Source organism: Acinonyx jubatus, chromosome D3, assembly GCF_027475565.1.
Source record: "Acinonyx jubatus isolate Ajub_Pintada_27869175 chromosome D3, VMU_Ajub_asm_v1.0, whole genome shotgun sequence".
NCBI lineage: Eukaryota > Metazoa > Chordata > Mammalia > Carnivora > Felidae > Acinonyx > Acinonyx jubatus.
Window position 1 is genome coordinate 41,922,950 of NC_069392.1, and position 113,603 is coordinate 42,036,552.

The 113,603-nt window shown below is 41.1% G+C and overlaps 3 protein-coding genes and 1 pseudogene across 4 annotated transcripts; 2 read left to right on the forward strand and 2 right to left on the reverse strand.

Moving 5' to 3' along the window:
* The first annotated feature begins 9,701 nt into the window (after positions 1-9,701).
* Positions 9,702-40,129, forward strand: ENOSF1 (enolase superfamily member 1). Of its 2 annotated transcripts, XM_027068609.2 has the most exons (16): positions 9,702-10,043; positions 15,465-15,573; positions 21,090-21,205; positions 23,168-23,254; positions 23,618-23,644; positions 25,751-25,823; positions 25,947-25,985; positions 26,348-26,430; positions 27,211-27,245; positions 29,330-29,417; positions 31,089-31,223; positions 34,512-34,553; positions 35,839-35,968; positions 36,213-36,312; positions 38,542-38,623; positions 39,205-40,129. In XM_027068609.2, the coding sequence occupies exons 1-16, from the start codon at positions 9,960-9,962 to the stop codon at positions 39,304-39,306; spliced, it is 1,332 nt and encodes a 443-aa protein (XP_026924410.1). In that variant the 5' UTR covers positions 9,702-9,959; the 3' UTR covers positions 39,307-40,129. The 2 variants fall into 2 exon arrangements, with proteins under 2 accessions (XP_026924410.1, XP_014917331.2); XM_015061845.3 differs by lacking the exons at positions 9,702-10,043; positions 21,090-21,205 and having other exon boundaries at positions 15,511-15,573.
* Positions 40,130-40,631: 502 nt separating this feature from the next.
* On the reverse strand, positions 40,632-50,105 carry TYMS (thymidylate synthetase). The gene is made up of 7 exons (XM_027068611.2): positions 49,775-50,105; positions 47,934-48,007; positions 45,229-45,403; positions 43,495-43,596; positions 42,517-42,692; positions 42,066-42,137; positions 40,632-40,769 (listed from the first exon to the last, which is right to left on the reverse strand). The coding sequence occupies exons 1-7, from the start codon at positions 49,992-49,994 to the stop codon at positions 40,632-40,634; spliced, it is 957 nt and encodes a 318-aa protein (XP_026924412.1). The 5' UTR covers positions 49,995-50,105.
* A 6,028-nt stretch (positions 50,106-56,133) lies between these two features.
* Positions 56,134-56,515, forward strand: LOC106965767 (small ubiquitin-related modifier 1-like; annotated as a pseudogene).
* A 2,733-nt stretch (positions 56,516-59,248) lies between these two features.
* Positions 59,249-87,035, reverse strand: CLUL1 (clusterin like 1). The gene is made up of 7 exons (XM_015061847.3): positions 86,930-87,035; positions 85,143-85,291; positions 79,112-79,279; positions 76,469-76,901; positions 70,917-71,054; positions 63,202-63,416; positions 59,249-59,428 (listed from the first exon to the last, which is right to left on the reverse strand). Exons 1-7 carry the CDS (start codon positions 87,033-87,035, stop codon positions 59,249-59,251), a joined length of 1,389 nt encoding a protein of 462 aa, XP_014917333.1.
* Positions 87,036-113,603: the final 26,568 nt, after the last annotated feature.

A 113,603-nucleotide genomic window follows, 5' to 3' on the forward strand; every position in this document is an offset into this window, starting at 1 on the left:
TGGTATTTAAAGCATATTCTGAATTTGTTCTTCCTGTTAGAAAAACGGTCAGTTATAACTCTTGAGAGAGTTAGATCTATCCTTCATTAAATTCAGGTCATTTTAGAATTCATTCTATCTGTTTAATTTTCCATGTCAGGTGAGTGACATTTTTACAAGTTGTTTTGTTTTAATTATACCAGTTAATGAGTCATACAGCAAAACCTAGGTAATCTGAGTGAAGCTATTCACAGTGAACCTGTGTGAAGGATAGGAAATAAAATGATTTTGACCCTAAGGGACTTAATTTTCTAAACATGAAAAATATGTGAGTCTTACTTTTGTGTGTGTTTTACTCTTCCTTTATAGGTATAATGAAAATAAAATTATACTAAATTATGAATGGCCAATCTAAAGTGTTTATTTTCAATAAGGTAATATTATTATCTTTTGCTATTACCCAAAATAATTACCTTTGTTTTTCCCTAATGGTTTCAGAACAGTAACATTTAATCAACAAACACATCATTTAATAAACATTTATTAAATATTTTTATACAGTGTAGTAATATTTCATTTTAAGAATGTTTTTCTAGTTTACCGTTTGTCCTTTAATTTTGCATGTAATTTTTTCACATTTGAGTTACACATTATGTATGCTGTAAAATCTCTATTATGCTTAAAAAGTCCTTTGCATCCCAAGATTAAATATTCATCTCATCTATCATATTTTATGCTTTTCTTTTTTACATTTCTCTTTAATTGATTTGGAAGTTATTTGGGCATAAAATGTGATTTAAGGATCTGGCATGATTTTGTCCTACATAGTAAATTTTCCCAGCACCATTTATTGGTTAATTCATTCCCATCCCTTTAGTCTGGTTCCTTGATTATGCACATACCTACACACACCTGTTTTGTTCAGTTAACTTTCCATTCTTCTTTTTTTTCTTTTTTTAATTTTGTTGTTGTTGTTGTTTATTTAGTTTTGAGAGACAGAGCATGAGCGGGGGAGGGGCAGAGAGAGAGGCAGACACAGAATCCAAAGCAGGCTCCAGGCTCCGAGCTGTCAGCACAGAGCCCGACGCGGGGCTCGAACCCATGAACTGAGGGATCATGACCTGAGTCAAAGTCAGATGCTCAACCGACTGAGCCACCCAGGGGGCCCTTTAACTTGCCATTCTTCTATCAACATAACACCTTTAATTCTAATCATTTGATAACAATTTAATAATTGAACAAGTTACCTTTGCTATTCCTTTTTCTTTTTTTAATCTTGGTATCCTAGCAAATTCTTGATGAAGTTTAGACTTTATTTTTTATATTCCCCAAAAATTGAAGTGACATTTTGGTTAGGATTACATTATGCTAATAATTTGGTAAGAATTAACATCTTTCAAATCAGTCTTCCTAGCCCATTTATGCAGATCATCATATCTCTTAGTAAAGTTCTTCTCTAAGACTTTTCTCTGAGATGTTGGAAGCTGAGTCTCATTTTGTCTCATTATACTGCTCTAGAGATACCACCCCAGTGCTGCTGAAGACCAAGTCCCCACTTTGTTACAAAAGAAACCAACATGCAAGGAGGAGGAAGATTATACCTCAGTAGCATTTGTTTCCATAAATTCAGCTCTTCTCTAGCCCTTTCCCTAGTTTTTTTCCTTTTTTTGTCTTTGTTTTTGTTTTTGTTTCGATGACATCAAGTTGAGTTTCTGTCACCAGCAATTAATTAATGTTCATTTTGTCAGTACAGAAAGGAATACTTCTGATTAAAATAAGCAACACATGCCTGGCATCATCTGTTTGCCCTTCCATATCCACTCTGCTGGAAGGCCAACCTGTACTCATCACTGGGTCCCCTCACTCTGGATTCTTGTCGGGGTAAACCTTTAAGGAGCTCTAGCAGAAGATGGGAGGAAACCTAAAAGGTCAAGATACTTATTTCCCAATTTCCTCCTCCTGAGATTGGGCTGGCTATGTCCTATGATCAAAGGTTCCTTTCAAATGGCCTTTTAGAGAGTGACAACCCCATCCCTTGTCTTTTTCTGTCTTAGGGGTAGAGTGCTTCTAATTTTGGTTACTGCATTAATCTTGTGATTCTCTATTCAGCCTGCCCCTTTGTAAACATCCTTGGTTCATCTTAATTTGAGTGTGCTGTTTGCAGTTGAGACCCTGACTGATAATTCCTCATACTAATAACTGTATAGTACAAAATAGGAAACTTACATTACAACCTTAAAGCAACAGTTTGTACAAAATAGTAACATTTGGTAACAGTAACGACATACAATATTAAATGCAAAATTACAATAAGACATTAACTGGGGAGAACATACTAAATTTTAAAGTTGAGGTACAATTGACATACAACATTATGTTAGTTTCAGCTGTGCAATATGATTTGGTACTTGTATATATTGTGAAATGATCACCATTAACATCTGTCACCATAGTTACAGAATTTTTTTTTTCTTCTGATGAGAACTTTGAAGATCTCTTAGCAATTCTCAAATATGCAGTATGGTACTAGTAATTATAGTTGCCAAGGCTCCCTTCACCCGCTTCCACCCCCACCTCTGGCAACTACCAGTTTGTTCTCTGTATCTGTGAGCCTGGTTTATTTATTCATTTTATATCCACATATAAATAAGATTACACAGTATTTAACTTTCTCTGACTTACCTGGAAAAATTTAATTCCTTTTTATGACCATAACATTCCATTCTATATACACATTTATTCATCTGTCTATAGACATTTAGGTTGTTTCCACGTCTTAGGTATTCTAAATGTTACAACGAGGGGCACCTGGGTAGCTCAGTCAGTTAAGTGTCCAACTTTGGCTCAGGTCATTATCTTACAGTTCATGAGCATCACATTGGGCTCACTGCTCTCAGGTCAGAGCTGCTTCGGATCTTCTGTCCCCCCTCTCTTTGCCCCTCCCCTGCTCACGCACTCTCAAAAATGAATAAATATTTAAAAAATTTTTCATGTTTATTTATTTTTGAGACAGAGAAAGAGCATGAGCAAAGGAGGGGGTGGGGAGAGAGAGAGGGAGACACAGAATCCGAAGCAGGCTCCAGGCTCTGAGCTGTCAGCACAGAACCCAACGTAGGGCTCAAACTCTGGGAATGGAGCAGAAGAATCCTGAGCAGAAGTCCGACACCCAACCAACTGAGCCACCCAGGTGCCCCCCCCCCCAATTTTTTTAATGCTGCAATGAACATGGGGATGCATATACTTTTTTTTTTCTGTTAATGCTTTCATTTTCTTCAGATAAATACCCAGAAGTGTAATTGCTGGATCATATGGTAGTTCTGTTTTTAATTTTTTGAGGAACCTCCATACTATTTTCCAGAGTGGCTGCACCAGTTTGCATTCCCACCAGCAGTGCAAAAGAGATCCTCTTTCTCCACATCCTCGCCAACATCTGTTGCCTGAGTTGTTAATGTTAGCCATTCTGACAGATGTGAGGTGGTATCTCATTGTGGTTTTGATTTGTATTTCCCTGATGGTGAGTGATGTGGAGCATTTTTTCATGTGTCAGTTGGCCATCTGGATGTCTTCTTTGGAGAAGTGTCTATTCATGTCTTTTGCCCATTTCTTCACTGGATTATTTGTTTTTTGGGTGTTGAGTTTGATAAATTCTTTATAGATTTTGCATCCTACCCTTTATCTGATATGTCATTTGCAAATATCTTTCCCATTCTGTTGGTTGCCTTTTAGTTTTGCTGATTGTTTCCTTCGCTGTGCAGAAGCTTTTTATTTTGATGAGGTCCCAATAGTTCATTTTTGTTTTTGTTTCTCTTGCCTCTGGAGACATGTTGAGTAAGAAGTTGCTGTGGCCAAGACCAAAGAGGTTTTGCCTGCTTTCTCCTCAAGGATTTTGATGGCTTCCTATCTTACGTTTATGTCTTTCATCCCCTTTGAGTTTATTTTTATGTATGGTGTAAGAAAGTGGGCCAGGTTCATTCTTCTGCATGTTGCTGTCCAGTTTTCCCAGCACCGTTTGCTGAAGAGACTGTCTTTATTCCATTGGCTATTGTTTCCTGCTTTGTCAAAGATTAGTTGGCCATATGTTTGTGGGTCCATTTCTGGGTTCTCTGTTCTGTTGATCTGAGGTGTGTTTTTGTGCTACAAACATTTTAATGTTTGTAGGATCTGTATGGATATATCCCTGATTTGGTAATTTGTATCTTCCCCCTTTTTCTCATTAGCTAGTGGTTTATCAGGTTTAGTGATTTTTCTCAAAGAACCAGCATTTTGTTTCGTTGATTTGCTCTACATGTGTTTGTGTGTGTGTGCACTCATGAGCACACATGAGTGTGTTCTATTTCATTGATTTCTGATCCTTACTAATCCATCCTGGGTTTTATTTGCTTTGTTATTTTTGTGTTATAGTTCTTCTTTTTCTAGGTTTTTTGTTTGTTTTTTTGTTGTTTTAGATGGCAGCTTAGATTGATTTGCAATTTTTCATCTTTTCTGATCTGAGCATTTAATGCAAGAAATTTTCTTTTAAATACTGCTTTACATCCCACATATTTTGATACGTTGTGTTTCTATCATAATTTAGTTCGAAATCTTTTCTAATTTCCCTTTGATTTCTTTTTTGTCCCATGTGTTTATTTATGTGTGTGCTGTTTAGTTGTTATATATTTGGGAATTTTCCAGAGATTTTTATTTTATTAATTATAGTTTATTTCTGTTTTGGTCAAAGAACATACTTTGTATAATTTCAAACTTCTTAAATGTATTAACTGTATTAAAATTCTGTTTTGTGGCCAAGAATATTCTACCTTAATGAATGCTCTATGACTACTTGAAAATATTACCCATCTTGCTTTTGTTAGCTGGAGTTTTCAGTAAGTGTCAATTTAGTCAAGTTGATTGATAGTGTTGCTTAAGCTTATTCATGTTGCTTTTCTTTCCGTTTTTTCCATCAATTACTGAGAGGAATGTTGGAATCCTCAACTATAATTGCAGACTTTTCTATTTTTCCTTTTAGTTCTGTCTTTGTTTATGTATTATGAAGCTCTTATTAGGTACATATACATTTAGGATTGTTGTGCTTCGTGATAAATTGACCACTTTATCATTATTAAGTGTCTCCATTTATCCCTGGTAATCTTCCTTTGGCTACAGCCAGATTTCCATCTGTTATCATCACCCTTCTCCTTGGAGAGCTTTTAATATTTCTTCTTGCGCAGATCTAATAGCGTTGCATTTAAACGTTTTTGTTTGACTTCCTTTTTGAAATGTGTTTTAGCTCAGTTAAGAATTCTTAATTGATCATTTTCTGCAGTACTTTACCAAGTCTCTTCACTGTCTTCTAACTTGCATTTTTTTCTGACAAAAAGTCTGTTTCCTCAACTTTACTCTTTTACATATGAAGGATCCCTTTTCCCCCCTCTGAATTTTAAAATATAATCTATTTATTCTTGGTTTTCAGCTATTTATTTATGATGTGCCTTTGCATGACTTTTTTTTTAAGTTTATTTATTTTGAGAGAGAGTAAGCATGAGTGGGGGGGGGGCAGATAGAGGGAGAAAGAATCCCAAGCAGGCTCCATCCTGTCAGCACAGAGCCCGATGAAGGGCTTGAACCCACAAACAACGAAATCATGACCTGACCTCAAGTCAGATGCTTAACCAACTGAGCCACCCAGGCACCCCTTGCATGACTTTCTTAAAGGTCATTCCACCTGGGGTTCTTTGAGATTCTTAGTTCATTGGGTTCATAGTTTTATCAAAGTTGGAAAATTTGGGACTATTATTTTCAACTTACTCATTTCTTCCGGGACTTCAATTACATGTATGTTGCGCTGTTTAATACTGTCTCATGGGTCACTAATGCTTTGTTCTTTTTTCTGTTTAATCTTTGTGCTTTGTTTTTGATCATTTCTTTTGCTTCGTCTTCATTTTCACTAATCTTTGCAGGGTCTGTTCTGCTTTCCATCTCACAGTATATGGTTTTCATCTCAGAAATTCTAGCTCTTCTTTTTTATATCTTTCAAACCTCTTCATTATGCTTACATTTTCATTTTTCATCTTGAGGGTTTTTATCTGGATATTAGGACTATTGGATCTGTTTCTATTAAACTTTCTCCTGTTTATGAACTATATGTTCCTACTTTTATATATGCCCAGTAATTTTGGTTGGGTGGTAAACACCATAAAGTATAGTTTTGGGTTGCTGGAGTTGTTTTAATCTTTTCGGTAATGTTGAATGTTGATGTCATGGGTAGGAATTATTCTAAGCCCTGTGCAACCTCTAGGGATTGTTTTTGTCTATTCTTTACTTGGAATCAGTTGAATCCTTTCAAGGTTTACATTAAAGCTCTGTTAGATCCAGAGCAATCTTTAGTCTTGAAAGATTTTATCTCTACCCTTCTGAGGATTTTACCTAATGCTCCATGTATTATTGCCGAATCTTTTCTATCAGGAATAAGTACTATTCCCAACCCTGTGCAACCGCCAATAATTTTCTTGCCTGTTTCTTTCTAGTGGCTCTTTGTCAAATTTGAGTAGTTTCTCTCATTCATGTGCATATCAGTACTCAGCCAAAGATTAGAATGGGTCCTTCTGTTCTCTGCCTCTGAGACTATAGCTACATTGGCCTCCTCTAACATAAATAAACATTAATATTTGTCTCCTCAACTCAGTAACACTGCAGGGCTCTGTTTGGATCCCCTCTTTGTGCTGTAACCAGTGAGCTGGTATAATTATAGGGTGCTTTATTTCTCTTTTCTCCAATATCCAACTTGTTCTCCCTCTGGTCCAATGTCTGAGGTCCTTTCTTCTAAATACTCGAACTGGTTTTCTAGCTGTATAAGATGATAATATAAATCCTGTCCTTGTTACTTTATTTGTCCTAGAAGTAACGTGGCTATTAATTATAGTGATTTTTTTTTAGGGTCATTAATAAGAGGGCAACATTTGGAATGGCTGGGTAGGCCTGGCTAGTATAATAAGCTGATAACAATACTAAAAGTTTTCCAAACAAAGTTCACAGTTTACCTGGGAGAGTCCTAGATGAAATCTAGGGCCTGGTGATGAAAGCAAGCAGATCCTAAAGTAAACCCTGATCACCACAAGGAAAATAAAATGGAGCATTTTATTCTGTTATTTCCCCCTGGCATCCCACCGTGAATGTGACTCTCTGAAAGCTCAGAAGGGACGCAAGCCATCTCACCTAGAAAAAAAGCTATTTACATATCTGTATAGCCACATGTCTCCCTCCTGTGCAACCACCAGAGACAGGTCTTCAAGTACTAGCTTTACAGAAAGGCAAAATGTGGTTCTCAGCAACACATATTAATGGACATGAAAAAAAAAAAAAAGGACACATGAACACTTATGTGAAGAAAACCAGCACCTTAAAGGAAAAGAAACAACAACCAAGAAGTAACACTTGAGGAACCAAACTTAATAGAGGACACTAATGAAAACTTTGTTTTGAGAAGATATGGCCTCCATTTTTTCAAAGAGGGTGAAGGTGCACTAGTCTCCTTATCTCTGGTATTGTTTTCCCTGATTTCAGTCACCTATGGTCAGCCTGCTGACCGGAAGCAGATCCTCCTGATGAATCTTCAGACAATCAATAGCCTAACAAACTGTGAAAATGCCTAGTCATTTACCTCACTTCATGTCATCATGTAGACATTTTATCATCTCACAGAATCACAAGGGTGAGTACAGTACCAAAAGATTTTTTGAGAGACCACATTCACATAACTTTTAGTATATTGATACAATTCTATTTTATTACTATTGTTAATTTCTTACTGTGCCTAATTTATAAATTAAACTTTATCATAGGTATGTATGTATAGAAAAAATATATATAAGGTTCAGCACTAAATGTGGTTTCAGGCATCCACTGGGGTCTTGGAATGTGTCCCTGCTGATAAGAGAGGACAACTGTACTATGAAAAGAAAATTTTTGAAATTTAAAACTGAAGAAAAATATCTAACACCAAGGGGAAAAAACAGGGTGAAAAAAGAAGGGAACACAGTTGAAGATCAAATTTGAGTTGGAATATTAAGCCAAAGAATATGCCCAGAATTCATAAAAGAACAGAGTCAAAGTTTTTTTTTTTAAAAAGCATGGATAATAGATTCAGAGGTTTAATATTCCAATTAAGTTCCAGATGAAGCAAACGAAAGAATGAAGAAGAACTAATGAAAGAAATAGAGAAAATTTTTCCAGAGAAATATATTGCTTCTGGTTGAAAGGATCCTTCAATTGTAGAACAGAATTAATTTTTAAATTAATCCTAAACACAAATAGTGATTTTTTTTTAATTTTTAAAAATGTTCTTTACTTACTTTTGAGAGAGACAGAGCGTGAGCAGGGGAGGGGCAGTGAGAGAGAGAGAGAGAGAGAGAGAGAGAGAGAGAGAGAGAGAATCTGAAGCAGGCTCCAGGCTCCAAGCTGTCAGCACAGAGCCCGATGCAGGGCTTGAACCCACGAACCGTGAGATCATGATGCTTAACCGACTGAGCCACCCAGGCACCCCTCATATTTTAAAGCCATAAAAAGAGAAAAATCCAAATATTTTCTAGAGAGGTGGGGGGGAGAAACCCCAGCTTATTCTTTAAAGAATGGGACTTAACAGTACTTTAAAAAGTATTAATTTGAACTAAGACTTTTATGCAATAAAACCAACATTCAAATTTGAAAGAAAAACAAAGATATCTTCAGAATACAAAGTACTCAATTTATTAACCAGGCCAACAGACCCATTCTGAAAAAGTGAACTGAGCATATATTCTGGCCACCCCTCCCCCCCCCCAAAAAAAAGTGGGTAGAGAAGGACAGGGAAAAAGGAAGTCTAGTTCCATATTAACATTTGAATTTCAGACTTCTCTTGGGAAATGAGCTCTAATTCCCACTGTAAGCTGGAGCTAACTGGCTACTTCTTTAAAAGAGCAAAGGTGGTTAGCTGCAGTCACAGTGGCCTATTGCCTCGCTCCTATTTGCTGTTGGTGTCCACCCCGCCTCCATAGGCATTTGAGTTGATCTAAGCCTTAAGCCAAAGGAATTCTTATCCAATAAGGTTATATGCATCCAGGGGTGACGTGGGCATCCTTGAAAATATCCCTGCCATACCCACAGCAACACAAATTAATAGAATAACATCTACAGCATTGCTTCCCAAACATTTAAATTATTCTCCAAAGCACTTCCCAAAGGTAGGAACTGATGGGCGGTGTGCTGTACTTGAAAGCCAAGGACCAGTGTGCTTTCTAAGCCATAGCTTTCATGTTCCCTTGAGAGTCCCTGCAATCCAGACAACAGAACCCAGGTTTGCAGCCAAGACACTCTCTGCCACTTAACTAGCTGTTGGCCTCGAGCAAGTCACTTAATCTTTCTGAATCTCATTTCTTCACCAATAAAATGAAAATGACCTACAGAGCTAGACGGGATAAGAGGTAATGCATTTAAAACACTGCATCAGAAGGGGTGTAATAAATGGTGATCTGCTTCTTAATTTCTCAGGTGGCGAACGGGGGCTGAGGTCACTTAAAGACTCATCAGATTTTCTAGCGTCTCCCCTGGCTGGCCGGCATCTGCCCTCTGACTCAGGTCAGGCGTGGAGCCCGTGGCCCCAATGTGCTTCTAGGCGATCGCACTCTGGTCAGACCCTGCTCCTTCGTCTTGGGCGCCGCTCCCGAGAAGGTCACTTCGCTAGTTTCCCGACGCGGCGCGGGACGTCCTCCTAAGTCTCGGGTCCGCCGCGGCCCAGAGCGAATCCTCGCGAGCGCCGTGCGTGGCAGCACGGGGTTGCAGACGCGGCGGGAACGGCTCGGGCGTCCCGGGGAGCCTGGAACCGAGCCTGCCACTCGGGGCCGGCCAAGTTCTCGGTCGCGGCCGTGCGGCCAATCAGCGTCCGCCGGGCCGGGCTCTGCCCCGCCCTCCGCGCACGGGGCCTGCGGCAGAGTCGCCGGCGCGGCCAGCTCCGGGTGCTGGGCGGTGACATGGTGCGTGGCAGGATCTCCAGGCTCTCGGTGCGGGACGTGCGCTTCCCCACGTCGCTGGGGGGCCACGGCTCGGACGCCATGGTAAGCGCTGAGCGACCGCGGTTGCCCTCTCGCCGCGAGGACGCCCAGGCCCCGAGTAGGCGCGGGCAGTCCAGTGGGTCGCGGAAGTTCCCCACTTTGGAACTGTTACGTTTGCAAAGGCGGAGGCCTGGAAGGGGACTAAAAGTTACCAGAAACTCTCCATCCCCCGGGGCTTTTTCTTTTTTCGCATTTTTTTTCTTTAGACGTTTAATATTTCCTGTTTTTGCATTTACGATCCGCATTTTGCTGTAAATAGTAAAATGCCTAATATGCCAACGACAGCAAAGTGGTTTTGTTGAATCCCCACCAACGAAACCCTAGAACACATTGCTGGCTTCTCTGTACTGAGAGGGGGAGTTCGTGGTGGGGTACTGGCTGTTTTGGGTGGTGATCCTGCCTCTTCCACAACTTGCGTGACGTGGGAAAGACGCTTAACCTCTCGGGGCATCTTGGGCCCATCTGTGAAATGGAGTCACACTGGCTAGGAAACCAAACAAGCTGGTAGTAACTCTGGGTCATGTGAGGGGGGGGCTCTTATGAAATTACCAAAACATTGTTGTAAAGGATTTGCCACTGTAGAGAGTTATGCAAATTCCCATCTTTGGAGATACAGTAAAGGCACAGGCTTTGACCTAAATACTGAAGGGCGTTTTTGCTTATTGAGAGTGTTTAGAGGGACTCCTCCCACCTACCACCGTCTAGTGCAGTGGTTTCCAAATACAGGAAGGCATTTACTGTAGAATAATTTAAGAAATGGAATTTGTCTCTGGGCCCCAGTGTTTTATGACCTCTGGGTCTCCCTGAGGATCCTCATGTGTGAACACATGCTGGGAATTGAGAAACATCCATGTTAGGGTAATGGTTACTTGCTCCCTATGTGGAGGGAGAGGAATGAGTACCAGAGGATTCTAATTCATCCTATAATGTTGTGCTTCCTAGGTGGGCGGAGGGCAGGCTGATATCAGTACATGACCTATGCTCTTTGTGTACTGGAAATATTTTTAAAAAATAAGTTTCTCATTAAAAAGTGCCAACCAAAGTTCTGACATTTAAAAGAACATCTTTTAGGGATGCCTGGGTGACTCATTTGGTTAAGCATCTGGCTTTTGAGTTCGGCTCAGGGCATGATCTTATGGTTTGTGAGTTCGAACCCCACATCAGGCTTTGCACTGACAGCGTGGAGCATGCTTGGGATCCTCTGTCTTCTCTCTCTCTCTCAAAATAAAGAAATAAACTTAAAAAAAAGAATGTCATTTATTCTGAGATTAAGTTATTTCCACTTTTAAAAATCCTTATGTGTTCTTATATTATGGTAAATGACTTAAAAAAACACCCAGTTGGCAATCCTTGGTGGATCTCCAAATGCTTGACATTTCCCTGCCTTGTAAAATTCAAACACCTGAGCTAGTGCAACCACCTTTACCTCTCTGAGATGTAGCAGCTGTGGGTAAACAACTCATTCTCTCTAAGCCTCGGCTATCTTCTCCATACGTGAGTATGATAGTATCTACTTCGTGCATTAAATGAGATGCCTGTAAAGTGCTTGACACAGAGTAAGCCATCAAAAAGTGTTGGCTGTAATTACTATTTACATATGAGGAAACTAAAGCAGAATGGGGCTCTGGCCTAGATTTTTCTCTGCTTTGAATTTGTGAAGTGTTAAAGTAGCCTGGTGTACTGTAGAATAATTTAAGAAATGGAATTTGTCCCTGGGCCTGAGTGGTTTATGTCCTCTGGGTCAGGAGAGGTTATCTAATACCTGTATTGCAAACTCATAAATACTTAAGTATTTATCTTCCAGAGATATGGGGTGTGTTGTGTGCTGATTCTTAGGTGCCTTCTTAACAGAATGTGCTATTTTGCACTTCTTGGTGGTACTGCTTCCCGTGCCCTCACGGCTTGCTGAACTCAGCAATTCAGCTGTGTTCAGCACTTAGCAGCAGAGTGAGCCTTCCTAATCAGAAGTAGGATATATTCATGAAGTCTCCAAGTCTGTTAGAGGTAAAGGATTCCACTGTGATTTCTTTTTTTTTTTTTAATCGGCCTTTTAGGAAAAGTGGAGTGCTCAAGGCTGGGTAGTACTTACAAGTTGCTTGCTTGTCTAGGCACTCATCAAGTTTCCAGAAGCCCCGGGGCTATGGGCTCACAGCCCAGCTCCGGCTGACCCCACCACTTCCTACGCATACTTTTCCTCTCCTTTCCCCATTGTCTGCTGAGCTCCCTCGAGTGCCTGTGTCAGACCACTCCACTCTTTTGCTGCTCTGGCCCCTTTTCCTGCACCCCCAGCAGTTAGAAGACTGCCCACTGCATCACCCAGAAGACTGAAAACAAATGCACCCTTAGCCCCATCTCCCCCCATTAGTCTCCAAACCAACCCTCTTGTCTTTCTTTCCCTTTATCCTGTAAGTCCTATCCTCCCAAACTAATCTATTCTGTGTCCCCATTCCCACCCCTTTTGACTCCCAAGGCCCCCATTCTTCTCCCCTTCCTCTCCATCCAGTATTTTCTTCTTTAGTCTCTTTTTCCAGTGGTTCCTTTTCTGTCCCACATAGACAGGGATTCCCATTTTGGAATCACCTTTCCTTGACCCTAACACCTCTACTTCCTTCTTTGTCTGCTCCTTTCCCACTACACGCTAAATTACTGGTTCATTCCTGTTGGCCTCTGACCTTTACATTTACTTCCTCCTTCATCTGTAATCAACTTCTGTCTCCTTCCTTCTCTTGGGATTGACGTTATTTCTGCTTCCAGGGTCCTTACCTCTGGTCTGCATGTCATGTTGTCTGCTGAGCCTCCTCTTCCTGCCATCATTCTGCCCCCTGGCTGGCTGCTGCTGCTTCCTGTACTGATCCCCTTCTTCCCTCTACAAAGCTCAGGCTTCAAGGCTGTCCCTGCTCCCTTCCCTCCACTCCCCCTCCATCCCCGTCTCATTGCACACTCCCAGTAAGACCCCCCCTCCCCCCCGCCCCCCACCGTGTTGACGGCTTCAGTGCCCCCTTGTAGGCCAATGATTCCCGGATCTCATTTCTGGATCTCCCCTCTCCAGAACCCAGTGGTCAAACCAGGGTGTCACCAATCCTGAAACACACTTCAGCCTTTCCCTTTTCTTTTCTTTAAAAAAAATTTTTTTATTTGCAAGAGAAGAGCGCGCAAGTGGGAGAAGGGGCAGAGAGAGAGAGAGAGAGAGAGAGAGAGAGAGAGAATCCTAAGCAGGCTCTGCACCATCAGCTCAGAGCCCAGTACAGGGCTTCAACTCATGAACCATGAGATCACAAACCTGAGCTGAAACCAAGAATGGGACACTTACCCAACTGAGCCACCCAGGCACCCCAGTCTTTCCCTTTTTTGTCTCTTCACTGCCACTGTCACGCAAGTATTCTCTCCCGACTTGCAGGTCCTTCGTGCCATCCCCCACTGCTGCAAGGCTCCCCATCCTCAACCTACTGACTCAAGGTTCTATTTTCATCATAAAGCCTCCTCCAGCCTTGAGTGCATTCAGCTGATGGTGCTCTCTGCCTGGCTTCCTTAGTCTGCATTTCTCCCAGAGACTTACCATGTCCTGCCTCATGTTAGTAGAGTTTTTGTAACCCTGGCTTCTAAACTGTAACTTTCTTAAGGGCATACATGTCTGTGTCAGGTCAGCCCTCTGCACAGTCCCTGATACACAGCTCAGCAACCCTTCACACCCAGTGCCCCCCTCCGCACTAGGCTTTGATGCCAGACAAAGACCTCCTGTCCACCGTGTGTGCCTTTTCCTCTTTCCTGAATATGGGGATTTCAATTCTGCCTCTTTAAACTCAAGTTTCCTCATCTGTCAGGGATAATGGCACCTACTTTATAATATTGGTGTGAGGATTAAGTTAAGTAGCTTTTAAAACAGTGTGCCAGAACAACAAATGTTCTGTAATAATAACAATAATAATAATAAAAACAGTAATAAATTGTCATCGTCCAGTCTTCAGTAGTTGCACTGTGCATTCCTTTTTGATGCATTTGGATCTTCTGCCTGCCTGGCTTTGGGGGTCTCCATTATCTGCCCCCATACCCCCTATCCAGGCTTGTCTCCATTCACTTGCCACCCAGTGCCTCAGGGGCCTTGTACTCCTCTGTCTCCCAGGTTTTGGGGTTTCGTATTGCTCCCCCTTGCCCACATGCCTTCATCTGTCCCTTTGTCCATCCCATTGTCTTCATCCCCTGCTTCCTCTCCTCTTTCCTCTTGCCCTTCTGTGGTACTTCTGGCTGACCACATATTAGCACCTGACCCTGTACTGTCCTAGAACCGCCCTCGCCTGGTTCTTGTGTGTTGGCTTCTTCTCCTCACTCTATGAGAGATTTCTAGAGACAGACTGGTTTTTTTCACCTCTGCATCTCCCATATTGACAAGTAGTGTTGAGTTTCATAATAGTCTGTCAGTAAACACTTATCAAAATACCATTGATAGTAGAAAGTTAAAAAACAAAGAACAGGCTAATTTGTTTTGAAGTTTTATTCTTTGCTTTCCCCCAGTGATCTCCTTGACTGTGCCATTGTCTTTTCAGCCCTGCTGCAAATTGCAACAAAGATAAGCTCAATTTTCTGTGAGGCTTTCTGAAACCTTGGCTGCTTCCATTTGCAGCTACTTGTGGGGCTCAGTCAGTTGAGTGTCTGCCTCTTGATTTCAGCTGCGGTCATGATCCCGGGTCGCTGGATTGAGCCCCACATTGGTATGGAGGCTGCTCAAGATTCTCTTCCTCTTTCTCCCCCTTTGACCCTCTCCCCCACTTATGCTCTCTCAAAAAACAAAACAAAACAAAACTAAAAAAAAAACCCCAAACAAAACAAAACAAAAACCTTGTGAATAGAGCTCTGCTCAGACAGTTGAGAGAGGTAGTTTAGGTGAAAACTCCGGATTAAGATCTAAGCTGATCATCAGAAGACTCCGGATTAAAATCTAAGCTGATCATTGCAAGTTTGCAATTTGTCTAATTGCAAACTGACACTAAAAATGGACATGTTGCCCTTGTTAAAATAATATGGATCTTTCAGAAGGACTTTCCCTTTGTCCATTTAGAACTCCTGCAGAAAATGGGGTACACCAAGGGGTCTATTGAATTGGAGCTCGTCTTGCATGTCCCCTGCTGCATTTTTAAAAAGTTTTTTGTTTATTTTTGAGAGAGATAGAGCGAGCAGGGGAGGGGCAGAGAGAGGGAGACAGAATCTGAAGCAGGCTCCACGCTCTGAGTTGTCAGCACAGAGCCCGACATGGAGCTTGAACTCACAAACCGTGAGATCATTCATGACCTGAGCCAAAGTCAGATGCTTCACCGACTAAGCTGCCCAGGCACCCCTCCTATTGCATTTTCTATTCTTATGTGATGTTCTGAGGTGTACGTTTGGATTCCTCACATTTGCCTTGTGGGACGGGGTGCATTTTTCCTGTAGCACACAGACCCTGATTATTCGGCTGCGTATGTTGTCTTAGAGACCGATGCGGAAGACAGGCTCAAAGGGTATGGAATTACCTTCACTCTGGGAAAAGGCACGGAAGTTGGTGAGTTGACCCTTCTCTTAAGTTTCCAGAATGCTTAATTTGCACTTAGATTCCAGTGGTGACCTTACTTTTCTCTGTATGTACATTGCTCAAGGTGAGTAAAACGTGTTTCATAGTTTGTTTCATTGGGAGAAAAGGTGGCAGAACTTGGCCCTTCTCCTTGCAGTCATCGATGGACTGCGGGAATATCTGTGAATCTCAGCCTGTTTCTCTGTCTGAGCTAGGCCGGGGGGCGGGGGGTGATGGTGGCTGAGGGACACCAGAAGGACCAACGGGCATTCATGTGGAGAGGCTTATTGTGATGTGCACAGTGAATCCCTCGTTCTTCAAAGTACTTCACACCAAGTGGTTTCAAGTTCACTGCTCTTCATGGCAGAAGGGCCTCTGGCTGCCTGGGTTCGGAGCTGTCATCTGGGGAAAGCTGGTTGTGCAGGAGGCACATTGAGCCACGAGTGAAGTCATTCTCTCAGAGCTGGAGAGAGCTCAGTGGTGGTCTTGAGGCCCCTCACATTTTAGAAATAAAGAAACAGAGATCCAGACAGCTGCTCAGCTAGCCCCACAGAACTCCTGACTGCCTAAAGTGCTTTCTTTCCACATTTAAATACAAGTTGTTTGGTTTTTTTTTGAAGTACATAATCCACGCACAAGGTACAAAATTCAAGAAGTAAAAAAAGATGACCTTTGCCAGTCAATTTCCATGGATCATTAGTATCTGAAACCAAATTATGATAGTTGATGAGTGAGGGTCTAGGAAGGAAACAGGTTCTCTAACTTTGGTGGTGATACGACAGCTCTTCCAAGGGTACTTGCACTGTCCGCTCTCCCTACATGTAAAGTGGAAGCCTTGCCCCACTGAAAGATTCTAATATTGTCAAGCAGATGAAAGGAGTGTGTGTGTATGTGTGTGTGTAGGAAGGACAAGGGAACCTTCTTGAATTTTAACAGAAACGATTGTGCAGTGTGAGGACAGTTTTTAACTTTTATTTTGTTTTATTTTTATTATTTTTTAAGTAGGCCCCATGTCCAGCATGGAGCCCAACATGAGGCTTGACTCCTGACCCTGAGATAAAAACCTGAGCAGAGATCAAGAGTCTGACACTTAAACTGACTGAACCACCCAGCTGCCCCTAGAAGGACAGTTTTTTAAAACCTGGTGCAAGTTAGGGGTGCCTAGGGGCTCACCCGGTTAAGTGTTCATCTCAGGTCATGATCTCGCATTTCACATTTTGTGAGTTAGATTCTTGCCTCGGGCTCTGTCTTGACAGCTCAGAGCCTGGAGCCTGCAGCCTGCAGCCTGCTTTGGATTCTTTGTCTTCCTCTCTCTCTCTGCCCCTCCCCACTCATGCTTGAGCGCTCGCGCGCTCTCTCTCTCTCAAAAAGAAGTAAACATTAAAAAAAAATAAAAGACTTGGTACAAGTTAAACAGAGAGAGGGTTAGTTCATTTTCCAGGAGGGCTGTGGGCAGCTTCAGAACAGAGGTGAGGCTTTGAGATTCGTCTTGAAGGGTAGCTAGGACTTTGCCAGGTAGCAGGAGACTCAGCGATGATTTCCTGTCCCCCTCCCCATTAAGTCAACCATTTGCTGTTAATGTTTTTCCAAAGGCAGTGACCGCTGGCCACGATAGGTTTGTGAGCTGTGTGTCAGCTTTGCCCGCAACTTTAATGGTCTCTGGTGTAAGTTGAGTGCTTTATGAAGCTGCCTTCTCCATATTGCAGACCATATAGGGTGGCCCCCAAAGGTTGCGTAAAACTCAGCAAGCTTACAAAATATGTTATGGGATGGACCATTGGAACCACTCTGGTAATAGCCGAGACTTTGAACTTTGCTGAGTGGGGCACACAGTATGGGGACCCTGCACGTGTTTTGTGCTCACTGGGACTTGATATATATAGGAGATAGGAGGCTCCCCCTCTCTGGTTGCTGAGCTCTGTGCTTTGGGCCTTCATGGACCTCTGCCTCCTCCATTCCCATCCCCTCCCAGCTGTCCTGATGGACATCTCAGCCAGGGGAGATGCCATCTCTCTGTGTCTATAATAAATGCTTCTTTTGCGGTGATGTAGTTGGCTTCCGGAGCCTTTTTCAGACCACAATATGACAGAACCCATTTTAACTTCATGGGCTTTTTAAAGTTTATTTATTTATTTAGAGAGAGGGAGAAAGGGGAGAGTTCACAAGAGAGGGGGAAGGGCAGAGAGAGAGAAAAAGAATTCCAAGGCTTTCTGCCAGTGCAGAGCCCCGACATAGGGCTCCAGCTCCTGAACTGCGTGTGAGATGATGACCTGAACCAAAATCAAGAGTCGGACGCTTGATCGACTGAGCCACCCAGGTGCCCCCGTTTTAGCTTTATTTTTTTTTTAATTTTTTTTTTCAACGTTTATTTTTGGGACAGAGAGAGACAGAGCATGAACGGGGGAGGGGCAGAGAGAGAGGGAGACACAGAATCGGAAACAGGCTCCAGGCTCCGAGCCATCAGCCCAGAGCCCGACGCGACGGGGGGCTCGAACTCACGGACCGCGAGATCGTGACCTGGCTGAAGTCGGACGCTTAACCGACTGCGCCACCCAGGCGCCCCCCCCCTCCGTTTTAGCTTTAAACTTGCTCCCTATTTCAGGTGATTCATCGCAGTCTCACTGAATGTGTTACATGGCATTTGCATTCAAGTTGAAAAAACATTCCATTAGCACATCACGGTTCTCCTGCACTTTTACCAGCTTACTTACCTGTGCATTCTTTTATGATTAGAAAAAAAAAATAGTGCTTTCCTCATTACTGTGAAGGTAGTGCTTGTTTGCGTGTGTGAGAGAGACAGGAAGGGAGGGTTACAGTTATTTGTTTAATGTATAGAAGACACCAATATAGTTCTTAAAAAAATAGAAGAAAAAAAGATGAAGAAAGAAGAATTTCTAGAGAGACAAAAAACAGCCATAAGGGTTCACACCAGCCCTCAGGCTCAGACACCCATAGTCATCCATCGGCCTTACTGACTTGTCCTTTCTGTGCCAGAGGGTGGCAGGGAGTTAGTCAGCAAGACGTGCCTTCAGTGACCAGTTTTTTTTCCAGATGAATTTCCCACCCATGGCATCAAAGCAAACCTGAGGCAGACTGTCCTGTATGCTGGATGACCACCACTACTGAGATTTCTGTCGAATGTACCCAATTTTAGTTACCTTCTTGCAGTGCCCTCCTTTTGAGCAAGGAAAATCTGTGCTATAGATGAATACATTAGTGCTGCTTATGCATCTCTTAGAGCTGTGAAGGGTGAGCTCATCCTCAACTTTGTTAAGGGCATTTTCCATGTGGGGCAAACCAGAGGTATGCTTCATCAGTGGTTTCTAGCAGCTGTCTCATCAACGAGATGGAGGTTTTAACTAGATGATGGTATATACCTCTTTGTGAGTTGCTGACTGGCTCTTCAGATGTCTTTAATCCTAGAGCACCAACCATCAAGGTGTGAGAAGGATTCTGTCTTCTCACATTCTAGGGAATGCATATCTGAACTGGAATGATTCTATAGCCCTTAACAGAAGCCCTAGAGAACATGCAATGGTTGCTCCAGCCCTAATGCTACATTTGAGAGCAGGTGTGCATTCATGTATGAACACTGTTCCACATAGAAACCAGGCGCATCCTGACAGCTTGTTTCAGATATGTCAGAGGTCTTTCTCCTAGGATCTGGAGGATAGTAAAACTGCACCAGTAGTTAGTAGAACAGCTATCCTATGAAATGATCTGAGTAATAATCACAGAAATGGCAACACCAAACAACAAATTTATCAAAAAAAATTTATAACAAATTAATTGCTTTGGGGCTAGATGACTTGATTTGATTATTTTGGTCATTTATGTGTACTAATTGTTTTCTAGCATGACTGAAGGGTAGAAGGGTCTTTCCAATTCAATCTGTTACTTACTCTTCATCTGAAATAATACAATAAAGCCTTTTTAAGTAAAATACGGAAAAAAAAAAGGATGGTAATTCTGAGCCAAATTAAATTTGACCTTCAAATTACTTAAGAAAACATATAGTGGGGTGCCTGGGTAGCTCAGTAGGTTAAACATCCGACTCTTGATTCAGCTCAGGTCATGGTCAAACAGTTCATGAGATCTAGCCCCATGTTGAGCTCTGAGCTGATAGCACGGAGCCTGCTTGGGATTTCACACTCCCTCTCTCTCTGACCCTCTCCTGCTCATACTCATTCTCAAAATAAATAAACTTTTTTTCTCTCTTTCTCAAAATAAATAAACTTAAAGCATAGTATATCATAAATCAATAGGAAAAATTAAATCTTTAAGAAAAGTGTTTTCATGTACTTTAACATTTTACATGTGAGTATTTATTTCAAATTCGTTTCATCTTTAGTAGTGTGTTATAGTGTGACTTCAAGATATTTTCTATGCTTGACAATAATTGGAAGGTACCTCTTTTTTTTTTACTTTTATTTTTTTTAACTTTAGAGAAAGAGCATGCCAGAGGGGCAGAGAGAGAGAGAGAGTTTCTCATCCAAGCAGGCCCCAAGCTCAGCACAGAACCTGATGCCAGAGCTCAATCCCAGGGCCCTGGGATCATGACCTGAGCCAAAATCAAGAGTTAGATGCTTAACCAACTGAGCCACTCAGGCGCTTCCCCCCACTGCTTTTTTTTTTTTTTTTTAATTTGATAAATCAGTCTCTTTATTCCTTAGGAACAATGAAATAGAGAAGTTTGATTTTGAAAATGACTGGACACTTGGGGCGCCTGGGTGGCTCAGTCGGTTAAGCCGACTTCGGCTCAGGTCGTGATCTCACGGTCCGTGAGTTTGAGCCCCGCGTCGGACTCTGTGCTGACAGCTCAGAGCCTGGAGCCTGCTTCTGATTCTGTGTCTCCCTCTCTCTGACCCTCCCCCACTCATGCTCTGTCTCTCTCTGCCTCAGAAATAAACATTAAAAAAAAAAAAAAGAAAATGACTGGACACTTTATAAAGTGAACAAGAAAATATATTGGGAATAGGATTTAAATTTTCATATCAAAAAATAAAATAAACTTTCATACCTATGGCTCAGTTTTTCAAATGGCAACCATTCAAAATGTGTTTGCTCTATTCAGATATTAAGCTCAGTGTATGGATTAACAGCTGTATTATATATGTGGTATTATTTATGACAAACCCAAAAGACATATTTGAGGCAGTATTTAAAAACATGTACCTTTAGGGGCACCTGGGTGGTTCAGTCAGCTCAGGTCATTATTCTTACGGTTTGTGGGATCGACCCCAGCATCAAGCTCTGTGCTGGCAGTGGGGAGCCTGCTTGAGATTCTCTCTCTCTCCCTCTCTCTGCCCCTCCACTGCTCTCACTCACTCTGTCTGTCTCTGTCTCTCTCTCTCTCTCTCAAAATAAATTAACTTTAAAAACAAAGCATGTACCTTTTGTATTTAAAGTTTCTTTCATAAAATCCAACAGTAGTTGTGGTGTTTTCACGTCTTAATTTATTGGCATCATACCAAGACATACCCAAGAATTGAATCCTTATTTAATAGTTGCCTGTGCTGTGAATGCCCTCGCCCACCATGTGCTTAACAAGGACCTCAGGGACATCGTTGGTGACTTCAGAGGCTTCTACAGGCAGCTCACCAGTGATGGGCAGCTCAGATGGGTAAGGGACCTAATTTTTAAAATGTTCTTACAAGTAATATTACTAAGGTCTAAGATGTGCTTTGATTGCAACAAATGTGAAAACAGAGACAGGCTTACAATTTTAAGGCAAAACACTATTAAATTAGGGCTTCAACCATTTAGACAATCAGTGTTTTGAGGTAATTGATATTCCTTTCTGTAAGACTTGAATCTGGATATATTTGGATCCTGAGAGCTATCTCTGCCCTATGGACCTCATCTCTACTCCTTGAATGGAAGAAATGTTCTAGACACTCTAGAAAATAAAGTATTGAATGGGCATCCTTTCTGGGTGAGAGGTAATGTGGGTGGCATTAGAGTTGGGGGAGGAGGTTATTAAAAGCCAGAAACATAAGAGAAGAGCAAAGCTAAAAGATGGAGACCAGAGCACTTTTACATGTATAGGTCTATATTTTGAACCCTAAGTTCAAGGCATGAGAAGAGTGAGGCTCTAGAGAAAGGACTCTGTCACAGTAAGATCAGTCCAATAACTGGGACCTTGCCCTTGTCTCCAACATCAGCTCTATTTTTTATGAACTCTGCTCAGTTTCTCATCCATGCCCATAGAAAGGCACAGGGAAGGCATTCTGTGTGTTGCCTTGGATTTCATTTTTAACTTTCTGCAAAGCAAGTTGAACTTACTTTTAAAGGCATTCTCTTGAAGAAGTCCCCACTGGCCAAATCTGGGGCAATTCAAGGATCAAAATAAATTTGTTAGTAATGGCTTATAGCTCATTGAATAACATAAGAATCCATGAGTGCATTCAGGTAGTAAACAAGCAGCTAGGGAAAGCTTGTCATTATAAAGAACAGAAAAACGTAAAAGGAATGATAACGTTTGACAATCCCTGTATTGCAAACATTGTAGCCATAACTCATTGAAGCAAGAATGATCAATGGATGCCCCAATTTGGGGACAATGGTAATCTTACACTGTGAGGTTACCATTTTCCCTAAGTAAGAGCCCAGTGGACACTGACTTACCTAAGTGCTAAAAGATAATAGCCCTAATAAAAAACCAAAAGGACATTATTGCTTACTTAGAATTTGTGCCAAAAAAGTATGACCTGGATCCCAGTGTGAGGAACACTGTTACAAGTCAACCAGCCCATGTGCTTTAAAAATGTCAACAGCATCTTGACAGCATTCTTGAAGAACAGCATTCTTAAAAAAATAAGAAAAACTGTTCCAGATAAAGGGGGACTGAAGAGACAGAACAACCAAATGCAATGTTAATAAAATAAAGTACATTATTGAGACAATTGGCAGAATTTGATTATGGACTGTTTTAGGCAATAGTATTCTTATCAATGTTATATTCCCTGAATCTGATCATTGTACTGTGGTTATGTGAGAAAATGTCCTTGTTTTTATGACCTACACACAGAAGTATTTAGGGTTCCAGGAGCATGATATTTGCAACTTAAATGGTTCAGTAAAATCAATTGTGTATATATATTATGTGTGTGTGTGCACACACACACAATATATATATATAATATTTGTCTGTATATACATACACCGAAAGAGAGTTGGGGGTAATATACAGGAGTTTTTTGTACTGTTCTTGCAACTTTTCTATAGGTTAGAAACTATAAAAAAAAAAAAAAAAAGCATGGGGCACCTGGGTGTCTCAGTTAGTTGAGCACCTGACTCTTGATTTTGGCTCTGGTCATGACCTCATGATTGTGAGATTGGGCTTCATGCTCAGCGTGGAGCCTACTTGGGATTCTCTCTCAATCCCTCTGCTCCTCTCCCCACCCTGCCCCCAACCTCTAAAATTTAAAAAAAAAAAAAAGTTTTTTAAAGTATATTTAAAAAGCTTAACTTCTTTGTGAGCTTTTATTGATGGCTTTTAACTCTTGAAATGTGTCCCTGGCTAGGAGACCTAACTATCTCTTTCATGTCTAAGAAATGCTGGTGTATTTTGCTTCCTAACCAGATTGGTCCTGAGAAAGGTGTTGTGCATCTGGCGACCGCGGCTGTTCTCAACGCTGTGTGGGACCTGTGGGCCAAGCAGGAGGGAAAGGTAACTCACTGGAGGAGCACTTGCAGGAGCTCTGTGGAATAATCCAACACGTGGCAGAGGACTAAATAGTTCCTCTACGAGCAGCCTTCTAAAGACCAAAGACGCAGGCCTCCAAAAGCAATGTGGAAATTTGCTTGATGTGTTTTCTCCGTGGCAGTAGTTAGGAAACCATAGGAGTAGGTTAGAAAGGGCTGAGAAAGAAATGGGAGAGCAGCAGAGGTGAGGAGTCAGGAGGCAGCATTAGCGATCCGGGTGTGCCCGTGGGCTGGTGGGCAGGTGTTTGAAAGTGGGAGTTTGAGTTTACTTTCAGGGGAAAAAGTGGGCACTTTACACATGATTTAAAATTCTTTTTTTTCCCCCAAGCCTCTGTGGAAGTTACTTGTTGACATGGTAAGTAAATTCTTTAACATTATAACGTTAAACAATTATAATAGGGTTGCAGTATAAACGAGATGGATTTCGTGGATTACTTGCCTTTTGTAAATCAGCAAATATATTCAGAATTGTCTGTGGATCGCCATAGTGATGGTAAAGTAAAACCCCAGTAAACCCTAATATTTCTTTTCTGGTATTTGAGGTAACAGCTGGGTGTGCCCACACACAGTGGTCCATGGGAAGCACTGAGTTTCGGTCCTGCCTCCCCCACTGTGGAAGCTTCACATGTAATGCAAATTCTCTGAGCCTCTGTTTCCCAATTATGAAAAGGGGATAATCATCACTTCTCTGAAAACCTCATAGAATTGGTTGAAAGACCAAATGATAAAAGTGTTTCACAAACTCTGAAGAGCAAGATGTTATTATGAAGATGTCATCTGGTCACTTTGAACTTAAGAGTGTTGTGGTCTCCATTATCTGATTCCGGAAGAGAAGGAGCCAAATGCTGAAGATAGGTACCTCGGTGTTTCCTTCTTCCTTGTCCTGTTTGTGGCAGGGAAGAGCGCCTGCTAGGGGAGGAGGAAAAAAAGCTGGGCAATGGGCAAGTTAAGGGGGGGTTACCTTCAGACCCAGGCAGACCTGGCTTTGAATGTGGGCTCCTCCACTTTCTGGCAGGTTGACCTGAGGCATGTCACTTAATCTCTTTGAGCATCAGCTGCCTTAGGGTGATGTCTTATGTGGTCACTAAAATCCTGTTAGCCAGCAGATGAAGGCCCTGTTATTATTTGACATCACCATTTGGGAAAAACAAAGAACACCTTGGCTTTGAAGACTGTTGGTCAGCAGACATCGTCTCTTCTCTGGGAGAAAGTAAAGACAGGCGGATATCACACCATCGACATGGTTGCAGGTGGCCTGGGGGCCCCATCTGAAGGGGAAGGACATGAGCCACCCTCTAGGCTTAAGGTTAGGCTTTCAGGGGGTGTAGGAGGCGACTCCCCAAACCGAATGAGTTGAGAGGCACCAGAGAGGTGTGACTTCATTCTTATGGATTCTATTTCCTGTTTCAGTAGTGGCCGATAGTCTTAAAAGAGGCAGAATCTCAGCATTGAGTTTTTTTTACAATTTTTTAAAATGTTTATTTTGAGAGAGAGAGAGTGCATGTGCAGGTGAGTGAGGGAGGGGTGGGGGGGGAGAGAGAGAGAGTGAGAGAATCCCAGGCAAGCTCCACGCCCATTGCAGAACCCATCGCAAGGCTGGATCACACAACTGAGAGATCATGACCTGAGCCGAAATCAAGAGTAGGACACTTAACTGACCGAGCCACCCAGGTGCCCCGAGCTTTTACAATTTTTGACAGACTAGTGGAGGACTGTTGGTCAGAGTAAAACCTGAGAGGGAGTGAAGCTACTGGTTGCTTCCCAACTGTTAGACTGAGATAGGGAGGGGTCTCAACCAGAGATCCAGCTGAGATGTTGGCCTTGCCAGTGTGGCCAGAGTAGTGAGCATGGGGCAGGAAGAGGCGGGGAGAGAACAGCCAGTGATGGTCCAGGGTGGCCTCCCATGTTTAATCCATTCTGTACCTGTTGGTGAAGTGAATTACCCAATTTGACAAGAGAAAAAATTGACCACAGTCATGCTGCTAATAAATAGTGGGCATAGGGTTGACCCGGGGAGCCTGGCTCTGATACCAGCCTTCTTTCCTCTCCTGCTGAGCTGTGCCAGTATCCCAGTCAGCCCTGATGTGTAGAGCAATGATGTCTAGAGAGACACCAGGCGCTCATCTTTCCACTTACTCATGCTGAGTGCTTGCCTCATGCCGGATCCTCTTTCCAGAAGCCATGTTAGTTGGGATGGTTGGAGCCTAGGTGTCAGGAGAGGGAAGGGATGGGGAGGGAGGAGGGGGTTGCAGCGGGAGCACCTGAGGATGTCTTTGGGAGTGAGCCCTGACCCTCTGAAGGGCTCTACACCAAGGAATGACAGCATCAAACAATTTAACACAAATCCCAAAGGTCCTTTCCTGGAAAGGGTAATCCCACGTCTCAGTGTAAGCACATCCTTAGAAACATAAGCCATTTGTGAATTGATTTGGGCCTTTCCCCTCTCCTGTCACACTGCCAGGACCCCAGGATGCTGTTATCCTGCATAGATTTCAGGTACATCACAGACGTCCTGACTGAGGAGGAAGCCTATGGTGAGTCATACTCAAGTGACGGAACTGAAGTTTTCTGGTACCACTGATGTGGCATGCCATACCTACCATATAGCATGCATGCTTTGTTGTCTAAAAAAGTGATGATACTTTTTTTTTTTCCAGGAATACTGCAGAAAGGTCAAATTGGCAAAAAAGAGAGAGGTGGGTGGAAAGGAAATTTCCTTCGTTGTTTTTGCTGTCACTGTCCTTTTGAATGTCCCTGTCGTCTGGGGGTTCACAGCGTCTTCCCAAATGCCTCATGCCCAGCAGCCAGGCCCTCTGATGGGCGGTTGCGTCCGGATGTGTCCTGGGTGTGACAGGGAGGCCTGGGGTAGTTTGACAGCCTTGGTATTTGCATGATTGTGAATGTGAACAAAGGCTGGGTTTGGGGCTGGGTGCATGTGAAAGGCAGGGTCAGAAGGAGAACTGCTGGGTTCTCTGGGGGCAGCAGCTTAGCTACAGGCAATTCTAATCCTGAAGGTCCCTGGAAAGCACAGATGTTGACAAGCTCTGTGTTTCCACAGAAAGGCAAATGCTGATGCATGGCTACCCTGCCTACACGACATCGTGCGCCTGGCTGGGGTACTCGGATGACACGCTGAAGCAGGTGGGCATCCGAAGCTGGTTTTGTAGACAGGTTTTATATTCCTGGCTTTCCGGAGTTTTCATGTTAGCTCTTCTAGATCATTGTGGATCCAAGGCCTCATTCTGAAAGCACTTCCACTGGAGCAAAAGTAAAGCCGCTCATATTGTGAGCATGGGACTCTGTGACCTTATATGTCCCACCATGGGTTCTGGAAGGGGACAGTCTGGGATTTGACCCCAGGCAGAGACAGCAGTGTAATGTCGTGCAGTGTTACACCTAACCATGCTGAGCCTCGGTTTCCTCACTGTGAAATGGGGAAATAATATGGGTCTTGTGGGTGGTTTGGAGGCTCCAGATAAAAGCTGTGAGTTGTGTGACGCTTGTGGCCCCGTGGCTGGTACTCGGCTGCAGTCAGTGCGAGGTTGATCCCACTGCACTGTACCTGCAGCTGAGAGAAAGACTAGCTTCTGTTTGTTACCCTCACATCCATTAGTTCTCTGGATGCTGCAGGATATCCTAGCTTTAACAAGAGGGATATCAATGCTCCATTGCCCTTTGAGGAGTGTGAACAATTAAAGACATTGTTCCCATAGAGATGAGGAAAGAAAGTCATCCTATGGGTACAAAGAGTTATGGTCTGTTGGCTAAACTGCGCCCTTAAGGCATCAACACATAGCTGTTCCTCCGGTTCCCGCTGCTGCCGTAAGTGCATATGAAACCAGATCAGGGACAACTGGGGTCCTCATTAGACCAAGGGGAGCTCTGCCGTGTGTGATGCTGGCTGTGCTCCTCTCCCCGCAGCTCTGCACCGAGGCCCTGCAGGACGGCTGGACCAGGTAACTTGTTTGTGTGGTAACGAGCTTCACTGCCCCAGTTAGCAGCATGATGGGCCAGGAACAAAAGGCACCAGGGCGGCCAGGATTCGTCCAGGAGCAGTCTCACATGGAGGATACATAGGAGAAGTCTCACTGTAGACCAGGCTTTCTCCAAAGATGAGATGTGAGTCCTAATTACAACCCTAAGACCTTGGAGAAACAGACCTTGGAGCTCATCAATTTCAAACACCAGAATAGAAATCAACTCTTGAAAAAAAAATTTTTTTTAAGTTTACTTACTTATTTTGAGAGGGGGGAGGGAGAGAGAGAATCCTAAGCACACTCTGTACCATCAACACAGAGCCTGATATAGAGCTTGAATCCACGATATGTGAGACCATGACCTGGGCTGAAACCAAGACCTGGATGCTCAACCCACTGAGCCACCCAGGCGCCCGAGAAGTCCACTCTTTTACTATCAGTAATAAGCATTGACTCAGCTTCCACTTGAAAACCTGCAGAGGCAGTGAGCCTAACTTGCAAGGCACTTTTGCATTGTTTGAGGGCTCTGTGTGTTAGAAAGAGTCCCAAAATGTATCGAGTCCTTCCCTTCCATGTAACTTCCAGCTACTGGTTCCAGTTCTCCGCAGAGTCTCCAAGCGTCTCCTCTTCCCCTGGAGTGGTGGCCCTTCTCCTCCCCAGGCTGCTTCTCTCCAGACCAACTGTTGGCGCTTCTCTGCTTGTCTCTGCTGGGCAGATATGGACCCCTGGGCATCCTAGGGTTTTCCTCTGGATACATTGTGGCTGTCAGTGGTCCCAAAACCCAACACAATGCAGGACATAGAGGGACCATCATCTCGTGATGTGGTCACCATGAGTCTACCAGTTTAGCGCACAGTGGCACATTCTGTAATAGGTCCCTGGGCTCCCTGCGTGACACTCAGTCTGGCCACGGGCCCCCTGCTGCTGCCAGTGTAGTCTGGAGCAGGAGCATCAGCATTTCCTGAGAGCTTGTCAGAAATGGCAGTCCATACTCTTCCCAGACCGGCTGCTCAGGAATCTGCATTTTAACAAGATCCCATGTCAAAGGGTGACTTGTGTGCACGCTAAAGTTTGGGAGGCACTGAATTCTTGTTAACTCCTCAGCTAAATGAAGGGTCGGGAAGTGAGAATTTGAACGAGGCAGCATGAAGCATTGGAAAGAGGCTTGGGATATGATGGATTTGGAATCAGCCTCTTGCCTTTTCCCCTCATCCCCTACAGGTACTTGTTGTGTGATAATGGGCAAATGGCCCAACCTGTTTGAACCTTATTTTCTTTCTCTATAAAATGGGAATAATATTAACTCGTGATTCTCCTCAAAGTTGCGGTATCTGAAAAGGATCAGCACAATGGGAGTCATAGCAGGCGCTCAGGAAGTGCCGGCACCTTCCCTCTTTCTGCATACCTAGGGAAGGCTGACCTTTCACTGCATTGATTCAGGATGAAGCCCTTGTATAAACCTCTGCACAGCTGGAGGTATTTTATCAGTCATACTCTTTTTTTTTTTTTAATTTTTTTTAATGTTTATTTTTGAGAGAGCACGTGCAAGCAGGGTAGGGGCAGAGAGAGAGGGAAACACAGAATCTGAGGCAGGCTCCAGGCTCTGAGCTGTCAGCACAGAGCTGGATGCAGGGCTCGAACCTGCAAACTGTGAGATCATGACCTAAGCCAAAGCCGGATGCTTAACCGACTGAGCCACCCAGGCACCCCTATCAATCATACTCTTTACGTTCAGGATGTGACAGGCACTTCTCTTTAATTCCAATTCTGGCTTTTGTTCTTAATTCCTTGTCATGGCACAGCAAAAACTCAGTGTTATTAAATATCTGACTGCTCTCCTAGTTCTTAGACTTTGGGTCAGCGGGTGGTTTAGCCTTATTGCCCTGATACATTTGCCAGATTATTTTCAAGTGGCTTGTCTGGGACTGACCAGAAAAGGGCAAAAGGCTACTAGAAGATATGACCTGTGAATTATTGACAGAGGCGGCTGCTTCTGCAGAAAATCCACGTGTCTTTGTCCCGTCAGGACACGTCCAAACTACCAAACCGCATTTGTTTTACAGGTTTAAGGTAAAAGTGGGTGCTGATCTCCAGGATGACATCCGTAGGTGCCGACTCATCAGAAACATGATTGGACCCGAGAAGACGTTGGTAAATGTCCTCCCCTACCATTGAGAAGCCTTGCGTGAAGCCTGTGTCTTGGGCCAAAATGCAACTCATTTCAATCAAGGATTAAGGAATATTGGGAATTTTATTTTATTTTTTAGAGTTTATTTATTTTGAAACAGAGACAGAGCATGCTGAAGGGGCAGAGAAAGAGGGAGAGAGGGAGAATCCCAAGCAGGCTCCACACCATCAGCACAGAGCCAGATGTGGGACTTGAACCATGAGATGATGACCTGACCCAAAGTCAGATGCTTACGCAACTGAGCCACCCAGGTGCCCCAAAGAACACTGGGAATTTTAAAGCTGAGTGAGAGAGGAAGTACAGATTTGTGTGAGCTGATAGTTTAAAATGTCTGTTCTGCAGAACAGCTTGTGTAAGATCAGGCTTAGGGATTATTCCTGCTTGCTGGCACAGAAGCGCCTGAGCAAGCAGGTCTCCCCTTGGAGCCCCAGTGTGCCATTCTTTGACTCCCCTGAAAAAATACATCCCGCCTGGTCCATCAGGCGGCCAGTCTCAGGGAGCCAGTGTTGAAGAGATGCCAGACTTTGCTGAGATAAATGTAAGGATCAGTCATTCCTGACTATTTTTATAAGAGATTTCTTATTACATGTAAAATATTTTTATAAAGTCACAAGATGTTTTTGTGGAGTTTGGGAGGCATGTTTCCTAAGTTAACTAAAATAGGAATTGGGTCCTTGACCTAGGATAAGAAGTATCACTATTTATACATGAGTTAATGCTACTTTTAAGGGGCCATCCTTCTCCAAGTAATTTGTGGTACAATTGATTCTAGGTGTCCTATCATCTGGTTTTCATAGTGCCCCCTGTGGAAACTCTTACCACTTAGCACTTTCTCCTACAGATACCCACCTCCGTGTCTGTCTTCTCAAAGCGTGATAATGTCAGGGTTGGGGAGGCCCTGTCTTAGTCTCTGCACACCCAGCACCTGACTTCCAGGCAGGATCTCCACATGCAGAGAGACAGGGCCTGGGAGTTAAAGAGGCCTGGATCTGAACTAGCTATTTATGTGGCTAATTGTTCTTGGCAAGTTCCTTAACTTCTCTGCATGTCAGTTTTCTGTAAACTGAGTTAATATGAACTGCGTCATAAAATACCCAGTTGAGTAGGTGCTTCATAAATGGTAGAGTTTGGGTTATTTATTATTGTGCCAGACTTATAGTTGGCAATAGTCAATAAATGACTAGTGAACAAATTTAGAATTGACGATGAATGACTCAGAATGTGATAAAGTAGTTTCCAGAACAATGAATACTGCAAGACAGGTGTACTTCCAAGCCCTAAATGCATATCGGGCCAGAGCTCCAGGGCCAGCAAGCACTTCTTCTGAGCCTAGCCCAGGATACTTCCAGACATCACAGTGGCTCTGTGAGTTGCATTTCCTCTAGAAGACACATCTAGAACTACAGTGCCTGTCTTGGTGGCTGTTCTTTGGCTCCTTTTGTAACGGCTGCATGCTGATCCTCCACAGAGGAGATGTCAGGCTCCCTCTGGAAGTCTTGCTCAGCAGTTGGTGGCACTGAGTGACAGACAGCATTTCCTCCCTCAGAGCTGTCCTGTCACAAGTCAGTACCAGGCAGACCTCATGGTGAAAGATCTCTCTCTCTCTCTCTCTCTCTCTCTCTCTCTCTCTGCAGATGATGGATGCCAACCAGCGCTGGGATGTGCCTGAGGCAATAGAGTGGATGTCAAAGCTGGCTGAGTTCAAGCCACTGTGGATTGAAGAACCCACCTCCCCTGATGACATTCTGGGACATGCCACCATTTCCAAGGTAGAAAAGCCGCTCCTGCCTCTGTCACTACTGCCATGTATTTTTGTTTGGGTTTGGTCTGACAGATCCCAAAATCCCGTTGCTTCTTCCCTTTTACATTTTTACATATTTTAGAGACAGTACATTGCTAAAAGTTGAAAGGCTGCCAGCAAACCAAAGGTTAATAGACACGGCTCCAGACTTTGTAAATATAGAAATCTGACTGATACTAAAATATTTTACTCCCCCAGAACGAAACAAAAGTGCAGATTCCTCTGGTGGACTCAAAATACAAGGTTTACTTAGCTAATGCCTAGGTCAGGCCTGCCCAAGAGAAGGCTACCTGGAGCCCTCACACCAACACACTTCCTGCACCGATCCACCCGGCTTCCCTTCCTCTTGGGTTTAGGGACACCCTGATATGTCAGAGCATCTGAGAACATCCTTTCTCTCAGGGTGTGTCTCCCTTTAGGCAGGTGTCCAGCATGGATATATATAAAGCCAGAATGCCAGGTAGTTAATTTATAAGGAGAACTCCCAACTTCTGGGAGCACTAGAGTTTTGTATCCTCTGACCAGAGCAAGCTCCACAAGGAGCCACATTAAACCAGAGGTTGTTGGGTGAGTGAAAAATCAGGACAGGAACTGGTGGTGCGATTTAAATATGAGACGGTGTCAGTCCAGTGTGGCCCCGCGCATCTCCCCACAGTGCATGGATGTGCCTGCTCCTGGCACCAGGCATGTTGAGTCTTAAGCCTCACCCCTCCCCTGGCAGTGCCTGGGCCAGCCCCGGCCAGCACTCACCCCTACTCCCCTTTTACGTTTTCCTCTGATAACCCTTCCTCCCCAACATTGGGTTCGTAGGTTCGCTTGCTTTACAGTCCATTCCTGCCTGCCTGGGAGATTTTTTCCCCTGGTGTGACTTTGCATTGATATACTCTCCCCTAATCTGAAAATTGTCACTGTGAGGACAGTCAGTTCCAAGTTCTGGGAAAGATACCTCAGTGTGTCCTACATGAAGTCATAGGTCCTACTGGAGCCATTCTGCTCCATTTCTCTCAGTAAATGAACATATGAGCTTCTTATGTGGGACACTCCACAGAAGCCTGTGTTTGAGGGATGCCCTCCCACTCTCCCCACTTCACAGCCTAGCTGGAGAGAAGAGGGTAAGACATGGGGGCATGCTGGGTGGGGCCCTGAGCACTGAGGACAGTAGAAAGAAGGTCACTGAAGGGAGAGACAGGCGTGGGCTGGGATGGTGGAGTGGCCTTGTGGAGGTAAGACAAGAGCTGACCCTGAGGAAAGCTGTACTGCAGGTGGGGGAGACGTGAGCAGCAGTCGTGGGGTGACCATGTTGATTTAAACAGAACTGAAAGCTTCTGAGGAGTCGTTCTGAAATGAGAATCTAGTGACAGGCCATGGTTCGAGAAACAAGACGTTTGCCTCAGGGTTCTTATGGGGGTAGCCATGCCCTAGTGCTGCCCGCTTGCCTACACAGGGACTTGCACCGCTGCCCACCTGGAGGGTCTCCTCAGAAGCTCTTCTGGGTTTCAGCCATCTGAGGTCTTGTTTACATAGGGAAGGCCATCCACTCAGGAGGCATCCCATGAAGTGGGCGCAGACAGACCAAGGCCGGGGGAAGCCACAGAAACAGCAGGCCCTGGAGATCCCCAGCACAGGGGCTGTGGGGAAGATGGGTCCATGGGGCCAGACAGCAGGTCTGTCTGTGCAGAAGATGTGGCCCAACACAGTGAGCCACCATAGTGTCTTGAAGGAGATAATAGGATTAAAGAAGATTTCACTGGGAAAAAACATGTAGGATGGATTGAGACACAGGGTACAGGGCAGGTGTGGAACACACAGAAAGAAACTGGAGGCAGAGAGTAGAGCTAGGAGGCTTTCCCAGTAACCTAGGAGGCCAGGTGGTGAAGGGAGAGGGCAGCTAGAATAGAGCAGGTTCAGGAAATGATTAAAAGGAAGAAATAAACATTGGTACCTATTTAGTGTCAGAAACATATTCTTTAAAATGGTAGAGTGAATGACTTCCCCCCTCCTCTACTACTTTTCCCCACTCTGTTTTTTTTTTTTGTTTTTGTTTTGAGATAACCGAGAACATTTAAATTAGAAGTTCCCAAAAACATAAACAAGGAAGCTAGAAGGTGCCTCAGCGACCATCTGCTCTAACTTTTGACCTGGAGACGAGGAGGCCGAGGCTTCTGGTTTTCCATGAATCATCCATGTCCACATATCCCATTAGAGGTGGGACAGCTAGCAGGATTGGGGATAACTGGCTCCTAAATTAAACGTTATCTATTTATTAGAGAGAGAGAGAGAGAGAGAGAGAATGCAAGCAGTGGAGAGAGAATCTCAAGCAGGCCCTATAGTCAGCATGGAGTCGAATGCGGGGTTCAATCCCACAACCCTGGGATCATGACCTGAGCCGAAACCAAGAGTTGGACACTCAACCGATTGAGCTACCCAGGTGCCCTTAGGGCTTTTCTGTAGGGGAGTGGTTCTATCTAGTGGTTCAGATGTCTGCCCTGGCTCTGGAGTGGGCCTGGAGTTCAAGCCTGGGCTCTACCCCTTTCTAGCTTTGTCATCTGGGAACAGTTGCTAGCCCTGAACCTGTTTTGCCTCTGTGAAATGGGGGTGATGATGATTCCTGTCCCAGTGGGCTGTGATGAGCAGTCATTTCAGTCACGGTTTCACGCAGCACCACACAGTTGAGAGCACACCATGCTAGTAAGAGCTCAATGTTAGCTATTGGTGCCACTGATACCTGAGGAGAGTACCTATGGCCTCGCAATCCCGGTGGGGGCAGGGGAGAGCAGCCTGGAGCCCAAGTGGAGGGAAGTGAGGTAGCTTCAGGCAGTAGGACTGAGAGAGCAGTCTGAGTCTAAGAAGACTCCAGCACTTGCCAAGTGAGCATTTCACCAGGTTAGGAATGAGCTTACCCTGACCTGTAAAGTGGATCTAAGACCGCTTGCTGAGCTTGAAGGGAGAGGGCTCTAGAACAACTACAGAAGAGGGGGGTTGGGAGAATCTGCAGAACTGTAGCCGGGAAGGGAACTAACAGCAGCATATGAACTAGTGCTGACTGTATCCTCTGTAGGCACACACAGCCGCTCTTGTGTGCATACATCATCCCCTTGACCACCTTCTGCCATTCCTTAAACTTCACACGGCTCCACAGCAGGGACGTTTCCTTCTTCAGCTCTAAGTAGTTAAACAACTGTAAATATTTTTAAACATTGGGAGTTTCAGTTTAAAGGTTTGGGAAAATAACATCAAGTTGCCTTATATTTTACAGGCATTGGTCCCACTAGGAATTGGTGTCGCCACAGGAGAGCAGGTAAATGACATCTCCTTGGGGACAGTACACACTGGCCAGCCACTGAGGACACTCGCATACATTAGGTTACATCACCTGTGTTATTTTGAGTTTGGAAGCTTTCTTTTTCTTTTTTTTTTTTAATGCTTGTTTACTTGGAGCGAACATGAGTCGGGGAGGGGCAGAGAGAGAGAGAGAGAGAGAGAGAGAGAGAGAGAGAGAGGAACCCAGCCAGGCTCCATGCTCAGCACAGAGCCTGATGTGGGGCTGGATCCCACGACCATGAGATCATGACCTGAGCTGAAATCAAGAGTCAGACACTTAATCAACTGAGCCACCCAGGTGCCCCCGAGTTGGGGAGTTTTAATTTCAGAAATGGGGATATTTTACAGCACATCAGTAGAGCCTGGAGTCAGATACAGTCAAAAGTTTGTCTCTTTTCCCACAATTTATATGACTAAGGCCATTTATCTTCCTCAAAGTATCTAATCAAAATTCACAAGGCAGCAATTTAAAGCTGCTCATGCAAGGGCATAAGATGCACTGTATGGTTTTAAGAAAGCCAGCTTCCAAACGGAGTAAACATTATTGCGTTCACTCTTTGTGCTTATAAAACGAAGCACAAATGCCTGCCAAAACCTGCGTCAGTCCACCCACGAGCAGAGCAGTGTGAAGGAACAGATTCTCAGTTTTCCCAGCAAAAGGAGCAATGCTGTTTAGCCGTGTTTTTTGTCATCCAAACCACCTGCTCATCGTCATCACCATATTTCATCCTGATGTTTGCTTCACTTCCCACTTGCCAGTCACTATGACAGCATTTCCTTAATAGATGTCAAGCTGATGTGACTTTAGCATGACCGTGGTGTGACCATTCCACTAACGGATTTATAAAGCAGTGAGCAGCGAGGTCCCCAGCTTGTATTATCAGGGCTTGCTTCACGCGGGTGAAAACAAAGACTAGATACAGTCCAAGCTTCCAGAGGCCACTGAGGAGTGACTTGGAATTGGCGCATTGCCAGGTGTAGATACCCTAATGGCCAAAGCTGACTCTTCTAATTAGTTTTATTTTAAACGGTTTTTTTTTTAATGTTTATTTATTTTGGAGGGAGTGCAAGCGGTGGAGGGGCAGAGAAAGGGGACAGAGGGTCCGAAACAGGCTGTGCGCTGACAGGCTGACCACAGTGAGCCTGATGTGGGGCTCAAACTCACGAACCGCAAGATCATGACCTGAGCTGAAGTCGGACACTCAACAACTGAGCCACCCAGGTGCCCCATTCTGTTGGTTTTATTTTAATTCTATTTCCAGTGCCACAATAGAGTCATATTTAAGCAGCTTCTCCAAGCGAAAGCCCTGCAGTTTCTCCAGATTGACAGCTGCAGGCTGGGAAGTGTCAATGAAAACCTCTCAGTGTTGCTGATGGCCAAAAAGTTTGAAAGTAAGGGCACCCTGGAGCTGCGCACCAAACCTCCATTTCCTGCCCACCACACACCCGTGGAGCCCTCTGTAGGGACTCTTTTCGGTTTAATCAAGCGCTCTTTGACGATTTTTATCCTGGAGTTTCATCCCTGTATACTAATGAATGACATAATCACCTGTGGGCAATGAGAAAACCTGGAGGTTCTCTTTCATCCCCACCCCCACCCTACCTGGCATTAAGTAGAAATCTGTCTTTATTGTAGTTCCCGTTTGCCCCCATGCTGGTGGAGTTGGCCTCTGTGAATTGGTACAGCACCTGATTATATTTGACTTCATATCAGTTTCTGCAAGCCTTAAAAACAGGTCAGTAACGTGGAGTTAGCTTCAGAAGTGTCCCTCGGTCCAGGCCAGACCTTTTAAAATTCTGCTCTGGCGACCAGAGGCGCTAAGAATTCTGTCCATTGCCACATCCTATAACTCAAAGGCCAAGTTGGTTTTGCTTCCTCTTCTTCACATGCAGCCATTAAACTGGAGCCCCAGCAGTGGACAGAGCTCTTTTTCTTTCATGGGGGTGGGGTTTTGGTAGCTGCCTTTGTTTTCTAAGTATGTGATGGGTGGGTGGGTGGGGGTTGCAACCAGGTGGAAACCAGAACCCCTTCCTTTTTAAAGCCTTGCTTTCATCGTGTGTGTATTCTCTGCTTCTGTACAATCTCCTGGTCTCAATGCTGTAGTCCTCTGTAATGTGGCTGCATCTGGTTTCATCTTGTTTCTCAACACATCCCAGGTGAACTTTAAGACAGTCTTCTGATCATCTGCACACATACGGCTTTACTATGCATTTCTTTCCTCTTGGAATTAAATGTGGAATCACCGAAAGATCACTAGAGGTGATCTTTATATGGCAGAAGCATAGAAAACGTGCATGGGAATGGTAAACACCAAATGCAGGACCATGAGAGAGAAATGGGATCCGTGAGGGTTTAGACTGGGCTTCAGTGATATAGTACCTGTCTCAAGTCAGGTGGTGAGTAGACAGATGCTGCCTTTTATGTCTGAAATATTTTGTTCGATAAGAAGTGAACGTTCCTGGGCTATTCTGCTTTTGCCCCTCTCATTTCTGTTCTGAGGGTGGGACCAAGGGGAGGTCAACCTTGAAAGGTCCTGCCAATCTGGAGGGCCGAGAGGAGGAGGGCGAGCCCCGAGAGCAGTGCGCTGCGACCACCCAGGAGTGGGCAGAAGTGCCTGGTGCCACCCTCCTGAAGCACACCTCGCTGCCGGGATGCTGCTGTGCACGCAGAGCAGCCAGCCGCAAGGCGCAGCTCAGCACCCCTGCTTTACGACTGCGTGGAACACCCGTTCCCTGCTCATCCTTCAAGGCCAGAACATCCTCTCCCATGGGGCTGGTTCTTCATCTGTAGCCTGTTCTTTGTAGATTACACATAGTGCATATTCTAGTCGGTAACTTAGTCTCTGTATCCACTGAAACCATGAGGCCCTGTCTCACCAGGTCCTTTGTGAATTCCCAGCACAGGGCACACGGGCTGCCTGTCGTGGCTGTTCATTAACCTGTGGCTAAAGCAAGGTGGCAGAGTTAGGTTACTTGCCCCAAGTCACAAAACTAGAAGGTAGCTGACCTCAAATCTGAACACAGACCGGTCTGGTAGTAAAACCTGTGCTCTTCTTCTAAATCGTGTGTAGCTGGATGGGATCTCATTTGGTGATTTTAGTCTATTCATCTAACTTTTGGCTAAAGGCACCCAAATAATCCCAGATACTTACAGAGTCTAAACTGATGGGAGTATTAAAACCTTTACAGATCTTTCTTGGCTGAAGATGGCTTAACATTCTGACAAGCCCAGCATAACATATTGATTACTAATATATAGTAATAGATTGTTATCAATTATTGATAAATATTAACATTAAAATACATTTAAAAATGCATTTAATACACCTAACGTACTGAACATCATAGATTAGGCTAGCTTACCTTGAACATGCTCAGAACACCTGTATCAGCCTAAAGTTGGACAAAATCATCTGACACAAATCCTGTATTGTAATGAAGTGTTGAATAGCTCATGCAGTTTATTGAATACTGTGCTGAAAGTGTTAGGTTGTATGGGTACAAACGGTTGTCAGTATACTGGTTGTTGACCCTCATGATGGCGTGGCTGACTGGGGTCTGCTGTGCCACAGCCCAGCATCATCAGAGAGGATCGTGTCACACATCACGAACCCAGGAAAAGATCCAAACTCAAAATTTGAAATACAGTTCTCCTGAACATGTATGGTTTTTGCACCATCGTGAAGTCAAAAAATCTTAAGTCAGACCATCCTAAGTCAGGGACCATCCGTAGTTACAAGAGACTTCTGGTATCCACATGAGGAGACTTCAACCAAGCCCTCATAGTACTTTATTTTGCAGATGGGAAGGACCTGAGGCAGAGGTTGAAAGATTTGCATAGAAACCTGTGCCAGATCAAGTCCACTCTTTCTTTAGTGGTACTCACCCCTTTGCTTGGACAGTTAGTACCACATAAATGATCTAACGCAAGGCATTATTGCCCCAATCTGATTCCTTCCTCCTAGGATGTGCGAATATGTCGACCACCTGCATGAACATTTCAGGTATCCAGTGACAATCAAGAAGGCTTCCTACATGCCTCCTAAGGTGAGCTCGGCCAGAGAGGCCTCCCTGAGGAAGTACTGCCAGCCCCTGGTAGACTTCTTCTTGTGGGTTAGACCCTGGAGCACAAAGCTCTGTCTCCTTAGAGTTTATTTTCAGTATCTAAAAATTACAAATGGCTCCTTAGTTAGCAATATCAAATTCCCAAGGCCCAAAGGTCAGGAGTTGAGGGTGAAACTGCTCCGACAAGGCTTCTCTAATGGAGGCCTTTCTTCCCGACACCAGCTGAGACCTTAAAATGCATTTCTTGTGCAAAAACAAACCAACCAAAAGAACAAAAAACAAACATGGCACCACCTGGAGGTTAGTGAACTGAAACGTTGAGACTGTGGTTGTGTTATCTGGACCATTAATCTTCACCATGTCCAAGATGTTGGGGTTCATTTTCAGCAACAAGAGATTGAATTGTCAAAGGAAGTGTGATTAGTTTAATCCTGAGAAGCAGCCAGTAGTGTGTTCCTCATTTCAAACAATCTGAAAACAGCATCTCTACAGGCAGCAGAAATACATAAGTGAGTTTTGTTCTGGGTGGTTATTAACACTACTCTATTTTTTGTCTTTGATAGGATGCTGGTTATTCAACAGAAATGAAGGAGGAATCTGTAAAGAAACACCAATATCCAGATGGTGAAGTCTGGAAGAAACTTCTTGCTGATCAAAATAATTAAATGTTCAGCCCCAATACTCTTTCCTTTTTCAAGCGAAAAGGCTTAAAACTTTTTGGGTATGGTTTTACAAAAACAGGAGGGTAAAATCACCCTAGCAATCAAAACAAATTCAGCTGAAAGTCCTGTTAACCTCAGGAATCAGCTCAGTCATTATTATTACTTGATTCTTTTAGCAAATAAACACATATTCTCCTTATTAATCCTTAAACAAATTTAGATTTAACTCAAAATCCAGAAAGATGTTCTTACAAAATTTCTATCAAGTGCTGGTACCTAGACATTAAACTGCACTTTGAAAATAAGCAGGTTATTTAATTGTTGGAACAATGCCTTATTCTATCTAACATCTGTCAGAAATTAGCAGGGTAAAAAAATAGTCCTGCAGTGCCATGTGTGTGTCACAGAGGTAACTGGTGTGTAACAAAGGTAAAAGGATTTCACAGATAAGCCCCGGAGTGGTTTAGCATTTCTATTCTTGCTCAGTCTAACTCTATCAGTAGAGGATTCACACGATACTGAAACTATGGCAGCAGTAATGAGCATAAAAATGGCATTTCATGTATTATTTTTCCATAACCCTTAAGTAAACCTTTATCCTAAATGGTCATTAAATGCTAATGATAAAATGCAGCCAGAATTAGATGAAGTGCAGAAAAACAGGGCAAAATACAGTCTAGTCAGCATTTCTAAAATATACTAACCCTCTAAGCAGGATCCAAACGAGAATACAGCATATGTTTATTTAGGAGGGTTCAGTTAAATCTATTTTAGGCAAGCAGTGAGCAGAATGGCAATACAGAATAGAAAAAATTAAAAAACAAAACACCAGATGAATGCACAACACTCCTTTATTATAGCAATATATAAAGCAATATATATAAAGCAATATATATATATAGCAATATATAACTTTAAATGTTCATAACTACAACTGTACATTATCATGCATGCTGGTGTTATTCAGCTTGCTCAAATCTGGGGGAATAGTTTTCATGTAATTGAAATGCACTGAGCTTCATAAAAACGTGGGATTGAAATGCAGGTACACATTTTAAGAGCATATAAATTTTTACTCTCCTTACTTTATCCCTAATCTTGGCAGTTTCACACATCCCCAGGGAGTTAACCAAACTCAAGGTCGTTTGTTAGTAAGAGAACTGTTGGCCAGTGGCAACATTCTCAAAAGCTAATCAAGTGTAACTGCCGGTCACCAATAGACTTCTGACCTAGTTCTTTCTTTCTTTAGGGTGAAACACCTTTCATCCGGGCATTCAGTCTAATCCCTCAAGAATCAGTATCTTTCCGGTATCTCCCTTAAAAGCATTTTAAACAGCCATTTCCATTTTAATAGTGGGGTGAGGATTGTACCCCTCAATCTGAAAGTCTTCAGCCTTGAAGTCATCAATTGTCTCAACTTTTCGAAGGATTCTGAGCTTTGGGAAAGGCCTTGGTTCTCGCTGTAGCTAAAAATAATAGGAAATCGTTATTTTGCCATTATCGGTGCAAGCTGCTTTAATTCTGAGACAAGTACACAGTATTTTATCAACAAAATATTATTTCATAGGACTGTAATAGTATGGACACCTGTCCCTGCTTATGCAACACTACTGGAATATAACTGATCCTCTCCCACAAGTGGGGACTGAAGGATATGTGGAATCACATCGGGTGGAGCCTTGTGGCTCATCTCATAATTGGCTGTTCTTGGTAAATTTATTAAGGACAGGATGCAATCTTTTACTTTCAAATCCGTAACTACTCAGAAGTTACAGTGCTCAGTATGGGAGTATGAGTCCCCAAATCCCTATCCCAACTGTCCTTGGCAGTGAGGGCAATGTAAGATGTGACATCTGACAACAGAAAGGGATGCAAGCTGGTGTTCCTGGCATGAACAGATGGTGGCACTGAGGGCAGGCACACGGGTTACAACCTCACGTTATTCTGTCCAGACTGGGGCAGACAGCCAGAGAGGCAACTGGGTAAACCCTGAAGTTACCCTCTAAACAAAAGCAGCTAAACTCCCTCAAAGGAGGAACTTTCAAAACCTGGATCTCACCTGGAAGGGGCTAAAAGGGTTTCGGTTCAAAATTTTTTTTCTTGGGGGATCATTAAGCATTAGACTTATTTAATTTTATTTTCTTAGAGCATGTGTGGATGCAGGAGAGGGGCAGAGAGAGGGAGGAAGAATCCCTAGCAGGCTCCATGCCCCGCGCAGAGCCCCACTCAGGGCTCAATCCCATGACCATGAGATTACAACCTGAGCCGAAATCAAGAGTCAGATGCTCAGCCAACCAAGCCACCCGGGTACCCCTAGACACTCATTTTTTTAATTGCCATTTAAAATCATTTGTTGGCTGCTATAACTCAGGATTTGAACAGACTTTTGAAAGTTAATACCTAAGTATGGTATTTCATATGACGGGAAAACATCTGCATTTAAATTTTCCTTCAAGTAAAAATATGAGTTGAAAATGCTACCTCTGGGAAGGTCCCAAACCCACTGGTCCAAATATGGGCTCTCCCTCTCTGGTCCCGCTATCTAGTACCTCCCAGCACTGTTAAGTGTCTGTGGGTGCTAAAATGTGTCCGCCTTGTCCCTGCCCACCACGATCCCTAAGCTGAAGCCCTGTAGTTGGAACAGGCCATCTTATCTGCCACAGCACAGAGCAGAAGGGTTGTTATATGAGGGATGTTCTAGAAGGCAGCCTTTTATCAAGAGAGGTTACCAAACTCCAAAGCATGACCGGTATCATTCTTACCTGCATTTTTAGCGGTTCAATGTGATTCAGGTAAATATGTGCATCTCCCAAAGTATGTATGAAGTCACCTGGCTAAATCGCACAGGAGCAAGCAAAATGGTAAATGTTTTTAGTTTCAATTCCTTTAAAACACATCATTTGAAAGCACATTATGTAGACTATGCAGACATTCCAAGGCTTTTTAGAAAAGAATTTCACCAGTGTAGCTTTTGAGAAAAGGTGGTATTCATAAGAGTTGTCTTATATTATAAACTATATAAACCTGCTTGTTTATACAGACCACAAAGACAGGGAAGCTGCAAGGTGAGCAAGTTCATTTCTTAATTACCTAGAGCACATTTTAAAAGTAATCAGACACTGAATACTCTGCAATTAATTTTTCCACGTTGAAGAATCTAAGAGCTCAGTGCTTTAGGCTGGTAGCAATCATTCCTTCCAGAGAGCAGCTCACCTTCAGGCCTGTGATGTGTGCGATCATGTAGGTGAGCAGGGAGTAGCTGGCGATGTTGAAGGGTACACCCAGGCCCATGTCTCCTGACCTCTGGTACAGCTGGCAGGACAGTTCACCGTTCACCACATAGAACTGGCAAAGAGCATGGCACGGAGGCAGGGCCATCAGAGGAAGATCTGAGGAGCCAGCACAAAGGAAAATGAGGAGATGGTGGTTTTAAAGAATGCAGCTATACACAGAGTAAAACAGGAGAGAAACAGAAGACAACTCACATGGGGGAGATCATGAGAAAAAGCCACTGGGCCAGTGACCGCCCCCCCCACCTCCCCCTATGTCAAGAGCAGACCATTCCAATCCTGAGGATGGAACAACGCCTACGGTGACCCATCCATCAACAGAAGACTTCTGCAGATGTCCATTTACAACTGAAGCAACACTCTTTGGTCCAAGCGGAAATTACTTGTGCTACCTTCATGGCACCAAACTACAAGTACAGGAGGAATTCATTCATTTACAAGGACCACAGGTGTGCATCTCAGGCACACCCTCCTGTATTCAAAGTCTCTATTATAAACACAAATATTTGACTCTGGGTAATATTTATTACATCTTGGTCAGTTTAATTTTATAATATAACTGTTAAAATGTTAACAGCCAGGTGGCAGGGACATGAAACTTCATCTGCCCCAATTTAAACTGTTAAAATCCTTGGTGTATTTTTATAGGTAATTTAAAGCCCTCTTTGGAGTAAGAATAAGTATAACTACACACATTAAAATCATCTGCATCCAACCCCATCATCTGAAGGTGAAAATGGGGCCAAGTGTGACCTGCCCAGGGTCGTATCAGCCATGCAGCTGAGGGTGGTGGTTCCCAGGATCCAGCCTCCTCTCGGTAGCCTCCATGCAAAGCTACATGGCTTCCCTTTGTGCTAATGTTACAGTTAGGACACAAGACAATAATTGGGATGCTTCCAACCTTTTGGATTCCAACCACACAGGATGATTCTTCTGTCATTGGGGTTGGTTTTGATTGTGTCAATCACCTTTTGCAGTTGATCTACTCCTTGACCTGAATAATCTGTAGAATCGTCAAAAAAGAGAAGACATGTCCACATATCAATCACAGGATCTTATGAGATGACCTTAGAGGCCATCCACCACTGTCCTACCACAGCCGCCCTGTGGCCACACTACAAGGTATCTAATCCACTCTACAAATTGCTTAGCTCTCGTGGGGTGATGTTGAGTTCAGGGCTCCTAGGTCTATTCTCTGGAGCCATAACAAAGTCTATTTTCTTTTCTATGAGTCTTTTTTAAATATTCGGTCTGTCATGGTGCAACCCCTCCCCTTCCTAACCTTCTCCAATCCCAGCAATCGGTTTCTTCCAGTGGTCCCACGGACTGTCTCTATACCTATCAACCATTCTTGTCACACTTTGCTGCTGTGGAACATACTAACAAAAGACTGTGGGTGGATTCCCCTCTGTGATCTAGCATTATTTACATCTAAAATTAAAATTTAGCAGCCAAACCCCTGCTGATCCATAAACATCAGGAAACCTCTTTAACTATTACACCACCTTGTACTTTTCTCCCATTTCTGGTCTCTGGACTTTAATTCCTTGCCTTCTTCCTGAAATGGAACTGGAAGCTGAGAAGTCTGAGGAATGTGGAGCTTTATATTCACTCTGGTTAAACTTCCACTTATTGGTGTTAGACTAGGTTCTGGTCTAGCAGCTCTTAATTTTGGAGAGAACAAAGTTCTGTGACAATCACAGCTTCAGAAAAAGTAATAACAAAGATTAAAAAGGGGCGCCTAGGTGGCTCCGTTGGTTGAGCATCTGACTCTGGCTCAGGTTATGATCTCACGGTTAGTGGGTTCGAGCCCCACATTGGGCTCTGTGCTGACAGCTCAGAGCCTGGAGCCTGCTTTGGATTCTGTGTCTCCCTCTCTCTGTTCCTTCCCCTGCTCACATACTCTCTCTCAAAAATAAATAAAAGATTAAAAAAAAAAAAGATGCACCATGATGGCACAGTTCTAGATTTTGGTTGTGGTACTTACATAAATCTACAGGTGCTGTCAATGGTTTCTGTCCAGCTAGCAAACTATTACTTCCTATGTATGTGTACACACACACGCACGCACCCTGAGGAGGTAGGCATTTGCTTTTGCAACACCTGGCCTATGGACAAGCAGGACAGGAAGGGTCAAAGGACTGGGGCAGGTGGTGCCACCAAATGACTGAGGAAGGTCACCATCCAGGAGTAAGATGTTTCATCTTCTTGTCCACCCCAGGAGGGCAGGGAGAAGAGGGTAACCCAACAACTGCTATTACATAAGCTCCACCTAAAGGGTGCTGGGTGGCTCAGTATCAAAAAGGGAGATCAAGCCACCACAAGGCGATCCTTGTTCTTTTTGTCCCCCAGATGAACTCCTACCTTATTTCCCAACACAGCAACCAACTGACCAACCAGCAGACCAACTATCTGCTAGCGAAACAAGCTACAGAAAGTACCAAGCACCCAATAAAAACTAACAACCAAGAGTGTGATCTACCTGAATCTGAAACAGCCTCTCACAAGGTCAAAGTTCTATATATATCAGCTCCCCAGACTGGCTTCTTACAACCCCAACTTCACTAGAAACAATGGAGCAAACTCATGCTATACCAGATGCTCAGGAAATTAAGGCTTTGCTCTGTTTTCTCACCTGAATCCTTATCTTTGTATTCTGCCCCAAAATGCCTCCACTGAAAGCCATAAACTGGGCCTAAATCCCCTTCTTCTCTGTTGGAGAATCCTAGGCTGTCCAAGAAGTTTCGGGACCCATTGGCATCCCAGATTTTCACTCCCTTGGATGACAGTTCCTTAGCGTTTGTAGATCCCTGGAAGAGACAGGACAACAGAGAAGGCATCCAAGTGAACTGAGCCATAAGGAGTTGATAGCCCAAGAGCTTCCCACCAATTAGGCCTCTGGCCCGTGCTAACACACCAGGGGGAGGCACTCACACGTCCTGCACAGCTGGACATCCCATCTTTAAAGGCCAGTCCCAGCTGACTTTTTGAGGGCCTCTAGGGCAGTTTTCTGGTATCACTTCCAGGACAGGTGATTCTTGGAATTATTACCCTTTCAAATCTTTTCTCCTATTCTTCTCAACTAAATGTTCTAGATTAAACACCTCCAAATCCTTTCATTATTCCCACCTTGCCTAACAGTCTTGTGCTTTTTAACAAAATGTGTGTCTAAGTGTGATCCCCCAAAATGCACTTAATGCCTCACCTACAGTCTGTTCAGTGTATCTTAGACCTGGTTGGTACATAGGCTATTTCACTAATTGGTGTAATCAGTATCAGCTTTTCTTACAAATCTATCATCCACATTATATGTGCCACTGTTGAGTTATGTTTACCCCAACCTATATATGCAGTTAAGGTGGTGTTTTGTTTTTTCCCAAGTACGAGCCCATGTTTATTTCTTATATTTAATCTCATCAGGTGTGGCCCATATCATCCTAACCTATGTCCTGATTGTACCTCCAGGTCACAGACAGATCTCAACGGCCTCTGGGTAGGACAAGCTGTAATGGGGACAAGCAAGGCTGTGGTGCCACACACACACACCGGGGCTCTGTGCCTGCCCTCCACGACCCTTCTCTGACAGCTCCCTGACCCCCTGCCCTTGCTATCTCCATCCACAGAAGAGCTCAGTATTCCCCACACACAGTAGTGTGAGGGTAGAGGACACAAAGTGCTCAGTGCACCACAGATCCTAACTTCAGCACAGACCCCGTCTCTCCATCCTGCCCACGGATGCCAGCAGCAGTGCAGGTTCATTCTGACTCCTGTGTTTCATCCAGTCACCCAGGGAGCAACTCTATCAGAGGGGAGCCTGACACGTTCCTGGTAAAGGGTTCTTAGAATCCTGAATTCAAGCTAAATTAAAACAAGTGACTGCATTTATTTCTGAGCATCTCGTTTCCTCCCTTCTGTTTTTGTTTATACTTTTTCCACCTCCAAGACGTCATTTTTCTATCTTTCCCATATTGCTTCAAATGTCTCCCTTTTATATCCATTCAGACTGGGCACTAGATGGTTTATAAATGTCATCTTCTGAGATTTCTGATGACGTGCCTGGAACTAGACACTCACTGTCAGCTGAGAGAAGACAACACGGAAGAAAATGCCTCAAGAATATAGAACTAAGCAGGGGCCCCTGGGTGGCTCAGTCGGTTAAGCATCTGACCTCGGCTCAGAGGTCATGATCTCACAATTCGTGGGTTCGAGCCCCGCATCGGGCTCTGTGCTGACAGCTCAGAGCCTGGAGCCTGCTTTGGATTCTGTGTGTATGTGTGTGTGTGTCTGCCCTTTCCCTGCTTGTGCTCTCTCAAAAATAGATAAATGTTAAAAAAAATTTAAAAAATTAAAAAAAAGAACATGGAACTAAGGAAGACTGGATTGGATCGAATTCTAAACCCTTTCTAAAATGCAGTAGGAAGTCTTGAGTTTGGTTTGGCCCAAGATCATACAAGCCACACAGAGTGCTCTGTAGAAGGGATCCCGGTTTCTACACAGCCCAGAACTGAGCCCATCTCCTCAGGCACCCTCTAACCAGCACTGGCCAGAATATTACCAGCCTGGACCAGGAGACAGAGCAAGAGGAAGCTGTCCATCATCACAGCACCTTAGCCCTTACCCAAGGTACCTACCTGGCTCTTTAGAAGAGGTATAGCTTGTTACTCAAGAGATCATTCTAGCTTATACAAATATGAGAACATGGTTGGGATCCATATTCAGTGATCAATCTATGTTGAGTATCTACTATATGGCAGGCTATGTTCTAGGCCCAGGGAATAAAAAGTGAACAGGAAAAAACAAATTCTCTGCCCTCATGGAGCTTCTAATACATTTTACTTGTTCATTTGTTGTCTACTTTCCCCCTTCCAGGGGGGAAAGGGGAAGACACACATCATACATCAGCTGATGATGTTTCTCTGCAGAGAAAACAAAGGAGGGTAGGAGGAGGGTGTGTGTATGTCGGAGAGGGAGGGGGGATAATCAGTCTTAGATGGGAAGGTTAGGGAAGGCCCACTGAGCAGAGACTTGAAAGAGGTGAGGGAGTGAGTCATGCTGCATGTAGGGGAAGGCTCCAGGGAACAGGACTGGCAAGTTCCAGAGCCCTAGGTGGCAATGTTCTGATGTGCTCAAAGTTTAGTAAGGAGGCCAGGTGGGTGGAGCAGAGTGAGCAGCAAGCCAGCTGAAGCCAGAGCTGGGACAGGGGCCCCTGGCTCTTACTGTGTGAAATGGGAGCCACTAAGGGCTATAGGTGAAGAATGACATGATTTGACTTTTTAAAGGATCTCGCTGGTGCTGGGTTGAGAACAGACTGTTGATTCCCAATAGCAGCAGCTTCTTTACCTTGATAAACCACAGCAACTCCTCCAAAACACCCTTCCAGAATACACGCTTGGTTGTCAGTAGAGGAAATTCATCTGAAAAACAGTTTGCCAGATAATTTTAAGATGGGAAAACAGAAGACACCATCCAACTTTCTCTGTAGAGGAAAACTGCCCCAGGACACAGGCCTTTGAGTGACCACAGGAGCAAGCAGGAAACTTTGACTCTAGTCACGTGGGTACCCCAGACCAGGGTGGAGCTCACAGGATACAGCGAAGTCAGTGACCCAATTCAGAGGAGACTGCCCTCCTGAATCCCTTGACCACCACAGGAATTCCACACTGAGATGGAACACTGGCCAGGCAGGATGCCCATGTGGACAGGGAAAGAACTACATCCACTTGCCAGCTAGTGTGAATCCTTCAGAGAAGTGTGAAGACAACACACAAAATGTGCCCTAGGACAAAGGCTGAAGGCTCCCAGGGCTATTCCGTGATTATCCTGCCAGGGAAAACTTACTCAGGTCCAGGAGACAGTAGATATCACACTGGCCAAAACTAAAGAATAGTTATTAATTATCTGCAAAGCAAATTAACCTCTATTATTTAAGTGTACCAAAAATAACTGTTTAAACACTTGATATGCATGACAAAACAACCTTGTTTGAAGCATCCTTATGATCACCATTTTATAGGCACCAGGAGGGAATATACAAGCTTGCATCAAGCAACAGATCAAAATATAAAAGCTTATCTCTAAATGTGGTACCTATTCAGTTCACCTTATCAGTTGTATAGTTGCTATACATGTAAAAAGGACAGATTTTTTTTCAAGTACTTTTATCAGTACTGCCTACTGAGCACGATTTCCTCCATTTTAAGTATAGGAGGAAGCTGAAGGAACTTGCAGAAGGGCTGGAGTAAAAGCTAGGTCTTTGGGTCACTGGAGGCCACTGTGTGGAGGGGCAGGAGGGTGGATTCCTCTGTAAGGCAGATCAGCCACTGCAGCCTGGGTATTTTCCAGTCTCTAAAATGGGTGTGGGGTTAAGTGTGGGTCCTCCCCTGCCCACCACAGTGCTTCACTAATAGTAGGTCTCCCTACTTAAAACCATCTCCATACCCGTGTCAAGGATACCTGTCTTGTGCCCACCCCCACCCCACCCCTTTGTCCCCTGAAAGCCTGACTCTAACAACCCCCAAGAGACACTTCTCAGAGGCCATCCTGTTTTGAAGGAAAACAGGAATAAGAACTTCTTCTACTCGAACTCTTCGCTTTCCTGTTTCAACGTTTAAGAGGAAAGCTGGTTCGTTAGGACCAGACCGGAAAAATGGTCAGGAACCACAAGTTCCCGCCCAGCTTCTGTATTCACTCTCTCCTCCGGCCGCCTTTGACCCGCCCATATTCCTTCGCTCCAATTTTTTAAAACTGCAAAACCAAGGGGCCAACACAGGGGGTGGGGGCGGGGAGGGTAGAAAAGAGGAGTCAAAAAGGGCAACCTCTAAGCCAAGTCCGTGGTCAAGCCCAGGCAAATCCTCTCCCATTTTCTGGTATGAGGTCAGCACTACCAGCCCGTGTCCGCTCTGGGGCAGAGGGCGTGACCGGGATGCGCAGGCCTTGGCGCCAAAGGACGTGGTTTTACCTCCCAATTCTGTCACTCCCGTCCGCGTGACTTTACGCAAATCATTTCTCTAACCCGAGCCTCAGTTTTGGCGTCTGCAAAGCACGGGGGTTAAGGAGCTCACAGGATCGAGGTTAGGACTAAAGGCTGGTGGCGGGACCCAGCCTCTCCCGGGCGCTCCTCCAGAGGCCGCTCGGAGCCCACCCGTACGCACGCCCACTCGCCCGGCGCGCGCAGCGGTCACCTCTCAGGCTGTAGCGCGCCTGCATGCCGAACACCGACAGCGTGCCGGTGCCGGTGCGGTCATCCTTCTGGAACCCGCAGCGCAGGATGTGCTCCACCTGCCCCAGGTACTGCAGCTCCCCGTGGGGTGGCGGCTGCGGCTGCGGCTGCGGTTCGGCGCCCCGCTTCTGCTCGGCGGGCTGCGCCGGCGGGCGCTGCAGCTCGGAGCCGGGAGCGGGCATGGCGCGGGCGCAGGCTGCGGGGTCTAGGACGCGGACGGCGGCGAGCAGCGCGCGACTGGCTAGTAGGTCCAGCCCGTTCTGCGCGCTTTTTTTCCCGCCGCCGCTGCGGTGACTCCGCCCCTTCCTGCCTCGTGACGTTGGCCGGCCCTGGGGCTCCCGGCGTCCCAACGGCGCGCCGAGCCACAAGTTGCCCAGAGCGCGCGCTCCGGGAAACGTGCCAGAAACCTGAAGCTGTGGTGTTTAGCGCCTTTAAATGCTAACAACCTAAGTCCTGTATCTTGGTGCATTGGCTGAAAAAGGCCACTGTGGTTAGAAAGTTTCGCGTTCACCGCGCCATTTATTTTTATTTAAAAAAAATTTAAAATTAACATTTATTTAGTTTTTGAGAGTCAGAGAGAGACTGAGCACGAGCAGGGGAGGTGCAGAGAGAAGGAGACACAGAATCGGAAGCAGGCTCCAGGCTCTGAACTATCAGCACAGAGCCGGATGCGGGGCTCGAACCCACGAACCGTGAGATCGTGACCCGAGGTGAAGTCAGTCGCCCAACCGATTGAGCCACCCGGGAGCCCCCACCGCGCCATTTAATACTAAGAGGAGCCTGGAACAGTCCTCACGTATTCATGAAATCAAAAACAAACAAAACCCTGTTATTTGACCAGGCTGTCAGGCGCTGTGCCTTCCCGTTTTTCCCTATCCTCACCGAAGGCCAGTAGCTGGAGGAAGTGGAATAGGCCCATTTTTTTACTTGATTAATGACAGCCAGCCATTCTCAAGTTTTTGACAGCAAAATTTCACTTATTGTGAAATGTTTCTAATGTAAACACTGTTGGGTAAGAGCAATTTGATAATTAGTTTAAAATGTAGAAGGGGTGCCTGGCTGGCTCAGTCAGCAGACCATGGATGGGACTCTTGATCTTAGGGTTGTGGGTTACAGCCCCATGTTGGGTGTGGAAATTACTTAAAAAGAAAATCTTTAAAAAAAATAAAATGTACTAATACGTGGACATGCAATAAGCAGTCTTTAAAAACATTTATTTATTTTTTAAATTTACATTCAGGTTAGTTAGCATATAGTGCAACAACGATTTCAGGAGTAGATTCCTTAATGCCCCTTACCCATTTAGCCGATCCCCCCTCCCATAACCCCTCCAGTAACTCTGTTTGTTCTCCATATTTAAGTCTCTTATATTTTTGTCCCCCTCCCTGTTTTTATGTTATTTTTGTTCCCATTCCCTTATGTTCATCTGTTTTGTATCTTAAAGTCCTCATATGAGTGAAGTCATACGATATTTGTCTTTCTCTGACTAATTTCAACAAGCAGTCTTTTGAATCAACAACTGGTTTTTTTTAGCACATAGTAGATGCTGAATGTATTTTTTGTTGCTGGGTCTGGGGTTATGAAGAGTAAGATGTTGGCACTGAATGAAACATACCAAACACTATTTCTTTCCGTTCAATAAAGTCAACTTTTTTTCTTTTTTTTTCTCCCCGGGTTATCTCAAATGTATTGGCTGTGCAAGATTCTCACATCTTTCTGCTAACATATGCCTCTCAAACTCAAGGTTAAAATTTTTGTAATTGAAACACAAGTTCTAGCAAGAGGTGAATATCTTTCATGTGCAGCTCTGCCTAATCCGCTCAGTGAAAACAATCTTGCATCCCTTTATGTGGCACAAAGCCTATAAAGAATAAATCAAATCTCTAAGACAATTTAAAAAATACCTGGCCATTTGGGTTAATTGGAAGGAGGATAATACTATGAACAGACTAAGAAGTGCTTCAGGGAACATTTCACAAGACTTCTAGCTGGAAAGTCTCTGTTCTTGCCGTTTGGTTTTATGAGTGCTCACAAAGGCCACAATAAACAGAAATGCATTGGGTTACAGAACAGCAGATATTCTAAATCTATTTCATCCATCACAGTACTAGGCTGGCCTTTCCTAGGTCTGCGTAGATTCATTTTCCCCTCCTACAGCACATTCCCCACCCCATCCCATACCAATATTTGAAAAAAAAAAAAAAATGTTTATTTATTTATTTTGAGAGACAGAGAGCGAGAGAATCCCAAGCAGGTTCTGAGCTGTCAGCATGGAGCCCGATGCAGGGCTCCATCTTTCAAACTGAGATCATGACCTGAGCTGAAATCAAGAGTAGGACACTTAACCAACTGAGCCACCCAGGTGTCCCCAACCCCAGCATAGTAATAGTTTTAAAGAGTCATCGGTCTCCTATTAGGAATGATAGCCCTCCTGTATTGTGTTGTACTATTTGGACAGGGCGGGTAGCACCAGATGCAGTGGGCATTCTTTTTGGTGGTCATTTGGGAGGAGACATGCTCGGTCAGAAAACCTTAACTCAGAAAACAGACTTCAGGCAGGAATGGGGACCCATGTTGTCTGTTCAGCTTGAGCATTGTCCTGGGTATAAGAAGCTAAGATGCCATGTGGAAGCATGTTCTGGGTGGGCCAGAACTGCAGAGTTCTTCACTGGGCAGGATCGTCCAGCATACTGCAGGGCTTTAGCATGCCTGTGGAAAGCCAACTAAACGTACATATTCCTCCAACTTCACCCCAACTGAAAAGTGTCTCCACACATTTCCAACCGCGGGGCAGATCCCAGGCAGAAAATAGCCTAGATTTTCCAGTTGTATGTTATCCTCTGTGTTTAGTTTCCTTTTCTCAGTTTGAGCTGAGTTTATTATTCTAGCCGAATATCAGTTATACCACAAAGAGAATCTCAAGGTAAAGAGCATAGGCTCCCCTGCCTGTGTGGAGATTCCTTTTCCACTGTGGTACTTGGAGGATCTTGGTTTGATGACAATAGAGAATGGTTCCTTTCCCAGTGGCTGCTCCATAAATGAACGATCATCATGATATGATGATGGCATAACTCAGTAAAGGGCTACTGCAGGTACAGAGAAATTATTTTATTTAATTAGTTTTAGTTTTAATTTTAATTCCAGTATAGTTAACATACCATGTTATATTAGGTTTAGGTATACAATACAGTGATTCAACAATCCTATTCACTTCTCCAGCACTCATCATGATAATTGTACAGAGGAACTACTTTAGGTCCTACCACCAGGCAAGACCTCCTTGAGAGAAGGAACATTCCAACCCCCACCGCATTTAGGCCAGTATGTTTCCTAGCACTTTTATCTATAAAAATAAAAAATAGGGGTAGTATGGGTGCTGAATCCTATCTTACTCTAGGAAAGAACTGTATCAATGGATACATTAACTTATTGGGGGGAAAGCTCTTCCTTCTCATTAAGAGATCTATTTCTGTTAAATATTGTTAAATATTTATAATATATATAATTATATAGAGGGTAGAGGGAGAGAGAGAAGAGAATCTCAGGCAGGCTCCACTGTCAGCACAGAGCCCAATGCAGGACTCAACCCCACATCCCATGACCCTGGGTTCATGACCTGAGCCAAAATCAAGAGTCAGACATTCAATTGACCTAAGCCACCTAGGTACCTCTATTTTATATTTTAATGGTCATAGATATGTATATTTGTTACTTTAGTCAATATATACAAATAATAATTACAAATGATAACTGAGAATGAATATTTGATACCTAGATTTTTGTGCCTGGGCAGATTTTTTTTTTTTTTTTTTAAGTAGACTCCATGCCCAGCATGGAGCCCAATGCAGGGCCTGAACTCACGACCCTGAGATCAAGACCTGAGCTGATATCTAGGGTTGGACGCTTAACCAAGTGAACCACCCAGGTGCTCCTCTGGGCAGATTTTTGATTTTTAAAATCTAAATCGCACCTGGGTGGCTCAGTCAGTTAAGTAACTGACTCTTGATTTCGGATCAGGTCATGATCTTGTAGTTTTGTGAGTTAGAGTCCCTCATGGAGCCCTGCGCTGACAGTGCAGTCTGTTTGGGATTCTCGCTCTCTCTCTCTCCCTCCCCCATGCATGCTGTCTCTGTCTCTCTCAAAATAAATTAAAAAATTTGGGGCTCCTGGGTTAAGCATCTGACTTCAGCTCATGTCTGAAGTCATGGTTCATGAACCATGGTTCATCTCATGGTTCGTGTGTTCGAGCCCTGCACAGGGCTTATCTCCCTGTCTCTCTGCCCTGCCCTTGCTTGTGCTCTGTCTCTGAAAGAAAGGAAGAAAGAAAGAAAGAAACAAAGAAACAAAGAAAGAAAGAAACTTTAAAAAACCTAAAAATGCTTACATTTTATTGATCAATAAAAGATGCTTAAACATAAAAATATATTACATTAGGATAAAATTCTTTGAAAAAAGAATGAAAAGCAGAGTTTAAGGAGAAAATGGAAAGAAAATTTCTCATTGTTAAAGAATAACTTGTTTGTGTATTTGTTTAAGTGGATGATTCTGGGTATCAAATTTCCATGATATTTAGATTCCATTGGATATATTTTAAAGAGAGATGAAACCATTTTATGTTTGAAATGCTAATATTTACAATACATGGGAAAATAAAATTTTGCTATTCTTTCAACTTATGTTGAAAAATCACATACAAGAGCAAGTATAACTTTTTCATGTTCCTTTTAGGAAGTTTGAGAGCAAAAACATTTGAATATTACTGGTCTGAAGAAACCTTCTTTTCTTTACACAGCAAACTCAAAAATGTTGGTATAATTAGGTAAAGAAGCAGGAAACGAACATTTTTGAGAGCCAACTGTGAGTCAGGCACTTGATAATAATATTACTTTATAATCAATGCTACCATTTATTAATGCTTATCATTATGGATTAATTCCTGTAGTTCTCACAACTATGCTATAAAACAAGAACTATTCCTTCTATTACTTTAAGGTAAAGATACTGAGGTTTAGAGACATTAAGCATCTTGCCTGAAGTCACACACCTAGGAAATACAGCAGTGGGGATTGGAATCTGGGTCAGCCTTGTCACAGAAGGTTTTCGAGACCTCTGCTTTCCACTTACCAACCCCTCTTCCTACTCCTCAGTCTACAAGTTTCCTATAGTTCATTGGCCCTTTAGAAAGGCGCTTAGAAAGTTTCCCTTTTTAACTTAATTTTTGGCACCTTGTCTGACAAATATATCAAATATGTGGTTGAAAAGGCTCTATTTATTTGAGACTTCAGTACATTAAGGAACCCAAGATTCTATCAATAGTGTCCTATCTTTTTTAACAGCCCTCACTTTTGATAGGAGAAACTTTATAGTCATCTGGAGTGAATTATTTTCAACTGGCTGCCTCTGACTCGTCTAACTTTCTCTGACAAGACTTCCCATCAAGTAGAATATCAAGACTGTGTGGGAAATGCTTTAAAGGTTTTGAGTCCTCTCTTTCATTATATTCCTCTTTATAACTTGAAAGACTGACTACAAATGTATTTCCAATGTAATCTTTAGTGACATATACTAGCAAATGACTGTCTGATTATTATATTGCGCCAAGGTTCAAATTATGAGGTTAAGTAAGTGACATCTTGGATTTTCCATAAAATATGTATGGCCTTGTTCAAAGAGAACCCTGTTATGGTAATTTTACAAAGAAACAATGAAGTACACTCATGCCTATAGCAACCTTATTGACAGCGGCCAAAAAGTGGAGGCAACCCAGGTGTCCATGGATGAATGAGTGAATAAACAAAAACGTGACACCCACACAAAGGAATAGTCTTCAGCCTTAAAAAGAAATTCCGACACCCGCTACAAAATGGATAAAACTTAAGGACATCATGCTAAGCAAAAAAAGCCAGTCACAAAAGGACAAAGACTGCATGATTCCACTTATGTGAGGTGCCTAGAGGAGGCAAATTCATAGACACAGAAAGTAGAATGGTGCTTGCAAGGCACTGGTAGAAGAGAGAAACGGGGAGTTAGTGTTTAATGGGTATAGAGTTTAATTTGGGGAAGATGAAAAAAGTTCTGGTGATGGATGGGGGTGATGACTGCACAGTAATGTGAATTTACTTAATGCTACTGAACCGTACACTTAAAAATGGTTAAAATAATACAGTTTGTTTTATATATACATATATATATATATATATATATATATATATATATATATATTCACAATAAAAAAAGTCTAGATTTCTATAAACCCCAGAGCATGGTTCTGTCTACCAAGGCCAGGGTTGTGTGGAGATCCTGGATGAAGCCATAGCCACCATGTCTGACCAGGAAGCAAAACCTTCAACTAAGGACTTGGGGGGATAAAAAGGAAGGAGAATACGTTAAATTCAAAGTCATTGGACAGGATAGCAGTGAGATTCACTTCAAAGTGAAAATGACAATGCATCTCAAGAAACTCAAAGAATCATACTGTTAACGACAGGGGGTTCGATGAATTTGCTCAGGTTCCTCTTTGAAGGTGAGAGAATTGCGGATAATCACAATCCGAAAGAACTGGAGATGGAGGAAGAAAATGTGATTGAAGTTTATCAGGAACAAACGGGGTCATTCCAGGATTTAGATATTCTTTTTATTTTTTTCTTTGCCCTCAATCCTTTTTTATTTTTAAAAATAATTCATTAGTAATGTGATGTTCAAAACGGAATTGAAAACTGACACCCCATCTCTTTAAAACATTAATTTTGAATTCTAGTGCCCATTATTCATTATCCCTTGTTTTCATTGTGCTGATTTTTGGTGATCAAACCTCAGCCCCTTTCATATTGCCCTCTCCTTTTTAAAAATTACATGTGTGCACAGAGATGCCACCTTTTCCAGGACTGTGCATTTTCAGGCTTGTGATAAATAAGATTGACCAATGCGAGTGTTCGTAATGACTTTCCAGAATTCTGAAGTTCTAATGTGTGATTGCTTCACCCCTGGACTATGACCTTCAGTGGGAGATGGAAGTTTTTCAGAGAACTGAGCTGTGGAAAAATGACCTTTCCTTAAGTGGAAGTTCCTTTTAAAATGTGAGGGTCTGGGGGCACCTGGGTGGCTCAGTCGGTTGAGTGTCTGACTTTTGGTTTCGGCTCAGGTCATGATCTCATGGTCATGGGATCGAGCCCTGCTTTACAAAATGGATGAAACTTAAGGACATCATGCTAAGTAAAATAAGCCAGTCACACAAGGACAAAGGCTGTATGATTCCACTTATGTGAGGTGCCTAGAGGAGGCAAATTCATAGACACAGAAAGTAGAATGATGCTTGCAAGGCGCATTTAGCACAGAGCCTGCTTGGGATTCTCTCTCCTCTCTCTGCCCCTCCTTGGCTCACGTGCAAATGGACACACGCACACTCTCTCTCTCTCAAAATAAATACATAAACAAAAAAAAAGTCAGGATCTTGACCAAAAGAAGAGAAATATCAGCCTGGAGTTGAGATGACAGAGATGGTGGGAGTAATGACTAACTCCAAAGGTGGCTTCACTGAAGAGAAAGCATTTTAAGATAAACATCTTGTTAGAAGATCCCAGAAAAGTTATAATTTTCATTAGCAGTTAATAAATTTATTCATGCAGAAGTGTATTCAACAGAAAAAATCTATACATAAGTTATAGGTTTTTACTAAACAAAGAAATGAATTATAGATTTTTTTTCAAAAAGCCAATTATTATATTATAAATTCAAGAGCAAATTGAAAGAAGTATCCTCTGTTAATTAGAAAGTGGTGTATTTGTAGTAGAAATGATAGAACAGAGACATCTTGGCAATTTAATATTTATTTAATATACAAGGAACTACTAATGTACCATAGAATTTAGTAATATGTACATGTGATTTTTTTAAAAAGGTATTCTACTTTAAATCAATTTGAATAGCTATTAATCTGTCATTCAACATAAAATTAATAGTACTTCATAATATAAAACTGACATGTTTTCCTGGTATTACATTTATTACATTGTTTTATACATTTGGGATTTTCAGGTCTCAGAGGTACCTGAAGAGGTAATTCTACTTGCCAGGTGTACGATGAGTTAGGTCTTCTTACCTTTAAAAAAAAGCAGCAAGAATCAAAATATTAGTAAATAATTTTGGACAGTGTATTTTTTTCTTGGAATAAAGGTTCAGAATGTGGAATACAATAAATGCTCTTGGCTTTTGAAAAAATTAATGTCTAATAAAATAATGGAAAACCTTTTTTTTTTTTAAAGAAAAGAAGAGAGAAGAGAGGGTGGGAAGGAATGAGGGGAGGGAAAGAGCACAGGAAAGGGGATAGAAGGCCAGTGGGAAAGGAAGGTGAAAAAGGAAATATATCCAGCCAAGAAGTTTCTCCTTTTCTGGAAAGTAAAGTGTCCTCTCCTCAGTTCCCAAAGGCCCCCATCTTGGGACTGGCTACATGCCACCTTGTGTCATTGTTATATGTATGTTTTGTAAACTCCCACTCCATCCCCTGCTGGACAGAGAGCTCATTTGGGAAAGAATCTTGTCAAATTCATCATTTTCTCCTCCACAGTACCTGGGTTTATGCCTTCACTTAGTAGATGCTAAAAAGATATTGATTGTTTGACTATTATAACTTGAAAAAAAGTTCTCCAAAACTTAAAGGGACAGGCAGCAAATCCTGTAATATCAAGCTTAATTATACACTGACCTGCTAACAATGTCGCTTATGAATGATAATTTAGAATTAAAATTTAATTATTCTTTAAGATTGATCATATTACCCAAAGAGAATGTTACATGCAATTTTAATTGTGCCACTAATTTAGAAGATATTAAGCTACAACCTACTTAACCATTCTCTTGTTTTTAACCATTAAGATTGTTTTTAAATTTTTACTATTTTAAATAATTTTGCAAATACAGATTTGGAGGATGGGCAGGAGACTTTTTATTGTTATTTTTTTAAGTATGTATGTATGTATTCAGAGAGAACAAGCAGGAGAGGGGCAGAGAGAAAGGGAGAGAGAGAATCCCAAGCAGTCTCTGTGCTGCTAGCCCAACTTGGGCTTGAACTCACAAAACCAGGAGATGGTGGAGCCGAAATCAAGAGTCAGCTGTTCAACCAACTGAGCCACCCAGGTGCCCCTCAAATAGCTTTTCCAAAAGCTATTTTCAAAAAGGCAACAACAGTTTGTGTTCCTGCTAATAACATATAAGAATTCCCATTTCATCACACTCCTATCACGATTTTGTATTTTTTAAAAAATTTACACGTTTGATAGGCATATGATGCTATCGTGTCTTAATCTTTATGTCTTTGATTACTGATGAAGTTGAACATATTTTCCAAGTATTTTAAAACTAGTTTTGTTGTTTTTCTCTTTTATGAATCATCTATTCCTATCAACAAGGCATGTTTAACCTGGCACTCTGCTTACCAATTTTAAAAGTGTTTCTTAAAATGCTGCACAGCTTTCGCCAGCACGTAGCTAATGAAGTTAGAACTGTCATCACTGTCTTCAGGAGGGATCTTGAGTGTGAAATTGGGAGAAGGCAGAATGCTCAAGTCTATCATTGTTTCATCTTGTTTGGGAAAATTCCCTTCATGAACATCTGGAACCACCTAAGAAGAAGGATTATACAGTAAAAGATTACTAAACCCCAATGCACATTCAGGATTAACTTAATACCACATTAGTCAGGATAGGCTAGGTTATGCTGAGGTAACAGAGTAGCCCCAACATCCCAGTGGCTTCATACAACAAACATTTACTTCTTGCTCATGTTACATGTCCATTTCAGGGGCTCTGTATAGCCTCCAACATTCAGGACCCTGGTTGACACTGGCAGGTCATCTCATGGCTGTAGCATGAGGAATGCATGGCTTTCTTTGTGCCCCTGGCAGACACGGAGAGTGTATAAGCCCTGCACTATCTCAGTCTAGAAATAACCCTTGTCAGTTTTCTTCATATTTCACTGGCCGGGACTTGTCACATGGCACCATTTAACAGCAGGAGGAGCTAGAAAATATGAGTGAGCAGGCAGAATATTTGATGAGCACTACCATCAGAGTCACAACTATTTATGTGATGCACCAAGTTTTATACTGTATTTTCCTAGGAAATTTACAATTTATGGTTGTTATGTGATTTTGGTGAGAACCAGTCATCTGAAAGTCATGGTGGTTACTCTCAATGAATTCTCAAGTGCACATACTTTGATTTTAATAATTTAAATGAAACTGTACTGACATGCAAGTTGATGTAACCTTAAGAGAACTATTTTTAAAACGTTTTCAAATAACCTCCTTATCAAAAAAAAAAAAAAAACTAAAGCAAAATCTTAAGAAGCCAAATAAAACTGATAATTTCTTAATTCTAGTATGTAAAGAAATAGCTAACATGATTTCTCCCAGCTCTTTTCCTTTTGGTGAATATCACCCACATAAAAACTGCATAAAGCATTTTTGTCTAGTTTAATAAATAATTATAAAGCTAACACCATGTAATTACAACCTAAAGGGCATAACTGTTTTTACTTGCCAGAAAGTTTACATACTTGTATATGCCTCTTCAGTACTTGCTGTGTTATGGCTTTGCACTTTCTGTTACATGGTGAAATAAGAGTTGTTTTGATAAAAATAACTTTTACGGGTAGTTCAGCCAAGTGGTTAAGTCCAGAAATTCTGGAGAAATGCTGCTTGGGTTTAACTCCCTGTTCTACCACTTGCTAGCAGTGTGACCTCAGACAAGTTGCTTAACTTCTCTGTACCTCATCTGAAAAATGTGAAAAACAATACCTTATAGGATCACTGAGAGTATTAAACAATCTGGTGTATGGAAAAAGTCCTTAGAACATTGCCTGACACATAGTAAGTGCTCGTTAGTGACCATGACTATTAGAAGAATTATCACTGAAAACCATAATTTTATTTTATATGGAGATTTTTATATAGAACTGCTTTTGTTGTCAATATAAAGAATTTTAGGTAAACCTATTAGTGTTACCCAGAGACACTAGAATGGAAACAAACTGCAGCATAGAATGGAAAATACTGACGATTATGAAAACAATTAACTCTTGGCTGTAACTTTCTAAAGACTGAAAGCCTACTCAACATTGTCTTCAGATTTTATTCTTCAAGACAAGACCTTTTCCTCATTAGCTGAAAGTGTGTGTTTGTAAGAATGATCAAGTATACTGAATTATTTTACTCCTCTAGAGTATAAACTAGCTGATGAAGGAAATAAGTCAGAGAATCAGCCGGGTTGGGAGAGTGACTTTCAGAACTGTTTGACTGTGGTCAACAGTTACAAATACATTTTTACATCATGACTCAAAAATACGCATTATATATGCATACACTCATATTTACACACACACATACACACACATGTAATGGAAATGAAAGTTCCATGATATATGCATATGATTTGTTAAGTACACTGCACTCTTTCTCCTTAGTCTGCCCTATTCTGTTTTGTTTTGTTTGTTTAATGTATTGGATGTGACTCTCTAAACCTATGTCTCAAACTTTCAGTTTGAAAGAGACAGATATATTAGGACACAGAATGTCACATATGTCAGATTCTCTGGAAACAGAGCCTGAGACTCTGACAAAAGCAATTTATTAAGGGTGCCTTCAGGTGAAACTTTTTGGGGGATTAGGCAAGCAACATAGGCAAGAGGGAGAAGCTAATCTAGGATGTGGCTTCAGGTGACTTCTGGCCTCAGCCTGATGCAGCAGGGAGCTCTTAAATGGCCCCAAGGGCAACCCTTTGGAGAAGGGTTGGGGAGAGGGTGAACAGTTAGCAGCGGCACTAGCCAAAGTTGGTAAGAGGATCCGTGGCAATCTGAGTAACGCACTGACATTACACACTGCACAAAATATTGCTTCTTCAGTTGCTCTGCCCAGTGATTTTTGTATCCAGGTCTTTTTAGGAATCCACCGATACTAACCTCTTCGGGAGTCACTAGCCTTGTTTGTTAACCTAGTGTGTGTTGTGGGAGTGAGGGTAGGAGGAGTTGGTCAGAAGAGAAATTCAGTCACTGTTTTATGGTATGCAACAGGAGCTATTGACTGAATGTGGGAAACATGGCATAAAGTGCAACTTCAGATGGCACTATGTTTTGATGTAAACATAATTCTCAAGGTAAGTCAGAAGCTTTTTGTTTCAAAGACTATTGACAGCTAAATTTACAAAGCCCTTGCTTTGAGTAAGGAACCTATACTAACTGCTTTACAAACATCAGTTTTGAGTTAGCTGTTATTATTTCCATTTTTTCAAGTGGAAAAACAGACCTAGAAAGGGTATGGAACGTTCCCAAACTTACTTAGCTGCTGAGTATCAGGGTCAGCATTTGAACTCGTTGCTTTACCTGTAAGTCTTGTCTCTCAAAAACTGCACTGATCAGGTTTCTTCAAGGTTACTTGCATAAGTTAATTATATTCCTATAGCTTTAAGCAGAATTGGCCATGTCTGGATTAGAAGATATTTTGCATTTTAAATTGGTTTTCTTTATAGAATTTCTTATTTCTTTTTGTTTGTTTGTTTTTTAACTTGTTTTATTTTTTTTTAATTTACATCCAAATTAGTTAGCATATAGTGCAACAATGATTTCAGGAGTAGATGCCTTAGTGCCCCTTACCCATTTAGCCCATCCCCCCTCACACAACTCCTCCAGTAACCCTCAGTTTGTTCTCTGTATTTATGAGTCTCTTCCGTTTTGTCCCCCTCCCTGTTTTTATATTTTTGTTTCCCTTCCCTTATGTTAATCTGTTTTGTCTCTTAAAGTCCTCATATGAATGAAGTCATATAATTTTTGTCTTTCTCTGACTAATTTCACTTAGCATAATACCCTCCAGTTCCATCCACGTAGTTGCAAATGGCAAGATTTCATTCTTTTTGATTGCTGAGTAATACTCCACTGTGTGTGTGTGTGTGTGTGTGTGTGTGTGTGTGTGTATACCACATCTTCTTTATTCATTCATCCATCGATGGACATTCTCTTTGCATACTTTGGCTATTGTTGATAGTGCTGCTATAAACATTAGGATGCACGTGTCCCTTCGAAACAGCACACCTGTATCCCGTGGATAAATGCCTAGTAGTGCAATTGCTGGGTCGTAGGGTAGTTCTATTTTTAGTTTTTTGAGGAACCTCCATACTGTTTTCCAGAGTGGCTGCACCAGCTTGCATTCCCAAGGAATTTCTTATTTCTAAGGACCATGCACTACATTGTAGCAGGTCAGCCTGAATGCAATCATGATGGAAATATGAATATCCTCCTACAGCTTGTTTTCAAATGCAGATGTACTTAATAAGTGAATTAACAGAAAAAATACCAATGTATGCACATGTAATCTCCATATCTGTTCTTGGGTCTCTCCATTACCTTTATGGAGTTGAAGGTGCTCTCAGTTCCTGGGGTCTGGTTTGCCAGTTCAGTCACCCAGCCAAATTGCTCTCTCATCTTCTCCATCAGATATGTGGTGTCCTCCAGGTGATGCTGGGTCATCTGGAGAATCTGGGCATATTGCTCATGGGACACGTTGACCAATCTGAGGGCCTCATCTACTTTTGTGTGCAGTTCAGGTACATCGGGACAGTCTAGCAAAGAAGAACGTAACATGGTAAAGGAAAATGCCCATGAAATTTGGAGTTGGGTGATGTGGGTTTAAATCCCAGCCCTTAAGCTTTCTATTTCCAGGCTTTTGATCGTGAGTGAGTTTTCAATTAGGTAAAATGGTTATGAATGAAATAACACTGTAAAGTGCTTGATCACAAGACAGTCACATATTGGTGATTTAGCAAATGTTCCTTTTCCTTTTCCTCCTTTTTTGTAATGTCTCTGAAGGTCATTTGGACGACTCACTGATATTCTGATTGGGACACATGGGAGACTGGGCCTCCCTGCCACCTTGAAGTTGAGTGTGGCCATCTTCAAAGTGATGTGTCTCTCACTTCTGGAGGAAGCCTAAAGAACAGTTAAGGATTTATCATGTTCCCCTTCCCCTGATGGCAGAACTAGTTCTCTTCCATATAGTGGAGGTATCAGGCCTTCCACTCAAACTGTAATTGACACAGCACAGAGTGAGAAATAAACCTTTGTGCTTACAAGCCGCTGAGATTCTGCAGCTCTGTGCTATATTGCACAACAGCCCATCTGAACTGAAACAGGATTATAGGAATTAACATAGCTGTGCTGATGAGCAACTTGTTTGATATTGTGTAAAGATTATCTGCAGACTATGGACGAGTCTGTGTTCGGGCATTTGGGACCGTAAGAGGTTGTTGTTATGGAAAAAGACCACAGACTTTCTACACTGTGTCTTTTCCTGTTTACTAAAAAGCCATGCCTTCAGGAAAATAGGGGTAGGAGAGAATTCACCCACCAGAGCTGGGTGACTACCTCATCTGAGGTCTTATACATCAATTTGTAGGTTTCTTTTTGATACTTAAAATATAACGCGAGATTCCCTGGCATCTCATACTTTTTCAGAAATCATTTTGAGATCTTTAGGAGAGGGAGACCCTTGTACTTATAAGGAAACCAACTTGTAACAGCATACTTTTGAAAAGTGATTCACGAAAACATTTTGAAAACAAAGGGAGTTACAGTTAAGATATAGTATACATTTCAAAGGAGATTCAGATATTCTTTTAAAACTTCATGTGCAACTTCAGAGTTGTTAACTTTTAGAATAGTAATATAAATATATAGATTTTAATTATGGGGGAAGAAGGTGGTGATTTTCCTCATGATTTAGGCAAGCAGAATTCTACAAAGGGACACTCATTTCCTCTTTAAGAGATCACCAGGAAAAAAGATTCTCATGGAACAAAGGTGAAACTTCATGCAAAATACAATCACACAGGAAAGGAAAAAGTAAAACTATATTCACAGATGACATGATCTTGTATGTAGAAAGTCCTAGGAATACATACACACAGAAAACTATAAAAACTAATAAACAGTTCAGCAAGGTTGCAGAATACAAGATCAATATATAAAAATCAGTTGTATTCTATATACTATGAACAAACCAAAACTGAAATTAAGAAAACAACTGCATTCACAATAGCATCAAAAAGAACAAATTGCTTATGAAAAAAATTTTTTTTTAATTTTTTAATGTTTATTTTTTTTTTAATTTTTTTTTCAACGTTTATTTTTTTTGGGACAGAGAGAGACAGAGCATGAACGGGGGAGGGGCAGAGAGAGAGGGAGACACAGAATCGGAAACAGGCTCCAGGCTCTGAGCCATCAGCCCAGAGCCTGACGCGGGCCTCGAACTCACGGACCGCGAGATCGTGACCTGGCTGAAGTCGGACGCTTAACCAACTGCGCCACCCAGGCGCCCCCTAATGTTTATTTTCGAGAGAGAAAGACAGAGAGAGACAGAGCATGAGCAGGGGAGGGCAGAAAGGGAGACACAGAATCTGAAGTAGGCTCCAGGCTGAGCTGGCAGCTCAGAGCCTGATGTGGGGCTCAAACTCATGAACGGTGAGATCATGACCTGAGCCCAAGTCGGACACGTAACCCACTGAGCCACCCACGCACCGCCCCCCCACCCTTTTTAAGAGACACACACACAGAGGATGAGCGGGGGAGGCCAGAGAAAGAGGGAATGCTCATGAAAAAAATTTTAAGTGGAGGACTTGTAACTGAAAACTAAAAAACATCTTTGAAAGAAATTAGAGAAGATTTAAATAAATGGAAAGACACGCTGATGGATTGGAAGACTTAATATTGTTAGAACGGCAATACTCCACAAATTGATCTATAGATTGCCAAATTTCCTTTCTGCAGAAATTGGCAAGCTGATCCCAAAATTTATATAGAAAGGTAAAGGGCCCAGGATAACCAAAAGAATCTTGAAAACGAAGAACAAAGTTGGACCATCACACTTCCCTAATTTCAAAACTTCTTACACAGTACAACTGTCAAAACAGTGTGGTATTGGCTTCGGACAGACATATGGATCAATGGAATAGAATTGAGAGTCCAGAAATAAACCCTACATTTGCTGTCAATGGATTTTCAACAAATATGCCAAGATAATTCTATGGGGAAAAGAACAGTCTTTTCAAGAAGTAGAGCTGAGATAACTGGATATCCAACTGTGAAAGAAAGAAGTTAGACTCCTCCCTCACACCATATACAAAAATGAACTCAAAATGTATCAGAGGGGCGCCTGGGTGGCTCAGTTGGTTGAGCGTCCGACTTCAGCTCAGGTCATGATCTCACAGTTTGTGAGTTTGAGTCCCGCATGGGGCTCTGTGCTGACAGCTCAGAGCCTGGAGCCTGCTTCGGATTCTGTGTCTCCCTCTCTCTCTGCCCCTTCCCTGCTCATGCTCTGTCTCTCTCGGACTCTCAAAAATGAATAAATGTTAAAAAAAAAAAAAGTATCAGAGACCTAAACATATGAACTAAATATGTAAGTCTGTTAGGTGAAACATAAGTATAAATCTATGGGATCTTGGATTAGGCAATGGTTTCTTAAATATGGCATCAAAATACAAAAATGGAAAAAAAGAAATAGACAAATTAGACTTTATCAAAATGGAATATTATCCTATTTCAAAGGGCACCATTCCAAAAGTAAAAAGGCAGCACATGGGAGAAAATATTTGTGAATAATATAGCTGATATGGGTTTAGTATCTAGAATATATTAAGAACTCTTACAACTCAACAATAAAAAAAAAAATAATAACATGGGGCAACTGGGTGGCTCTGTTGGTTAAGTGGCCAACTCTTGATTTCGGTTCAGCTCATGATCTCACAGTTTGCATCCAGCTCTGCACTGACAGCATGGAGCCTGCTTGGGCTTCTGTCTCTCCCTTTCTCTCTGCCCTTCCCCCAATCATGTTCTCTCTCTCTCTCTCTCTCTCTGTCTCTCTTCCTCTCTTTTCCTCTTTCTCTCTCTCTCAAATAAATAAACATTAAAAAAATAATAAAATTAAAATATGGGCAAAGGATTTGAATAGGCATTTCTCCAAAGGAGATACACAAATGTTCATATGGTAGATAGGTTTCCAACTGCAAGAGAGGAAGGACAAGCTTTAATTTACAAGCATGTTTCAAGTCTGCACTTTGGTCACATTTGCCAATGTCTCATTCACTAAGGACAGACCCATGGCCAAGCCCAGATTCATGGACTGGAAAAGCAGACTATCTCTTGATGGCAGAAACCACAAAATACTGTGGCCATTTTGTTTTTAATCTACAATACATACGTTCCCTTCTGCCTAGGAGAGGTCTCAATTTATGCCTATTGTTCTTAAGTAATTATTAATATTGCCTATGTCACATTCAAAGGAGATCTAATTTAATTGATAGTTATATGGTCATTTAACAAAGTGGGCAGGACACAGAAGTTCTTTGGTATAATTCCCATGTGCCTACCAACTATATTAAGAAATAAAATATTACCTAAATACGTGAAACTCCCATTGTGCCCCTTCCACATTAAAACCTCTCTGTTCTCTCAAAAGGAAACTACTATTTTGAATTGTTATATACAGTACCAGTAATTGATATGGAAAAAGAGGAAAATAGTCACTTACAGAAAATCTGTTTACAATCAAGGCCAGGGGCACCAGGGTGGCTCAGTTGGTTAAGCAGCCAACTCTTGATTTTGGCTGGGGTCAGGATCTCACGGTTTGTGAGTTCAAGCCCTGTGCAGGACTCTGCACTGATAGCACGGAACTTGTTTGGGATTCTCTCTCTCCCTCTCTCTCTGCCCCTAACCTGCTCATGCTCTCTCTCTTTCTCAAAAATAAATAAATATTAAAAAAGGATCATCTATTGTAAAAATAAAAAATTAAAATCAGGACAAAAATGTATGGTAAATAGTGGAAAAACAAAAAGATTTATGATCTCTTGGAAAATATTTATCAAATATAAGATTTATTTATTATAAGATTTATAAGATCTTATATCTATAATTATAGCTATGTACATAGTCTTAGAACAAGGAAAGAATCAAATATTGATTAAAGAGGCAAAATTATTGTTTGACAAAATGTAGAAGGGTTGTTTGTAATAGAAAAACATGGAAGCAACTTAAATACACTTAAGGAGAATGGGTAAATTGTGATATGCCTACAGAGACCAACACATCAGTGAATTAATGAATCAGAACATGTATTCATATGGCTAACTGTCCCAAACTATACTGTATAACCAAGCTGCAAAAGAATACATAAGCAATATATTTACACTGTTAAGAAAAAGTATCCAAAATTTGGAAACAAGGCAGAAGAATGGCTGCATGTTGGGGCACCTGGATGGCTCAGTCGGTTGAGTGTCTGACTCTTGATTTCAGCTCAGGTCATAAAGCCTGCTTAAGATTCTCTCTCTCTCTCTCTCTCTCTCTCTCTCTCTCTCATATTCTCTCCCTCTCTCTCCCTCTGTCCCTCTCCCCGGCTCATGTTTGTGTCCTCTCTCAAATTAAAAAGAAAAAAAAAATGGCTGCATACCTTTTTAATGTCATGTAAAACATTGCCTAAAAGGCCTGCCTACCTACAGATTCTTTGATTCTCTAAAGAAATGATCTTTTGTTGGATTTACTACTTAGTGTTGCTCAGGGCCAGAGAACATCCTAGATTGAAAAGTTGCAAATGGTTTTTGTCCAGTAGAGATATAAATTATTTTGGTCTGATAGAAAACATAACTGCAAAACTTATAGTTTTATTGCCCTTTAGGGCATAGTTTTATGCCCTTTAGGGCATAGTTTAGGGCAAAATTATATCTAATTTTGCTATCTGACTTTAACATTCTATCTTTGACTGTAAATACTTCAGTCTGTCCTGTACTCCTTTGTAACAGCTTTAATACTTTGCTGATTCCCTCATTAATGGGACAAATTAATCTTGACATGTGCTCATTTTATATTTGTACGAGTCATAGTTTTAAAGTTAAAAATGATACTTTGACAATATAAATTAAAAACATGTAACACATTGCCAAATATGCTGTGTGTATTATATATATATATACATGTGATAACAGTATAAAGAAGGGAAAAGAAATAATAAACACTAAATTCAAAATAGCAGTTTCCTTTTGAGGAGATAAAGAGGATGTGATTTGGAAGATCACAGAGGGAGTTTCATCTATTTTGGTGATGTTTTATTTCTTAATCCAGGATGTAGGCACTTGGGTTTTTATTCTTTTACTCTTTGTACATTTATAACAAAATGCATTTTATAATAAAAGTTTTAAGTTACATGGGAGCACATTAGAACGTTCTTTCCTTGATGTTTTACCTATGCAGCAGTCGATTAACATGGCATGTATTCAGGGTACCTGTCTGGCTCAGTTGGTAGAACACGCAACTCTTAATCTCAGAGTCTTGAGTTCAAGCTCCACACTGGGTGTGGAGTCTACTTAAAATTAAAAACAAATTTTTTTAAACACATTGCATGTATTCTATATTACCTGATTTGTACCATATCTGATGCATTGTCTGATGTATATTGATATCTGAGACATTTGTATTATATAATCTGATTTCTTCCATATTTTTTCCAGTTTTATTGAGCAGTAACTGACAGATAGAAGTATAAGGTGTAAAGTATGATGGTCTGATTTACATATGTTGTGAAATACTTATTGTAATAGGTTGAGTTAACATCCATCATATCATATAGATCCAACAAAAAGAAAACAAAATTTCTCCTTGTGATGAGAACTGTTAGGATCTCTCTTACCAACTTTCCTATACATCACACAGCAGTGTTAGCTGTAGTCATCATGTTGAAGGTTACATGCTTAGCACCTATTTATGTCATAACTGGAAGCTTGCATCTATTGGCCACCTTCCTCCAATCCCCCCTCCCATCTTCTGTATTATTTTATGATAGAGATTATTCATAAAAGTTCTTAACTGGTTGAAAGGAAGTTAGTGATACATAGATGGGATGTTTGCGTGAGACTATTTTTGTAGGCAGTCAGTGTATTTGTGTAAATTTTTCTGTTATAAAAAAACTTCTGTTTCTGTATGCAACCTTATAACTGTGACTTAAAAAGCAAAGACTTGAATAATGAAAATCATTAGTATGTCAGCCATTTTATTTAATCTGCAAAACACCCGTATAAAATAGATATATTATTGCTAGTCTCCAAATGATGAAACAGAGGTGCAGAGTCACTCAATTCACAATTCAGGAGAAATAACAGAAAGGTCCAGTTTCTATTCAACCTTGCTTTTTAGAATTTCCTTCCTTTAGCGAGGTGAAATGCAGAAACACAGGAATTGAAATCTCGTGGCTTTTGTAAGAAAATGTGTTGGGGCCCTAGCAGGTGGGAGGAGTGACTTTAGCTAAGGGAAGGGTGGGAGAAGGGGGGCTGCCAGGCAAGAGAAGGATTTCTCACCTGGGGAAGGAACCGAAGGCCACTCTTTGCTAGGTCTGGGAGGGGAAAGACTGTATGAGGAGCCACTTTACATATTTAAATTCTAATTAGTGATTTACCCACCAGCTGGAAAGAGTTAATGCCACTTAAAAATAAAACTCAGTTGGGGCGCCTGGGTGGCTCAGTCTGTTAAGCACCTGACCCTTGATCTCAGCTCAGGTCATGATCTCTCTCCATGAGATGGAACCCATATGGGGCTCTTCCTGCTGACAGCATGGAGCATGCCTGGGATTCTCTCTCTCTGCTCCTCCCCTGCTTGAGCTCTCTCTAAATAAATAAATAAATAAACTTAAGAAAAAAATGTAAAAACAAAAACTCACGTGGCTAACAATTTGCTTACACAATGGGAAGATTGCTTCCGTGGTGGGATTTTTTTTCCTTGTGGTAAAAAGGAAAGAGTGCCTTAATTTGCTCCTACTTCTCTTTTGCACACATTAGTGTTTCTCTGTCTTTAACCCCAAAAAGTTTCACAGGAACAGGAGGGAATTTTAAATAAGGAAAAGAGCGAGTTGGCCTACTTGTGAATAATAAAAGCTTATAAAACTATGCTGAGCACCCCTAGATGGAAATAAACATGCATAAAAAGTGCTTGAAGGAAAATAAATGAATCCATGATGCTTGCAAAAGTGTGATTTTGACCTCTGACCAGAATACTATTGAAACCTTGAGAAAATAATGATTATTTACCTTCCCACAGGTAATCCTGACATTTTTGGCATCTTGCATGAAACTGGAAACATTCTGACAAATTCTGGCCAAGTTCTGCACACGGTCCCCTGTTCTGCACAGGCAACATCTCTGAACTCAGACTTCCATGGTTAGAGTCTGCAGGTAACATAGTATTTACACATTAATGTCATTAGAGTCTGCATTTTAAAGGCATGGACTAGATGTCATTTCTTTGTCTTACCAGTTCTTTCAAAATCTTTCCATATTCAATCATAGGAAGGTCCATTGTTGTAACCATTTGCTAGGACAATTTGACATCTATTTAAAATTGCACATATTCTTTAATCCAACAATCACATTACTATTATTATTATTCATTATTATTTGTACACTCCTCCTTCAGAAAGGTTAATGCATATGGCTTTATTTTCTGGAGGGAATTATGAGGAATCTTTGGGAAGACGTACTTGATGGGATGTGAGAGGGCAGCTTTCATTTGTTTTGTTCTTTTATATATTTGAATTATTTTTTAATTTTTAAAAAAATGTTGATTTATTTTTTAGAGAAAGAGAGAGTGTAAGCAGGGGAAGGGCAGAGAGAGAAAGGGAGAGACAGAATCCTAAGCAGGCTTTGCGCTGTCAGCACAGAGCCTGATGTGGGGCTCCATTTCATGAACCTGTGAGATCATGACCTGAGCCAAAATCAAGAGTCAGACACTTAACTGACTGAGACACCCAGGCACCCCTACATTTGAATTATTTTAAATTTAGTGTGTCTTACTTTTATTATTTTTATTTCTGATGTCGATGGATTGACTAAATAGGGAGTTGTAAGCTGCTTTTCTCTTTGGATTTCTTTCTATTTAAAAATTTTTCTAGGGGCTCCTAGGTGACTTGGTCAGTTAAGTGTCCAACTTTGACTCAGGTCATGATCTCACGGTTTGTGAATTCGAGCCCTGCGTCAGACTCTGTCAACAGCTCAGAGCCTGGAGCCTACTTCGGATTCTGTGTCTCCTTGCTCTCTGCCCCTCCCCAACTCACACTCTGTCTGTCCATCTGTCTGTATGTCTTTCTCTGTCTCAGAAATAAATAAATATTACACATTTTTTAAAATTTTCTAATAATTATTTTAATCTTTTAAAGCCAAAATTGGGAAATACATTGGAGTTTCAAAGGCACTGGGAATATCTATTTCTAAAACTGGGTGGTAGGCATTTACTTTATTACTATTCCTTTTGCATTTCATATATATGATGTTATAAACAATGGATCAAGAATTTAGGAAAACATCTAAAGCAGGTCAACTTTTGAGAAACCCTTTTTTTTTCTGGAAGAACTAATAATCCATATGAAAATGATGACGTGAAAAAGAAGTAAATCCAACAGAAAATTGACAGTTCTCAACTGAGTGTTTCACATTAGGAAACATTTATTACTAATTTACAACCCAATGATTTTCTCCTATATTGAATCATCAACATTTTAAAACAAAACATTTCATTTTGAGATAAATTGTGAAATCTGTTGCTTAAAAACCTCTGAGGCATTGGTTACATCATGTGGTGTATAAGGCAACCATCTCCTTTTGTTGAATAGGAAGTCATTTCTTCTCAGCTGCCTTCCTGAACGGTCCCCTGTAGTCACTGAGGAGTTCTACTGTAGAGCTTGTCTCTGCTTCATGTACTGTTTGCTTTTTTACCTTCTCTGTTAGACCCTGAGCCCATTGAGGGAAGGGATTTGGTCTTATCATTTGAATCATGTCATTCTTCCATACCTTTTTCTGTCATTTCAGTTACAATGGTCTTATAGTTGTCCACTGATCTGTTTTCCTTTCTCTGGACTGAGCTCCTAAAAGTCAGGGGGCTGTGTCATAATCATGGTCTTATTCCCAGCATCTAGTTGAACACCTGGTGTGTAGATCGGGGATGGCAAATTCCAGGCCCATGTGATACCAGTTCCTCATTCTGTGCCATGGCATGACAGTAACCCATCACTGAGCTCTAGACCCTTCTAGGCAGCTACTTCCAGTGCTGTCACTCATAGCAACCATCTCCTCTCCCCACTTGCCTGTCTCCCCACCCCAGTCAGAGGGAAAATTAAAGGCAGCAACACTCTCCAATGTGGGATTAGAGCTCATATCTCCCAGCAACCAGCATTGCATCAGGCTACTGCACCACACAGTTTCATTCAACGCCATCTATCCTTGCCAGGGATTCATGAGGCAAGTGAGGACAACTGCAAGAGCTATTTTATTCTCTTTCAGTAGGAACTTAGGTCTAGAAAGATTGAGGTAGGAAAGAAATTCTCCCATATGGAGACAAAAATGAAATCACACTCAATCAAAGAAAAAAATACTAATAACCAAAATATTTCAGAATTTTTATTGCTGCCTCTTTCCTTTTAATGGTGTTCATTATTCAATTTTAGCTACTTTTCTAATTTTAGCACTTAGGACAATCATGACAAATAAAACCCATCCATGAAGGTTGCCAGATACACAGTGCTCACTCAGGCAATGTTGGCCATCGTAATTGACAAGAGGCTTGTATTCATTTCCTGTTGCTGTTGTAACAGAATACCACAAATGTAGTGGCTTGAAATAATACAAATGTTCTGGTTCTGTGGGTCAGAAGTTTGAAATGGGTCTCACTGGCCTAAAATCAAGGTGTTGGCAGGGGATTTTTTTTTTTCTGGAGGCTCTAGGGGAGAATCTATTTCCTTGCCTTTCCAATTTCTAGAGGCGAACTATAGTCCTTACTTCATGGCCCTCTTCCTCTACCTGCAAAGGCAGCAAAGTAGGGGCCTTCTCATATTACCATCTCTATGGGTTTTGTTCTGCCTCCCTCTTCCGCTTTTTAAAAAATGTTTATTAGTTTTTTTGAGAGAGAAAAAAAACTTGCATGTGAGCAGGGAGGGGCAGACAGAGGGGGAGAGAGACCATCCCAAACAGGCTCTATGCTCAGCGTGGAGCCTGACGTGGGCCTGGCTCTCATGAACCATGAGTTCATGACCTGAGCTGAAATTAAGAGACGCTTAGCTGACTGAGCCACCCAGGTGCCCCTCTTACCCACTTTGAAGAACCCTCGTAGCCACATGGATAATTCAGGATAATCTCCCCGTTTTAAGATCAGCTGACCAGCACCTCAATTCCATCTACAACCTTACTTTCCCCTTGCCACGTAACACAACATATTCACAGCTCCTGCAGATTAGGGTGTAGATATCTTTGGGCAGCTATTATTCTGTCTACACAGGGACAAAGCTCAAAATGTCTTCTGATTAGGCAGACTGTGCAGGCACATTAGGTTTATTCCTCACCTACCACCTGTCCAGAAAAGTAATGGAAATTGCTTGCAAATACCCTATGGCCCCTCCCTGACTATTTTTGATAGATAGTCTGCATGTGCTTATCCAAGAAGAGAATGTCTCTTCTGCTGAGCTAGCTCTGTGCTGTCAGGTAGGGTAGGGATAGCAGAGAAAGAAGAGTTGAAAGGTGTATCACAGGCCCTTTTGTTTTTGTTTTTCATACTTGCATTTACGTTACGTTTGCATTACAGGAGGCTCTGGATATGCCGGTTATCACCAAGGTGGGGGTTGTGCAGAGGGCCAGCTGAGCAGGGTGTGTGTGAATGGAGTGGAAGCTGGGGCAGAACTGGTGGAAACCTACGTTCTTACTTGGTGGGGTGGGAGGGGGTTGTAGTGATTGGAAAGTTATTTAGATTTCAGTGCAGATAATCACTATATACTCCTCTGCACATGTATAAGGATGTGCATCCACATATAAGGGTGCACACAATGTGAAAGATGGGGGAGGGGCACTATTTTGTTCTAATGAACACAAACAATGATATCTATTTAAACGTTCAGGCAAAAATTACTTAATATCACTCTAGCATTGATATATTTAGTCTACTGCCTTGATGCTTTTCCTGAATATTAGTGAATTTGGGACCTCAGAATAGAATACCAGAGAAAACACCTGACTTACAAGAAAAGTCCTCCAGACCCTGAAATAGAACCCAGCAATGATTCCAGTAATGATGGCTGTTCTCTACTCATGGAACAATGGGACGGGAAGGATGTCATGTATTGTTTTTTGGCTTTGGTTTCTGGTACTGTGAGGTAGCTCTATACTCTTCTGTATAGAGACCAGTGATGCCATGTCATGGCAATTTTGAGAATTTGATTCAGATGTTGCCAGCTACAGCTGATATAACTGGAAAATAGCTAGAAGGAGCCCATTTCTTTCTACATACAAAAAGCTCTGCGTGATTAACACATACAACTTGAAGAGTCTGGAGAGAAGTATAAACCCATGAAACTGGCACCACAATCTATGCCATAAACCTATCCATCACTTCCAAAAATGTCCTCCTGCCCTCTTATTTATTTATTATTATTGTCATTATTATTATTAACGATGCTTAACATAAGATCTACTCTCTTAGCCAATTTTCAAGTATACAGTGCAGTGTGTTTAACAATAGGCACTATTCTGCACAGTTGGACTTGTATGTTTAGGACTCACTCATCTTATGTAACGGAAGTTTTTTGCTCTCTGACCAACATCTCCCCATGTCCCCCTCCACTCAGCTCCCAGGAACATCATTCTACTCTTTGCTTCCATGACTTTGACTGTTTTAGATTCCTCATCTAAGCAGTATTATGTACTATTTGTTCTTCTGTGTGTGGCTTGTTTCACTTAGCGTAATGTCCTCCAGGTTCATCCATGTTGTCACAAATGGCAGAAGGAGCCTCTAGAAGGAGCTCGCTTTATTTTTCATGCCAGAGGGGTGCATTCTTTCATGTGGCTCTGTGGTCCATAAGACATAAATCTAAGGGAATGTAAACCCTACTTTGGCCCACCCAGCAGCTCTCATTTCTAAGATGCTGTGTCCCAGCCACTCCACAGAAACCCAAGGAAGGTACCTCCTTCTGTCTGAAGACACACTACAGCATTTTGTTTCCAACATGGTCTATCTTGGGGCATGTTTGGTATTGGTAGAAGGCAATTCTTATCCTTTACAGAAATTCTGATTATGTAGCTTTGGGTTTCTCTATAAGCATCTTCTATGGCTTTGTGCATAAATGTTATGATTTAAAGGATTACGGCAGTGATGCAGAGGAGGCTATGGAGGGCACTATGGAGGGCACTGGTTATATGTGACACTAGGCTTCTTCCCAAACTGTGAGTTGAGGAGTCTAGACTGATTTTAAAGAAGCCCCGTGATGTTCAGGCAGAATAGAGCAGAGCATATATACACAAGTTTTGATAAAGGGGGCAACCATTTTGTTCAACTTTCTCACCCTGCTAGCATTTTCCTTATCAGCTTTGAAAACATGCTTTAGAAAGACAGAACAGCCCCACAGGGCTATTGACAATGACGGAAGAGGGATGGTGTTTGGCAGACTTCGAAGCTTTCTCTAAGAGGCTCTGAAACGTCAATTATCCATAAATTGTCACTCTAAGAAACATTGTACAATGACTTAGAAATGTCTACCATTTCCAAAGATAAACAAAGCTTGACCTTAGTATTGACATCTAAGTAAAAATCATCTTTTAATACTTGCCTTTGTCTTGCTTTGGTAAATCTGCTATTGCATTCAGCGTCTCGGTGACTGCCGTGCTGATACTGTGATAAACAGAGAGACTGAAATTACAAAACAGCTGGAAGAAGCTGGGAATGTCCCAACTTTGCACAGGATCCATTTTTTTCTCTGGTTCTTTGGATAAAACCGGAAGAAAGCTAGGCTGCGTGGAGTTTGTATCTGACATGAAATATGATTGAAAAGCCTGGTCAAATTCTTGCTGCATCTGTTTGAAGACGTTAAGGCTCCTGTTAAAGAGAAATCTCACATCCACGGTCAGCTGGCTGAATACATTCTCTATTTGGGCCACTTGTGCGTCCTCCTCAATGAATTTTTCACTGACAGGGAGATCTTTTTGATTATCTTCATGGAAAGGAAACAAGTATTGATACATCTTCCTGAAAAACTGTTCGACCTGTGGGGTGAGGTGGAGGATAGAAATGGAATAAGAGATTAATTTTCTTTCTAGACTGTTTCTTTTTTAAAAATCAACTTTATTATTTTTTTTTAAATGGAAAGACAATTGACATGGGCCATTTCTTATTGTAAATTTTAAAGTCAACTTGCAGTGGTCATTCCAAATCAAAAATAATTCTGGGCAAGGTAGGAAAAGGTGACTCATTTTTTAAGATAATTTATTAACACTCTTATAACTTTGACTTTGTTTGTGGAAATAGGATCTGAAATTCTTCCTTGTTTAACCAAAGGCCAAGTTTTTAATATTGTTGGCAAGCCACAGCCTGATGTAGCGGCAGAGGCTGGCATGTCAGGGTTTAAAGGGTACTGTGTAGGTTGCCCCAAAACTGTGAAAAAAGCTCTTGCCTTTCATCTCTGTCTTAGGGTTTTTTGGTTTTGGGGTTTTTTTGTTTTGGGGGGTTTTTTTTTTGGTTTGTTTCCTTTAGCGTAATGTTGTTAGTGACTTTATGGTCTTCTCTTTCTTGTCTCATAAATTAGTCCATGGAAAGGAAAAGATAAACACATTCATACTGAATTATAGATGCCTGACAGAGTTAAATAGGCTACTTAGGGATGGTTACATATTAGTAGTGATCAAAGCCCTCTTTGGCTAGAGTCAAAGAAATGAATCTCTAATTGTAGAATTTTACACTCAGTGGGAGAATATTTTCCAGGAGTCACACCATGCCCTACATCCATATGACTTCCAGGTTTGTGCTAGAACACAATTGTCCTTATATGGTAGCACTGTTGAAAGCTATGGAGCTATGGAGCATACCAACTATCAGACATCACAGATGTAGCATCCCAATGCTGTTCAAAGAAATCCCCAGAAATTCTTATATTATTCTTGCCTTTCTCAAAAAGTAATCTGGGTGGGGGCCGGGGTGGGAGTTGGGACCCCTGGGTGGCTCAATCAGTTAAGTGTCCAATTCTTGATTTTGGCTCAGATCATGATCTCATAGCTTGTGAGATCAAGTCCCGTGTCAGGTTCCATGCTGACCACATGGAACCTCCTTGGGATTCTGTCTCTCTCTCTTTCTTTCTCTTTCTCTCTCAAAATGAATAAACTTGAAAAAAAAAAAGTAATCTGGGTGGATTGTCTGTCCCTCTCTCTGCCAGCTTGTATTTGCCTGAATCCATCCACAAAAACAAACTTCAAAGCCCCAAGAAATTTTCATAAAGTCACACAACTGGCACAGACAGGAATGGTTCCCAAATCTCTGACTTCCAGCCAATGCTCATTCCACTGTTTTCCGGTATATTGGAGAGTGACAATGGCTATAAAAATAGAGCAGATGCAATTAACAGTGGAGGCAAATTAACTTGGCAAATGAATTGTCCTAGGGGTTGCTCCCTCTATAACTGGGTATGGCATTGCCAAGCCAGGAGCCTACTGTAAGTAGTGCATGCTGTAATATAGAGAGGGAAATTTCATTGCATTTCATATTCAGCTCACGTCTCAAATGGGAAGAGAAATTCAGGCCAATAGAATAGGAGACTTTTATGGGGCAGAGCTTATCCTATTCAGGTCACCACCCTCTGTGATTCCCTCTGCCCAGACAGATAGCCAAAGGGGACAAAACAAACAAACATGCCAGTCCTATAGGGAATGCATAGATATGGTTAAAGAGGGCATGAATGTGTGCATATGTGTGTGTTGCTGTAAGAGGGCAAGCCTATTGAAGGAGAGATTCAGGAGGCAGAGGATGTCTTCAAATGTTTGGCCTCCAGAGAAAAAATTAAAGCAGGTTGAAATCAGAGACTGTAATACTATTATTTAGAATGAAATTCAGCAAACATTTATTAGATACCTAATGCTTAAATGAAGACAGCTAACATGTGGTCCCTGCCCTCAAAGAGCTTACAATCTAGTGGGAACGTATTCACAAAGGACAAATACAAGACAGAAAGATTCAGGATATTTCCAAGAGGGATATACACCGTGTCATTAAAGGGAGAGATGAACACTGAATGACTGTTTTATCTTGTAATTTGAATATACACAGGTGATTTGTACATAGCATGAATGTTAGATTCTAGGTCACAAAAGGCCAATATCAGGTCAGGCATTTCTATTCTAAATAGTAAAATAAATTAATTTTTAAAAATTAAGCTGGAGTATGTACCTCAAGTATTCTGAAACCTTGAGCTCTATTTTTCCCTTACCGTATTTTTCATAGAGGACCAGCTAGATTGGCAGGTTGTGTAAAATCTCATGCAGTTACTCTCCAGGCAAGACTTGCATTCGTCCCAGGAATCTGTCAAAGACACCTGGCATAGACTTTGTTCTTCTTCCAGATGTTCCTGAACTTCATTCATGAGTTTCAGGGCTTCCTAATTAAAAAGTAGAAACAAATATCCTATGAATGGATAAAGAAGATGTAGTATATATATACAATGGAGTATTACTTGGCAATCAAAAAGAATGAAATATTGCCATTTGCAACTACGTGGATGGAACTAGAGGGTATTATGTTAAGTGGAATTAGTCAGAGAAAGACAAATATCATATGACTTCACTCATATGAGGACTTCAAGAGACAAAACAGATGAACATAAGGGAAGGGAAGCAAAAATAATATAAAAACAGGGAGGGGGACACAACAAAAGAGACCCATAAATATGGAGAACAAACTGAGGGTTGCTGGAGGGGTTGTGGGAGGCGGGATCGGCTAAATGGGTAAGGGGCACTAAGGAATCTACTCCTGAAATCATTGTTGCACTATATGCTAACTAATTTGGCTGTAAATTAAAAAAAATTAAAAATTAAAAAAAGAAACAAATGTCCTATTTCCATTTCATAACTCTATGTGTACCTTAGCTGATTTTTAAAATATGCGTATTCTGATGTACTTCTTTACTCTTTCTTTGTGCCCCTAGCTGTTAACAGGTCTACCTGAATGCTTTCTGTTTGTTTAACGAAAAGACACTGGTTGATCCTTACTGAAGACTGAAAGTCTCATCCATCTGTTCATTCATTTATTCCTTCTTTCAACAGCTATTTATTGGGTACTTGTGATGGGACAGACATTCCACTAGATGCGGGTGAATTAGGATGTGGTCTCTACTCTGGGGGATGACTATAATTTACCTGTTTACTTGTCTGTCTTCACATGTAGTTCTTGGAAGATGTGGAAAGTGGGCTTTAAGGTTTATAAAGCTGACAAATTTATTTCCGTCATTTATGTTGCCTTTAATTTTTGTATGTTCTTAAACATTGCAAGAAAGGGCAATTCTTGTATATCAAATCGGATCTGCCCAGCCAGTTACACTCTAATTGCAGACTTGCCGGTGTTCTGAGGTTGTCTTTCTTCTTGTCTATATTCCGAGTGCTCCCCCTCGTGGTGCCTTGCTGTATGTGGTCAGGTCCCACGCCGGGTGGTAAGGAGCCTGTCCCTGAGAATCTCAGCCCTGCCCCCAGGACCTCCCCCAAGGCCAGCACCCCTGCCTAGACCCCTGGTCTCCTTGCTAGTGTGGACTTCTAAAGACAAGCTCCCTCCAAGCCTGAGACCTAGTTCAGGGGAGTGACTGGATATAATGGACTCCTCCATAAAACAGTCTCAGAGCTAACAGTGACTCCCTTAAGTGAAAACCACACAGTGGAGGCAAAGTTTCTGTACTTAAAACCAATTTAGTATTGATTTTTACCTAATGGAAAAGAAAAAGAAATCACCTTTCCCTGTCATGTTAAGCCCAAAGAACTAGTTGGGCACTGAGAATCTTTTGAGGATTTCCTTATCTCCTTGGGCATTGTAGATCAATTTGGGTTCCTACATCTTCTCAAGAAAGTTACCCCACCATAGCTGGAAACAATACTGCCCACATTTCCTCAGTCAGTACCATTTTTATTTTATTTTATTTTATTTTATTTTATTTTATTTTTATTTTTTAAATGTTTATTTTGAGAGAGAGAGAGCATGACAGAGCATTAGCAGGGGAGGAGCAGAGAGAGAGGCAGACACAGAATCCGAAGCAGACTCCAGGCTGAGAGCTGTCAGCACAGAGCCTGACCCAGGGCTCGAACTCACAGTGTGAGATCGTGACCTAGACAGAAGTTGGACACTCAACCAACTGAGCCACCCAGGCGTTCCAGTCAGTACCAATTTTAAATGTCTTGTTCATTGTCACCATAAACCGAAATCCCAATATTTCCAATTCCAAACTACACTCACTGTGTACCTTTGTGCAAATGGCTTAACATCTCTGAGCTTTAGTATCTTCCTTAGCAAATAAGAATAGCAATAGGATTTACCTCTTAAGGTTTTGTATTGAGATAAACAAGCAAGGCACATAGTGTGCCTCGATTTCCTTCCACTTCCTTCTGAGAGCACAACAAAAACCAATTACCAAATCACATGTCCCAAGTTTTGGTAGTGTAATGTTGCCATGGAGGAAGATCTTTGGGGAGAAATGCCCTGCCCATTCCTTCTGTTTCCCCCTAAAATGTCCTACCTGCTGACTATTCCTGTAGTTTACAGATTTTCAAAGTCCTATATAAACTTGGTGTGGGGTCAAATCACTTTAAGCCACCCTGGAGTTTCTCACTTTCAGTTAATTTCAGATGCTCTCTGAATATTAATATTATATTAATATAATATTAATTATTAACCATTAATAATTAATTGTTAATCATTAATATTTGTATTAATATATTAATATTATATTAAATAATATATTGATAATCTCTGAATATTAATATTATATTACTATAATGTTAATTATATATATTATATAATCATATATTATATTTATATAATATTAATTATATAATATATATATAATATATGACTATATAATATATATAATTAATATTATATTGGTATGATAATATTCAGTATTAATAAGGAGGGGCTGTGAAGGGGTTTGTGATGACCCTAGGTCACCTGAGGATGGGTAGACTGGGGGCACCAACCCCATATTTGCTAAGTCATCATTTGCCAAAAGTATCCTTTATCCTCAGTTTAAATTTAGGGGGGTACCTGCGTGGCTCAGTCAGTTGGGCGTCTGACTTCAGCTCAGGTCATGATCCTATGGTTCATAAGTTTGAGCCCCGCATCAGGCTCTGTGTTGACAGCTCAGAGCCTGGATCCTGCTTCGGATTCTGTGTCTCCCTCTCTCTCTGCCCCTCCCCCACTCACACTCTGTCTCTCTCAAAAATGAATACACGTTACAAAAATTTTTTCTTTAAATAAAAAAAACATAAAGTAATTTTAGGGAGGGGGACTCAGAGTTAAACTGGTTTTTCTTTTTTTAAATTAAGTTTTTGAGGCTTCAAACCTTAAGAGTATAATTTAATGAATGTTTATATAGTAAGAAGGTTTTTAAGAAAAAAATCCTGTTAGTTCTTGGGATTCCTGAGGGCAAACTGAAACTGACATCTGTTTACTTGACCCACCCCTAACTGAAGCATTCTTTTGTTAGTATTACACCCTTGACTTATGGGGAGGCCAGAGAAAGGGACAAAAACAGAAAGTCACTGGGTCCCAGAGGCACAGTGCCGACAGCTGATTTTCTCTGGGGTCATTCATAACTGCGCTGGGTTAACACGCTCATGGACATCATGAGCCTCAGTTTCCTTAGCTGTAAAGGGAAAGTAATAGTTTATGCAGATGTTGGAAGGATTACTACACATGATATTGTGTTTTATAAAGGGCCTGCAAATGATATCTAGTGTCATTATTCCCAGGGGCCAGCTCACAAGCCCATCACAGAAGAATCCAGCTCCACAGGCTTTCACATTATCCTTATAAGGAGCTATTTTTGACTTCCTCAAATCTTTTGCTTGCTGTCCAAAGGGAGGAGGGTTTGCAGCTGCTAGTCAAGTGATCTCCTTTCCTTGCTAGGGACCCTGTGCCACAAGGGGTATAGGTGTGGCTGTAACATCAACCAATCTGGTGACAGGTTCACAGATAACTTTGGGGTCAGCCTGTCACACAGACCTGCTCCAGTGGCTCAATGGACACCCAGAGGCCACTGTACTCAGAAATAAAGAATTCCAGCAGCTATCTGCAGTTGGTGGCCTCCAACTTTACATGTTTATAGGTATAGGTGTAGGGAGGAAATATTAAAACTTTTATTTTTAAGTTTTAATTTAAAAACTGATCCCCTATCTCTATCAAAAGTACATAAACCTTTTTAAAAAAGGGGGCACCTGGGTGGCTCAGTCGGTTGAGCGTCCGACTTTGGCTCAGGTCATGATCTCACGGTTTGTGGGTTTGAGCCCCATGTTGGGTTCTGTGCTGATAGCTCAGAGCCTGGAGCCTGCCTCGGATTTTGTGTCTCCCTCTCTCTCTGCAACCTCCTCGCCCTGTGCCCAGCTCTCACTGTTTCTATCAATAGTAAATAAACATTTAAAAAAATAATAATTAAAAAAATTGATGGTGGGGAAGGAGAAGTAGGTGGCGGGGTAGGAGAAGTAGGGAGTTGTTTAATGGGTACAGAGTTTCAATTCTGCAAGATGGAAAGAATTCTGGAGCTTGATTGCACAGAATTGTGAAGGTATTCAGCACTATTTACCATACACATAAAAATAATTAAGATGGTAAATTTTATGTTATGTGTATTTTACCACATTTATAAATTTTTAAAAATAAAATTTTAAAGTAATTTACTCTCAATGTTAAAATTTAGAATACTTTCCAAATTATTTTGTTACAGTTTTGATTTCCTCTTTGATTTAAGGGTAATGTTGAAAATAATTTTAAAAAATAATTGAATTGTTTTGAATGTTATGTTCATTGTTAATGTTATTAAACTGTGAGCCATGCAATGTTCATAACTTAGAAACGTATTAAGCTTAATTCTGTAACATATGAACAATTTTTAACATCTTCTCTGGATATTTGGATATATAGTTGACCTTTAAAAACATGGGTTTGAATTGCATGGGTCCACTTATAGGTGGATTTTTTTCAATAAATACAGGATGGTACTATAAATGTATTGTCTTTTCCTTATGATATTCTTAATATTTTCTTTTCTCTAGCTTTATTGTAGGAGTACAGTACACAATGCATACGACACACAAAATATGAGTTAATTGACTGTTTATACAATTGGTAAGGCTTCTGGTCAACAGTAGGCTATTAGAAATTGTTTTGGGGGAGTCAACAGTTACATGCAGATTTTCGACTGGAGGTCAGCACCCCTTACTCCCACATTGTTCAAAGGTCAACTGTAATGTGTATTTCCCATTGGTAAGATATATAGTTTGAACTGTAACTATTAAGCAAAGGCATTTGAATAAAGAAACTTATTAGGCTGATGTACTATTTTATATACATTGGTGCTCTCTTGTGGTGCTTATGTCAGACCACTGCATGTCACCAACTGCTCGAGAGGACCATGGGGAAGTGGGTCCTCCACATTCCAGGAGCATCCACACTGGTTCCCTCTCTCTTTGTTCCCTTGGAGCCGATTGCAATGAATTGCCATTTAGAGGGCTCAAGTGAATGATGGTTTTATTATTTAGTTTTAACTAAGCTAGCCCTCACCAAATGGGCAAGAGTCTTCAAAAGATTCTTGATAAAAACCAAACAATACCCATGAGATTAAAAAATATGAATAATTTAAGCTCAGGTAGACAAGACGCAAGCGGCAGAGCTGAAACGTCTTCATTATAAGCTCTTTGTTGGTCACATGACAAAGTAAAACTATGATCTAATCAGACCTGGCCATCAGCTAAAAAGTTTCAAAATATTTTCCAGATTATTTGAAATATGGATTTAACATCCACCCTAGCTAGTGATGAACCTCATCCTACATCTATTTTGTGCCTTGATATATTAATGGTAGCAATTCGTGTTTCTAATTTACAAATAAACTAATATGCATAAATTTAGGAGTGAACACTAAGAATAATATTAGTAATAGGGATGGGGGCTCAAAAACCTTTGGAGACCACAGATCTAGCCAAAAACTCCATGAACACTTTTGACTCCATATCCGAAGTCAGAATGGACTAAAGATAAAGTATTTTTAAGAAAGTAGCACTTCCCCAACAGAGATGAATCCCTCAAATTCCTGGATTTGGAGTCCTGCACAGGCCCACTCTGCCTTTGAAGTTTTCATCCACTAAGAGCTGCTCTCCAGAAAATCTACTGTTAGGGAAAATAAGTAAGTCATCAACTGCACTAACAGATGCAGAATTTATGGTCTAGCTATATTTAAGAGCAGGTGTTATTCCCAATTACTGTACCTGCTTTTCTTCTTTGCATTTCTTCAGGGTTTTCATTAGATTGGTGTGTTCCTCCTCTCTTCTTTCCATCATGATTTTCATCTGCTTCATGCCAATCAAAGCCTTCTTCACTTCTTCGTCTCCATCTATGTCTCCAGCCTCAGGAAAACCTAAAAGAAGCATTGCAGTTTTTTCCTTTTGAGAGCTGATCAAATTGCAGTGTATCAGAATACAATAAGTTCACCAGTTTTCATTATGTCCCTTAAATAGAGACTTAGCTGTTCTTTTGCAGCATCAAATTCTGGAAGCAGATCACAATGGATTGGCTGTTAGCTGCCCCACGGACACAGCTGCCATGTAGATGATACCTTCTATTCCTTGTGTCTGAGCTCCTAGACAAGTCAGAGTTCATTTAACCTCATTCTTGTCCTTTCACTCAGGGTCTGTTTCCAGTTATCCATTTTTTTTTTGTCATTCACTTAAAACTCAAGTGTGTTTATATTAGAAAAAAATTCAGATTATCTTCACAGACAATTTATATTAAATGCCAAATGGGAACCTCAAACACAGCGAACAGTTGCCCTTTCTTTCAGCTTCAATTACCTTCCCAGGAGGCATTAAAACTAGAAAGTATCTCATATAATACAAGATTCTTTAATAACCTGCTGGACATCTCTTACATACCCTTTTAAAAATTGTATTTACTTTTTTATTTTAGAGAGAGGGAGAGAGAGCATGCAAGCAGGAGAGAGGAGCAGAGGGAGACAGGGAGAGACAGAGAGAATACCTTTTTTTTTTTTTTTGAGTTTATTTGTTTAATTTGAGAGAGAAAGAGCACAAGTAGGGAAAGGGCAGAGAGAGGATCTCAAGCAGGCTCTGTGCTGTCAGCATAGAGCCCGATGCAGGCCTCAATCTCACGAACTCATGAGATCATGACCTAAGCCAAAATCAAGACACTTAACTGACTGAACCAGCCAGGTGCCCAGGCACAGAGAGAGAGAGAGAGTGAGAGAGTGAGAGAGAGAGAGAGAGAGAGAGAGAATTCTAAACAGGCTCCGTACTCAGCATGGAGCCAGGTGCAAGGTTCAATCCCACAACCCTGGTGTCATGACCTGAGATGAAATCAAGAGTCTGACACTCAATCGACTGAGCCACCCAAACACCTCTTTTCTACATCTTGAATAAGCTTTTGGTGGGTATAAAATTCATTGTCATTCTCTCTTTGCAGTAGTCAGTGTGGCTTCCAAAGGAACTTATTTTTGTTTCTGAGTTTAATCATAGACCTTCCTAAAGCAGCATTTTAACTACTTTATTTTTCTAAGTATTCAGTACCCAAAGCATATATCGTCAAGCAAAGGTCACAAGTTCATGAACATAGACTAACCAGATTCAATGTCACTATAACCCATTCTTTCACTATTTCAGGAATACTGCACAGATAACTTTAATTGTTTAAATTTTTCAAATGCTAGAAAAGAATTTCACTGTTCGTTAAAACCGTGCCGAGAGGACACCAAACATCTGGATGATACCAAGAAATGCAGCCCGAAAGTTGGCAAGTTTTATCTGTGTGATAGCAAACATCTGGATATGTGAACATTCTCAGATACTCGGCTGGAATTCTCTACTTTTATTCCAGATGTTTGGCATCATGTCTACTTGGTTTAAGTGCTGAGAGAACATCCTACCGTGAAACTGGAGGGCCATAATGAATACGGTTATCTCTCAACCGTAAATCACTTGTATATGCCAGCAACACATGCAAACATGCAAACAGGACACAGAGCAGATAAAGAAACCAAACATACCCTTCAGGTTTCCATGGATACCGGCTTTGTCCTTCCAAGTAGGTGCGCAGTGACGTCCTTCCAACCATAGCAGATACACAATAAACACCAAGAGTGATGGCTCCATGTTCCTGCTGTTACTGCAAAGGAAAAATAAACCTGTACCAAATGCCTTCCATTAGGTTAGTTTTTGCCAGCATCAATTGAAAACACATGGCGATCTCAAGCAGTTTTCTGTCAATTTTTCTTTATGATTTTAGACAAGTTATGCTAATATGCCTGAGACATAAGGAGACCTGGAATATAAATTAAAAAAAAAAAAAGACAACCCAAGTCCCTATTTTGTTTACATTCTTTATGACAGTTAAATAAGGTCATCATCTGAAGTATTTGAACTTCAAGACATCGAATAGTATGGCTCACAGCCCCATAGAATCCATACTTCATTGTATGTTCTTGTCAACAGAAACAGCCTGAAATACAGAATTAGTTAAAATATGTCAGAAGGATATTTTTTTCCTCCAAAATTCTGAGTGCTCAAGTAAGTTTTTACCGTGGGTAGTTTATGACTTATTCTTTCACGAAAGCAAAAATAACCTCACAGATTTTTCTTATATGTCTTATGAAACCCATCAAGATACATGAATAATGTACAATTATTTTTTTTCTTTTCAGATAATGAATGTTCTTCTAAATTTAATTTGATATACTTTTGTTATAAACATTCCAGATACAAATAAGTTAGATTATTTTAACTCTTCCCAAAGAGATATTTACCTGCTTTATGTATATTTGTTATTTTGGGAAGAAATAATTTCATTATTTAATCAACATCTGGATTGTCTTTTTAATAAAATAACACTGGTACTAGTAGTTACAAAACTATCCCATGTTACATATCTACACCTATCATTTGAACTAACTCTTCTTTCTATTAAGACCTTATTTTACCAAATGAAACTTTTTAATATATATTTACCACTAACTTTGCAGTTTTTCTCCAGTGAGGTTACCACCCGCTTCTTAAAGGGCCTTCAGTTTTCTCTGATTTAATTTTCATCTCTGTCAGGGATTTAGCCTGGTTCTTTTAATTTGATGACACAGTTCTTAATCCTATTAGCCTAATATTTTGAGATTAAGAGTATGGTTTAAAATTTGGTAGGTTTTAGAAAGAAACACTAGAGGGCGGGCTGTGCACATGATCAGGAACAATGACCTTGAGTAATGTTATTATACACAAATATTTTGTAATTGAAGTATAGTTGACATACAATATTCTATTAGTTTCAGATGTACAACATAGTGATTTGACATTTATATACATTATGAAATATCACCATGATAAGTCTAGTTACCATCTGTCATCATACAAAGTAATTGTAATATTATTGACTATATTACCTATGCTATAATAAATGTAAATGTATATAATGCTGCAATAAACATAGGGGTACATATATCTTTTTGAATTAGTGTTTTAATTTTCTTCAGATAAATACCCAGAAGTGTAATTACTGGATCATAGGGTAGTTCTATTTTTAATTTTTTGAAGAACTTTCGTACTGTTTTCTACAGTGGCTGAACCGGTTTACATTCCCACCAATAGTGCATGAGGATTCCCTTTTCTCCGCATCCTCACCAACACTTGTTATTTCTTGTTTTTTAGATACTAGCCATTCTGATGGGTGTGAGGTGATACCTCACTGTGGTTTTGATTTGCATTTCCCTGATGATTAGTGATGTTGAACATCTTTTCATGTGTCTGTTGACCATCTGCATGTCTTCTTTGGAAAAATGTTTACTTTCTGCCCATTTAAAAAAATGTTTATTTATTTCTTTTGAGAGAGAGAGAGAGAGTGCACATGAGTGGGGTAGGGGCAAAAAGAGAGGGAGGGAGAGAATCTCAAGGAGGCTCTGCATTGTCAGCACAGAGCCCTGACACAGGGCTTAAACCCACGAACCGTGAGATCATGACCTGAGTCAAAATCAAGAGTCAAATGCTTAACTGACTGAGCCACTCAGGCACCCCTCTCTGTCCATTTTTTAATTAGACTGTTTGTGGGTTTTGTTTTGTTCTTGTTTTTTGTTTTGTTTGGTGTTGAGTTGTAGGAGTGCTTTGCATAGTTTGGATATTAACTCCTTATTGAATATATCATTACAAATATCTTCTCCCATTCAGTGGGTTGCCTTTTAGTTTTGTTGATACTTTCCTTCATTGTGCAAAAGCTTTTTAGTTTGGTATAGTTCTACATGTTTATTTTTGCTTGTTGCCCTTTGCCTGAGGAGACAGATCCAAAAAAATATTGCTAAGACCAATGTCCAAGAGTTTACTACCTATATTTTCTTTTAGGAGTTTTATGGTTTCAGGTCTTAGATTTAGGTCTTTAGTCCATTTTGAGTTTATTTTGTATATGGTGGAAGGAAGTGGTACAGTTTTACTCTTCTGCATATAGCTGTCTAGTTTTTCAAACACCATTTGTTGAAGAGACTGTTTTTTCTCCATTGCCTATTCTTGCCTTTTTTGTTGTAAATTAGTTGATCATATACATGTGAGTTTATTTCTCACATGAAATATGTGTCTGTTTTTGTGCCAGTACCATACTATTTTTATTACTTTAGCTTCATAGTATAGTTTGATATTAAGGAGTGTGATACTTCCAGCTTTGTTCTTCTTTCTCAAGACTGCTTTGGTTCTTTAGGGTCTTTGTGATTCCATTCAGGATCATTTGTGGTATTATTTATTCTAGTTCTGTGAAAGATGCTATTGGTATTTTGGTAGGAAGCGCATTGAAACTGTAGATTGCTTTGAGTAGTATGGACATTTTAACAATGTTAATTCTTCCAACCCATGAGCACGGTATAGCTTTCCATTTATTTGTGTCATTTTCAATTTCTTTCATCAATGTCTTATAATTTTCAGAGTATAGGTCTTTCATCTCCTTGCTTAAATTTATTCCTTTGTATTTGGTTCTTTTTGATGCAGTTGTAAATAAGATTTTTAAAGTTTCATTTTCTGCTAGTTCATTATTAATATATAGAAATGCAACAGATTGTTGTATATTGATTTTGTATCCTGTAACCTTACTGAATTCATTTATTAGTTCTGGTGGTTTTTGGTGGAGTCTTTAGGGTTTTCTAGTATCATATGTTATCTTCAAATAGTGACAGTTTTATTTCTTCCTTACTAATTTGGATGACTTTTATTTCTTTTTCTTGTCTGATTGCTATGGCCAGGACTTCCAGAGTTATGTTCAATAAAAGTGGTAAAAGTGGGCATCCTTGTCTTTTTCTGATCTTAGAGGAAAAACTTTCAGCTTTTCACCATTGAGTATGATGTTAGCTGTGGGTTTGTCATATATGGCCTTTATTATGTTAAGGTATGTTCCCTCTGTACCCACTTTGTTGAGAGTTTTCATCATAAATGGATGTTAAATTTTGCCCAGTGCTTTTCTGCATATATTAAGATGATTATATGACTTTTATCCTTAATTTTGTTAATGTGGTATAATTTGCAGATATTGAACCATCCTTGCATGCCTGGAATAAATCCCACTTGATTGTGATATGTGATCCTTTTAATGTTTTTTTTTCTTTTTAATTTATGATTGAAGTTTAGTTGACATACAGTGCTATATTAGTTTCATGTGCACAACATAGTGATTTAACAGTTCTGAACATTACTCACTATTCCTCACGATCAGTGTAGTCACCTTCTGTCCCCATATAACATTATTACAATAGTATTGACTATAATTCCCTATGCTGTACTTTTCATCACCATGACTTATTTATTTTATAACTGGAAATTTGTATCTCTTAATCCCATTCACCTATTCCTTCCATCCCCCCCAGCCACCTCCCCTCTGGCAACCACCAGTTTGTTCTCTGCATTTAAGAATCTGGTTTTTTGTTTGATCATTTGTTTTGTTTTTCAGATTCCACATGTAAGTGAAATTATATGCATTTGTCTTTCTCTGTCTGACTTATTTCATTTAGCATAATACCTTCTAGATTCATTCATGTTGTCACAATTGGCAAGATTTAATTCTTTTTTATGGCAGAATAATACCTGTTTTTTTAAGTGTTTATTTTTATGTATTTATTTTTGAGAGAGAGGCAGAGAGAGAAATAGAGAATCCTAAGCAGGCTCTGCACTGTCAGCACAGAGCCCAATGTGGGTCTTGAACTCATGAACCATGAGATCATGACCTGAGCCTAAATCAAGAGTCCAGTGCTTAACCAGCTGAGCCACCCAAGTGCCCCTGTAGTAGTTTCTTATAATCCTTTGTATTTCTGTGGTGTTGATTATAACCTCTTCTCTTTCATTTCTGATTTTATTTATTTGGGTCCTCTCTCTCTCTCTCTTTTTTTTTCTTGATGAGTCTGGCTAAAGGTTTATCAATTTTGTTTACCTTTCCAAAGAACTAACTTTTAGTCTCATTATTATTTTCTATTATTTATTGTTCTGTTTCATTTATTGATGCTGAGGGGGCACTGGTGGGTGGGGCTGGTCCTTGATGTGGTTGGTTGTAAAGCCCAGCCCTGACTATTGCAGGTGCATTGGTAGGCAGGGCTGCCCCCTTCCAGGGGTGGGAGTTGCTTTGGTGGGGAGGATGTTCTCTGGGTGTGGCAGGGTGGAAGTATCTTTGGAGAGGGACTCTGGTCCTGGCCGAGCTATCCATGGTGTGTGGTAGGGTGGGAGTCACCTTGGAGGAGTGCCTGCCAGAGTAGGTGGATTGGGCAGGGCAGGTCCACCTGGGTAGGGTGAGTGGTGGTAGCAAGGTAGATGGGAAGTATCAGAAATGTCACTCATCAAGGTAGATGCTAGTTAAAAGGAGATTAAGGAAAATGGGGCCTGTCAGCAGTCCTATCCCTAGAGAAGGTTCTTACAACTTCCTGCTCCTTTGGCACATTCCCTAAAACTAGTCAATAAATCTCCTTCATACATGGCCCAGGAGTTTTTCAAACTCCTTCCTCTGTGTTGGGTCTCAGAGTGAGTGAATTTGTGCATGAGCCTTTTGAAAGTAGAGTTTCAGCTCTCCTGGAGTTAAGCCCTGTTGATTTTCAAAGCTAGGTGTTATGGAGGCTCGTCTTCCCTTGGAGGGACCCAGGGCTGGGGTGCCTGATGTCAGGCTTGAATTCCTTGCTTTTCAGGAAGGACCTCCACATTCATGACATTTCTCCCGTGTGTTTCACTGTACCAGGGCTGTAGTTCCTGACTAGACCACATCTCTGTCCTTCCTACCCGTCTCAATGTGGCTTTTTGTTTATATCTTCAGGTGTGGAAAGGCTGTTCTACTGGCCTGCAGGTTGTTTTCAGAGAGTTGTTCTATATGTAGTTGTAGTTTTTGTGTGTCTGTGGGAGGTAGTGAGCTTAGGATCTTCCTGCTCTGCCATCTTGATCTTCTCTTCTCTACACAATTTTGTTTTGATAGGACCCGTTACAACCTTAAGCATTTTTTTTTAATTTGAAATTTATGATACATATATTCCTATATAGGCCAAACAAATTTCTTTGGAAATATAAGCCACAATACAAAATAGAGTAAATAAACTCTTAGATAAAACATTTTGAAGATTATTTATATAACTGGCATTTTTTGAATATATGCAAACACATTCTAAGTAGATAAATTATAAAAACCCAGCATATAAATAATGCAATAGATGAGTATTTCAGGCCCATTGTAATTTAATAATTGATTAGCTGAACTGAAAATCCAGCTAATGATTTGTTTAAAAACAATTTAGAGAACTCTTAGTCACCATAGCCAGTTGTAGCCTGGGTCTCTCTGGCTACTGACATCTCAGAATCATCATGGTCCCCTTTAAAATTTTGAGGAATTAGCCAGTCAATACTTATTATGTGCTTAGTACTTTCTAAGTGGGTCACACTGACTGCTCTGAACTAGCCCACCTGCCTTTTGAGGGCCCTTAGTCTCCGTATTTGAGCAAACTGCTGTTTAGACTTTATCTGTGCTCCACTTGGGCACCGGGATGGGCAATTACAGGACACACTCAAAGTCCAGCCCACACCCCATTTCAGCTGTCTTGATTACCCACTAATTATCTGTTTTAGTTGGAAACCTCTTAGCTCTATTGGCAAACAGATCATCTCAAAGCAAAACTTGAACTATTAGTATTTTAAGTAGCTTAATGTCACTGTTGAGCAATTATAGTCCACACCTGAAAACAGATGTGTCCTATCCTGAGAGGTGACTAGTCGGCCCATGGAAGAAGCAGGGCTTTGGGTATTTTTCTTAGGAAGAGAAGAGCACAGTTCTGGAAAAGTTAGTCATAGTAAATTAACCAGTGCTACTTCAACCCTGAGAACTCTTGCTCATTAGTTTGCTGTTGCCTAAGTTAGGGACCTTTTGAAGTCATGGCTGACATCTCCGTACTCTTTCAACAAGCCCAAATTTCTTTGAAAAAGGAACCTGTTGTTTAGGAATACCAGTGCTTTATCCTGTAGTGGCAGATTTTTTTCTGTAATCCATATTCCTCCTTTAAGTGTAATTTCTGAAAACATAAGTTTATTACTAACTAGTACTAATTACTTTTTAAATATCCTGAAGCTTCCAAAAAGTTTCTTCCTCTAATTATTTCATCTGTTTTTACAGCTGCCATTTTGTTCTTAAGATTAAGCAATATTTCATACAAACCCCATTATTTTCATAATTATGATGTCATTATGTTTAAGATTTAAGTGGATTATAAAATATTCCAAATAGCTATTTGGTAACCAAGGAGACCTAGAAGCAAGGTCATCTTAGGTAAGAAAGACAGAAAGAAGGTATGTGGAGTATCAACCGAGAAATAGGCTGAGGAGTCAGACAGACGGACTTCAAAATGTCAGGCTACGTTGCTAAGGTCAGGCTTGGACAGCGTGTCTTATATATGTGACCATAATGGACTTGTTACTAAGTCACCCCTGATTAGATTTATCCATTCTGCCACTGGCATAGCCAGACAACCTCAGCACTTCCTATTGGGATACTTACTTGGCAGAGAGCAGATGAGGAAGCCTGTGCCATTTGTGCTGTTTCCTATGTGCAGCCCAACTCCAAGATACAATGTCAACAGTCCCCTGCAGTTTTGCAAACTGGGAGCCTTGCATGTGTCCTGTACACAGCTGGAGTTGCTGACTTGCACCAGTAAGGTCAGAAAGGGAAGGAAAGTGAGTGAATCTCTAATGCATTCTCACAACTGATGAGATATGGGCTAGTGGATTCTCCATGATTCAAACAACCTACTCTTCTTTGGAAGGGTGAGAGGCAGGAGTGTTATCCTGGTAGAAGTAATCCTCCACAGTAACAAGAGGACATTCTACACACACACACACACACACACACACACACACACACACACCCCAAGGAGGGACTGTATAAAAGAAATAAAATGAAAAAGTTCAAAAATTTAAAATCCAAATTATTTATGTAGATTATAATAGTAATTAATTTCAGTAGATTTATTTCCTTCCTTCCTTCCTTCCTTCCTTCCTTCCTTCCTTCCTTCCTCCTTTTCCTCCCTCCTTCCTTCTTTTGTTCCTTGTTTCTGTTCTTTCTTCTCTCTTTGTCTTCATTAATTTAGCTATTTATTTAACAAATTTAAAGGACATGATTCATATTACAAAGCTAAACTTTAGAAATAGAATAGAAATTCTCTTTTACAAATTGCTCCCTTTGTAGGCAAAGGTTGGCTAACTCACTGATAGAAAGAACCAGTGGTATAGTATGAAGATCACTGATTTAAGAGGTCAGTTTTCATCAAAATCTGTGCCACTCTGTGCAATCCAGACCTCTGTGTCCTCATCCAAAAATTAGAAATAATTGGAAGAAATAATCTCAACTATTACTCCTCCCAATTCTAAAGTTCTGTGATTATTATTTTCTTATTCTCACCAAGCTTCATCATTGTTTGAGTATAATGAACGAGTTGAATCAATCTGTAAAATAAAACATTACAGCCACCTTATCTTTCTTATGGAGTTGCTGAACATGTCACTTTAGTTAATACAAATGAAAATATTGTGTTGAGCCATAGAGCACATGTAACTAAAAGGTAGACCAACAATTTCTTAAAAAACAATTCAGACTGAACTAAAATTATTATTGTAGGCTCATAAAATATAGGCAGCAAAAGTAGGCACTGAATCCAGACTTCTAAATCTTTCATGGAAAAGATCAAGCTTGAATACAGCATGAAGAAGTACATCCCACTAAACCTCATTATAAAGTCAGAATTTGACATTTTCCTGGGCGGTCCCTAGGCCTCCGGCCCGCCGCGCGCCCGGTGGAGATCCTAGAAGAGCCGGCCCTCCATCCCCAGGAACCTCGTAGCCTTCAGGACCCAGAAACGAGGTTGAGAAGGGTCGGGGCGTGAGGTGGAGCCTGACAGTGGGAGGCAGAGACCTGTGGTGATTAGGTCCCGGGGTCCGGTCCCCTCTGCTGCTCAGCCAACATGTCTGTGTGCTTGGCGTTGTCGGTAGTGCCTCCCTTGGCGGGTGCGTTGTCCTTAGGTGACATGTTGTGCTTAGCACGTAATAATCAGTACGGGGCCTACTCGAAGGTCACCTCATTTGTTAAATGTCCCCTGAGCGTGGCGCAGGTCTAGTTTCTCTAACTATATATTGTAAACCCTATTAGGAAGAGGCAGCTTGGCCCAGTGAGAAATTTAAAACTAGAGCCAGACCTGGATTGAGCCCTCGCTCCAAAATCCACTAGCTTATGTGGCTTTCGGCAGGTCACTTCCCTTATCTGACCTTCAGGTTTCCTGTCTGTAGCAGGAAAGAGGAGAAACAGAATTTTACATCCCTGCTCTGATACATTCTAGCTGTTTGGGCACAGGCATCTCGGATCCTCTCCATTACAATTTCTCCCCAGAGAAATCTCCATCTCTCAGGGGTGGAAGAGATTTCATTTATTTATTTATTTATTTATTTATTTATTTTTTCAATATATGAAATTTATTGTCAAATTGGTTTCCATACAACACCCAGTGCTCATCCCAAAAGGTGCCCTCCTCAATACCCATCACCCACCCTCCCCTCCCTCCCACCCCCTATCAACCCTCAGTTTGTTCTCAGTTTTTAAGAGTCTCTGCTTTGGCTCTCTTCCACTCTAACCTCTTTTTTTTTTTTTTTCCTTCCCCTCCCCCACGGGTTTCTGTTAAGTTTCTCAGGATCCACATAAGAGTGAAAACATATGGTATCTGTCTTTCTCTGTATGGCTTATTTCACTTAGCATCACACTCTCCAGTTCCATCCACGTTGCTACAAAGGGCCATATTTCATTCTTTCTCATTGGGGGTGGAAGAGATTTTAAATTCCTGGTGCATGGCACCTAGGAGGTCGCATCACTTGTCTTCCCACATCCTCCTGTCTTACACAGCATACATGCCATTCCAGATGCATCACCAGCAGCCAAAATACTAGAAGACTTGGTGACAGCCAATGGAAGGAGACCAACATCACAGGGAAGAGCAAATAGTAAAAAAAAAAAAAAAAAAAAGTTGTGGCCAATATGAAAAATTAACTGGGAGCTAGGTGATCCTAGAGGGAAAAGACAAACTGAGATCACGTAAACGTAGTTTAAAAAGTTTTCAAGGGCTAGGGGCTCCTGGGTGGCTCAGTCGGTTAAGCATCCAAATCTTGGTTTCACTTCAGGTCATGATCTCACTAGTTCGGGAGCTCAAGCCCCACATTGGGCTCTGCGCTGGTAGTGCAGAGCCTGCTTGGGATTCTCTCTTCTCTCTCTGCACCTCCCTGGCTCTCTCTCCCTCAAAATAAATAAACTTTTTAAAAAATGTATTTAAGAGTGCCTGGGTGGTTCGGTCGGTTAAGCATCCAACTTTGGCTCAGGTCATGATCGCACATGGTCAGTGGGTTGGAGCCCCACGTAGGGCTCTGTGCTGACAGCTCAGCTATCCGGAGCCTGCTTCGGATTGTGTGTCTCCCTCTCTCTCTGCCCCTCCCCAGCTTGCACTCTGTCTTTCAAAAATAAAATGTTAAGAAATAATAGTAAATAAATAAATGTATTTAAAATAAAAAAGCCTTCAAGGGCTTTCCATTGCCATCAAGATAACCAGTTTTTAGTTTTTAAAGTAGCTAAAATCTGTTAACCCTTTTCCAGTTTAGCATCTAGTTTCCTGTTGTGCTTAGAAAGACCCTTCCTCACAAGTTGTAAAAGCATAACTTGTAAGAGGCTAAAAAGAAAATCAACTAAGCCAAATGATACATTGAAAATGCGTGTTAGGGCACCTGGGTGGCTCAGTTGGTTAAGCATCTGACTCTTGATCTTGGCTCAGGTCATGATCTCACCAGTTCGTGAGTTTAAGCCCCACATCAGGCTCCCCACTCTCAGTGCAGAGCCTGCTTGGAATTCTCTCTCTCCCTCTCTCTCTGCCCCTCCCCTGCTCATGTGTGTGTGCTTTATCTCAATAAATAAATAAATAAATAAATAAATAAATAAATAAAAGAAAATGTGTTTGGGGGGGAGAAAGAAAGGAGGAGAGGCAGAGAAGGAGGGAGACAGAATCCCAGGCAGGCTCTGCGCAGTCAGCGCAGAGCCCAATACAGAGCTCAAGGTCACGAACCATGAGATCATGACCTGAGCGGAAATCAAGTCGGATGCTTTTCCAACTGAGCCACCCAGGCAGTCCCAGCCTGTATCTTTTATTGTCTGGATTTTAGTAGCACAGAAATATTATTTTGTAATTTTTTAAAAGCTACAATAAAATAAAGTTAAACTTTTTTCAAATTTAAAAAAACAAAAAATAAAATAAAGTCGGAATTTATCTGTATAGGCAAGCACCACATAAATGTATTTATTGATGAGGATGCATATAAATACCAAATGCATTCTAAAATTTCCATTACACCTAGCATAGTACTTCCCTTGGATCCAGTGAGCTCAGCCCTTGGAATAGCATATTCAGCAAATATATATTGGGCACCTATCATGTCCCACATGTGGAGGGTAAGACAGGAAGAAAACAGATGCTCTCTGAGGTCTGGGAGCTCATGTTGCATTCCAATGGGAAGAAAGAGGACAATACACAAATAATCACATAAGCAAGAATATATCAGAGAATGAAAGCTGCTACAAAGGAAATAAAATGGGGGTAATATAAGTAATTTGGAAGGGGAGGGGCTACTTTAGGTAGACAGTCAAGGAGCCTTTTAAACCAGTGCTTCTTAAACTCTACTGTACAAATGAGCCACATGAGATCTTATTAAAATGCAGAATCTGATTCATTATGTCTAGGTGGGGCCTGGGATTCTGCATTTTAAACAAGCTCCCAGGTGATGCCTGCTAGTCCTGGACCACTCTTTGAGAAACAAGGATCTTAAGTACATTTTTCCCCCATGGCATTCCCATTTTGAAATCCCTTCAGTTATTTCTCATTGTCCACAGACTAAAGTTCAATCAGAGCATGTAACTCCTTGCTCAAAAGTCTCCAGTGAATCCCCATCTTCCTAAGAGCAAAAATCCAAAGGATTTACAATGGCCTACAAGCCTCTCAAGACCTTCTCCACTCTGAAACTCTCTGATCTCATTCCCCATTACTATCTTCATTTCCAGTTCAGCTCTAGCTTCCCTGTTCTTATTGATGTTCCTGGAGTATGCCAAACATGATCTTACTAGGGAGCCTTTTCACAGCTGATCCCTGTGCTGAGAATGCTCTTCCTCCAGATAGCCACTCTTTAACTCCCTCAGTTATTTCAACTCTGTGCACAAATTATCTTCTCAAGGTGGCCTATCCAATGATGTGAGGTCTATTCTCCTCTTTAAAATCACAGCCTACCCCCTTCACCTCATTCCTCGTCTCCCTTATTCCTTCTTCTTTTTCTTTTGCCGTAACACTTAGCACCTTCTAACAGATTATATAGTTTATGTATTATATTTATTGCTTATTTGTATTCTTTTGAGATACCTTTGTTTTATAGTCTAATGAATCTCAAGTGCCTAGAATAGAGTTTGGTACATTGTGTGTGTGTGTGTGTGTGTGTGTGTGTGTGTAAAATGAACAGAACTGCATAGCATACTTGTATGGCCTGACCCTGGCCTATCTCTTCAGACTATCTTTAACTTCTTCCTTCCCTATACTTAGTGGACCAGCTGTCTCAAACTGGTAATAGTTGCACGAATACATCATGGTTTATTTTCTCTCCATGCTACACATTGCTCCTTCCAGGTGTTTCTCCCACTTGTTACTTATCCTTCAATGTTCAGATCAAGATGCATTTATTTATTTCCATTCTCAGAACATTCTTGATCCTGCTTTGTCACACCATTCTACTTGTATATACCTCTATTATTGCACATTCCCTCCTTTATTTCGAGAGTTTACATATAAGACCAGTCAAGGTCTGCACAGGAAACAGAATGTACACTCAAATAAAATTGTAAAAATAATTTATGAGGAGGCCATTTGCAGAAGTAGGCAAAGGAAAAGAAATCTGTTATGGGGTATGGGAGCTCAGTGAGTACTAGGACCTAGGAGGAAGGAATTGGACTAGGAGACAGGCCAAAACAATGCCTCCCATTTGCTGAATTCAGCCAGAATCCACAAAGTTCCAGGGTGCCTCAAAGATGTAGTTCATAGAGATTGAATTCTGGGGGCACAGAGGAGGGCAGAGAAAGGTAGAGAATGGATCTGGGGGAGAGGATGGCAAACAAAGGCCAACCCCAATGGATGGGCGATTTCAGAGGGTAGGACCATTTCTCATTCATCCTCATATCCCCAGCACCTAGACAGGGCTTGGCTCAGAGTGATCATTTAATAAATCTTCGTGGAACTAAACTATAATGTTAAGGTGCATACTACATTTATAACTGAATATTTGGGGGAAGGTAAGCAGGAAGGCAGGTAAGCTCTTTACTTTCTATCTTTGACCCATTTTAATTCATTTCCACACAGAATTTTTAAAAAATTTTTTAATGTTTATTCATTTTTCACAGAGACAGAGACAGAGCAGGGAAGGGGCAGAGAGAGAGGGAGACACAGAATCTGAAGCAGGCTCCAGGCTCCTAGCTTGTCAGCACAGAGCCTGACATGGGGCTCAAACCCATGAACCATGAGATCATGACCTGAGCTGAAGTCAGACACTTAACCGACTGAGCTACCCAGGTGCCTCTCCACACAAATTTTTTTTTAAAGTTTCTTGATATCATATCTAACTTAGATAAGAATAGCACAACCAGAACAGAATCTACTGTAAGAATTAATTTTGGTCATCCTGCTCTGCTGAGTTGAATCTAATTTCCCCAAAAGCAACATAAACCTGGAATAAGGGTACCCATGTGGGACTATCAGCCTAAGATACAAAGCATGATAATTATAAAATATTTCAGCTAGTGATGCTTGTCCATCAAGAATCATCTCTGGATCCTGGCACCAGGAGGCAATGAATAAAATCTTATTGACCATCTAGAGTCAGGCAAGCCAGGTGAATTTTTGAGGCATGGAGTAATCCAAATACTCTGATGATGCACCCGAGGCCATCAGGTAGGGTGACCAACTTTCCTGGTTTGCCTGGGTCTATCCTGGTTTTAGCCCTGAAATCTTTCAGCCTGAGAAGCCTTCAGTCCCACGTCAACTAGGACAGTTGGTCACCCTACAATTAGGGTCAATTGAAGATACAGATTTTGATTTCTCATGACAGAACTTCATTAAGAGGTATTATTCAAAGGTGATTCAAACTATTATAGCATTTTGACAGTTATCTTGAGTTTCGTAAAATTTAGAACCTTCTCTAACTGGCATGTAGTAACTTCCCTGATGAACCAGTCCAGAAGTCCTAATAAAAAATCCTTCATTTCCAATATTCTCTTAACCCCAAACTTTGTAAAACTGTTTAATCTAATCGGTTCCTTGGGTGTAAAATCATGTACTATATATAGCATATTTGTAGAAATAACAAGCCTTTCCACCAGTTTCCTCAGGTATCTGGGTGTACTTCCAAACACTTTGCCAGCCTTCCCCTCTATAAACTGCAAGCCGCTTGTTCTAGCTGTCTACAGGAATCGGCACATATAACTGTTGTACCAATGGCCATCTCTGATCTTTGTATGTGCTAAGTGAGGAAATGGTTGAGAACAATTTAAGACTTTTTGCAGCAAGTCTAACTTGCTCAAACTTTTGGCTGAACTATAGAAACACGATATGCCGTAAAACTGCCTGGTTGGTTCTTGAACCAGATAATCTCCTTTTATTAGTGAGAAACATCATATAGGTACTGATTTATGTATCCTTTAAGTACAGGAAATATTTAGCCAATATATAATATTTATAATTTATGAGAGATTTTAGGGAAAAAAATTGGCAAACGGATTGCTTTGAATTTTGGTGGGAAAGACAAATGCTTCCGAAGCAAATAAAAAAATAAAGATCCAACTGCTGAGTATAATAACAGCATGCAAGTGATAATAGGCCAAACAACAGTTTGCTAAGAGGAAACCAGTCACCAAAATTAAGATTTGCCTATGTGATGTTATATTAAGGGAAATAGTTTGATTGATACTTAGGATTTAAATCATTATTAATTTTTATGATTATGGCAGTCACTGACATTTCTGGTGCCAAAAAGAAATAATTTAAATAATTTTAAAGTTGACTTTTTTGAATGTTTTAAAAAATTTACTTAAGCATTGTATGTCACCATCACCTGAGAAAGCACATAGGAGCTACCTATGCTGGGTACACTGTTCCAGGCACTCCATTAGACACTTTATATAGAGTCTCATTTAATCCTTTCAACCTTGTGATATGAGTATTACCAACCCCATTTTATAAACAACACTAGGATCGCAGAAGTGATTTGCCCAATGTCACAAAAATCCTCTTTGTTCTTTCTACTGTATCACGTAATTACCTTAGAAACAAAAAGAAAATCACTTAAAGACATGTAAAAATACCATTCTGTTAATGATATTATTTTGCTTCTCTCTATAATTTCATTGTATTTTGTTAATTAAAAGTGAAGTTAAACAAGAAACCTGATATAGCATCATAAGATCTATAATGATGCTTTTTATGTATCGTAGAGGTATTTGTACCTTTAGTGCTTACTGAATGGTACTTGGTAATTCTACTCATTTTGCTAATTTGCTCATATATTTCAATTTCTGAAATAGTTGCCAAAGCTGTTAAAGGGGAACAATGGGCATATTTTTAAAGTTTAGTAAATCAAAACAACATGGGCACATGCTAAAGATTAATTTGGGATCATTTACATAAATGGCATTCTGGAAAAAAAAAGAGTTGGTTTTTTTTTTTGTTTTGTTTTTAAGTGCGGAAAAAGGAATGCAACCTATTTCTTGCAAGGGCATATGAGTGGATCTCATATTCTCACACATGGCTTTGTTTTCAAATTCTTGAAAGTGCAGAAATTCTTTTAACTTAAAGGTGAGCCCATGGAAAATCTGGAACAGCTGTAGAAAACCATAGAGGAGCGCAGTGCCACAGCCACTTTCTCAGCTTGTGACACCACCCCAGGGTGATCTGACCCTCCACTCACCACTGTTCTAAATTATCAAAGAGAGGCACCTCTGCCCCCATTGCTACAAACAAGATTCTTCCATGGAATTCGTTGTTTCATTAACTGATCCAGCCTAAAGGCTACCGAGTGCAGAAAGTTGACAACCCTTTGGACTCAAGAGGGACTTCAGGCTGTCCAAGGAAGAAGGCTCAGAAAGGGTCTAAGTTCAGCTGACTAGATAGTAAGACTTGGAAAGCAGCCACATCTCAAAACGCTATCTGAGGGACGTGGAAAACATACCGCAATGACTTTCCTCAAGGTCATGCAAAGTTTAAGTGATTTTTACTCTCCCACATTCCAATGTGTCCTTCTCTATCGATTCATTTCCCATGGTAGTTCATCATTCTGTATTTATGGCATTTTTATTAGGTAACAGCATCTCATCTCTCTGAGTAATTGTGCTGCTGCATATTTTTGGAAACTTTTACCGGTCACAGTCTGGGACTGAGGGGTTTCATCAGTGTTGATGGGACAGTCTGAAAATCTTGTTCTCGAATGAGACAGGTAAAAAATGGTCTCATCAGGATCTCTGTTTTCAATGTCCAAAGAGAAGTCCCTGGGAGAGAAAAGCAGGTAACAGAGCACTGGTTAAGATCTGTACATTGGAAGTAGGCTAAGCTAGAGTAATCGGCTTAATCTAGCCGTAAATAGTGTACACAGCTCTTGGTTTCTTTAACATCAGTTAACCAGGGCCCATTGGGAGCATGGATTGAAATCAGTGGGCTCCACCATGGCTTCCACCGATCCTGAATTCTGAAAGCTGCGCCGACAATTCCATGAACTGCCTGAGCATTCATACATGCATCCATGTCACAGTGATTTATTTTCTTCTCCCCCCATGGTTTTGTAGGGATGGGCTGTCTCCCTGCATTTATCTCCTGACTGTTTTGATCAAGACAAGAAATGGGTTGGTATAGCCCAGGAGGTCACCTGAGTTTTGCTGGCAGCCTCTGAAGTACCAGCCGCATTTCCTCATTCCTTGGCAAGCACAGGGAGTGGTTTTGTTCTGCCTGCCGAGAGGCTGGACATCCACTGCCTGACCTGAGAGGGACTTGCTTTCTCTGGTTCTCCAGAGAAGAGGGTGGCAGGAGCAGCAAGGAGAGGACTGTCTCTGTCCCAGTATTATCCCTCACTTGTCACTCATATTCGCTCAAGTGCTGCCCTCTGGAGGCACCTGTGCCACAAGCGGGAAGTCAGACCTGTTAGTCCAAAGACAGAATCCACCTGGAGCAGAGAAACCCAACAGGCTCTCAGGTCTTCAGAGAACCAGGCACTGCAGATCTGAAAGGAGCAGTGGTTCTTTGGGTCCAGTGAAATTGTTGTCAAGAAGGAATGTGGACCTACTATAGAAAGAACATCCAGTTTTCCAAAAGAAGCCAGAAATACAGATTCTTCCCTGAAATTCCTGACTTTCCAAACTTGGCAGACTCACTTGGCTAAAAAAACAAAAAACAAAACAGAAAAACATTGTAATGGCAGGACCAAAAGTAGTGTATACAGTGTCTTGTGCAAAGCGGAAAACACACACACACACACACACACACACACAAACACACACACCCCCCTCTGGGCAGATAAAGCAGGAAAAATAAAACAGTTAGTGCCAGCATGCCAAGTAAAAGGTCCCTCTGAGCGGTTGCTCCCTGTGCTGCTGGGCTTAATGAGTGAGTCCTGGCTGGATTTCAGCCTCCACTTGCCTGCTGGCTGGGCGCTTCATGGACGTGCACCCTGTACAGCTGCAGGCAGCTCTAACGCACCCGCCAAGTGGGTCCGTACACGCCAGATTCTGCCCCTGGGCCTCAGGTTTACATACTCTGGATGATGGAAGAGGTAGCTAGAGAGCAGGGAAGCCAACAGAAATTGCAAGTCTACCCTTGCTAAGGGGCCATAAAATTTAAAAATATTTTCCCCCTAACTGGGTCCCCCAAACCCATCTCAGTTGTCCTGGATGGTGAGCGTTGGATGAGGAGACAGTTATTTTAGATGGCAGTTTTCTAAGGTTAATGCACTTTGTATGTGAGAAGGATTCATTTATTTGTCTACTGTATCTTTTTTGGTACACTTCATCTATTGTTATTTTTAATATCTTCCCTTTGTTGGTCTGCTATGTGTCAGAGCACTTTATATAAATTATTTCTGACAATATCCTGACAAGGTAATATAATTCCCCTCCTTTCATAGATAAACATACTAAGGGTTAGAGAGGTGATTTTCCCTGAAACCAGCTAGGAAACAGCTATGTGGTGGGCTTCAAACTTGGGTCTGTCTCACTAGGAAGCTGTTGCTGCCCTAAGATGATACGATGACTATTATTTCTACTTGGGGTGGTATAGGCTTTGTCTTTTCTCCTGAAAGTCATCCAAAGAAGATCTCTGTTATTTAAGGCTGTAATGCATGGAGATCTTTTATTTGGTGCTTTCTCCCTCCCTCTTTCTATTTCTTAATAAATTCAAGGACAGCTCTTTTACAAAGCAAAGAATGAATTTGTGTGATGTATAACTCTGGAAGGAAGAGTATCACCAGATGTACACATCCCAATGAATGTTGTTCCTTCAAAATACTGGGTTGCCTTGGTGATTAGAGACTTATTCCAATGATGCGTTCATCAGTCATCACCTTTCCAATGCTTCTCTTTTGGAAGTACCTTCAAAGAAATTAGGCTTATAATTTCAGTTGTATTTACTGTTTTAATCCTTAAATGATAATATCCAGCCTTTCCAGCCACTCTGTTATCAGATTTAAGTACAAGTAACTTGAAGCTATTTCTAAAAATGAAGCCCAGTCTCAATGGAGTTAGATTTGCCTCTTGAGAATGTTCATAAGAATATGCTGAATATTTTTAGATTGTCTCAAAAATAGGGGTTCCAAAATTATTTTGAGAGCAGCAGAGGTTAGGTAGGTATATGACCTTTAAAAGGGACACCATGCACTGAACTGGAAAGGCCTTGACAAGTTGATTAAAGACTTAAGGTGGTAGACTCCATATAAGTTTTGAGTCTGGACTTGAACTAGACAGACTGGGTTCAAATCATCTCTTTGCCACTTACTAGGTATGTAAACTTGCACAAATTACTTAATCTCTTCATGTCTCAGTTTCCTCTTTTGTAAAATGAAAGTGATAATTGAATATGTAGGGGCTCCTAGAATAGTGGTATGGAGTAAGTGCTATTTAAGTGCTGGCTAATCTTGAAATCACACACATCACTTTATAGCATCACCCTGAATTATCAACACGTTAGGCAGATCAATAAGAAGGCAGACATGTTTTCTATAAGTAGTCATCATCAACTGTGGTAATAAAATGTTCTTTTTAAAAAAATTTTTTAATGTTTATTTTTGAGAGAGAGAGAGAGAGAGAGAGAGAACATAGGCAGGGGAGAAGCAGAGAGAGAGGGAGACACAGAATCCAAAGCTGGCTCCAGGCTCTGAGCTGTCAGCACAGAGCCCAATGTATGGCTTGAACCCATGAACCGTCAGACACTTAACTGACTGAGCCACCCAGGCACCCCTGGACCATTTATCTTAAGAAATGGTTTTGTATCCCCTCATCCTATTTATCTGTTTTCAACAGGCCTGGATCTCTCCAATTACTTTTAAGATGTAACACCCAGAAGTGAGCATAGTCCTTTAGGTCATAGAAATGGGTCTCTGTCCTTGTTAGTGAACTGCACTTAAAAAAAAAAAAATTTATTGGCAAATTGATTTCCATACAACACCCTAATCCCAACAAGTAATTGCACTTTTATAAAATGCAATCTTGGAGTATATTAATTTTTATTTTAATTTAGTTCTTATTTTGACAGCATATTATACATTTACTAAAGTGCCAAAAGTAAAGAACTGTTAACCCAGATTCCTATATCCAGTGAAGATATTCTTTGGGATTGAAGGGAGAAATGAAGTATTCTTAGAGGCAAAAAACTAAGAGAATTTGCACTAGCAGATGTACACTAAAAGAATGGCTAGGGAGATTCTCAAAGAAGGAACCGTGAAACATCAAGAAGAAAGAGTATAAGTAAGCAAATATATGGTAAAAACTTTTTTTTCTCTTCTTGAGTCTTCTAAGTTATTTGATGGCTAAAGCAAAAATTACAACACTGATCTGATTCTAAATGTATGTAGAAAAAATATTTAAGACAATTATTTTATACATGGGATAAAGTAAAGAGATGTAAAGAGAGAAAAGGTTTTCATACTTTGCTCAAACCAGTAAAATGACGACAGCAGTGTACTGTGATCCTGTATGTATATATATATATATATATATATATATCAACCACTATGAAAGTCCAGAAAGAAATATACTTTAAAACACTACACATAAATCAAAAGGGAATGATAAAAAATGTTTATGTAGCCAATATTACGGCAGGAAAAAGAAAACAGAGAAACAAAATACAGAGAGAACAAAGAGAAAACAAAAAATAAAATAGTAGATTAAACCTTCACATTTCAATATTTATATTAAATATGAATTGCCTGAATATACCAATTAAAAGACAGATGTTGGCAGAGTGGATCAAAAACATGACCAAATATATGCTGTCCACAAGCAATCCAATCCAAATACAATATAGGCAAGTTAAAATGAAAACGGATGGAAAAGGATACATCATGCAAACATTAATGAAAGGAAGCAGAAGTGCTATATTTGTGTCAGATAACATAGACTACAGAGCAAATAAAATTACCAGACACTGAGAGAAACATTATATTATAATAAAAGGGTCATTCCACCAAGGAGTTATAGCAATCCTACATGTCTGTGTACCAAACAACAGAGCTGCAAAATATGTGAAGCAAAAACTAATAAAACTGAAAGGAAAAATACACAATAAAAATTGGATACATCAACATCCCTCTCTCAACAACTGATAGAATAACTAAGAAGAAAACCATCAATGTTATAGAGAAACTCATCATCACCAACAACCAACAGGATCTAATCATTACTTAAAAAATAGGTTTACTAAGAATGCTAATGGAAAAAGTGGACAATATAAAGGAATGATGTGTATGTAAAGAGAGAAATTGAAACTCTAGGAAAGAATTGAAAAGAAATACTAGAAATCAAAAACACTGGAGCAGAAGTGAAGAATGCCTTTCATTGGCTTTCATGGGCTCATTAATAGACTGGTAGCCAAGGAAAGAGTGAGCGAGCTTGAAGATATGTCAATAGAAACTTCCAAAACTGAAATATAAAAAAATATTGAAAAAATAGAACAGAATGTGTAAGAACTGTGGGACAATTACAAAAGGTATAATATTTACAAGGGGAATACCAGGAGAAAAAAGAGAGAAAGGAAAAGAAGAAATATTGGAAGTAATAATGGGTGAGAATTTTCCAAAATTAATGACAGATACAAACCACAGATTCAGGGACTGCTTGGCTGGCCCAGGCAGTAAAGCATGTGACTCTTGAGCTCAGGGTCATGAGCTCAAGCCCCATGTTGCATGTAAAGCCAAAAAACCCCACAAAAAACAAAATGTATTACAGACCACAGATTTAAGAAATTCAGACAACATCAAAAATCTACATGTAATTATCACATTCAAAATGCAAAAAATCACAGAGAAATTCCTGAAAGGAGCCAGTGGTGTGGAAAACACCTTACATGTAGAGAAAAAAAGGATAAGAGTTATACTGACTTCTCTTCAGATAGCAAGCAAACAAGAAAGTGGAGTGAAATATTTAAAGTGTTGAAAGAAAAAAAACCACTAGGGCATCTGGATGGCTCAGTCAGTTAAGCATCCAACTTTGGCTCAGGTCCTGAACCCATGGTTCATGGGTTTCAGCCCTGCTTCTGGCTCTGGACTGGCAGCTCAGAGCCTGGAGCCTGCTTTGGATTCTGTGTCTCCCACTCTCTTTGCCCCTCCCCCACTTGTGCATGCTCTCTCTCTCTCTCTTTCTCTCTCTCAAAAATAAACATTTTTTTAAAATCTTAATATTTTGAAAAAATATTAATAAAAATGTTTTAATTATTAATAAAAACCCACTAACCTAGATTTCTGGATTCAGTGAAACCATCCTTCAAAAGTAAAGAAGAAATAAAGACTTTCTTAGACAAGCAAAAATTTAAGGAATTAGCAGACCTGCCACCAGTATACCTGTCTCGTAAGAAAGAAGTTTTTTAGGAGAGAAGGAAAATGATTTAGGTCAGAAAGTCAGATCTACATAAAGAAAAGAGCATCAGAGAAAGAATAATGAAGGTAAATAAAATATTTTATTTTTCTTATCTTAATTGATCTAATAGATAATAACTTCTTTAAAATAACAATAGCAACAATGTATTCAGTGATTGTATTATACAGATAAGTGAGACGTTAAGGATGACAGAAATGTTGTAAGGGAAGAGAATGACAAGTTGGGAATAAAGTATTTACACTATCTGTGAAGCAGATATCTGAAAATGGTCTTCAATCAGTCATAAATGTATATTGCAAAGTCTAGGGTAATCACTAAATTTAGAAAAAAACATAAGTATAATTGATACACTAATAAGAGAAGGTAAAATGGAATCATATAAAATTCTCAATTAAAACCAGCGAAGGCAGAAAAAGAAGGGAAAAAAGAAAGAATTAATGAGCAAAAAGGTCAATGAACAGAAGACAATAATGAATGTTAGGAGATTTTTTTTAAATTTTGATTACTTTTTTAATGTTTATTTTTGAGAGAGAGACAGAATGCGAGCAGGGAGGGACAGAGAGAGAGAGAGACACAGAATCTGAAGCAGGCTTCAGGCTCTGAGCTGTCAGCACAGAGCCTGACATGGGGCTCAAACTCACCAACCATGAATTCATGACCTGAGCGGAAGTCAGATGCTCAACCGAATGAGCCAACCAGGAACCCCATGAACGTAGGAGATATTAATCTGACTATACTAACAATCACTTTTAAAATGAGTGGCCTAAATAAACCAATTAAAAGAGAATGGCAAGAATGGATAGAAAAACAATATCCAACTATATATTGTCTATAAAAAAAAACACTTTAAAAATACACAGATAGATTAAAAGTAAAAGAATGTGGAAATATACACCATGCTAACACTAGTCAAAAGAAAGCAGGAGTAGCTATATTAATTTCAGACAAGACAAGGAAAATTATCGAGGATAAAGAGGGACATTACATAATCATAAAAGGTCAATTCTCTGAGAAGGCATAAAAATTCTTAATATGTATTTGCTTAAAAATAGAGCATCAAAATAATGTGAGGCAAAAACTGATAGAACTGCAAGGAGAAATAGGTGAATCCACAATTATAGCTGGAGACTGCTACCCCTCTATTGGAAATGGATAGATCAAGCAGGCAGAAATCAGTAAGGATATAGTTGAACTCAACAGCACCATCAACCTACTGTGTGTAATTGACATCTATAGAACATTCATCTGATAGTAGGAAATTACACATTCTTCTCAAACTCAAACAGAACATACAAGATTACATTATGGACCATAAAACACAACTTAGCACATTTAAAATAATAGATCTCATATAAAGTATGCTCTCATACTGCAAGGAATTAAATTAGAAAAGAGAACAGAAGCATAGCTGGAAAATAACAAAATATTTGAGATTAAACAACATACTTCCAAATAGTAGATGGATCAGAGAATTCTCAAGAAAAATTATAACATATTTGGAACGAAATAAAATGCAAATGCACATATCAAAATGAGTAGGATAAGACCAAAGCAATGCTTAGACAGCAATTGATAGCATCAAATGCATATATTAGAAGATTTATTTTATTTATTACTTTATTAAAAAAATTTTAATGTTTATTTTTGAGAGAGACACACACACAGAGCATGAGTGGAGGAGGGGCAGAGTGAGAGGGGGACACAGAATCCCAAGCAGGCTCCAGGCTCTGAGCCATTGGCACAGAGCCAAATGCAGGGCTCAAACCCATGAACCATGAGGTCATGACCTGAACTGAAGTTGGACACTTAACCGACTGAGCCACCCAGGTGCCCCAGAAAAGAAGATTTAAAATCAATAATATAACCTGTTGCCTTAGGAAACTAGAAAAAGAAGTGGTATATCTGGGAGCAGACACAAGCAGGGCCAAAGGACCCAAGTAAGCTGCCTGAGAAGGAAGCCCTCTGTGTCATCCGCCAAGTTGCACCACAGCCTCTCCCTCAGCTCCTACCTATGAGCACACAAGAAACAGGGTCCCTTACGACCAGCCGTTGGAAGAATTAAAAAGCTGAACTTGGTTCAAGGATATGTCAGCTTGGTATGATGAACTATGATGCAATACAACACTGCTCAAATGTGGATCAGAAAGATGGCAGTGACAGGGGAAATCCTCCCCAAGGGCAGAATTTCTTGTAGTGCACTTGGCCTTCCACTTTGTGCAGAAAGAGAAGTGGCCTGGGATTAGACTCTGGGGCACCGGGTGGCTCAGTCAGTTAAGCTCCCAACTTCAGCTCAGTTCATGATCTCATGTCTCATGTGGGGTTCAAGACCCACATCGGGCTCTGTGCTGACAGTTCAGAGCCTACAGCCCACTTCCAATTCTGTGTCTCTGTCTCTTTCTGCCCCTCCCCCACTCATACTCTGTCTCTCTCTCAAAAATAAACAAACATTAAAATAAAAATTTTTTAGAATATATGTGGACTCAAACAGTGGTGACCAACCAGTGGGCTGAATTTTTGGTGCCCTGGAAAAGGAAACATCAGGAATAAACCACTCACCTGAGAGTGCCTATCATAAAAGAGACACCAAACAACTAAGAAGACAGGATGACTTGGTCAGTTGACATCAGTCTGCCTCTGTCATTGGCTGCCTGAGTGCTGGTGCAACAGGCACATGAATGGAGCAGTCATTGTGGCAGAGATGGAAACCACTCACAAGCCTAGTAGTATAGCTGCTGATAAATGCAGAATATCACAGTCTTTCAAGATCAATTGGCCTCTTGGTGTCAAGTAGTCTAATTGGATCTCTTCTACTCTGGAAAGATCCGTGACTCATCTTGATTGGACCTGACACATATTTCAGTTATGAGTTTGCCTTTCCTCCTTGTAGAGCTCATGCATATCTGGGTATTTATAATACTGACATGGGATCCCACATATTACATTGGACCAAGGGACTGACTCTACAGGAAAGGAAGTACAGTGATGACCAGTGAGGATCAGTAGTGCAGGAGTAGCCATATAGCCACAGAATCTAGTGGTCTAGAATCTAGTGGTTGAAAGCTTCTACAAGCTTTCATTGCTGTTGGAGCAATGGAAAAGACTGTTGTAGATGCCTTTGAGGGCCCAGCTTGGGCATAATAACCAGTGAGGATGGGGTACCATCTTCCAAGATGCAGCATATGCTCTAAATAAATGACCCATTATATGGTATGGTATCTTTTAAGCAGCACCCAAGGATCCAATAAACCAAGGGTGGAAGTAGTTCTGACCTTAATTCCCTGTCATCTGCTTTATCTGCAGATCTGGAGCTCCCTTCCTGTGGGATGGATTGTGCTCTCAGGGCAACCCTTTAAGTACTGGGCACAGCCTCCACAGTTGACCCCATGGCATTTGGGCAGCCTGACTGCTGGGCTTCAGCCTAGGTTCCTGGTTTTCACTTCTATCCTCTGCTGGGACAGGAGCCAAGACTGAACCTAGTCCAGTTGGCTGAAGCTCTGACCCTTTCTCTTAGTTTCTGCCAACTTTCTTTGTTTCTGGTATTTCTACCTTGATCCACATGTAGATCCTTGGGCCAAGATTCTGGTTTAACATGATGCCAGGAACTCTTGCTTCCCAGAATACCACACTCCTCCCTTTGCCCTCCTCACATTAGGCCCTTCAGACTGATCCTGGCTCAAATTGCACCTGTATCCCATACTACTGCACTTGAATCTACACTAAGACCCTGAACCTGAACTGTTAGTATTTGCAGCCTGGGTGAGTTCCCCTGTTCTGTGCCAGCCACCTCAGCAAAATTGTTTCTCACAGTGAATGCCCACATACCCATCACTTCAGCTAGTACTACTGCTTTGACAAATTAGTCCCTGTTAATGAGAATTAAGCTCAGAGTAGTAGTTTCCCTGATTAGATCCATCACCCTCTGAAGGGTAAAATCTCTGACAAAGCAAATGAAAAATTTTCCAGAATTTCAGCATTTATCTTAATGGAACTTTGTATGAATATTTAATTTAGGTTTAGTTATAACTAAAATATCTTGCCTGTTTAATAGTTTTGTTGTCTACTATCAAAACATTAGTCTAGGCCTCCATCTTAGCAGATAGATTATATTATCTTCCCACAATTATATTATTTAAATTTTCTCTAGTTTCAGATTTATAGATATTCAAAAAGGTCGCTTATTTCAAAACAAGAAAGGCTTAATTTAGAACAGAGAACAAGTAGTATTAACACATTCAAAAGCCACAGTGAAATACTGTCTTAGGATTATAAAATAGAGAACTACTTACATGTCAAATGCTCTGGCATCAACTATATACCGGAGGGGGAAAATCAAGTATCAAGAACTAAGATGTTCTAAGAATTAGCACATAGACACTGGCTTGTAATAAAGCAGTGATAAAATGAAGGTTATAGTATAACTAAAATACTAGTTGATCTTTTCAAGGACAGTTAAGTAGCTCAAAATGTATTATAATTTTTTTAAATTTCCTAAGCTAAGATCTTACATTTGTAAATATTTACTCAAAATCATCAGTTAGCTTAATCTCTTAAACAAATTATACTTTGCTTGGGCCAATATTAAAATTTATTCTGTAGCCCAGGTATACATCTGGTGCTAGATAATCCACAGTGATTTACATACAAATGAAGGATCATTTGTATGTGAGGAGAATAGTCAAAATTGCATAATTTACCACCACCCAAAGACAAGCTTGTACTTTAGAACAGTATCTTTTCTGAGGCCAATTAAGTTGCTGCACTATTTTCCTTTAAACCAATATTCAGTTAAATGAAAAGTAATGGCTAGGAGGACCTACTGGCCAACTCTACCTCATCATGCTAGAAGAATGACTTGAATTTAAGAAATAATATGTGAAGCAAGATAATATAAGACCATCAAGGAAATGACAAGCAAATTGCATGGCTGTTTATCCCCAAGAAGCCAGTAGGCCTGCCTTCCGTTCAATGGTTGTTACCAATGCAGGGGAAAAGGTGAGCAAGAGGACTGA

Bases quoted from the DNA above. Each gene is read 5' to 3' on its own strand.
- ENOSF1 (XM_027068609.2), top strand. From the start codon at position 9,960: ATGGTGCGTGGCAGGATCTCCAGGCTCTCGGTGCGGGACGTGCGCTTC. The intron at 15,574-21,089 runs GTGAGTTGACCC...CTTATTTAATAG, and splicing joins GGGAAAAGGCACGGAAGTTG to TTGCCTGTGCTGTGAATGCC. The intron at 25,986-26,347 runs GTGGGTGGAAAG...GTGTTTCCACAG, and splicing joins AATTGGCAAAAAAGAGAGAG to AAAGGCAAATGCTGATGCAT.
- TYMS (XM_027068611.2), bottom strand. From the start codon at position 49,994: ATGCCCGCTCCCGGCTCCGAGCTGCAGCGCCCGCCGGCGCAGCCCGCC. The intron at 45,404-47,933 runs GTAAAGAAGCTG...TGTCTCTTCCAG, and splicing joins AGTTGCTGTGGTTTATCAAG to GGATCTACAAACGCTAAGGA. The intron at 40,770-42,065 runs GTAAGAATGATA...TATTATTTTTAG, and splicing joins TTGAACCGCTAAAAATGCAG to CTACAGCGAGAACCAAGGCC.
- CLUL1 (XM_015061847.3), bottom strand. From the start codon at position 87,035: ATGGAGCCATCACTCTTGGTGTTTATTGTGTATCTGCTATGGTTGGAA. The intron at 79,280-85,142 runs GTACAGTAATTG...CTTTTTAATTAG, and splicing joins AATGCAAAGAAGAAAAGCAG to GAAGCCCTGAAACTCATGAA. The intron at 76,902-79,111 runs GTAAGGGAAAAA...CTCACCCCACAG, and splicing joins GGTCCTCTATGAAAAATACG to GTCGAACAGTTTTTCAGGAA.